The sequence below is a fragment of the Martes martes genome, assembly GCF_963455335.1.
Source record: "Martes martes genome assembly, chromosome: 15".
Taxonomy (NCBI): domain Eukaryota; kingdom Metazoa; phylum Chordata; class Mammalia; order Carnivora; family Mustelidae; genus Martes; species Martes martes.
In genome coordinates this window covers 5,682,613-5,824,246 of record NC_137903.1, presented here as the reverse complement: position 1 = coordinate 5,824,246, position 141,634 = coordinate 5,682,613, and the positions used below count along the sequence as shown (strand labels likewise).

General features: G+C 50.2%; 4 protein-coding genes across 5 annotated transcripts; 2 read left to right on the top strand and 2 right to left on the bottom strand.

The window, feature by feature from the left end:
* Positions 1 to 64,861: 64,861 nt before the first annotated feature.
* CFAP126 (cilia and flagella associated protein 126) lies at positions 64,862 to 67,738 on the top strand (the record flags this gene model as incomplete). The annotated part of the gene is made up of 5 exons (XM_080823917.1): positions 64,862 to 64,888; positions 66,065 to 66,127; positions 66,333 to 66,413; positions 66,894 to 67,070; positions 67,382 to 67,738. The coding sequence occupies 5 exons, from the start codon at positions 64,862 to 64,864 to the stop codon at positions 67,736 to 67,738; spliced, it is 705 nt and encodes a 234-aa protein (XP_080680043.1).
* A 1,616-nt stretch (positions 67,739 to 69,354) lies between these two features.
* SDHC (succinate dehydrogenase complex subunit C) lies at positions 69,355 to 103,509 on the bottom strand. Its single transcript, XM_080824006.1, has 6 exons — positions 102,953 to 103,509; positions 97,200 to 97,256; positions 95,547 to 95,648; positions 87,074 to 87,135; positions 73,499 to 73,662; positions 69,355 to 70,199 (listed from the first exon to the last, which is right to left on the bottom strand). The coding sequence occupies exons 1-6, from the start codon at positions 102,970 to 102,972 to the stop codon at positions 70,095 to 70,097; spliced, it is 510 nt and encodes a 169-aa protein (XP_080680132.1). The 5' UTR covers positions 102,973 to 103,509; the 3' UTR covers positions 69,355 to 70,094.
* Positions 103,510 to 107,568: 4,059 nt separating this feature from the next.
* Positions 107,569 to 112,814, top strand: MPZ (myelin protein zero; the record flags this gene model as incomplete). The annotated part of the gene is given in 7 exon segments (XM_080824418.1): positions 107,569 to 107,635; positions 110,049 to 110,215; positions 110,667 to 110,880; positions 111,106 to 111,241; positions 111,393 to 111,453; positions 111,596 to 111,694; positions 111,698 to 112,814. Coding segments are annotated over 7 exon segments (936 nt in total). The 3' UTR covers positions 111,890 to 112,814.
* An 11,064-nt stretch (positions 112,815 to 123,878) lies between these two features.
* PCP4L1 (Purkinje cell protein 4 like 1) lies at positions 123,879 to 139,050 on the bottom strand. Of its 2 annotated transcripts, none has more exons than XM_080824562.1 (3): positions 138,931 to 139,050; positions 126,423 to 126,477; positions 123,879 to 125,814 (listed from the first exon to the last, which is right to left on the bottom strand). In XM_080824562.1, the coding sequence occupies exons 1-3, from the start codon at positions 138,982 to 138,984 to the stop codon at positions 125,672 to 125,674; spliced, it is 252 nt and encodes an 83-aa protein (XP_080680688.1). In that variant the 5' UTR covers positions 138,985 to 139,050; the 3' UTR covers positions 123,879 to 125,671. The 2 variants fall into 2 exon arrangements, with proteins under 2 accessions (XP_080680688.1, XP_080680689.1); XM_080824563.1 differs by lacking the exon at positions 138,931 to 139,050 and adding an exon at positions 133,144 to 133,294.
* Between the last annotated feature and the right edge of the window lie 2,584 nt (positions 139,051 to 141,634).

Sequence of the window (141,634 nt, the reverse complement as noted above, 5' to 3'; positions counted from 1 at the left end):
CAGCAGCGCGGCGCTGTGGATGGGCGGGTCGTCGGGGCAGGGCCGCGGCTCGCTGGGCGGCGGAGGCGGTGACCAGAGGCGGTGACCAGAGCGCGTGCAGGCTCCGGGGGGGAACCCTGGGCGGGCGTCTGGGGGCGGCCCGGGCTGTGCAGCGTTGGTGGTATAGTGGTGAGCATAGCTGCCTTCCAAGCAGTTGACCCGGGTTCGATTCCCGGCCAACGCAGCTGGCCAACCTTTTGCGCGTCTCCAGGGCCCCGGTGGCCAGGCCCGATGGCAGCCGGGAGTCCGGAGCGCCCGAGGCGGGCGTGCTGAGGGGCCGAGGCCGGAGCGGGTCCCCAGGTTGAGCGCCGGTGGGAGGGGAGGAGGCGCCCGGCGTTTTGAGGGCGCTGCCAGCGGGGTTAGGCGGATTGGCAGGGCGGGCGGGTGGCTGGCGGTGGCAAGGCAGGGGCCTTGGAGCCCAAGCAGAGGCGCGTGGGTGGTATGGAGGCGCCGGGTCCAGGGGGTGCGGGCCAGGCGCGGCACCCGACGCTCCCTGGTGGTCTAGTGGTTAGGATTCGGCGCTCTCACCGCCGCGGCCCGGGTTCGATTCCCGGTCAGGGAAGCCTTTCTTCTTCCTCTCGGCCTACCCACCTCCGCAGCGCATCGGCCCGCACCCCCTTTTAGCCCAAGCTCCGTGGTTTCTCCCTGGCCCCGTGGCCAGGGCGCCCGCACCAGGCCAGCCGCCCCCGTCCAGCCCAAGGCCTGGCCCTGTCGCCCCCGCCAGGCCAAGCCTTTTGGCCTCGCACGTGGGCTGCGACTTCCGCGCCTCCCCTGGACGCTCACCTCCCCCCCGCGCCCCCCCTTCCCCCCTCGGCCACCACCCCAGAGGCCGCGGCCGCCTCTGTCCCCACGGAGGGGCCACCAACCGACGCCCGGACGGACGGCCACCGCGGGGGCTCGGACTCTCCCGGGGCACTAGGGCCGCCCGTGACGAGCGACCCCTTGCTGCTTCCTGAGGTGCTCGCTGGCGGCGTCGGTGCCTTGAGGAGGAGGGGGCGGTGGGAGTGGGAGTCGGGTCACCTGCTGGAGCCCCTGGTCCCCTCCCTCGCCCCCCCTCGGGCCAGCCACCGCGGGGGCCAGCTGCCACACCACCGGCCGCCCCCGGGGCTGGCGGCGTCTCCCCGGCGCCGGCGGTTGTGGGTCACCTGGGTGGCGGGCTCGAGCGGGGACGGGAGCAGAGAGGCGCACCGCGGCGCCGGGCACGTGGAGTGGGCAAAGCGAATCTGGGCGCATCCAGGTAGCCCGACCCCCGGGCAGTGGAGGCTGGAGAGCGGGGACATGCAGAAGGCCGCCGGGGAGAAGCCAACAGCCCAGCCGCTGCGAGGGGCTGGAGGCACACCGGACACACACAGGGTGGGCTTGGGTCCAACACGCCCTTCGAATCGCGTCACCAGTCGCCTGAATCCAAGGCAAAGTGGCAAGCGTGTTCCCTGCAACACCTCCCTTCCCCTCCAGCGCGCACCCTTTCAGGCTTTCCCGCTGGTGCCTTAGGGCACACCTAGCCCCGGTCTCCTCCGCCCCTCTCTCCACCCCGTGCCCGGGGTGTCCTCTTGTCCGGAGGCTCCTCCAGCTCAGTCACAGAGCACAGTCTCCTTCCCGCCAGCACCCGCACCCGCTGTCCGCCGAGGGTTTGCCGTCTGTTCGAGATGGTCTCCTACAGAGCCCCCGCGGACAGCCCGTGCGCCGCGCCAACCTGCCGCAGCAGCCCACCCGCGGGACCGGGACGAGGTCGGAGCAGCGGTGGGGAGGAGCCCCTGTGGGCGCCCAGATGCTTACCGTCATCCCAGGAAGGCCCCTCAGCACCCTGGCGTGGGAGCGGGTGTGTGGGGGTGGGGGGTCGAGTCAGCGGCGGCGGGGGATAGGGCAGGATGAAGGTGTTGGCCGCCCTGGGTGGCCTCCCACGGGGGTGAGGGCACAGGGTGAAAAGGATCCCGGAAAGAGGGGAGGTCCGGGAGCAGCAAGGGTGTGTGTGTTGGCGGGGGAGGTGCGGGGCGAGGAATGGTGGGTCTGGTGGGACCCGGCGGAGACTGTGGCTGGCCACTCGGGCAGGGTCTCTGCAAGAGGCGTGGGGCGGCAGGGGCCCCTTGCCCAGCGCCTTTCCCGGCACGTGTGTGCCCCTGTGCGGGAGGATGAGATGCGAGGGAGGGGACGGGGAGGGGACAGAGGCGGAGTGTGCCTGAGGATCCCGTGGGATGTGGAGACTGACTGTCGGCCTTGAGTGTGAGAGGTGGGTGGGGGGTACAAGGTTCGGGGGGGGGGTGGCGGGTGGAGCCTGGAGGTTGGCAGTAGCAGCACGCGGCGGCGAGTGGTGGGGAGCGGGCGCCGGTGCGGTGCGAGAAAGCCGGAGGGCCCCGTGGTGGGAGAGGACCCAGGCGGAGGAGGTGTGGGGGGCGGCAGAGACTGCTCTGCTGTGCTGTGCTGGGACCGTGCTGGGTGGTGGCGTGGGGCCAATGGGTGGGGTACAAGGGGCGTGGGTGGGAAACAGGCAGGCGGGCCGGCAGGCGGGCAAGGGCAACCGAGAGAGAGTGAGCGGACCGGGTCTAGGACCAGGCCTAGCGGGGGTCGGGGGAGGGGGGCCGGTGGGGAGATCCACCGCCCGGGAGATCTCAACCGCCTGTCATCGGGACGACCAGTCACGTCTCGAGGGTCGTCCTGGGGTTGGGATTCCGAGAGGCCAAACGGACCGAGGCGACGCCGGATCTTTCCCCCCTGATAAGGACTTGGCTAGGAGGGGGCGTGGAGGCCGGGGACAGGCGTGGGGAGGTTGGGGCAGGAGGGGCTGGTGGGGGTGGAGGCGCAGGCTGCGCTGGTCCTTGTGTCGCTGGGGGCGGACGGCTGGGTGCTGCCGCCGCTGCTGGTGATGATGGTGGTGGTGGACCTTTGCCGTCCATGGGTGACGGCCCCCGGGCTGCTGTGGTGGTGGTGCCGGTGGTCTTGGCGGCGGCGGCGGCGGGGACGGGGCCGGACGTCGGTACTGTGGGCCCTGCTGTCCGTGCCGGGGTGGTGGTGGCGGCGGAGGAGGAGGAGGGCTTCGGTGCTGTCGGCGACGAAGCCCATGCTGGTGCCCGGGTGGTGGACTCGGTCCTGCTGCTGGTGGCGGCGGGGACGGTGAAGGACGTCAGTGCTGTGGGCGGCGGTGCCGGAGCCGGTGTGGCGATAGCGGACTGGGTCCTGCCGCCGCTGGTACCGGGGATGGGTGGTGGACTCGGTGGGGCGCGGGGTGGCCGAACTCACGGTGGAGGACTCGGGCGCCGTTGGCGACGATGCCCGCGGCGATACGCTGGAGGTGCACGTGGTACTGTCGGTGATGGCGTCGGTGACCGTGGCGGTGATGGTGAAGGACTTGAGCGCTGTTGGCCACGGAGCCCGTGGCGGTGGACTTGGTCCTGCTGGTGGCGGTGGCGGTGGCGGTGTCGGCCGCAGGGGTGCCGGTGCGGGTGCTGGCCGTGGTCCAGGCGCTGCTATGCCGGTGGGCTTGGTGGCACCGCTGCTGCTGCCACAGGGCTGCTGCTGTTGCCAAGAGGGGAAGGTTGGCGGTGCTGGAGGGGGAGCCTGGTGCTGGCGGAGGTCGTAGCGTTGGAAGCGCCGCGGAGTGGGAAGCACACTGGGGCCAAGGAGGGCAGAGAGAGGATACAGAGCGCACGGGGGGGGGGTGTGGGGGGGCCGGGGGTGGGGGGAGTGTGTGTGGGGGGAGGCTGTCGGGGGTGCGCCCTAGAGAGTTTGTGAGGGCCCCTGCGGGAGAATGGGATGCATCAGGGCTAGGGGGGTGGCAAGTTCATGGCTCCTGGTTGTGCCAAGAGAGGAGAACCTTGGGGCCATGGGTGGAGTGAGGCAGGGAGCGAGCAAGTGTGGCGAAAGGCGTGGAGGTGGGGCGTGGCGCCCTCGTGGGCGAGCTGCGGGGTGGGTGGGTGTGTGGTGGGGCGGCGGCGGCAGTGGCAGTGCGGGAAGGGAAGCGGGGTGTTGAGGGTCCTGAAGAGCAAAGGGGCAAGGAGAGCGTGTGGGCCGGCCGGGGCCCTTGGGGACTGGGTGGAGTTTGGTCCCCTGGGCGAGCCAAGCGGAGAGGAAGGGAAGGGGCGTCGGGGCAGGGGCAGGGGCGGGGCTCCGGGGAAGGAGCCGAGCTGGCTGAGGCCAGCGGGCTCGAGCCTGGGACAGAGGAAGCCGGGGGCGCGCGGGCGCGCGCGCTCTTAGGCGCGCTGGGGCTGCAGGGCCAAAAGGGGACGGCGTGCTGCATGGGCCGGGAATCGAACCCGGGCCTCCCGCGTGGCAGGCGAGAATTCTACCACTGAACCACCCATGCACCGATGGCAGTGGTCAACCGACGGCTCCAAACACCGGTCCGGGCCAGAGCCAGGGCCAGAACCGGGGCCGGGACCGGGGCCAGGACCAGGGGTCAGGACCAGGGCCAGCGCCAGTCGTGTGAGCAGCGAGCTCCGCCGGAGCGGGAGGCGGCCGGGCGGTCGGGAGAGGAGGCTGCACGCACGGCCGGCCGCCGGCGGAGACGGGCGGAGCGAGGCACAGTCGCACGGAGGCGGACTAGGCTCCTCCTGCGTTTTCTCCCTGGGCCAGGGCCGCCGCCAGACACTGCCCTGCCGGGGTCGCCCGCGCAAGCCGGGAGCCGGACCAAGCCTGGCCAGAGCCCCAACCCCACCCAGCGCGGGTGATCATCTGGGGCAGGTGCAGCTGAGCACTGCCGTTCCCTTGGGCAGCTACTCTCCGCGGGACCCAAAGGCCCTTTGGCGGATGGCTTTCCCGCCCGTGCCGTGTGGCCGCGATCCCGCGGGGCTGGGGAGCGGAGCTGCGGTTGTGTGTGCGCACGTGGGGTGCCAGTGGGGTGGCGTGAGTGTGAGTGGGTGTGTGGGGGTGGTTGTCTGCGGGGGCTCGTGCGCGCCGCCCGTGTGCCCTGTGTAGGAGATGGAGGCCCCGGAGCGCCGCGGGCGCCTCTGAGTACCGCTGAGGCCAGGAGAGCGAAGCGAGGTGTCTGAGCTCTGGCCCGCAGCTCTCCCTGGGGGGCCAACTCGGGGTGGGGGGGGCCGGTGGTGGAGAGGCGGGAGCGCTCGGCCGAGGGGCCGCTGGCTAGCTGGCGGACAGGGAGCGCCGTGAGGGAGCGCGCTGGGGTCCTCGGGTCCAGGCCGGGCGGGCGGGGGCGGGGGGGGGTGCGGTGGGGCGGGCGGGGCTTGGGGCGCCCAGGTGGGAGGCCTGGGGATGCAGGGCTTCCTTCCGCCCAGCGCTGGGGAGAGCAATAATGCCGGGTTGGACTCCTGGGCCAGGCCCACCGAAGGCAGGGCCGTGTGGTGGGCCAGCGAGCAGGTGGCTGGGCCGCCTGGGTCCCCGGCCGGAGGCAAGCAGGTGTGGCCAGGGTAAGGCGTCCAGGTGGAAAATGCTCGTGGGCAGCGCGGGCCACCTGAGTGGGGTGTGGCGAGAATGGAATGGGGGCCGGGCGGAAAGGACACGGTGTCCCACCGGGTGCTCCTGGTGGCGGAAGCGCACGGCTCTGAGAGCGAGGCACCGTTCAGCCGGCACGAGTCTGGGGGAGAACCGAGGGCGGAGGGTTTGCGGCACTGGCGCACGCCGCCCGTCTGCAGGGGCCGGTGGCAGCGACAAGAACACAGCCTTCGGAGAGCAGGTGAGGAGGGAGGTGCTGCCAAGTTGCCCAGGCCTGCGCGTGTGGGATCAGGTGGGAAAGGCGCGCGAGTGGGTGGAGGAGGGCGTGTGCGCGCAAAGCCTGGGGTCCGGAGGGTCGAGGCGTCGGAGCTCCGTCCTGGGCCCCTTGCGCTGGGCTGCAAGGCGCCCGAGCGGCCCGTCAGGCAAGGACAGGGCTTGCCCGGAGGGCGTGGTCCAGGCCCGCCGGGGTCCCGTGCCCTGGTAGGGCAGGCCAAAAGGTGGGCTTGTCAGGAGTGGGATTCGAACCCACGCCTCCAGGGGAGACTGCGACCTGAACGCAGCGCCTTAGACCGCTCGGCCATCCTGACGGCGGGGCTGGGCGCGTCGCCGCTCGCCTGGCTGGGACCCGGCGCGAAGGCTGCCGCGGGCTGGCGGCCGTGTGGGTGCGCCAGGGACGGGACGCGCGCCGCCGCCGCGCGGGAGCACAGCCAGCCGACTCGCCTGGCGCCGCCGCCGCCGCCTTCTTGGCCCTGGCACATCCCCGGGCGCGCACCCAGAGGGCGGCGTCGGGCCCGCCTCTCTCGCCGCTCCCCCCAGCTCCTCCCCCTCTCCCTCCTGGGCCTCTGCCCTTCCTGGGCGCCCGTGGTCCTGGTCGCAGCCTCGCTTGTCCTGTCGGGCGGCTCCTCGCCGCGCGAACCCCGCCTGGCAGGCCAGAGGCCGGGGCGCCCGGGGAGTATTGGGCCGGCGTCCGGGTCCGGGGTCCGTCCCGAGTCGGGCAGGGGGGCTGCTGGGATGGCGGACGAGGTTGGTTTGGGGTCGGGTCCCGGGCGGCCGGCGGCGGGCGCCTGTGGAAGGCAGGGCGTCGAGGGCAGGGGTAGGCGTGGGCAGGCAGGCGGAGAGGGGTCGGGCGGCCGGATGGCCGCCGCCGTCCTCGTTAGTATAGTGGTGAGTATCCCCGCCTGTCACGCGGGAGACCGGGGTTCGATTCCCCGACGGGGAGGCGCCAGACGCCCTTTTTGGTCGCCGCCGGCGCCGCCCCCGCCCTGGGCAAACGCTTGCCCCGCCAGGGCCCTTGTCCTCCTCCCTCCAGCGTGGGGCCAGAGTCCGCCAGGGCCACGACGGCCGCCCGGCCTGCTCACCGTCGACCAGCGCCACCCTTTTGCCTTCCGCGGCGTCGGGGCCGCGCGCCTGCGGACTCGCCACAGCCCCGCCAGGGCCTTCCGTCGTGCCCAGGGCGCCTGACGAGTGGCCGGCCGCCCCGGGCTCCCCGGTTATTCGACGCTGCCCGGTCCTGCGGGGGCGGGGGACGGATGGAGGGGACCGGACGGGGCGGGGCGGGGCGCGGCGCGGCGGGAGGGACGGGTGGGCCGCGGTTGCGTCGGGTCCTCCGTGGGCGCGGGATGTGGCCTCACCCAGCACCCTGTGGAGAAGGGCCGGGGCGAGCGCGTGGCGGGAGGGACGCGGATCTCGGGGGACGGGGTTTCCGTGCCGGCGGAGGGGGCGGGGGGGGCGGGGGTGGTACCAGGGGCGGCCCGACGGCCCGAGCGCCCCCCAGAGGCGGGGGGCGGGCCCGCGGAGCCGCCCAGCCGCGCGGGGCTGGCGCGGGTGGGACGCCCGGCGGCCGCTGCTGGCGCGTGCAGCAGCGCGGCGCTGTGGATGGGCGGGTCGTCGGGGCAGGGCCGCGGCTCGCTGGGCGGCGGAGGCGGTGACCAGAGGCGGTGACCAGAGCGCGTGCAGGCTCCGGGGGGGAACCCTGGGCGGGCGTCTGGGGGCGGCCCGGGCTGTGCAGCGTTGGTGGTATAGTGGTGAGCATAGCTGCCTTCCAAGCAGTTGACCCGGGTTCGATTCCCGGCCAACGCAGCTGGCCAACCTTTTGCGCGTCTCCAGGGCCCCGGTGGCCAGGCCCGATGGCAGCCGGGAGTCCGGAGCGCCCGAGGCGGGCGTGCTGAGGGGCCGAGGCCGGAGCGGGTCCCCAGGTTGAGCGCCGGTGGGAGGGGAGGAGGCGCCCGGCGTTTTGAGGGCGCTGCCAGCGGGGTTAGGCGGATTGGCAGGGCGGGCGGGTGGCTGGCGGTGGCAAGGCAGGGGCCTTGGAGCCCAAGCAGAGGCGCGTGGGTGGTATGGAGGCGCCGGGTCCAGGGGGTGCGGGCCAGGCGCGGCACCCGACGCTCCCTGGTGGTCTAGTGGTTAGGATTCGGCGCTCTCACCGCCGCGGCCCGGGTTCGATTCCCGGTCAGGGAAGCCTTTCTTCTTCCTCTCGGCCTACCCACCTCCGCAGCGCATCGGCCCGCACCCCCTTTTAGCCCAAGCTCCGTGGTTTCTCCCTGGCCCCGTGGCCAGGGCGCCCGCACCAGGCCAGCCGCCCCCGTCCAGCCCAAGGCCTGGCCCTGTCGCCCCCGCCAGGCCAAGCCTTTTGGCCTCGCACGTGGGCTGCGACTTCCGCGCCTCCCCTGGACGCTCACCTCCCCCCCGCGCCCCCCCTTCCCCCCTCGGCCACCACCCCAGAGGCCGCGGCCGCCTCTGTCCCCACGGAGGGGCCACCAACCGACGCCCGGACGGACGGCCACCGCGGGGGCTCGGACTCTCCCGGGGCACTAGGGCCGCCCGTGACGAGCGACCCCTTGCTGCTTCCTGAGGTGCTCGCTGGCGGCGTCGGTGCCTTGAGGAGGAGGGGGCGGTGGGAGTGGGAGTCGGGTCACCTGCTGGAGCCCCTGGTCCCCTCCCTCGCCCCCCCTCGGGCCAGCCACCGCGGGGGCCAGCTGCCACACCACCGGCCGCCCCCGGGGCTGGCGGCGTCTCCCCGGCGCCGGCGGTTGTGGGTCACCTGGGTGGCGGGCTCGAGCGGGGACGGGAGCAGAGAGGCGCACCGCGGCGCCGGGCACGTGGAGTGGGCAAAGCGAATCTGGGCGCATCCAGGTAGCCCGACCCCCGGGCAGTGGAGGCTGGAGAGCGGGGACATGCAGAAGGCCGCCGGGGAGAAGCCAACAGCCCAGCCGCTGCGAGGGGCTGGAGGCACACCGGACACACACAGGGTGGGCTTGGGTCCAACACGCCCTTCGAATCGCGTCACCAGTCGCCTGAATCCAAGGCAAAGTGGCAAGCGTGTTCCCTGCAACACCTCCCTTCCCCTCCAGCGCGCACCCTTTCAGGCTTTCCCGCTGGTGCCTTAGGGCACACCTAGCCCCGGTCTCCTCCGCCCCTCTCTCCACCCCGTGCCCGGGGTGTCCTCTTGTCCGGAGGCTCCTCCAGCTCAGTCACAGAGCACAGTCTCCTTCCCGCCAGCACCCGCACCCGCTGTCCGCCGAGGGTTTGCCGTCTGTTCGAGATGGTCTCCTACAGAGCCCCCGCGGACAGCCCGTGCGCCGCGCCAACCTGCCGCAGCAGCCCACCCGCGGGACCGGGACGAGGTCGGAGCAGCGGTGGGGAGGAGCCCCTGTGGGCGCCCAGATGCTTACCGTCATCCCAGGAAGGCCCCTCAGCACCCTGGCGTGGGAGCGGGTGTGTGGGGGTGGGGGGTCGAGTCAGCGGCGGCGGGGGATAGGGCAGGATGAAGGTGTTGGCCGCCCTGGGTGGCCTCCCACGGGGGTGAGGGCACAGGGTGAAAAGGATCCCGGAAAGAGGGGAGGTCCGGGAGCAGCAAGGGTGTGTGTGTTGGCGGGGGAGGTGCGGGGCGAGGAATGGTGGGTCTGGTGGGACCCGGCGGAGACTGTGGCTGGCCACTCGGGCAGGGTCTCTGCAAGAGGCGTGGGGCGGCAGGGGCCCCTTGCCCAGCGCCTTTCCCGGCACGTGTGTGCCCCTGTGCGGGAGGATGAGATGCGAGGGAGGGGACGGGGAGGGGACAGAGGCGGAGTGTGCCTGAGGATCCCGTGGGATGTGGAGACTGACTGTCGGCCTTGAGTGTGAGAGGTGGGTGGGGGGTACAAGGTTCGGGGGGGGGTGGCGGGTGGAGCCTGGAGGTTGGCAGTAGCAGCACGCGGCGGCGAGTGGTGGGGAGCGGGCGCCGGTGCGGTGCGAGAAAGCCGGAGGCCCCCGTGGTGGGAGAGGACCCAGGCGGAGGAGGTGTGGGGGGCGGCAGAGACTGCTCTGCTGTGCTGTGCTGGGACCGTGCTGGGTGGTGGCGTGGGGCCAATGGGTGGGGTACAAGGGGCGTGGGTGGGAAACAGGCAGGCGGGCCGGCAGGCGGGCAAGGGCAACCGAGAGAGAGTGAGCGGACCGGGTCTAGGACCAGGCCTAGCGGGGGTTGGGGGAGGGGGGCCGGTGGGGAGATCCACCGCCCGGGAGATCTCAACCGCCTGTCATCGGGACGACCAGTCACGTCTCGAGGGTCGTCCTGGGGTTGGGATTCCGAGAGGCCAAACGGACCGAGGCGACGCCGGATCTTTCCCCCCTGATAAGGACTTGGCTAGGAGGGGGCGTGGAGGCCGGGGACAGGCGTGGGGAGGTTGGGGCAGGAGGGGCTGGTGGGGGTGGAGGCGCAGGCTGCGCTGGTCCTTGTGTCGCTGGGGGCGGACGGCTGGGTGCTGCCGCCGCTGCTGGTGATGATGGTGGTGGTGGACCTTTGCCGTCCATGGGTGACGGCCCCCGGGCTGCTGTGGTGGTGGTGCCGGTGGTCTTGGCGGCGGCGGCGGCGGGGACGGGGCCGGACGTCGGTACTGTGGGCCCTGCTGTCCGTGCCGGGGTGGTGGTGGCGGCGGAGGAGGAGGAGGGCTTCGGTGCTGTCGGCGACGAAGCCCATGCTGGTGCCCGGGTGGTGGACTCGGTCCTGCTGCTGGTGGCGGCGGGGACGGTGAAGGACGTCAGTGCTGTGGGCGGCGGTGCCGGAGCCGGTGTGGCGATAGCGGACTGGGTCCTGCCGCCGCTGGTACCGGGGATGGGTGGTGGACTCGGTGGGGCGCGGGGTGGCCGAACTCACGGTGGAGGACTCGGGCGCCGTTGGCGACGATGCCCGCGGCGATACGCTGGAGGTGCACGTGGTACTGTCGGTGATGGCGTCGGTGACCGTGGCGGTGATGGTGAAGGACTTGAGCGCTGTTGGCCACGGAGCCCGTGGCGGTGGACTTGGTCCTGCTGGTGGCGGTGGCGGTGGCGGTGTCGGCCGCAGGGGTGCCGGTGCGGGTGCTGGCCGTGGTCCAGGCGCTGCTATGCCGGTGGGCTTGGTGGCACCGCTGCTGCTGCCACAGGGCTGCTGCTGTTGCCAAGAGGGGAAGGTTGGCGGTGCTGGAGGGGGAGCCTGGTGCTGGCGGAGGTCGTAGCGTTGGAAGCGCCGCGGAGTGGGAAGCACACTGGGGCCAAGGAGGGCAGAGAGAGGATACAGAGCGCACGGGGGGGGGTGTGGGGGGGCCGGGGGTGGGGGGAGTGTGTGTGGGGGGAGGCTGTCGGGGGTGCGCCCTAGAGAGTTTGTGAGGGCCCCTGCGGGAGAATGGGATGCATCAGGGCTAGGGGGGTGGCAAGTTCATGGCTCCTGGTTGTGCCAAGAGAGGAGAACCTTGGGGCCATGGGTGGAGTGAGGCAGGGAGCGAGCAAGTGTGGCGAAAGGCGTGGAGGTGGGGCGTGGCGCCCTCGTGGGCGAGCTGCGGGGTGGGTGGGTGTGTGGTGGGGCGGCGGCGGCAGTGGCAGTGCGGGAAGGGAAGCGGGGTGTTGAGGGTCCTGAAGAGCAAAGGGGCAAGGAGAGCGTGTGGGCCGGCCGGGGCCCTTGGGGACTGGGTGGAGTTTGGTCCCCTGGGCGAGCCAAGCGGAGAGGAAGGGAAGGGGCGTCGGGGCAGGGGCAGGGGCGGGGCTCCGGGGAAGGAGCCGAGCTGGCTGAGGCCAGCGGGCTCGAGCCTGGGACAGAGGAAGCCGGGGGCGCGCGGGCGCGCGCGCTCTTAGGCGCGCTGGGGCTGCAGGGCCAAAAGGGGACGGCGTGCTGCATGGGCCGGGAATCGAACCCGGGCCTCCCGCGTGGCAGGCGAGAATTCTACCACTGAACCACCCATGCACCGATGGCAGTGGTCAACCGACGGCTCCAAACACCGGTCCGGGCCAGAGCCAGGGCCAGAACCGGGGCCGGGACCGGGGCCAGGACCAGGGGTCAGGACCAGGGCCAGCGCCAGTCGTGTGAGCAGCGAGCTCCGCCGGAGCGGGAGGCGGCCGGGCGGTCGGGAGAGGAGGCTGCACGCACGGCCGGCCGCCGGCGGAGACGGGCGGAGCGAGGCACAGTCGCACGGAGGCGGACTAGGCTCCTCCTGCGTTTTCTCCCTGGGCCAGGGCCGCCGCCAGACACTGCCCTGCCGGGGTCGCCCGCGCAAGCCGGGAGCCGGACCAAGCCTGGCCAGAGCCCCAACCCCACCCAGCGCGGGTGATCATCTGGGGCAGGTGCAGCTGAGCACTGCCGTTCCCTTGGGCAGCTACTCTCCGCGGGACCCAAAGGCCCTTTGGCGGATGGCTTTCCCGCCCGTGCCGTGTGGCCGCGATCCCGCGGGGCTGGGGAGCGGAGCTGCGGTTGTGTGTGCGCACGTGGGGTGCCAGTGGGGTGGCGTGAGTGTGAGTGGGTGTGTGGGGGTGGTTGTCTGCGGGGGCTCGTGCGCGCCGCCCGTGTGCCCTGTGTAGGAGATGGAGGCCCCGGAGCGCCGCGGGCGCCTCTGAGTACCGCTGAGGCCAGGAGAGCGAAGCGAGGTGTCTGAGCTCTGGCCCGCAGCTCTCCCTGGGGGGCCAACTCGGGGTGGGGGGGGCCGGTGGTGGAGAGGCGGGAGCGCTCGGCCGAGGGGCCGCTGGCTAGCTGGCGGACAGGGAGCGCCGTGAGGGAGCGCGCTGGGGTCCTCGGGTCCAGGCCGGGCGGGCGGGGGCGGGGGGGGGTGCGGTGGGGCGGGCGGGGCTTGGGGCGCCCAGGTGGGAGGCCTGGGGATGCAGGGCTTCCTTCCGCCCAGCGCTGGGGAGAGCAATAATGCCGGGTTGGACTCCTGGGCCAGGCCCACCGAAGGCAGGGCCGTGTGGTGGGCCAGCGAGCAGGTGGCTGGGCCGCCTGGGTCCCCGGCCGGAGGCAAGCAGGTGTGGCCAGGGTAAGGCGTCCAGGTGGAAAATGCTCGTGGGCAGCGCGGGCCACCTGAGTGGGGTGTGGCGAGAATGGAATGGGGGCCGGGCGGAAAGGACACGGTGTCCCACCGGGTGCTCCTGGTGGCGGAAGCGCACGGCTCTGAGAGCGAGGCACCGTTCAGCCGGCACGAGTCTGGGGGAGAACCGAGGGCGGAGGGTTTGCGGCACTGGCGCACGCCGCCCGTCTGCAGGGGCCGGTGGCAGCGACAAGAACACAGCCTTCGGAGAGCAGGTGAGGAGGGAGGTGCTGCCAAGTTGCCCAGGCCTGCGCGTGTGGGATCAGGTGGGAAAGGCGCGCGAGTGGGTGGAGGAGGGCGTGTGCGCGCAAAGCCTGGGGTCCGGAGGGTCGAGGCGTCGGAGCTCCGTCCTGGGCCCCTTGCGCTGGGCTGCAAGGCGCCCGAGCGGCCCGTCAGGCAAGGACAGGGCTTGCCCGGAGGGCGTGGTCCAGGCCCGCCGGGGTCCCGTGCCCTGGTAGGGCAGGCCAAAAGGTGGGCTTGTCAGGAGTGGGATTCGAACCCACGCCTCCAGGGGAGACTGCGACCTGAACGCAGCGCCTTAGACCGCTCGGCCATCCTGACGGCGGGGCTGGGCGCGTCGCCGCTCGCCTGGCTGGGACCCGGCGCGAAGGCTGCCGCGGGCTGGCGGCCGTGTGGGTGCGCCAGGGACGGGACGCGCGCCGCCGCCGCGCGGGAGCACAGCCAGCCGACTCGCCTGGCGCCGCCGCCGCCGCCTTCTTGGCCCTGGCACATCCCCGGGCGCGCACCCAGAGGGCGGCGTCGGGCCCGCCTCTCTCGCCGCTCCCCCCAGCTCCTCCCCCTCTCCCTCCTGGGCCTCTGCCCTTCCTGGGCGCCCGTGGTCCTGGTCGCAGCCTCGCTTGTCCTGTCGGGCGGCTCCTCGCCGCGCGAACCCCGCCTGGCAGGCCAGAGGCCGGGGCGCCCGGGGAGTATTGGGCCGGCGTCCGGGTCCGGGGTCCGTCCCGAGTCGGGCAGGGGGGCTGCTGGGATGGCGGACGAGGTTGGTTTGGGGTCGGGTCCCGGGCGGCCGGCGGCGGGCGCCTGTGGAAGGCAGGGCGTCGAGGGCAGGGGTAGGCGTGGGCAGGCAGGCGGAGAGGGGTCGGGCGGCCGGATGGCCGCCGCCGTCCTCGTTAGTATAGTGGTGAGTATCCCCGCCTGTCACGCGGGAGACCGGGGTTCGATTCCCCGACGGGGAGGCGCCAGACGCCCTTTTTGGTCGCCGCCGGCGCCGCCCCCGCCCTGGGCAAACGCTTGCCCCGCCAGGGCCCTTGTCCTCCTCCCTCCAGCGTGGGGCCAGAGTCCGCCAGGGCCACGACGGCCGCCCGGCCTGCTCACCGTCGACCAGCGCCACCCTTTTGCCTTCCGCGGCGTCGGGGCCGCGCGCCTGCGGACTCGCCACAGCCCCGCCAGGGCCTTCCGTCGTGCCCAGGGCGCCTGACGAGTGGCCGGCCGCCCCGGGCTCCCCGGTTATTCGACGCTGCCCGGTCCTGCGGGGGCGGGGGACGGATGGAGGGGACCGGACGGGGCGGGGCGGGGCGCGGCGCGGCGCGGCGGGAGGGACGGGTGGGCCGCGGTTGCGTCGGGTCCTCCGTGGGCGCGGGATGTGGCCTCACCCAGCACCCTGTGGAGAAGGGCCGGGGCGAGCGCGTGGCGGGAGGGACGCGGATCTCGGGGGACGGGGTTTCCGTGCCGGCGGAGGGGGCGGGGGGGGCGGGGGTGGTACCAGGGGCGGCCCGACGGCCCGAGCGCCCCCCAGAGGCGGGGGGCGGGCCCGCGGAGCCGCCCAGCCGCGCGGGGCTGGCGCGGGTGGGACGCCCGGCGGCCGCTGCTGGCGCGTGCAGCAGCGCGGCGCTGTGGATGGGCGGGTCGTCGGGGCAGGGCCGCGGCTCGCTGGGCGGCGGAGGCGGTGACCAGAGGCGGTGACCAGAGCGCGTGCAGGCTCCGGGGGGGAACCCTGGGCGGGCGTCTGGGGGCGGCCCGGGCTGTGCAGCGTTGGTGGTATAGTGGTGAGCATAGCTGCCTTCCAAGCAGTTGACCCGGGTTCGATTCCCGGCCAACGCAGCTGGCCAACCTTTTGCGCGTCTCCAGGGCCCCGGTGGCCAGGCCCGATGGCAGCCGGGAGTCCGGAGCGCCCGAGGCGGGCGTGCTGAGGGGCCGAGGCCGGAGCGGGTCCCCAGGTTGAGCGCCGGTGGGAGGGGAGGAGGCGCCCGGCGTTTTGAGGGCGCTGCCAGCGGGGTTAGGCGGATTGGCAGGGCGGGCGGGTGGCTGGCGGTGGCAAGGCAGGGGCCTTGGAGCCCAAGCAGAGGCGCGTGGGTGGTATGGAGGCGCCGGGTCCAGGGGGTGCGGGCCAGGCGCGGCACCCGACGCTCCCTGGTGGTCTAGTGGTTAGGATTCGGCGCTCTCACCGCCGCGGCCTGGGTTCGATTCCCGGTCAGGGAAGCCTTTCTTCTTCCTCTCGGCCTACCCACCTCCGCAGCGCATCGGCCCGCACCCCCTTTTAGCCCAAGCTCCGTGGTTTCTCCCTGGCCCCGTGGCCAGGGCGCCCGCACCAGGCCAGCCGCCCCCGTCCAGCCCAAGGCCTGGCCCTGTCGCCCCCGCCAGGCCAAGCCTTTTGGCCTCGCACGTGGGCTGCGACTTCCGCGCCTCCCCTGGACGCTCACCTCCCCCCCGCGCCCCCCCTTCCCCCCTCGGCCACCACCCCAGAGGCCGCGGCCGCCTCTGTCCCCACGGAGGGGCCACCAACCGACGCCCGGACGGACGGCCACCGCGGGGGCTCGGACTCTCCCGGGGCACTAGGGCCGCCCGTGACGAGCGACCCCTTGCTGCTTCCTGAGGTGCTCGCTGGCGGCGTCGGTGCCTTGAGGAGGAGGGGGCGGTGGGAGTGGGAGTCGGGTCACCTGCTGGAGCCCCTGGTCCCCTCCCTCGCCCCCCCTCGGGCCAGCCACCGCGGGGGCCAGCTGCCACACCACCGGCCGCCCCCGGGGCTGGCGGCGTCTCCCCGGCGCCGGCGGTTGTGGGTCACCTGGGTGGCGGGCTCGAGCGGGGACGGGAGCAGAGAGGCGCACCGCGGCGCCGGGCACGTGGAGTGGGCAAAGCGAATCTGGGCGCATCCAGGTAGCCCGACCCCCGGGCAGTGGAGGCTGGAGAGCGGGGACATGCAGAAGGCCGCCGGGGAGAAGCCAACAGCCCAGCCGCTGCGAGGGGCTGGAGGCACACCGGACACACACAGGGTGGGCTTGGGTCCAACACGCCCTTCGAATCGCGTCACCAGTCGCCTGAATCCAAGGCAAAGTGGCAAGCGTGTTCCCTGCAACACCTCCCTTCCCCTCCAGCGCGCACCCTTTCAGGCTTTCCCGCTGGTGCCTTAGGGCACACCTAGCCCCGGTCTCCTCCGCCCCTCTCTCCACCCCGTGCCCGGGGTGTCCTCTTGTCCGGAGGCTCCTCTTGGTAAAGTGCCCACCCCTCTCTTTTTCAAAATCTACACCCCAGTGTGTTGTATATTGAAGTACAAGTGTTTAATATATCTTCCTTATACTAAGCTTTGGTAACTTTCTTTCTTTGTTTCTCTTCTCTCTTCAATATCTCCCTTTTGCAACACTTCTCCTTTTTGGTAGCTTTCTCTCTTTTTTGTATATTTTCGCACCATTTGGTATTTTTGTGGCCTTCCTGGCAATAAATCAAGTTCGTCCTGGGAGGCTTGGTGATCCTGTGTGATGACTTCTCAACTTTCTCATTTGTTACTAGGCATTTGGCCTCTAGTCATGTGCTAATGTCATCTTTTATGTCACTCACCTTGTATACTCTGAAACTATGGGCTTCTTCTTTATAAGATGGTAAGAATATTTGAGGGGGGTAAGGAAGCTTGTTGGCCTTGTTGACCTAGCTGTCTGTCGTAGTCCCTGTAAGTCTAGCTAACTTGGCCAGTGGATTTTTATAAAAAGCTATTGAATCAACCCAAGATGTTTTCAGGAGCAATCAGTGTCTTCCTTGCATATGTGCTTTATTGTCTAGCCTAGAAATAGCATGCTATTATTTTCTATTTTATGAAGATAACTTTGATCACATTTTACAGGCTGCATGTGCTGAATTTTTTAATTCTAGAAGACTAAGCATATTGGTTAGCCTAGAAGACTAACCACTATTGGTGTTTTTCTGAGCCTAAGCGGGTATAATGGATTACTTGGTTTTCTTTAGCCAGAAATTTCTGGATGGCAATATCTACCTGTGGAAATGTCAGAGGGTTTGGTAAAAATGCCCAGGCTATACAAAACCCTGAAAAATTATGTTCTTAGAATTTCATAGAGCCAGGAAAATGACATTCATTACTAAAACTTTTTTTCCTGATTTAAAGTAACTTGCAGATTGGCTGCACATTACACATTTCACGGTAAGAAATTATAGTTGTACTCATTATAAATTAGTAAATCTCTGGAGAGCCAGGGCCCTTTGGAGACGTTTTGAATCGCTATGTGAGTGAAGGGAGGAGTACGGGGGCGGGAGGAGTGTTCAAGCTACTCTGTATCTCAGGTCTCCAAAGGCTGTTTGGCTCCCTACAGGTTGTCTAGTACTGCTTGAGAACCACACTCAGGTTGCACTTTGGAGATCATGACCGTTTTTTTAAGTTACATTTTTAAATAAACACTCAACATCTGTGTTTAAAACTCAGAACTCTGGGTTTAAAATTCATTAAGAGGTCTCTTAAGTGGTTTTCATCGATCATGAAAGAAGAATGTCAGACTGATTTCCCAAGCGGTTCAGATCATCAGCAAGTGGTTTCCCCCCACCCCCCCACCCCGCACTCACCCACCCCTGCTCCATTCCCTGCTGCCTCAAGCCATTATCAAGTTCCTCTGATGGGGAATTTGGTCTTACTTGTGCGCACGTCTCAACTTTGGGAGAAAGAAGCAGCAGCTTCTGGCTGGTGCTAAGAAATTGGGAAGAAAGGAAGCAAGGATCCTAGGGTCACACAACAGGGGTGGTTTAGTGTTCTGGCTTTTAGAATCACACAACTGAGACCTACTTCAATCTCAAGGTGAGGAAATGAATCCTATAGAATAATGCTAGGATTTGACTAATGATCTAATGATCTAAATACATCCTGCAAGAAGGCAAGCACAGGGATGGTCTCTGTGGCGCAACTGGTTAGCGCGTTCGGCTGTTAACCGAAAGGTTGGTGGTTCGATCCCACCCAGGGACGCCTGGAGCTGTAGTTTTCCACTTCTTTTCAGTCCTTCCTCTTAAACATCAAACTTCTACTTCTAATCCAAAATTCTACGCTCTACCCGTCTAGTAAGAGACATTTCCCAGGTCTCACATCCTGCAAGATGAGGAGCTTACTAGGGCCAAACTAGAGATGCTGACATTCTTTTCCCTCTAGAAGTGAAACCTTTCAGAACTGCTTTTCTGCAGAATTCCACAGCCAGTGGGCCTTTGCAAATGAGCACTGCTAATACAGAAATCAGTTAAGGGTCTTTCCCATTTAGTTAATTCTTGCAGCAGATGCTAAACACCTGGAGAAACTCAATGATTTCTGACCAAGTTTAAAGGGGATTCAAGTTTAAAGGATTTTGTGCATTAATGTGCTCTAATTTCTCCTGCTACTCACTTATAGTTGAACACTGCTCTTATACATAGGACTGCAGTGAAGGTCCTGGAAATAATCTTTTAAGGGCTTTACCTGTGGCTCCAACTCTTGTCGTATCATATTACACTCATTGTGTGTGTGTGTGTGTGTGTGATCTTCTCAACTTTTAAATTTGTGTCTCCAGTATTTCTCTGAGTCCTTAACCTTTCCATACAACCACCAGCCTGCTTCACATGACCCCTTGCCTTCCCGGTCATCCTCTCCCAAACAGAATCCAACTTCTCCCCAGTCCCCTAAGCAGGAGTCTTCTCCAGTGTTCCCTCTCTTAGTGAATGGCAGTATCATCACTTTTAGGGCAACAAGCCAGGCAGCAAGGCAACTTCCTTGAAGTTTCTTTCCCTCACCCAGCAAATCCAACAGTCATCAAGTTCTTCCCATTTACCTTCCCTGCCTTCCCTTCCCGTTAGCCCACTGCCAGTTTCCCTGGGGTGTGGGCCCAGGTCAGCTTGAAAACTCCTGGTATAGTATGAAGAACATGTTGCCAGAGCTCTGGTCTCTGTTCCACGGCCGGGAACTCCAGTGAGCTGGACTTTTCATCCTCTGGGATGTCCTTCTTAGCTCAGGAGTCTGGACAGGAAGACCACAGATACAAAACTCTGTTGGCTAAATCAAACTTTCTTCCTGAAGGCTTTTAGAAAAACGAAATCCTGACTTGTCCCTAGTCTCTGAACATGTACCTGTTATCCACCTTATTTATGCACACACGCATTCATTCATCAAACAGATATTGACGATGATTATGTGCCAGGTCTGTGCAAGGAGCTGCAGATACGGTGATGAGCAAGAAAACAGGTATAGTTATCATACCTACTCAGATCATAAGCAACTTCCTGTAATTCCTGAAAACGTGAACAGGGTAATCCAGCTGTGCTCTCTAGGGGAATTTCCAGTACAAATGGCACCCCATGGTCCTTAAATCTTCTGTCTGCCAAAGCTACAAGGCTATGGAGGCCACAAGGCTATGCTGTGCACTTGCCCCATATTGGCTGAAGGAAACTGGCTTCTGGAATCATCCAGATCTATTGTGTTACCAGGTTTTCAGGCTCAGGATCACAGTGCAGGGTCTTTGGCTGCATAGAGTTGAGCTGCCTGCAGTGTTGGACCTGGGTCCTGGCAGTTAGCTCAGGGTATACCCTGGTGTTTGGCCACAAATTACTCGATAGGAACTGCCAACCCATGGACTCTGCCTAATCTTTGTAGTGTAACGAGTTAGACTTTCTGCTGGTAGGTGAAAGCTTGGTGTTTGACACTGCTCCCAGAGACTGCTACCCTTTTGAGCCGCAAACATCCTTCCTTTGCCTCCAGAACTCCATGTTCTCCGTCTCTTCCTAAGCTACTTACCTCCTTTCTGAGTTGTTCCCGGTATACACGAGGCTCCCTGGGCAGTTCCTTTTTTCCCTTTCTCTCTTTTTAAAATCTTAAGTAGGTTCTATGTCCAGCGTGGAGCCCAAAGACTCAGAACTCGAACTCGCGACCCTGAGATCACGACCTGAGCCGAAATCACGAGTCAGACACTCAACCAACTGAGCTTGTGCAGTTTCTTCTTGATCAAAAGATTTCTGTGCTTGCTTTGGGAGCAAGCACACGTACTAAAACTGGTCAAAAGGCTTTGAGTGAAGGGATAAGTTATCTGGCCCCCACATCTCTAATATACAATGTTGGGACAGGTGTGGGTCACCTGCTGTTGACACTTCTGTTCGGAAGGGGGAAATTGAAGGCACGTGGCAGTCACTGGTCATGTCACTGACATCCAGCCAGGTACGTGTTGCCAGTTCCTTGATGAAGCCCCGTTACTACTCACTGGGAATGATTCTCTGTGGCTCTCACTTCTACCTTCTGGATTGGCCTTACTTTTTCATAAGAATAATCAGTGTTTGCAGCTGATCATTTTCTCAGCCTGCTTCCTGAACGGATAAAGAAGATAAATACACACACACACACACACACACAGAGGAATATTACTCAGCCATCAAAAAATGAAATCTTACCATTTGCAATGACATGGATGGAGCTAGAGGGTATTATGCTAAGCGAAATAAATCAGAGAAAGACAGATATCATATGATTTCACTCATATGTGGAATTTAAGGAAAAAAAAACAGATGAACATAGGGGAAGGGAGGGGAAAATGAGACAAAAGCAGAGAGGGAGACAAACCATAGAAGACTTAACTCTAGGAAACCAACTGAGGGTTGCTGGAAGGGAGAAGTTTGGGAGGATGGGGTAACTGGGTGACGGGCATTAAGGAGGGCACAGGATGTAATGAGCACTGGGTGTTCTATGCAACTGATGAATCACTAAACTCTACCTCTGAAATTAATAATACACTATATGGTAAATTAATTGATTTTAAAGAAAATGAAAAGAAATGAATGCCTCCTTTCTGTCCAAAAGAGTCTAGGAGGCACTACTTCAGTCTTCTTGAGGTCTTAACAGAGAGTTCTGTAGATACAGCTCCCCCCTGGAACCATGTTTTCCTGACAGTGCCTAGGTTTGATCTGTTCGGCCCACCCTTTCTTTCTGAAGCATATGCTGGAGGGAAACTGTCCCCGGCCTTTACATCTCATCCAAATTCCAACTGAAAACGGAGTAATTAGTCCTTTAGCTCAACTCTATTTTCTCGTGTTTTGTTATAGGCAGTGCAGGGGAGGGAAATTTCTTTTCCCTTATCCCCTCTTGGTGCTTTGGCTGGGGACATATAAGATCAAGACTGGCAAAGGACAGGTCACAAGAGAAAAACAGTTTATCAAAGCATGTAGCTTACATCACACAGGAGAAACCTCATGATGAATAACTCAAAGAGGTGGTTAGAACTTGGGCTTATATAGCATCGTAACAAAAGAAAAATAAATGTGTACAGAAATGCCAAGACAAAGGGAAGGGGTTTTCCTTTTCCAGGGCAGCAAACTGTGGGATGGTTAATATATGAGCAAACTAATACAGTAAGGTTTGCTCGTGCAGGTTCCTCTTGGAACTTTGTGTCTACTCTTCCTTCCCCCCAACTCCCCCTCCGCCTCCGCCTCCTCCTTCTTCTTTAAGATTTTCTTAAGTTTATTTAAGCAATCTCTACCTTCAACATGGGACTCGAACTCACAACCCCAACATCAAGTCATGTGGTCTGCCAACTGAGCCAGCCAGGTGCCCCGCTTTACGTCTCCTTCATGAATATAAAACCTTCCCAGGAGGGGGGATTTATGGTAATCTTCAATTTTCAGAAGTTTCTGCTTTTAGTCAGGTAAGAGAACTCTGGGAAAGCTATCTTTCTGCAACCATTGATGTTCATTTGTCTCAGTTTAAAATAATCCTTAAAAAAAATCATTATGCCAAAGTGGCATTTTCGGGTAGCATATTCTGGTCCCCTACAGCAGCTAAAGGAATCCAAACAGCTCTTCAGTCCTCTCTGTGGAAAATCACCTAGGAAACCCCTGGATTCACTAGGTGCATTTTCTGTTCTTCACGCTACTGCAGGAAACAGTGCTGAGGTACTTTCTGATACTACAAAACAAGGGTGCCTCTTCCCATTGGTTTCCAATTATATACTCCTCATTTCACCTCAAGCCATCACGGTCAGTCTTCTTGAGGCCTGTCAGGTTCCCTACGAGGCTGGTGCTCCAGCCAGCGCCACCTGTTTTAGCTATTGTTATGGTAGCGTTCCTTTTCCAGGCACCAAATTCCATTCTGATGACCTAGTGCTGCATATAAAAACCACACTAAATGCAGGGGCAGAAAACAGTGTCAACGGTGTTACGGTGTTACGCTGGGGACTCTACAAGTCAGGCTTCAGGTGTAGTTCCCACCAGCCATTCAAGAAGTAAAACATCCATGTTACACAAAATCTCTGAGAGACTAGAAAAAGGGGTACGTCCCATCTCATTCTAGGCAACCAGTAGAGCCTGGTGGAAAGCCACTCAAGCACCATGAGAAAGAGAAAAATACAGGTATGGTTGTTACCTTGGGGGAATGAGGGGAATCATTTGATGAGAATAGAGAGCATTGCAAAGGCACTGCCATTATTATATAATAATATTATGTATTGTGTTCTGCGTTAGGGTCTATGAAACATATGGGCTCTTTTTTATTTTTTATTTTATTTTAAGATTTTATTTATTTATTTGTCAGAGAGAGAGAGAGAGAGAGAGCGAGCACAAGCAGCAGAGGCAGAGAGAGAGACAGAAGCAGGCTCCCTACTGAGCAGGGAGCACAATGGGGGGCTCGATCACAGGACCCTGGGATCATGACTTGAGCCAAAGGCAGGGGCTCAACCGACTGAGCCACCCAGGCGTCCCTTGGGCTCTTTTTTAAATACTCATTTTTACTTGTGTTACCTATTGGTACTAGATTTCATTTCATTTAAGTTTGTGGATCAAGAGAGTTGATGGGGATAAGTACAGTGATTTCCTCACTTTTCATTGCTGACTGCCAATGTGTATATTTAAATACCGTAAAAGAGAAAACGACAGTTAAAAATCTAAAATGTACAATTATGACTATAGTGAATTGAATTGTATTCCCCAAAAAGGTATGTTCAATTCCAAATAGCCAGGACCTATGAATGGGATCTTATTTGGAAATAGGATCTTTATAGAGGCGATTAAGTTAAAATGATGTCATATTTTATTAGAGTGAACCCTAATCCAATGACTACTGTCTTTATAAGAAAAGGAGAGGATATAGAGACACAGGGAAGAAGGCCTTGTGAAGACAGAGGCAGTGATTGGAATGTTACTGCTATGAGCCAAGGAAGACCAGAGGTTGCGGGGCAGTCAGGAAGAGGCAAAGAAGGATCCTCCCTTATGGGTTTCAAGGCGAGTGTGGCCCTGCAGCACCTTGGTTTTGGACTTCTGGCCTCTAGGTCTGTGAACGGATACATTTCCGTTGTGTTAAGCCTGTGGTACTCAGTTATGGCAGCCCTAGCAAACTCACGCAATTGATGATGTTTTAGAATATAAGTGAGGTTCAGTGGGGTGAGGTCCGGAGCCAATGACCAAGAAAGAATTGAGATGTCTTTAGTGCAAAATGGTGGTTTATTAAAGCACAAGGACAGAACCCGTGGGCAGAAAGAGCTGCTGCCCCGGGGGTGTGAGGAGTGGTCCATTATACACTTGCAGGTTGGGAGGGGGTCAGGGATGGCGTAAGCCTCTAAGGAATTTTGGAAGCAAGGTCTCCAGGACCTTGAGGGGTTAGCTGTTGTTGGGAAAAGGTCATTTGTTACCATCTAATAAAACCTTAGTCATGAGACCCTTCAGATATGTATCGGTGGGCCATATGCTTGGGAATGATTGTCAGCACAGTATCTTGGAGGATTTAGAGATAAAGGAAGTTTCCAAAGGAATTTTTACATGTTCAAGTAGACTTACAGGATCCTGGTTGGGGGTGGGGGTTGGGTCAGGCTAGGATTGCCTTTTGCCCTTAGCAAAGTGTTAAGGTGGAGGTACTTGAGTCCCCAGAGGAAGGTCACGCTGCCTGTTTCAAGGACTTGTCAGTGGGCTCTAGACAGTAAGGAAATTTAAAAACTTTTCTTCTGCCTCTTTCCCACATAACAATTACCATCATATTAAAGTTCATTTGAAGTATGACGAGAGGAAGAGAGGAGCTCTGGGGGGAAGTGGCAGTGTGTTAATTTCTTCATACTTCAGCTCGGGAAGTGTCAAAGAAGAACCAGAGCTGAACAGTGGTCAAAGCAGCAACAGCAGATTGTGTTCAGGAACCACTGCAGCAAAGGAAAAGAGATCCTCAGGATAGAGCTGGGCTCAATTCCAACAAGTAGGGACTTAGAACCAAAGATCAGAGTGGGTGTTAGTACATATGAAATTACTAAGGGAAAATATCAGCTAAGGAGGCATTCTGGCTAAACTGACCTAAATGAATTCTTGCTCAAGGTTGGCCCGTGTGATCAGATATCAAGAGTGGGAGGTTTTCTCTAAATGGACCTTGCTGGGTTATTGCTAAAAACTGAGCCATGCAGGCTCAACAAAGATAAAGACTGAAGTCCAAGGTCAAAGCTGAGTTGAGAAGAGGACTTAGAGGAACCTGACTATGGTTCAGTCAAGGGAAGAGTCTTTGTCCAAAGTCAACACACACTGTCAAAAAAAAAAATAGAATTAAAGATCCATATGGTATCATAACTGTATACATAAACAACAGATGAGATAAAGAGATGCTGAACTTTTGAACTTAGAGAAAGAAAACATAGATCACAGAGTAAAATATATTTAAATAATATAAAAGTTATCTTACACTGAAATGAACAAACTTAAATATCTGTAACACCAATAAATACAAAATGGGATTATATCACCTACTAAGAAAAACAAATCAAGGGAGTCTGGTCCCCAGATCAAAACCGGTGGCAGTAGAGCTTTCTGATCACGTGGACCTCAATTCTTGGGGAATACAAATGTGAGTCTGAATGAGGTCGGGAACCCTCTTTGCTCTAAAGAAGATGAAGTAGAGGCATATTCTATTTAATATGTGACCTTAGTTCAGTGCGCTCTAAGTTACTTCCCTAGATTCTGATTCAAGAGCCAATAATATGTAGAATCGTGAACAGTTTAGAATTCATTTATGCAGAATGTCAAAGCCGATGACCATTCCTATGGTTTCCTTACCAGACTCTTTCTCTGACACGAGTTTGGCTCTGTTTCTGGCCTCCTAGCTCCCCTTTGGTTATTCCCTTTATCTGAATCTGGTTGTTAATTCTCATGAATGTAAGACCCACCAATAACTTCTCAATTAATTCTTTTTCTGCTTAATTTGCTAAGTTTATTTATGCTATTTGTACCCAAGACTACTAAAATTAAAACATCGGTAACAGAAATACATAGATATCTGAAATGGTGAAAGGGCTCTGCTGGGGTAGAAGGCAGGCAAGATATTGTGAATATTCTAGAAAGAGACTAACTCAGTGTCTGCTGTATAGCAGTTGATGGTCATCTGTTGTCATCTGGGAATCTGCATGCCTATTGACTTAGGACTTTGTCACAGATGTGAGAAATTTAGACGCAGAAAGTCTAAATTAAAAGAGAATGGTGTGGGACGCCTGGGTGGCTCAGTTGGTTAAGCAGCTGCCTTTGGCTTGGGTCATGATCCCAGCGTCCTGGGATTGAGTCCCACATCAGGCTCCTTGCTCCTCAGGGAGCCTGCTTCTCCCTCTGCCACTCTGTCTGCCTGTGCTTACTCTCTCTCTCTCTGACAAATAAATAAATAAAATCTTAAAAAAAAAAGTTTAAAAGAGAATGGTGTAATCAATCCCCTACATTTTCAATTTATGGCACAGGTTAAAATGAAGAGACTTCAGTGACCTCCAAAAGGGACATATGACATTGTGTCACCTTGTTTCTTTTTCAGCAATTTATTATTTAACATACAACAACCTGCCCATATTTAAAATATACAGTATGATATTTTGACATATGTATGCACTAGTGAAGCTATCATTATAATCAAAATAATGAATATATCCATCACCCCCAGAAGTTTCCTTATAGCCCTCGATAACATCTCCTTTCTGCCCCTCTCTAAGTCATGCCCCCACTGACCTGTGCCTCTCAAGCAAGTACTGATCTGTTTATGATCACTGTAGATTAGTTGGCATTTCCTAGAGTTTTACGTAAATGGAGTCATATAGGAAAACCTCTCTTTTGTTTGCTATTGCAAGTCTTATTATTTTAGTCATTCTAGTACATGTGTGGTGTTATGTTCATACCCACTAGGATTGCTATCATTTTAACAACAACAGCAAAAACAATAGAAAATAAAAAGCGTTGGGCCCCTGGGAGGCTCAGTTGGTTAAGCGACTGCCTTCGGGTCAGATCATGATCCGGGAGTCCCAGGACAGCTTCCTGCTCAGCCGAGAGTCTGCTTTCCCTCTGACCCTCCCCTTTCTTGGGCTCTCTCACTCTCTCTCTCTCTCTCAAATAAATAACATCTTAAAAAAAGAAAAGAAAAATTGTTGGCAGGAAGGAGAGATTAGAACCACCAAACATTGCTGGTGAGAATGTAAATGACCCAGTGATTTCACTACGAAATAATGAACACCTGATTCTCAAAAGTAGTCCTTGCACATGAACCTTCATAGCTGCACTATTCACAGCAGACAGAAGGCGGAGACAACCCGAAGGTCTATCCCTGGAGGAATGTGTGAGCATGTGGTGTATACAGATGGTGAAATATTATTCAGCCATATAAAGGAATAGAGTACTCATCCACACCACAACTTGAATGAACTCCAACAATAAGCTGAATGAAAGCAGCCAGGGGCAACTCACATGCTGTGTGATTCCATGCATGCGAAACATCTAGAAGAGCTAAGTCCCTAGGAACAGAAAGCAAGCTGGTGGCTCCCGGGAGCCGGGAGGAGTGCGGATTGAGGAATAATTGCTCACGGGGGTTGAATGTGGGCTTTGCTTTGGGATGATGAATGAATGTGTTTTGGTATATGTGCTGCCGAAGAGAGCACTGAATGAACATGTTTTGGAACTGGATAGTGAAGGTAGTCACACAACCGTAAGAACGTACGAAATGCCACTAAATGAATTGTTCACGTTAAAACGGGTAAACTTATGTTATATGCATTACGATTAAAAAACAACAACAGGGGCACCTGGGTGGCTCAGTGGGTTAAAGCCTGTGCCTTCGGCTCAGGTCATGATCCCAGGGTCCCATCGGGCTCTCTGCTCAGCAGGGAGCCTGCTTCCTCCTCTCTCTCTCTCTCTCTCTCTCTGCCTGCCTCTCAGCCTACTTGTGATCTCTGCTTTCGGGCTTGGACTGGAACATCCGCTTTTCCAGGGTCTCAAACCTGCTGGCCTTGGCCTTTGGACGTGAGCTGCACCAGCAGTTCCCCTGGTTCTCAGGCATTCAGACACCAACTGGAACTAAACCATCGCCTCTCCTGGGTCTCCAGCCTGCCAGCTCACTCAGCGGGTCTTGGGACTCCATAATCAGGAGACCCTAAGAGGCAGCTACAGATGTGGATCTCCCATCGGTCCCGCTCCTCTGGAGAACTCTAATACACCTTCCCCGCAGGTCCCTTCTTCTCCCTCCTCTCATGAACTCTTGGCAGAAAATCTGAGGGTTCCTCAAATGACAGGAAACAGAAACAGCTTTCTAATTTCTTTTTTTAATTGGAAGCATGCTACTGAATGCAATTTGGAGGAGAAACATGCATATCTGCTGGCTCAGTGCCTTCGAAGCTCACGGAAGCTGCTTGAGCTGCTGAGGTGAAAACACTCCCCAAAGAACTTGGCAGTGTCCTTCCTAGAGGGAGAGCCACAGAAGTGCAGACAGGACTGTATGCTTAATGGATATGATGGGTAGTAAAGGTTCTGAGTTTATTTCCAGGGGTTCTGGGATTCACAAGGGGTGGGGCCTGGGGAAGGGCTCCTGGGTTGGGGAAATGGAGAGACGACTCGGTTTGGGAGAGCGTGACCGTAGATCCAGCGGTGCAGTGAGGAGCTGACGGCCTGGAAACTCAGAGAGTGGCTGGGCCTAATATTTGCAGCCGTGGGGAATAGAACAAAGGAAAGATCACGTACCCTATGTCTAAATATTTTAGATTTATCAATGAAGCTAATAAACTGTAAAATATAATAAGATCTTCCCACCTACCTTGACAAAAAGACCTTCTTAAGGACCCATGAGGTCAGTTTGCATGAAGAATTGTGGGACTCCTCAGAGCTCTGTGTCTGAGCACACGGGGGCTCAGGGCGGACCCTCTGCTCTCAATTCTAACTCCTTCCTGCAGGGAGACGGGTCCAGTGCAAGTGTGCGGGCACCTCACCTCCCACGACCAGGAGCTGGTCAGACCCCTGCAAACGGCCTTCCTTCGGCCACCTGTTGATCCCCACCGGCACACCCTGGAGGCCTAGTTCAGCTCGGGACACTGACGGGCGGAGAGCCCTAATCGAACTTCAGGCACCTGTGCAGGCCCTTCCAGGTCCCAAATAACAGAGTCGGGCCTGGAAGAGGGGCAGCTCCAGGCGGGCCTGTCCCACTGGCCAAGGATATCCCTCCTTCTGCATCAGGGAGGCCCGCAGTGGGAGGAGATGAGGAATACGATCCTTTTGCGGGAGGTGAGGGACCCAAAGAGAGACACGTCTTCCTCCCCCAGCCATGGGGAAACTACAGACGTGGGAGAGGCCCAAACATTTTAGGAATGAAGGGGGCAAAAAAGAAAGAAACACAAGAAACGCTTGTGGTCTGAGGGAGTCAGTGATGAAAATGTAGGAAAAATTGTTCTCTTCCCTGGCTTGACTTGTGGCCATCTTTGTTGCAACCTTTCTGCCACCGAAGTCCCCTTCCATCCCCTGACCCATGTGGCAGTCACTGCCTCCAGCAGCACACACCCACTTCACGACCTTCCCCAGACATTTCTAGAGTCTCTGACAGGTGCCGGCATCATTCTGAGGATCGTATTCCAGGAGATGCTGCCTAAACCACTCCTGTACCTGTCCCTGGTGGTCTAGTGGTTAGGATTCGGCGCTTTCACCGCCGCGGCCCGGGTTCGATTCCCGGTCAGGGAAGTAGTGGTTCCCTTTTCCTGCCCCCCCTCCCTTTTTCTTCATTTTCTTTTCCCTTCTCACGCCACCAATATTCTATTGTTTCTGGAGCCTGGCTGCAATCCCAGGTCAGCCAGTGCCCGCGTGGCTCCTGACGCCTACCAGCCAAGGCCAAGTCCCGGGATCCCCACATGAAGTCGGTGGTGGAGCGGTCCACGTGCCTCTCAAGCTTTCCCCAGGTGATCTGGAAATCAGTTTTGAGAACCTCAGAAGGAAGTCACTGCGGAGCCAAGGACTGGGGTCATATAACTGGCTATTTTAATAGGGTCAGTCCTCATCTGTTTATGATAATTCCGGTTTTACAGGTAAAGTGAACTAATTACCCTATAAAATTACATTCCTGTTTTTACAAAAGACCAAACGGCAGAGGATCTGGTAAAATTACCTGAGCGGTCTATATCTCTGGAATGTAACTTAGGCTTTCAGTGAATGGGGGAAACATTGCATCCATGATTGAAACTGTGGCTGTGCCAATCCAGCCTTACTTAATAGATGCAAGAATCATGTGATATAACTCACACTTGTTTCATGTAGAAATTTTCGCACTGGGAAAAAAATAAACCCGTATTTTCCAACGGAGGCAGGCAGAGGCGAGTTTGAGTCCGCGTAGAGGAATTTCTCATTCTTCACAGGTACCTTGTTCCCTCAACACTGATATACCTCAGAACCGGATGACAAGTGGGATGCACGGAACCGAGGCTGGGTGAAAACGGAGTCGCTCGGAGTAACAGTAGAACGCGGGTGGTGATCAGAAAGAAAAGATGCTTCCCTGACCGAGAATCGAACCCAAGTCGTGGGGGTAAAAGCACCAGATCCTAACCACTAGACCACCAGGGAGAGAGCAGTGGGTATGGGTGGGCAGTACCTCCTGACAACAGATCTTGGGTTTGATTCAAACATACATTAGTAATGGGGGGGGAGGGGTCTGAAAAATGTCCTCCAATTTTTAAATACTTTTTGATGGTGTGTTCTGTAACTGGAGTCCAGAGGAACAACGGAGCCTGCGTAGGGGCAGAGAAGATGTCAGCAATATTCTTGTTCACCCTCCTTGTGGCCCGTTGGTGCATAGCATCTGCTACCTTGGATGAACACAGAATCCTGGACGGACCCACCACACAGTGGGTGTTCAGAGACTTAAGGTGAGTCGGCAGTAAGCCCCTTGGCTCTGTGACGGAACTAATGACCTTCCAGCCCACAGGCTGCACTTTCCATTCCAAGCAGAATTTCCTTCAAACGGAGAAAGAAGACAATGATGCCCTAAGAAAAACCAAGGACCAAGAAATCCTATCATATCCTGTCTTACGTTATTTCCAGTATTAGCCACCACTTATGGTGGAAACAATGACACAGAAGGAAAGGCAAAGACAGCACAACCCAGAATTCCTTTTCCCTCGGGCCTTCCCTATTTACCAGTAAGGCGAAGGTAGAATGTGTGTATTTAGAAGTAAACTAAGAACAGTTGAGTGAATTCTGTGCAACGTTTCCACTGGTCTGGTAAGGACAAAAATTCGTGTGCCCATAGGAGCTAGGAAATATGGATTATGTGACTTCAGTGGTTCTGCCCGGGGGTTAAATGCTTTCATATTTGCACTGTCGGCTAAACACAAATCCGGAGTTAGATAAGGAGAGACTTCTCAAAAAGACGATTGCAATAGAGAGAAAGGTCCAGTCTCAGAAATCTGCAAATATTCTAAGGGCCTCTGGGGAGGAGAGAAGCTTGACTACAAGTTGGCGCAGGCTAAAGCAGAGGATGAAAATGGGGCCTCATACAATCTAATGATAACCGGCAAAATTAATCCTGATTATTTTAATTTTTCTTTACATAGAATGACATCAAATAGCGGATAAAAAACCATCACAACAAGTTGGGAGGGAGGCCACAGGAGGAGGGGAAAAGCTTTCTATTTCACGACCTCCAGCAGCCCTCTTCCTGCTCCTTTGTGAGCAAGAGGCTCACATTTTCATCTTCCACTGGGCTCCACGACTCCCTGAGCTGCTCCTAGTACCAGATGGTAAGTTGCATTTCTGGGTCTGCATTTGTATTATCGTGATTTCCGGCTTCTTTCTCAAACTTCCCAGCTGGAGTTCCAGTTTGGGTTTTGTTACCCATCTTCACTGTTCTGGGGTTTGAACAAGCAGCTTAAGACCCTGGAACGCTCAGGCTACACCTCCCATACAGGCATCCATGGGGGCCCTGGACCCGGCTGACTGCTTTTTGCTTTGCCTGGAGGATAGAGGTCAACAGCAGTTCGGGGCAATCGCCAACTGCCCTTTCCTCCAGCAGGAGCTGAGCAGGGCAGACATCTCTCCAGAGCCCACGGTTGGATTTTGCTGACCCATTGCTTTTGCAAGGCCCGGCCGTACCTCTGCTGGCCCATTCCTGCGTGGGGCCCCGCAGCCTCACACCTCCCAGCAAACTCTGTGTCCCCGGTGGGAAGAGGGGCTGTCTCTGAGCACCTGTGGGGCCAGGTGGACTTGGGCGGGGGAGGGGTAGAAACTCGGCAATGTTTCTGGCATTTCCACCTTGTGCCACCCCTATACTGGTCTCTCGCTGCAGCAGGGGGGACTGGACGCTGGTGGTCTCCTAGGAGCTAGGGCACAAGAGCCATCAAAGCCTTGTAGCTTGGGGCGCCTGAGTGGCTCAGTCATTAAGGGTCTGCCTTTGACTCAGGTCATGATTCGGGGGTCCTGGGATCAAGCCCTGCATGGGGCTCCCTGCTCAGTGGGAAGCCTGCTTCTTCCTCTCCCAATCCCCCTGCTTGTGTTCCCTCTCTCTCTGTCAAATAGATAAATAAAATCTTAAAAAAACAAAAAGAAAAAGCCTTGTAGCTTGCTGGACCCCAATTAGAACAACTAGATAACCGACTTTGACCAAAACCCCCATCTCCTTCCTCACTAGCATGGTGGTGATTTATTCCCATCTGTCACGTGATATTAGGATTTAATTCACAGGCCATTTAACTCGTTTGTTACATCACTTTCGCTTACTCCTCTTACTTCCCAGCTTACAAGTAAAATCAAGCAGTTCGTTACCACATAGAAAGACACTGCTGTTTTGCAAGAAGTCCAAAGGGATTAAGCGTGGCATTCCTGATCTCACAAGCCCAGCACGTGTCTTTGCATGGCTCTGGACTGCCCCACGGGGCACTTGAAACACTGGCAGAAAGGCCAAAATGGTAAAATTACTGGGCCACCTTGAACTCTAATTTTAACTAGCTTTAGGGTTACAAAGTGAGAGAAAGTTCTGTAATTACTAATACTGTGTTTCTATCAGCAGACCCTTTCTAGATTTAGCAGGGATCTGAAATATTGTGCATGTTTCCGAGTGAAAGTTTAATAACAGATCAGTGATTCCTCGGCGGGAGGGGGGGAAGCATTTTGGAATTACCAAAAGGACCTCTGCAATCTTCATAGCTTCCCTGTCCCTCCGGGGCCGGTCAACCCAGGAACCGGGTGTTGGACCCTGCCCTTTGTCTCTCTTGAGAATCCCAGTGAGAAGGACCAGGAGCTCACCACCACGCCTGATTTACACCTTCGAGTCAATGATCAGCATTCTGATCTTGAAAATATATTTCAGCGAGAAGTAATGAAACTGGCTTACAGAAGAGGTTGCTGAGATGCTGAGACGCCCACTCCGGCCGCCCCTCTCTCGGTCCCAGCCAAGGGTCCCTCCACCCAGCGCAGGGTCCATTTTAATTCTCGACTCAGGTCTCAGCTCTGGGGGAAGGAAGCAGTGGCCTTCCTCGGGAGCAGGGCGTTGAGGTGGGTGAAGCGAAGTTCTGAGCTCCGGAAGTTACGCGGACTTCCACGTCTGGCTTGTGGAATCAGCCCATCTGTCCTGCCACCAGGCTCAGGATCACCGCGCTGGGTGCGGGGCCTTGGTGAGCTCAGCGCTGGACCCGGCAGGGCTGAGCGTGAAGCGCACACGTACCTCTCTCCTTGAGCACCTGGACAGACTTACCTGGGGAGCCGCGCTCCCGAGCACGTGGGGCGCTGCAGACCGCCACCTTCCGCTTTTAACTCATGTTCGGGGGTGCGATCCCCTCCCTGGACAGCCTTTCCCGACACAACTATCCTGCTGCCCTCTGCGTTTCAGTTTGCCTTCCCTGGTTCTCCAACTTCCTAAGTCTCAGTTTTGGTCTCTGCTGAGAGCCCCAACTCCTCTTCCCCTGACGAAGAGAGAACATGCTAGTGTCTGTCTAGCTAAACAGTGTTAGGACTTGGAAAATAATGGCACCCAGCCCAAACACGCCGAGTGACTGAGAGACCCTGCCTCGGGAACGCGACATTGAGATATCGCAAGAAATGTGGGCTTTGGTCTTCATCCCAGGACCCCCGCCAGAGCTCCTAAAACCTTTGTAATTTCCTAAGAAAGAAAGAGGTTAGGAGGACGTTTTGTTCTCCCTTTCTCCTTTGCCCTGGTTCCTGTCCCAGAGCTCCCAAGTCCCTTGGAACTCCCTGGACAGGTGTGTGTGACAGTCTAATGAGGTGACTCCTGGTGGGCTCCTGGAGAGCTCCAGGATGGGTCTGGTCACCAGAAAAACTACTATGATTAGAAACTTGGAAATTTCAGTGGATGCCCCCCACCTCCTCTGGAGAGAGGCTGGAGATTGAGTTCATAATGGATCGTGCCTCCTTGATGAGGCCCCCACAAAAATTAATTAAGTAATTAATTAATTATATAAATAAAATAAAATATCTCTGAGGTAGGGGGTCCGCAGCGCTTCCAGGCTGGGGAACCCATGGCAACCCTATGCCCCTTCCCACCTACCCTGCCCTAGGCATCTCCTCCGTCTGCGGTTGCTGCGTCGCATCCTTTCCTCACAAACCGGCACTGGGGTGTGTAACCCGTTTCCCTGCGTTCAGGCTCATGGTCAAGCGGGAGGAGGAGGTGGTGGGAAGCTCTGGCTACAGCCGGTTGGTCCCAAGCACAGGTGACAACTTGCCCTTGTGACAGGTGCCTGCGGGGGGAGGGGGGAGGGTGTCCGGTGGGACCGAGCCCTGAACCCGTGGGGTCTGCCGCCGCCCCTGAGGGCCCGGGGCGGGAACGGAGCCGAACTGGAGGACTCCGGCCGGTGTCCCGAGGCGCGGCTGGCGCGGGTCGGGGAGACGGCGCGGCCCGCGTTTCCGGAGCCCCGGGCGGCCGTCGGCGGCTCCCCTCGCGCGGGACCGGAGCTTCCCGGCGGGGGCGCGTCGGTCCCGCCCGCGGCTCGCGGCCGCCCAGCGGCAAGGCGGCTTTGCAGGCGTCGGCTGCCGGCCGGTTTCCGTAGTGTAGTGGTTATCACGTTCGCCTCACACGCGAAAGGTCCCCGGTTCGAAACCGGGCGGAAACACACGTCCCTTTTACCCGCGGCGTTGGGGTCCCGCGGCCCAATCGGCCCAACCCCCACCCCGGGCAGGAGGCCCCCGGGCCGCCTCCTGTGCTTTGTCACTTTCCGGCCCCGGAAAGGGAAAGGAAGCCCGCGGTTCCGATGCGGACCTGGGAGTCAGGTTCTCGGTCCGACTCGGCCCAGGGGCCCGCCTCTCGGCTGGGGGCGCCCCCTCCGGGGAATCGGCCAGCCGGTGCGGGGGCCCAGCCGGTGCGGGGGCCGGATGGCCCGCGGGACCGAGGAGCCGGGTCCCCACCAAACCCGCCCTTCCCGGGTTCTCCGTTTCAGCTCCCACCACCCAGCCGCGTCTCAAACGTGACCTCCTTTCTCCCTCCCTCTTCCCGGTCTCTCCCCACGAGGATTCCCCAGGTCCTCGGTTCTCAGTCAGTGGAAACGGTATGTTTCCCTCTAATCAAAAAGTTATTCTCCCAATCCAACCCCTCCCTCACCAAAAATAGGCAAAAAATTTGAACAGACACGTCACCAAAGAAGACAGATGAACAGATGAGCGCAAGAAAAGGTGTGCAACGTTATTTATTAGAGCAACGCAGATTAAAAACAATGAGCTACCACTAGGTTACTCTGAAAGCCTGCCCTGTCGGGCTGTCAACAGTGGGACAAACGGATGCACGCGGGCACTCCTGCTGTGAATCCAAAATCCACTTTGCAGTTTCTTTAAAAGTTCAACGGCTACACTATGATTCTGCATTTCTAATCCTTGGGATTTATGCAAAAAAGAAAAAGCAAATGCAGGTATGAACACTTGTACCCGAATGTTCACAGCAGCTTTACGTGTAATAGCCAGAAACTAGAAACAACCCAAATGCCGATTAACAGGTGAAGGTAAATTGTTGTGCCCCATGCAACAGACACTCCTCGGCCCTTCACGCCCCAAAAAGGGAATGAACTATTGATAAACAACATGGATATTCAAATAATTATGCTGATTGAAAGCCCAACCAAAAGAGAGTGCTACATAAATTCCATTTATATAAAGTTCTAGAAAATGGGGGCCCTTGAATGGCTCAGTCAGTTAAGTGCCCGACTCCTGGTTTTGGCCTGGTCATGATCGCAGGATCCTAGGATCAAACCCAGGAGGCCAGGTCTGTGCTCACCGAGGCTGCTTGTCCTTCTCCCTCTGCTCTTCTCCTGCTCTTTCTCTGTCTCTCTCTCAAATAAGGAATAAAATCTTTTAAAAAGATGATTATAAAATTCTGGAAAATGAAAACTATAATGATAGAAGCAGATCATAGGTTGCTTTGGCAGTGGGAGGAGGATGGCAGGGATAAGAATTAAAAAGGGGCCCAAAGAAATTTTAAGGGAGGGGAATGGGGGTGAATATGTACATTATTTTAATTGGGGCCAGCTCTGTTATGACTTGCATTGCCCATAGGCACTCTGACCTTCTTGGGCCACTTCCTTCATAAGAAGGTATTTTTTTAAATATTAAAAGCCTTAAAAAATACATCAGTATAGGGGCGCCTGGGTGGCTCGGCGGGTTAAGGCCTCTGCCTTCGGCTGGGGTCATGATCCCAGGGTCTTGGGATCAAGCCCCATGTTGGGTTCTCTGCTCAGCAGGGAGCCTGCTTCCTCCTCTCTCTCTGCCTCTCTGCCTGCTTGTGATCTCTGTCTGTCAAATAGATAAATTAATAAAATCTTAAAAAAAATGCATCAGTATAAAAATGGTTTATAAGTGGGGGCGCCTGGGTGGCTCAGTGGGTTGAGCCTCTGCCTTCGGCTCGGGTCATAATCTCAGGGTCCTGGGATTGAGGCCCGCATCGGGCGAGCCTGCTTCTCCCTCTCCCTCTGCCTGCCTCTCTGCCTACTTGTGGCTTCTCTCTCTGTCAAATAAATAAATAAATAAATAATCTAAAAAAAAAGGTTTTACAAATGTGTTGGTAAAAGGATGAATATCAATATGTGAAAATATCTTAATATAAATATTCACTATTTTCTTTGAATTTAAAAGAATTTTTTAAGAATTAAAGCATTTTTGGGGCACCTGGGTGGCTCAGTGGGTTAAGCCTCTGCCTTTGGCTCGGGTCATGGTCTCAGGGTTCTGGGATGGAGCCCTGCGTCCCTGTCAGGCTCTCTGCTCAGTGGGGAGTCTGCTTCCCCCCTCTCTCTCTGCCTGCCTCTCTGCCTACTTGTGATCTCTCTCTGTGTCAAATAAATAAATAAAATCTTTTAAAAATGTTTAAGCATTTTAAAATTTACAATAAATTAAAGCATTTTCATAGGTGTCTGACTATGGTGCATAACAGGCAAGTCAGCCCTGGAGTTTAAAATGGTTACATAGATCAATACATGCGCCAAAACCTAACAATTTGTACATTTTAAATACATACACCCGCATGTCAAGCTTGCCTTAACACAGCTGTTAAAAACTGTTGTAGCTTTTCTTAGAAAAAAATAAACATATATGTGAAGCTTGTCCTGTATACTCATATAAATATATGTTTTAAAGTTTTTTTATTAAAAAGTTTGTACAAGGTGCGCCTGGCTGGCTCTGTTAGTCTCTGTTGGTAGAGCATGTGACTCTTGATCTTGAGGTTGTGGGTTTGATCCCTACATTGGGAGTAGATATTATTAAAAAAAATTTTTTTTAAAGATTTTATTCATTTATTTGACAGAGAGAGACACAGCGAGAGAGGAAACAGAAGCAGGGGGAGTGGGAGAGGGAAAAGCAGGCTTCCTCTCAGCAGGGAGCCCAATGCGGGGCTAAATTCCAGGACCCTGGGATCCTGACCTGAGCCAAGGCATACGCTTAACAACTAAGCCACCCAGGTGCCCCTAAAAAAGTTTTTTTTTAAATTCTAAGAAATCTTAAAAAAAAAAAACCATTTTGTATAGAACAAAAATATATACTCACAACATTAAATAATTTTTAGGTGGACCTCAGGTACAGTGTTAATCTCAATTCACTGTCTTCTATCCACCTGGATGGATGAGTACAAAACTCTTGGCGGGGGGGGGGGCTAATATCTTTTTTTAATCCCTATTTCCTACTCCCACCCCTGCTAATGTGTTTGATGTGTACCTTGGATTTCTGCACTTGGCACTGTGACTTCATGGTCTCCGTGTTCTTGTCTGCACATTTAGTCCTTTGTTTATAACTGCTGTAAATAATTTTATAGTGAGCATTGCCCACTTCACTTTCCTTTCCCCCGTGATGGATATCAGACTGTGATGCACTCCCTGCTATGACAAACAATGCCATCGTACATTCTCCATTAAACACATATTTACAGAGAGCCTACGTGCCAGGTACTGTTCTGACCTCTGGGCACTGGGTCATGACAAAAAGAGAGACAAAACAAATGCCTGCCCGCATGGAGTCTACATTCTAGTGGGTGAGACAGACCATAACAATATAAAAATATATAGTATATTCAGTGATGATAAGTACTAAGGGGAAATAGAGAGCAGCAGAATATGAAATGTCTGGCAGTGTTCATTCGTGCGTGCGTGTGGGGGAGTGGAGTGAGGGGAGAAGCATTTCGGAAGTTTTAGATAGCGTGGCCAAGGAAAGGCCCCTGAGAAAGTGATTTTTTTAAAAAAGATTTTTATTTATTTATTTCACAGACAGAGATCACAAGTAGGCAGAGAAGCAGGCAGAGAGAGGTGGGGGAAGCAGGCTCCCCGCCGAGCAGAGAGCCCGACTCGGGGCTCGATCCCAGGACCCTGGGATCATGACCTGAGCCGAAGGCAGAGGCTTTAACCCACTGAGCCACCCAGGCGCCCCAGAAAGTGACTTTTTGAGTTAAAACCTGAAAGAAGTGAGAAAATTAGCCCTGTGGGTAGCTGGGTGCCCAGCTTCCTGGCAGGGGGTGGGGTGATTGGGGGGGGGTGGCAGCAAGTACAAAGCTGTTGTGTCCCAGAAATAGCAAAAAGACCCCTGGACCTGGACCTGGACCAGAGAGCGCTAGAGGGCAGTAGAGTGCCTTGTAAGACAGAGTAAGACATTCTGGCTTTCGCTTTGCCGAGAGTTGGGAACATGGGAAATGCATTTCCCTACGTTGCACATCAGGGCAGAGAATGCGTCTGAGAAACTACAGCCAAACAGCAGTGGAGAAGGAATAAGTGCGGTTCCTCTGGTGACCCTGCTGCTGTCTCCGTCTGGAGCCCGAAGTGATGGATGGCGCCCCCTCACCCTTGTTCCGGACCAACTACTCCAGCGTTCCCTGGCTGCCCATCCCCCTAGCTCCTTTCTGAGTAGATGCCAGGAAGCTGGGCTGGCTGGGGAAGAGAAGGGGGGGCAAATTCCTCAGAGCTTCGCGGACCTTGAAAAAAGTCCTTCCCTGTTGCTCAGATTTGGGGGCTTTACGGAGGGTACAAAGAATTAGTAGTGGCAGGCCTGTACCACCCAGACTGGCCAGGATCTTCCAAAGTCTGATCCTTGGGGGACACAAACTGGAAATTCAGGGACGGGAAACGGACTTCGTTTCCAGGAGCAATCAAGTCCACGGCTTAAGTTGTAAACTGCAGGAAGCACGGTGGTCTTCTCACCCTGCTGCCTTCTCTGAGGTCAAGCAGGACCCAGGCTGCTGTCACCCCAGGTCCAGGGAAAGGTGTGATGAGCCTTCTGAAGTGTTTCAGGTTAGAAACAGTGAGACTTGCCTAAGAAAGAAGAAAGCGGCTGGGTCACTGGCGTTTGGGGCCTGGAAGGAGTAGTCTGCACGTTCGCGTAGACAGTTCGGTTCTAAAAGCAGACCCGGGAGCCAGCAACGAGGAAGCCACGGCCGGCAACGGGAAGGTCAGAGGCCCGTCCTGGCCGCCCTCCACGGAAGCGGGACCAAACCAGACGGGCCCAAGATGGCGGGTGCCGGGACTGGAAACCCGTGACCAAATAAGGAAGAAAAAGGGCAAAACCCTGTTTCCCACCCCAAGTGATAAATACTCCATCCCCTAGTTAACAACGGTCAATAAATGATAGAAACCCAACCGACAGGGCATGCGGGACTCTCTCCTAAGCTTGACCACTCTCCCTTCTCAAGAATGTACTTTTTGCTTTAATAAACTTTCCTGCTTGTGTTACCATCTCCTGTGCTGCGTGTCTGTCCTTGAATTCATTTTTATGACAAGACCAAGAATCTTTGGCAATTCCTTCAGGTCTGGCTGGATGGAGGCCTCAGGGCTGGGGGTGGGGTGAGGGGGGCTAACTCTCCAGGTCACCTGACAACATGCACCACTGCTACCTATTTGCGGGGGGGCCCCAGGGATTTCCAACAGATTCGAAAGCAGCCTTGGCTTTCAGAGAGGCTGCACTACCCAGGCCAGTAATTCTCCAGTTTCGATACTGCAGGCAACAGCTTCACATGCTGCTGGGGGAAATGCGCTCCATCCGGCTGAGTGAGGAGTCTCAGGCATCACCATCCTGCCCCGCTTCAGTTAGAAGACTGGACAAACTTCCCCCTTTGTTTGGAAACAGCCGGTGCATGGCAAAGGCCAGAAATGCATCTGTAATTCCCATAGTTGGGCCGTCTGTCTAAATGGTCAAAAAGCTGGAAGTACCTTAAAGCCCAGCCGTAGAATCCTGCATTGTGCCTCACTTTTGGACTCAGTCAGGGGCTCAAAGTTACATTAATTGAAAAAGACTCGGGGGCAGAGTGTGTGTACAATGTGTGGTGTTTGGGTGAGGAAAAATGGAGAAAATACATGTATGTGATGTGGAGAACAAAGGCAAAAAAAAAAAGAGTAGATAAAATTACATTTCCTTATAACACTGACAAGTACTTGAGACTGGCAGAGGGTAACACTCCTGCAGGAACTCCCAAACTTATGTCAATGCCTTGCTAGAGAGAAAACCACCTTAGCTTCACAACAGCCAGGCCTCCAGGATCCTGTATTTTCTTTAACATATGAACAATCCTTTTGAGGGGCGTCTGGGTGGCTCAGCCGTTCAAGCATCTTTGTTCCTGCAATCGAGCCCCTAATCTGGGCTCCCTGGCTCAGCCAGAAGCCTGCTTCTCCCTCTCCCATTTCCCCTGCTTGTGTTCCCTCTCTCACTGTCTCTGTCAAATAAATGAATAAAATATTAAAAAAAAAAAAAAGGAAAATCCTTTTGGAGACTTCCCTTTGTCTTCACCTCCCCCAACTCCAATTGCTCCTCACAATCCCAGCCTAGCTCTCTCTGCCCTGCCCAAGAGTCCTGCCCCTGAGCTATAATAGAACCACATTTGTGCAGCAAAAGGGTCTCAAAAATTCCTTCTTGGCCCCTGGCTCCCGAACCCTACTTCAAACCGTATCATATGCACATATAAACAGTCACGTGTATAAGTTGTCCAAGAAGCACCTACAAGAAACGTAGCCGTGGTTGCTTCTAGAATGGGGAACCGAGGGCAGAGCCAGGAAGGAGACTTACTTTTCCTCGCATATACGTTAATGGTTGAGTTGTTTTTACTACGTTCACGTATTATCTACCCCAAAATGTCAAATGTTTTTAATAAAATAGATGGAAGTTCAGTGCAACACAAACTTCAACTGTGATCAAAAGACATGAGGTATCACGGAAAACGAGCAGCGCAGATAACGAGTAAATTTTCACCACAAAGATAAACAGGGACACCTTAACGCTCACTTCCCCAAAATTAGTTCGTCACTCGGTGATTTCGCCTTCCTACTCCCGGGGCCGTCCGAGTGACGTCTAATCCCTGACCCCTTTCGCGCACGAGTCACACCCGGGGCCACGGGAAGAGTCGTCCCGGGAACACCGACGCTGCACATCAGCCAACCTCGCCAGCTCACCAAACATCCCGGAAAGCCCAGACCCGTAGCGACGCTGAGCCCGGAGCAGCCGGGGAAGTCTCCGCCCTCGGACGTCCCCGTACCCCGCCCCTTGTCACGTCTGGCCCCGCCTCCTGCCGGCGGAAGTCCCCGCCCCCTTGCTCTCAGTCACGTCCGGCCCCGCCTCCCGCCGGCGGAAGTCCCCCTCCCTTGCCCTCAGTCACGTCCGGCCCCGCCTCCCGTCGGCGGAAGTCCCGGCTCCCCCGCCTCCGGTCACATCCGGCCCCGCCTCCCGCGGGCCGACGCCCCCGCCCCTCCGCCCCCAGTCACGCCCGTGCCCCGCCCGCCTGTCGCCCGCGGACACCCCCGCCCCCGCTCGGGTGGCCGCCCCGGCGGTCGGTAGGCTTCCCGTCAGTGAGGCTGAGTCAAGACCGGAAAGTGGGGACGAGCTGGTGTGGGTTCCCGGCAGTGAGGGCAGGATGACGCCAGACGGGCAACGCGCCGCGGGAGGGAACAAGGCCGAGCCGGGGCTCGCGGCTGGGACGGGAGATGGGGCAGGTCCCAGTCCCGCCGTCCCGCAGGCGTCCGTGGCTCGGGCCCAGGCGCTAGGAAGGACCGGGCCCGCCCCCAGCGGAGTAGGGGTCCACAGGCCTGGACACCCGGCACTCAGGCGTGGCCGTGTTCCGCCCGGTGGCGCCCGGTGGCGTTCGCTCCGCGGCTGCGTCTGCACCCTAAACCGCTCTGATCCCGAATCTAGCTGTGCTATTTAAACGGATTCTATGGCTGGACCAACGGGGAAGGTTCTGGTTTAGGGGAGTGCAGCAGTTCTCTAGCGTGCAGAGTCTTGACTTTGCTAATACACATTTTTTTAATCATAACAACTAATTTTTGTTTTCCACTTGCCTTGTATAAGACTAAGTGATTCACAGTGCCATTTAATCGTTCTAACAGTCTTAGGAGATCATCACCATCAAAATCCAGCAGATGAAGAAATTAAATTGTAAAGGGACATGCGGGAGGTGCCAGTCTGGGGATGGGGCAAGACCCACACCCGGGTCATTCATAGTGATGTCCGCAAATCGCTTTTTGAATTGGGCCGTCAGGAGAGATCAGCCCTGTGAATGAAGCACTTGGTCTTGAAGTCCCCGGAGAGGGCAGCTGTGAGCTCCACTCAGACAAGGGAACGTGGCCCCTACCCTAGGGTGGAGGAGATGGCCTGCCCGCCTTTGACCACAGGGTGAGCTATGACCGCCCTTCAGAACAATACACTGCTCAAAATACAACTTTAACTGATGAGGAGTTGTACTGGTCACACAAGCTTAAGATGACCTTGAGAAAAAGGTACTAGCAGCCTCTGGTGGAGGGGATGGTACGCGTCCCTGAAGCCGAATGGCTGGGAACGCCCGGCCCGCTCAGGGTGGAATGTCGCCCGGCTTCCCTTTTTCGTTGTCTCCCCTACCTCAGAGACAGCCTCCTGCTAAGGTAATCTCTTTAAGTGCGATTGTGCGACTGCAAATCCACGCTGCCGGACCTTCGCACCTCACTCCTCTTCTTTACCTCTAAGACTTGGGACCAGCGTATGACTCACATTCCTTCTTGTTTACCTGCTAGACAGAAATGGCTATTGCATAACCTTCTTTTCTTCTCCTTTGTTGCTATCTTGTATCTAATAAATACTGGACTGAGGAGTTGTTGGGGCACAGTCCTTCCAGCTGTCATCCCCCACCCCCTCTTACAGCTCACTTGTTTGTGCCCCATTTTCCAGTGCGCAATTAGGAAAGCGCAGCGAGGCAGTGCGGAACCAGCAGTGCTTGTTCTGCAACTCGCTACACCCCTTGCGGGTCGTGCCCAGATATTCCCATGAAGCCTTGCAGTGGGGCTAGTGCTGGAAGGAGTCAGATCTTTTGCTCCTGAGGAAATGGATTAAAAAACCCTGGGAGTAGGAAGGGAGAACACCCAGTTATCCAGCTAATCCGGGTGCAGTGGGAGTTTTGGGGAGATGAAGAGAAGAATGGATTCTGAAGAGACTGAACTCCTATCTCCTTCCGAGGGAAGACACCTAGACAAGAACAAATGTCTTTTGTAAACAAGGGAATGGGACAGAGCAGCCCGTCGGGCAGGCACCTTGCAACTAGAGGAAAATGGGTGAACTAGTTAATGTCAGGACGAGACTCAAAAAGGCCCAGCAGAGCAGCTCAACTCAGGAAAAGGTCCCCAGGAACAAGGCCAACATAGTGGAGAGCAGGGAGGTCCCAGAAGCCAGCCCAGGGACCTGAGGTTGCCTCCTTTTCTCTGTCGCCATGATAGTTCCATGTTCGCTCAGATGCCGCCGAGGGAGTGTTCTGACTACTGCTGTGTAACAAACCGCTCCAGGGGCAAGAACTGGGAAAGTAGAATGGGGACAGTTTCTGTTCCAAAATGTCTGGGACTTCCGCTGGAAGACAGAGCCTAGAGGTGACTTAACAGGCTGGTGTGGGCATTACCTGGAGTCACGCCACGTGCTTGGAGGTTATGCTGACTTAACCAGGTTCCACGTGGGCCTTGCCATAAAGTCGGCTTCCTCACATCAGGTGGCTGGATTCCAAGAGAGAGCATCCCAAGAGCATCGAACAGAGATCTTTTTTTTTTTTTTTTTTTTTTACTTCGTATCACTTCCACCTTAGAAACCCCCCCACCCTGCAAAGTCAAGAGGAGAGAATATAGACACCACCCTTCAATGGGAGGAGTGTCAGCATCACATTTAAGAAGAGCAGTGGTGGGGCGCCTGGGGGGCTCAGTCAGGTGTCTGCCTCTGGCTCAGATCGTGACCCCAGGTCCTGGAATTGAGCCCCACCTGGACCCTAGGTCCTGGAACTGAGCCTCAGCAGGGAGTTGCTTCTCCCTCTCCCGCTCCCCCTGCTTGTGCTCTCTCTTGAATGAATAAATAAACTCTTTTGGAGGGAAAAAAAGAAAGGCAGTGTGGACTATCATGGTACAATCTTCATGAATAATTGGGAGGGATGAGGAGAGACCAAACATTTACCAAGAGAGACTGAGTTAACCCTGAAACAATCAGTTTCTATATAACCACTTCAAAGTTGAGTGACTTAAAATCATTTACTATTTCCCAAGTTTCTTTTGATTGGCTGGGGCCCAGCTGGGCTGTTCTCATGGGAGTTTGGCTTAAGCAGGAACAACCAAGATGACTTCAGGCCTCTCTCCACGATGGTCTCTGTCTCTGGCAAGGTGACTGGACTTCTTACAGACAACTGACCTCCAGGAAGAAACGTTCCAACCAAGGCAGACAGAAGCCACAGATCTATTAAGGCGTGTACCCCAGAAACTACATATTAGTGCTTCCATCCCATTCTATAGGTCGAAACAGGTCACAGGGCCAACTCTAATTCAAAGGGAGAGGAAACAGACTCTCCCTCTTGAAGGGGAGATGCCTGGGGCACATTGCAAAAGAGCTTTTGGGATGGGACATGAGGATGTGGTCTGTTTTGGAGAACCATCACCACTACTATGCAAAACAAGAAGAAATAGATCTTAAATTTGGCAGTTAAATTTTCTCCTACTTCTCCCCATCTTGTGGGACAGAGGCTTAGAAACAAAGTTAGGTCAGTTCTAAAATATGCTACTTTTGGGGCGCCTGGGTGGCTCAGTGGGTTAAAGCCTCTGCCTTCGGCTCAGGTCATGATTCCAGGGCCTGGGATCAAGCCCCGCATCAGGCTCTCTGCTCAGCAGGGAGCTTGCTTCCTCCTCTCTCTCTGCCTGCCTCTGCCTACTTGTGATGTCTGTCTGTCAAATAAATAAATAAAGTCTTTAAAATAAATAAATAAATTTATAAAAAAAAATAAAATAAAATAAAATATGCTACTTTCTCCTTCCTCCCCCGCCCCCGGCATATTTGACTATAAAGGTAAATCATGAGCTACTGCATATGTCAAAATACCAGTCTGCACTAGAAAAAAAAGTGTAAATGTCGTGAGTGCCCACCAACAGGGCAATGACTGAGTTACGGTGTGTCTCTATGACAGAGTATTAGACAGTCACGTGAAAGAACGAGACAAACCTACGTATACTCGTGGTTCTACCCTATTGAGCATCTACGGTTCCATTTGGCTATTGAGCCTCTGAACTTACTTCCTGTGTTTGGGGGACTACCCCCCACTTCCGCCTTAGAAGATACAGTTTCCTCCCACTGTAAAATATTTGATACTCATTTTTCTAGCTTCCACTACAGCTGGAAGCTCTGCAGTTTAGATGCTGTGGTCCCACATCTTGAATTGAGAACAGGTAAGGGAGAGCAGCAGGGAGGATGGCGAACGATTCTTGGTGAGGGTCAGTGGCGATCGGGACAACTGTTTCTAGAGTTTCATCTAGTTTCTAGAGTTATAGGGACACTGACTCTAATAGCAGCACCCAGTATCCAGCACCCAGGACTGACCACCTGACTTGTAGGGCTCAGTGCAAAACAAAAACGCAGGGACCCTTGTTCAAAAAGTATGGGGAATTCCAGGATGGAAACAGCAGAGGATGATGCCAAGAGCACAACCTTTCTAAGTGCAGGGCAGCAGGCGACTGCATAGCCCACGTGTGCAGGGGGCCAGCTGGGAGCACACCGGTGAGTCACACATGGAAGCCACAGTGGTGTGCCCAGTGACGGTGGCAGTTCTGGGGGCCAATTGTGCAGATGATCAGGAATAACTTAAAAGCTAGTAACTTCAAGTCTAATTCTCCAACTTTCCCAGAAACTATACAAGCTACACAATGTCTTTTCATGAGCTACTTTTCCGCTGAATTGGCCAGAGTTAGTCTGTGTTTCTTTCAACCAAGGACTCTGATCTCTCATAGATATGTTAAATGGAAAAGGCAAGTTGCAGAGTAATGTGTATAGTACAATAAGACATAACAATCTGGAAGGATACATAACAAGGGCTTACAATTATTTAGCGCCAACCTGGGACTGTAAAACTCCCAGAAGAAAACATAAATGGTAAACTCCTTAACATCAATCCTGGTGATAACTTTTTGGACTGGTTCCAAAAACAAAGGCAAGGAAAAAACAAACAAACAAACAAAAAACAAGGGGGAATACAGCAGACTAAAGCTTCTACAGAACAAAGGAAATCATCAACAAAATAAAAACGCAACCCAGCAAATGGGAGAAAATATTTGCAAATCATGTATCTGACAAGAGGTTAATATTCAAGATATGTAAAGAACTCATACAACTCAACAGCAGAAAACACAAACATTCTAACTGAAGAATGGGCAGAGGATCTGAGAGTAGACATTTTTCCCAAAGAAGATATACAATAGCCATCGGGTACACGAAAAGATGCCCAGCATCACTCATCATCAGAGAAATGCACATCAAAACCACAATGAGGTAGCACTTTGCAGCTGGTAGAATGACCATCATCAAGAAGACAAGATAACAAGTGCTGGGGAGCGTGTGGGGAAAAGGGAACCCTCATGCACGTGCACTGCTGGAGGGACTGTAAACTGGGGCAGCCACAGTGGAAAACAGTATGAAGTTTCCTCAAAAAAAGTAAAAACAGAACTGCAGGGGCGCCTAGGTGGCTAGCTTGGGGAAGCGTCTGACTTCAGCTCAGGTCATGATCCCAGGGTCCTGGGGTTGAGCCCTGCCTCTGGCTCCCTGCTCAGAGGGGAGGCTGCTTGTTCCTCTCCCTCTGCCTGCTCCTCCCCCACACTTGTGATCTCGCTCTCCTCAAATAAATACATAATATCTTTTTAAAAAACACAGAACAAAAATATCGTCCAGCAATTCCCTTCCGGGCATTTATCCAGAGAAGACAAAAACACGGAACTCAAAACAGACGGATGCACCGTCATGTTCATTGCACTGTACTGTTACACTTTCCATTGTAAAGTAAGTTCTAGGGATATGGTCCAGGAAGGTAACTGAGGTTAGTAACACCGTATTGTATATTTGAAAGTTCCTGAGAGAGCAGATCTTAAAAGTCCTTATAAGAAAAAAAAATTGTCAACTAGACATCGTGGTGATCGTTTCACAGCATACGAATACTGAATCATTATGTTGTCCTCCTGAAACGAATGGAATGTTATACATCAACTTAAAGAAAAACAAAAAACAAGAGATTATTTGGTGCCAGAAACAGTTCCCTAACATAGTTCACCTCCTGCGACTCCTACGTGAATATAATTTCTAGTTGGGCATGTAGCCTCTCAGAATAAAAAACTGTATTTCCTGGTCTGTTATATTTGCAACTCTGCATGGCCATGTGATGAAGTTCAGGCAGTGAGATGTACGCGGAAATGTCTCTGTGTGACAGTTGCAGAGATCATTCCCTCAAAATAGCTGCTCTGCACCCTTTGGAACTACGGCCATCTTGGACTTGAGGATCCAATCTTCAAGTCCTTGAAGATCCCGCCCTTGAGGTGGATGAGAGTGAGCTGGAAGGAGCCCCAGACCCTGAACAAGCCTGGACCGCATACCTCTTGGTTTTTACGTAGGGGCAAATCGACTTCTGTATATTTTAAGCCACTCTTATTTTGGATTTGCTGTCACTTGCAGCCAAATCTACTCAAACTAGAACAGGTTTTTTTACCCACGGAAAATGAGATTGGAATGCTGTGTATGGCCTTTTTTCTTCTTTTTAAAAATTTATTATTATTAGAGAGAGAGCGAGAGCACATGCGCACATGAGTGGGGGGTGGGGAGGAGCAGAGGGAGAGGGAAAGAGAGACTCTTAAGCAGGGTTCACGCTCAGCACAGGGTCCAACACAGGGCTCGGTCTCAGGACCCCAAAATTGTGCATGACCAGAGCTGAAATCAAGAGTCGGATGCCCAACTAACTGAGTCGCCCAAGTACCCTGCGTGTAGCTTTCTTTGCACATCTCTGTTTGATTTGCTAGAGTTAGAACATATTCCTTCTGTAATTAAAAAGAAAAAAAAAGAAAACACACACACACACAAAAAAGACCCCTGAGATTATGGCCAGAGGACCTAGATTCTAATGTTAGCTCCAAAATTCTTTGGTTACGACCTTGGACAAATTACTAAATTTCTCACTATCTCATTTTAAAAATTTTTCTAAATGAGAGAAAATAATTCATATACTCTTTTAAAGTAGTTGAAAAAGACAAAAGCAACATTGCATATTACATGCAAGGTTTTTGCAACATTTCAGCTGAGAAAGTTCCTTGAGATGCTTCATGAAAAGTAAGTCCAGTGGGTCGAGTTAGCGGAGGAGGGGCTGCCTGTCCTCTCCCCGCCCCACCCTCAGAGCCTCCGTGCTCATTAGGAAATTCAACATGGGAGAATTCGCACAGGAAAGAAGTCCCTTTCACCTCATTAAGCCAATCAGACGAAAGGAGGCCTGGAGACTTTCGATTTCGGAGTCTGGACCTTCAGAACAGGCCGGTCTGGGCCCGTGACAGCTGGTTTTGCAACTTCCCAGCTAGGCTGCTGCAGACTTTTTCACCTTCCTGGGCTCCCCTTTTCTCTTATGTAAATATCCTAATGCTATTCTCGTTCTGTTGCGAAATCATCAAGCGCGATGGTCAAGAAAAAACGTTCTAGGGTTGCAACTTATTGAAGTAGCCCCGGGACAGGACCCCTGGGGCAAGAAAGGGCTGAGGTCCGGCTGGCGATGACAAGCTTAATGCTCCTGGGGGAGGAGATGTGCAGGGAGTGTTCGATCATGAATGTTTCTTCGAAGGTCTGCTGGTAAAACCACTTTCGCAAGATTTCTCTGGTGCTTATCATTTAGCTCCGTAGTGACTGTGGGAGAGATGTACAGGCAGGCAGTCGTGAGACGCTGTAAGAACTTGGCACCCCTGGGCACCTGGGGGCTCAGTCGATTGGGCGGCTGCCTTTGGCTCAGATCAGGATCCTAGAGTCTGGGGATGGAGAGCCATGTCAGGCTCCCTGCTCACTGGGGAGCCTGTGTCCCCCTCTCCCTCTGCCTGGCGCTCCCTGCTGCTTGTGCTCTTGGGCGCGCTCTCTCATTCACTCTCTCTCTCAAATAAATAAAAATTAAAAAAAAAAATCTTAAGGACTTAGCACCCAGCTCCTACTGATCCTTATCAGAACCCCACAGGCTATTCATCAGCCTTCTGGGCTAAAGCTGGACGTTTCTCATCCCCAGCCCTCAGTTTTACACGGGGTTGTTGGGAAAATAAAACACTGGCGTATTTTAATGGCTCGAAAAATGATGATGACACTGATGGCAGTTGTCTGGTCCAGACTTTCTAGGGAATTACTGACGCTGTGCCTGGTTCCTGATGAAAGGAAAAGGAAAGGGTAAAAGTCAGGAGCGGTGGAGGCCTGACCTGCAGGATGCCCGCGGGGTGTCTGTGTGCACCCCAGAAGGGCTCCTGCGGGGCCCCGGGAGCCAAGGCAAGAGCGCTCCTGCCAGCATCGGCCACCCGCACCGGGCCATTCCCCACTTTTTTTTTTTTTAAAAGATTTTATTTATTTATTTGACAGAGACAGAGATCACAAGTAGGCAGAGAGGCAGGCAGAGAGAGAGGAGGAAGCAGGCTCCCTGCTGAGCAGAGAGCCCGATGCGGGGCTCGATCCAAGGACCCTGGAATCATGACCTGAGCCCGAAGGCAGAGGCTTTAACCCACTGAGCCACCCAGGCGCCCCCATTCCCCACTTCTGCCAGCATCGGGCACCGGTCGCCTGGACGGCTTCCTCGTACTCCTCGGCAGTGCTCGGGGAAGTGCACACTACTTGTTTTTCTTCAAGTTTTTATTGCGGTAAAAGACACATAACAGAAAACTTACCATCTGAACCCTTTTTAAGTTCACAGTTCAACAGTATTAAGTACTTTCATTCTGGTGGGCAACCACCACAGAGAAGGGGGCAGGCAGAGGGGGTGAGAGGCTGGACACCCAACACAAGCCCACCCAGGGTTTGATCTCATGACCCTGAGATCATGACCTGAGCAGAAATCAAGAGTCGCGCGCTTAAGGGACTGAACCAACTAGGCCCACCCCTGCCACCACCATTCTACTTCCTGTATCCACGATTTTGACTAAGTCCTCATAGAAATGGGATCATTCAGTACTTGTCTTTCTGTGTCTGGCTTACTTCTCTGAGCATCAAGTCCTCACGGTTCATCCACGTTGCGGCATACGCCAGAACTTCCTGCCTTTTAAAAGCTGAACAACATTTCAGTGTATAAGGTTCATAATTCTTTTTGTTACATTAAAAACTAGGGTCTGAAAAGCATTACGATCTGGGGCCTGCCCTTCGGCAACGTGTTTGGGGAGAGAGACAAGCTTTGTCCATCAGCTGTCCTCCTCGTTGATGGACTCCTCGAGGACTGTGTTGCAGTCCGCACCCAGGAAGGGTTACCACACCAGGTTAGCCCCGTGTTTTCCCTACAGAATTTCAGTGTGTCTGGAAATTCACCTTTTAAAGAGAAGAAGTGAAGGCAGGACAAAGAAAGGTAAAGGTACAGGAATTCCAGTGCGCAGGGTCCCGGACGGCATTCTCCAGCTCGCTGGGCACAAGAGCAAGACAGAGAGGGGATTCGGGAGGAAGATTTCATAGGACCAGTAAATGAACTTAGGAAAGCCTGTATTTAGTGTTCATTTCTTTTTGATTCTTACCGAAAACGGTAAAGGGGATTGGAGACACACACTGAATCGGCAGCTCCCAGATACCGCTGACCGAGGGGGAGACCAGAGGGATGCAGGGGGGAAGCGCGGATACACTCTTAGAGCTGGACCAACTGAGAAGACTCTCCACTCGGAAGGCTTCCCTGCCGAGGGAGTTTTCCACCGAGTCGCTTCCAGTAGCTAGGGTCAGATGAGACCTCGAGTGGCCAGAACACAAGGATCCTCCCATCATTCCCCCCAGAGGCCACTTCCAGAGTGGGCCAGGCTGAGGCCCTCCCCACCAGGCATGGAAGACGCTGTGCCAGGGCTTTTCCCGGACCGGTCTCGGGGAAGACCAAGCTTTCACACATCTGACCGCAGCATCCGACCCCAACGTCAGCGAGGCTCCGGGAGAGTCCCGAGGGATGGGAGGGACGCCTGGAATTCCTCCCCATCACACCTTAGCTGATTCCTGAGAACCCCTGTTTTCCGTCCCTGGTCCCTTTCGTCAGGGCTTCCCCCGAGGGCAATGCCTTGTGGGCACACGGTGACATCAGCATGTTAGTCACCTCTCTCTGGCCCCGGTTGGTGGGAATCCTCCACCCACAGGAAGCTCAAGTTCCTCCCCCAAGTCTTCAAGACTCTCAGTCCGCCCTGTTCCTCATCCTCCCAACTTCCTTCTAAAACTTGACTCGGGGGGCACCTGGGGGGCTCAGTGGGTGAAGCCTCTGCCTTCGGCTCAGGTCATGATCTCAGGGTCCTGGGATCGAGCCCCGCATCGGGCTCTCTGCTCAGTGGGGATCCTGCTGCCCCCCGCCCCCCCCCCACTTCTCTGTCTACTTGTGATCTCTGTTAAATAAATCAAATCTTTAAAATAAAAAAATTAAAATGACTCTGTCCCTGACTGTCTGCTCTCCGGTTGCGCAGAATCATCTACACCATTCCCCCGCTGGTGACTCTAGTACTCACGTAATTTAAGGAGAAGGAGGCCAGGAGACAATGAGCAGATTTCCTTTGTAGTGCAGGGTTCCGCGGACTAGTTATACAACTAGCCTCCGCTAGAGGGAGACTTCGTCTCAGAAAAGAAAGATGGGCCATTAGGTGGAGGGGAAGCAGTGGTGTTAGCTCTTTTACCTAGTTTTGTGTTGTGGCCAACTCCTAAAAAAAAAACCAAAACCAAAATAATAGAATTCATTTGGCTTTTTTTTAATGTTAGGAATTGCTTTCACTTTTAAATTTATAATTATTTAAATTAGTTACATAGTTCTAAAATCAACTCTCCAAAACAAGGTATATTCCAAGTTTCTCTTCTAACCCTGTCCTTTTCACCTTATTCTTCCCTCTTCCTAATTGTACTGTTTATTTTTCCATCCTTTTGGTTTTTTTTTTAAGATTATAAGTATTTATTTGAGAGAGAGACAGAGACAGAGGACGAGCAGGGGGAGGAGGGGGGAGGGAGAAGCGGACTCCCGCTGAGCAGGAAGCCTGACAATCAGGAACATACTACTCCCAGGCACCTGTCCTACCCCTGGCTCTATTCACGTGAGGTACCTCCCGGCGATTATTCATTCCATAGTAGCATTTTAACTCACTGCCTTTTTTTTTTTTTTTTTTTTTAATCAGCTCTAAGCCCAAGGTGGGGCTTGAACTCCAGACCCCAAGATCAAGAGCCTCATGCTCTGTGCACTGAGCCGGCCAGGCGCCCGTACAAGTGCGTAATACTGCATTGTGTGGAAGTACCATACTCTTAACTGACGCGCCCGCTGTTAAAATAACGCTGCGTTTAATAGCACGTACCTCTGTTCCTATTTTTGCTGGAGTATCTCTGAGATAGATTTCCAGAAGTGGGACTGGTGTGGGAGCAAAGGCAAAAGAAAAATTTTCTTTCTACTTGCAGCCCATTGCCAAGTCCTTGAAACAGGCAGAGTGACATCCTTTAAGAACACAGCCGCCTGGATGTTAATACTTCGCTAAGGGCAAAAGGCAATCATAGCTTAGTATCGTCCAGACTCCCTAGGATCCTGTAAGTCTTCTTTAACATATAAAAATTCCTTTGGAAACCTCCTTTTTCCCCTATGCCCCAAGATACATATTGGCAACCCTCCTCCAAGCATATGACCCCCCAATACACATCTGAAGGTTCTCATGACCAGTGTTTTATTAGACAGTCATAAATGGCCTCTTCCCAACAGTAGCTCACCCCCTTCAAGGTTCTGGAAACCTTGCGGCCAAAATTCCTTAGAGACTTGGGCTCTCCCTAACCACCCCCCAACTTGAAAATATAGCATGGGCCACTCGCACGACCCCAGGGCTGTTCTTTCTGCCCACGGGCCCTGTCCCCGTGCTTTAATAAAACCACTGTTTTGCACCAAAGACGCCTCAAGAGTTCTTTCTTGGCCGTCAGCTTCGAACCCCAAACACTTCTTACATCAGGATTGCTTAATGAAAAGGTATTGCGGGTCGTGCCAGCTAGCTACGGCCAGATCTACGGCGGAGGCTGTCCCCGTCTGCATTTCCGCACTTGGTGTATGGGGAGTGTCTGTCTCCTCACAGCCTGGCCGAGAGAGTGTGCGATCGGCATTTCAGACGCAGGCCAATCGCAGGGCTGAGCTATATATCTCCCTGTTGTCTTAATGTGCATTTTTGAAAAGTTATGAATAATGTGGTACATTTTCATATGGTTAAGAGCAGTTTCTTGCTTTCCCCGTGATATGCCTGATGATATCTCTAGCCCAGTTTTCTATAAGGTTACTAGGGTTTTTTTTCGTCTGTATTTTTAGTTTTTATCAGTAATCTCGTCTGTAATTTTTTTTGAAGATTTTATTTATTTATTTGACAGAGAGAGATCACAAGTAGGCAGAGAGGCAGGCAGAGAGAAGGGAGGAAGCAGGCTCCCTGCTGAGCAGAGAGCCCGATGCAATGCGATGAGGGGCTCCATCCCAGGACCCTGGGATCATGACCTGAGCCAAAGGCAGAGGCTTTAACCCACTGAGCCACCCAGGTGCCCTTGTCTGTAATTTTTTCTTTTTGTAATTTTTAATGTATTTCCCAGTTGTCTTTTCACTTTGCCTTTGGTGGTTATTATGTATTTAAATCTGTCAGTTTGCATCCATGGAGATAATCATACATTTTGTTTCACTTTGGCTCAATTAATATGATAGATACTAACGGATTTCCTAATCTGACTGTCCATTCTTGCATTCACAGAGTTATCGGCCACTTGGTCATGATGAAATTTTTTTAATGTGCTGTTGGATTCTGCTTGCTAATGTTTTGTGTAAGATCTTTGCATGGGGGAGCCTGGCGGGCTCGGTCCAAAGAGTATGTGACTCTTGATCTTGAGGTCGTGAGTTCAAGCCCCATGTTAGGTGTAGAGATTACTTAAATAAATAAAACTTTTTTAAAAAGATTTTTTGCAGGCGCCTGGGTGGCTCAGACAGTTAGGCGTCTGCCTTCGGCTCAGGTCATGATCCCAGGGTCCTGGGATGAAGTCCTGCGTCTGGCTTCCTGCTCAGTGGGGAGCCTGCTTCTCCCTCCCCCTCTGGGTCCCCCCGCTTGTGCTCTCTCTGTGTCCAGTAAATAAATAAAATCTTTTTTTTTAATTTTTGCATCAATATTAATAAGTGAAATGACCTACCTTGTTCTTTTTTATTATAATCTTTGTCATGGTTCCAAAATTCAGGTTTGGGAATTCGTAACCCCCTTCACGACATGAATTTGGGGTTTTCCTTCTCTCTCCACGCTCTAGAGTGACTTAAGAAGGTTTTATTTCGTAAAGTTTGATAGGATCCCCTAGTGAAACTGTCTGAGCCTGTTCTGTTTTGTAGGAACTCTAACAAGTTTAATTTTGTTCACGTTAAATGGTCTGTTTAGACTTTCTGTCTCCACAGGGGTCAATTGTGTTCAATCGGATTTTTCTACAAAATTATCCACATAATGTAGATTTTTAAATATACTTACACAGAATATTTTTGAAATGTCCTCTCCTATGTCTCTTCGTTTCTAATTTCATGTATTTGTGCTGTCTCCCCCACCTTTTTTTTTTTCTTTTAAGATTTTCTTTAATTATTTGACAGAGAGAGAGAGACAGCAAGAAAAGGAGCACAAGCAGGGGGATGGGACAGGGGGAAGCAGGCATCCCGCAGAGCAGGGACCCTCACGTGGGGCTCGATCCCAGGACCCCAGGATCACGGCCGGAGCCGCCCAAAGACTGAGCCACCCAGGCGTCCTCCCCCGCTTTTCTTGAGTAGTTTAGCTAAGAAGGTAACTTTATTTTTTCAAACAGACTGGCTGGGACTTTAGTGTTACTTTTTGTTGTGGTTGTTCTCAGACCGTTAATCTCTGCCTTTCTTTTTACTTATTCCTTCCTTCTGCTGTCACTGTTGTAATGTTTATTCATTCATTTTTACTTTAATTCATATAGGTATTTGATATCCTAAATATTTCTGATAGCTATTTTAACTATTTCTCACAGATTCTGGTTTTCATTATTACTATTTTTCTTTTTTTAATGAATGAGTTTTGTTTTGTTTTTTTTTTAAGATTTTATTTGTTTATTAGACAGAGAGAAAGAGCACAAGGAGGCAGAGAGGCAGACGGAGAGGAGGGAGAAGCAGGCTTCCTGCTGAGCAAGGAGCCCGACGTGGGATTTGATCCCAGAACCCTGGGATCATGGCCTGAGCCCAAGGCAGACGCTTAACCAACTGAGCCACCCAGGCGCCCCCATCATTACTATTTGCAAAAAAAATTCTACCACTTGTGTTGCGTTTCCCCTTTGACCCAAGAGGGGTTTAGCAGCATGTTTTTTACATTTCCTGTTAGAAGAGTCTTTTGGGGGGCGCCTGCGTGGCTCAGTGGGTTAAGCCGCTGCCTTCGGCTCAGGTCATGATCCCGGGGTCCTGGGATCGAGCCCCACATGGGGCTTTCTGCTCAGCAGGGAGCCTGCTTCCTCCTCTCTCTCTGCCTGCCTCTCTGCCTACTTGTGATCTTCATCTGTCAAATAAATAGAAGAGTCTTTTTGGTTTGTTGTTGTTAATACCTACTTATATTACATTGTGACCCCAGAATACTATTTGTTTTATTACTTTTTTCCCTTGGAATTTACTAAAATTTTCTTTGAGGCTGAAGATGTGAATGTGTTGTGAATGCTTTAAAATGCATTTGGGGGGTCCCTGGGTGGCTCAGTCAGTTAAGAGTCTGTCTTTGGCTTGTGTCATGATCCCAGGGTCCTCAGATCGAGTCCCATGTCGGGCTGTTTCTCTCTCTCCCTGCTTGTGCTCTCTCACTATCTCTCTCTGTCTCTCAAATAAGTAATAAATAAAATCTTTTTAAAAATGCATTTGGGGGCACCTGAGTGGCTCAGTGGGTTAAAGCCTCTGTCTTTGGCTCAGGTCATGGTCCCAGGGTCCTGGGATCGAGCCCCACATCGGGCTCTCTGCTCAGCGGGGAGCCTGCTTCCTCCTCTCTCTCTGCCTGCCTCTCTGCCTACTTGTGATCTCCATCTGTCAAATAAATAATATCTTTTAAAAAATGCATTTGGGGGAAAAAAGCATATTCTCTATGATCAAGTTTCAGAGTTTAATACACATTAAATCTATCTTGTTTATTATGCTATCTGAGTTTCTATGCCCTTGTTATTTTCATGTTCACTTCATCTTTCTAGATCTGAGAGATCTATTACAGTCTCCAGTTACTGGTGTGCTTCTATTTCTTTCTGTATTAAACGTAATTCTCTTTTTTTCAAATTGCAGTAGAAGTTAACCTCGTAAAACGTTTTTAGTCTGAATTCTCCTTTCTTGGATAACGACAATTGCGGTCCCTGCTTCAGTTAAAAAAGCCAAAAACAACAATAAAAACCTCCGGTCCATTTTTGTTTCAGTCATTTATCACTAGCCTTCCCGAGTCTCCTCATTTCAGGTGTTTCATTTGCATGGCACGCTGCTGGGTTTTGCTTTGTCAGATCATTCTCTTTAACAGGCACATGGTAAACGCCTTAATAAATTTATTGATGTGATCAATATGTTTGACCTCTGATCTGTCTGTCTTATATTTTTGTTTTTTTTTTTTTTAAGATTTTATTTATTTATTTATTTATTTGACAGAGAGAGAGATCACAAGTAGGCAGAGAGGCAGGCAGAGAGAGAGGGGGAAGCAGGCTCCCTGCTGAGCAGAGAGCCCGATGCGGGGCTCGATCCCAGGAGCCTGAGATCATGACCCGAGCCGAAGGCAGAGGCCTTAACCCACTGAGCCACCCAGGCGCCCCTGTTTTTTGTTTTTTGTTTTTTTAAGATTTCATTTATTTGAGAGAAAGAGTGAGAGTGAGAGTGAGCATGACCCGGGGTAGGGGCAGAGAGAGAGGGAGAAGCGGACTCCATACTGAACAGGAGCCTGACATGGGGCTGATCCCAGGACCTCGAGAGATTGTGACCCGAGCCGAAGTCAGATGCTCAACCAACTGAGCCACCCAGGCACCCCTGTGTTATATTTTTATATATTTAAGTCTTTCACCATATGATCTATTTCATTTGCTTCCTCCTCTCCCTTCATGTCCGTTTTTTTAACATAGCTTCTGGTATTTGGGAAGAGTTTGTATTTTTGTTCTAATGGTTAACTTTACCCTAAAAATTTTATGCAGTACGTCAGTTCTCTCTTTTTGGCTATTGTCTGTGTAACCACGTGAGAAGACAGAAAATATCTATATTGGTCTTTGCCCCTTCCAGCCCTGTTCCTGGCAGCGCTCCTAAAACCCTCGTAGTTTCTTAAGTGATTAGAGCGCGAGGAGGATCTTTTGCTCTGATGTTTGGTCTCTGACCCTAGTTCCTTACACAAATCCTCCTAAATCCCTTGGAATCTCCTGGGTAACAGGAGTGTCTTTTGTTCTGAGGCAACTCTGGGGTTGCTCCTGCATGGGGGCTGGTCACTAGAAAGAGGGAGACCTGATTAGAAGTCTGGAATTTTCGGCCCCCTCCCATTCTCCGAGAGGGAGGAGGGGCTGGAAATGGGGTTAGAGACTGACCACGCCTAGGTGACGAGGGCTGGGGGCTTCCGGGTGGGTGGGTACGTGGAGGTCAGGGGTGAGGGGTGTGCCTGGGGAGGACGTGGAAGCGCCACACCCCTGCCCGAAGCCTCTCTCCCCAAGGTATCCTTAATCATATCCTCTTATAATAATGAGCTGGGAAACGGGACGGGAACGGTTTTCCGGAGTTCTGTGAGCCGCTCTGGCAAATTAATTAAACTCAAGGAGGGACTCCTGAGAGCCCCTCCCTCCCTTACAGCCATCAGGCAGAAGCCCAGGTGATAGTCGGGAGTTGGCAGCTGGTGCCTAAACTGGGGGTGGCTGGAGGGGGACGGTCTTGTGGGACTGGGCCCTTGACCTCAGGGACCTGATACACTCTCTAGGTGGACTGTGTCAGGATGGGGTTAAATTGCAGCCTGCCCAGGTAGACTCGCAGACCTGCTTGCTGTGGACCACCCCACCCCCAACATCTGGCGTCAGCAGTGCAGGAGCGTGCCCTTAATATGGAGAAACATCAAACCAATCTAGGAATCTCTCTCTCTCTCTCTCTTTAATGTCTTGCTGAGCACTTTCTATAACTTTTTTTTTTTTTTTTTTTTAAGTGGGCTCTACACTCAACTTGAAGCTTGAACTCATGACCCCTAGGACAGGAGTTAAATGTCTCACCCACTCAGCCCGCCAGGTGCCCCAGTCTAGGGCTCTCTTAACGGCCTTCTTCTCGCTCTCCTCCAGCTCCTAACCGGAGGCAAACTCCTTCTAGTCCTAGTTAACGTCTCTGTGCCTGACAGTGACTGCTTCTCACAAACTCTGCCTCAACTCTCCTCACTGATAGCTGCACTAGATTTCAGGGCTGCCGAGAAACCTGGGAACATAAAAGAATACATATTCATGGTTTCTTGAGATCGTGTTTCAATACATGATAAAGTAACAGTATCTGTTTTCAGACTTTCTGGCCACCCTCCTTGTTGTCCAAGCACACAGCTATCATATGCTACAGTTTCCATTACAGCCAAGGAAACACAAATTTAATTTTCACCACTAGTGAGAGATACTGATGTCTCTCCAGTCATTTTGATTGTACACAGCATGTTCTCTGGATTCCTCAGGAAGGGTTCTGATCAACAATATTCTTCTTTTAGGGAGTGTGTGGGGAGATATAATAGTTTCCAAAAGAGGGGAAGAAAATAGAATCAGAAATCCGTAATCTATAGAGAAGTTTTGAAGTAGCTTCTGTCTCTGCAGCCGGCCATCTCTTCCCTGCTTACTGTGCACAGAGCTGTACCGTGTATCGAACTCTAAGGGAATATACAGAAGCCATGGGGCATGGCTAGTGCGAAGGTGAGCCGGTAGCTTGATTGGATAAGGTCCTGTGAGCCCAGGAAACTAGGCGCTAGCCAGGTTCTAGTCTAAGACTCCCTGCCACCTGCCCCAGTGAAGTAGCAGGCAGGGTATCTTGGAACTATCTGGAAGAAACCTTGGGGAGCTGATGGTGTGACTAGAGACAATGATTCAAGGGTCAAATTAAAATAGATGAGATGCCCAAAGTTTTCCTAATGAGGGCTTACTAATGATTTCTGGTTCCAAAAATTACCATGGGGAACAAATACAAATAAAATTACCATGGGAAGAAAAATACATCAAAAGTACATGTTGCTGACTTTTGGCTGTTATACGTTAGAAAGCGCCCAGTAAGGTAGTTTATCTAACAATGCATTTTTTTTAAAGATCTTTACCTATTTATTTGACAGAGAGGGAGAGATCACAAGTAGGCAGAGAGGGAAGCAGAGAGAGGGCAGCTGGCGGAGGAGGCGGGGGGTGGGGGGGGCAGGCTCCCCGCTGAGCACACAGCCTGATGCAGCCTTGATCCCAGGACCCTGAGATCATGACCTGAGATGAAGGCAGAGGCTTAACCCACTGAGTCACCCAGGCACCCCCTAACAATGCAAATTTTTGAGGGAGAAGTTACTCTAGCTTTAATATCTAGGAAGGAGTATGGGATGAAAGCAACTTAGAGTTCTAATCAATTCTACTGGGACTCCAAAATTTGCCAGAAAATCTGACCCATGGCTGGAGGGGGTGTAACCTCTTTGGAAGGCAACTGGGCACTATCTATCTCGATCAGCAGGGCGCCAGGCTGGCTCACCGGTGGAGGTGGACCGTGGGACTCTTGATCTCAGGGTATTAAGTCCGAGCCCCACGCTGGGTCTAGAGATGACTTAAAAATAAAATCTTAAGGAAAATGCAATACCCTTTGACTGTATAATTTCATTTCTGTAAATTTATCCCTCAAATATGCTCACAAAGATGCAAAATAACACCTGTACAAAGTTACTCATCTCTGCATTGTTGTAACAGCAACAAAACTGCATGTTCAACAATAGGACCCTGATTAGATGAAGTGTAACACATCACCCTGCGCTCCTGTGCAGCTGTAACAGAGCTCTTTATGCGCGACTGTGTAATGGTACTCCAAATGTATTTTTCTTTTGTTAATATTTCATTTTTAAGTAATCTCTACACCCGACATGGGGTTCGAATTCACAACCCCAAGATCTAGAGTCACACACTCCACTGACTGAGCTACCCAGGCGCCCCTGAAATACCTCTCTTAATCTTAACGTAAGTAGTATGGTATCCTACAATTTGTGTAAAACGTAACAGCGATTAATAAAATACATGTTTCTATTTATCATTTCTATTTCTTGCGTAGGCACACAACCTTTGAAAAACTACACAAAAACTGCTAACTGGTTGTGGGAAAGTTATTACTTCTTTTCTTAAAAAAAGACCCACTGGTTCAAAGCAAAGGCAGGAAATCTTTATCCTCGCTGGTCTCTCTCCACTGAAACTGACCAGCATTCTTCTCCACCCGCTCTCTCTCCTATTACATTAGTTAAGACTTTGATTGCAGGAAAGATACAAGCCCAACGGGCCTGAAGATGCTGGCTGGCTTGCGCCGAAGTAAGAATAAAGCACTCCGGTAAAAAACAGATAGAAAAAAAAAAATCTCTCTTCCTGAATATGTTCTACCTTTCACATTCTCGTACCCTGCAAGGCCCAACCATACTTTTTACTTTTGAGATCTGCTATAAATCTCCTATAACTTTATAAATAAATCTCCCCCTTTTCTGTTTAAGGTAACCTGCATAGCTACCTCTTTTTACTGGGCGGTGTTGAGCCAGCAGGGATGCCAAAAGTACTGAGCACTCAATATGCCTCGGTGCCCTCCTGGGCAATGTCACAAACGTTTACTGCTCAAAACTAAGCCTACACCTATTTCATGCCCTACGGGAACTGAGATGAGAAAGATAAGTCACTTGTCCAAGGTCACTTGGACACTCCCAGAAGAGCTAGAATTTAAGCCAGGCAGTCTGACTCAGAGTTCACGAGGGCGATTGCCCTCCATTAGGTACAATTTATCTGTTACCTGTAGATAACAAAGTACACTTGTAACTCAATGCAGATGGTCACAATCCAAATAAAAGGTTTCCCGAGGTCTAATTTCTGGCATCAGCGAACTGAGGCCAACAATGAGAGTATCTTGAGGCATATTTTGTGAATGGGATCTTTACGAGGCCTTCCAACTTTGAAAGAGTTAAATCTGGTCCAACGAAAGCCCATCACCTGTGCCTGAAGGCAACCAGTCAATCTGAAGAAAGACTAAACTTCCGCACAATTTTATTAGAAGCTTGAAATTGCCTGTTATTATTTACAATTTCCAACTGTTTGTGACATTCTAACTAGAGAATTCACACAGGACCAAGCCAGGATTGGATTTTAGCAAGACAAATAACCTAAAACGGGCACCTCTCCCCCAAGAACAATAGGCTAGAGGATCCAGAAACAGACACGAGTAAATTAAGGAATACATTAAAGGTGGCATTTCAAATCAGAGGGGAGAAGACAATTTATTCCATGCATGATGCCGAGACAAACCATCAGGCATCTGGAGCCTGATCTTAGTGTAGTCACCAAAGTAAATTCTAGGAGGAACAAAAATTTAAAAATAAAAACTATGGGTAAATTATCTTTTTAAACAATGGAATTCACAAAAAGCTATTTAAAGCACAAGATCGAGAAGCATAGAAAGAAAGAGCATTGGGGGCACCTGGGTGGCTCAGTCATTAAGCGTCTGCCTGCAGCTCAGGTCGGGATCCCAGTGTCCTGGGACCGAGCCCTGCCTCAGGACCCCAGCCCAGAGGCAAGCCTGCTTCTCCCTCTGCCACTCTTCTGGCTTGTATTCCCTATCTCGCTGTGTCTGTCAAATAAATAAAATCTTAAAAAAAAAAAAAAGAGCAGTAAATTTGACTATATAAATATTAAAAACATGTCCATGGTGGGGGGGGGAAAAAAGGTGGCCACAAACAAATTAAATGACAGACACACTGGCAGAAAATGTTTGCGACATATTTGACAAAAGGACTAATTTCTGAATATATAAAGACTTTGAACCGATTAGTAAAAATGATCAACAGCTCAACAGCAAATGGCAAAAGATACAGAAGGTTATTTTTAGGAAAAAAAATAATAAAAGAAGTTAAAAGGCTCATAAACATGTGCAAAAAAATCATAAAATTGAAGAAATGCAAATTTAAAACAATGCTACACCATGTTTTACCTCCAACATAAGAGACATTATAGTGTAATGGTTAAAATTGAGGGCTTGAGGGTGCCTGGGTGGCTCAGTTGGTTGAGAGTCTGCCTTCAGCTTGGGTCATGGTCCCAGTGTCCTGGGATCAAGTCTTGCATCAGGCTCCCTGCTCAGTGGGGAGCCTGCTTCTCCCTCTCCCACTCCCCCTGCTTGTGCTCTCTCTGTGTCAAATGAATAAATAAAATCTAAAAAAAAAAAAAAAAATTGAGGGCTCTAGAGTCAGAATACTTGGGGTTAAATCCTGGCTCTACACCTTACTGTGTATGGCCCAGCTTCTTTGGCTGGGGTGGTTCTAAGAACCAAATGAGAAAATGTAATAATAAGCAATCAGAACTGTGGCTGGCATATAGCAACTATATTCATTCTTATCAGACTGACAAAAACAATAAAAACATGAGTAGTTGTGGTGCAAAGAGAGGACTGGGCCCTCTCGTACACGGTCAGGACTTGTACAAACTGGCACAATGTCTTTGGCAACTCCCATTCTAAACGCACAAGCCATCTGCCTTTGCAACTCGCTTTTAGAAGCGTATCCTATCAATCACATGTTCATAAAATTATATACCTATCTATATCTATATATTCATAAAGAGATACATATATATACAGCTTTTCATTGCAAGAATGTCTATAACAAAAAAAAAAAAGAATGTCTATAACACGGGTGCCTGGATGCCTCCGTTGGTTAAATGTCCAAACTGGTTTCGGCTCAGGTCATGACTGCAGTTTCGGGAGATCAAGCCCAGTGATGAGCTCCCCGCTCCGTGAGGAGTCTGCTTCCCCTCTCTCTCTTCCTCTGCCCCTCCCCCTGCTCATGTGCTCTCTTTCTCCCTCTCAAATAAATAAATCTTAAAAAGAATGTCTATAACAACAGAAGACTGGAAAACAACCTAACTGGTCACCCAGATGGGACCAAGCAAATACACGACATTGTGTCCTAAAGTGGAATAATATACTGTCGTGAAAAAAAATCCCCAAGACAGTTTAAAAAGGCGATCACAGGACAATGTGGGTATCCTGACACTATCGGTGCTAGAATGCACAGAATACTCGGACACAAGAGAATAGTAAAAGTAGTTACTATCATGAGAGTAGCCCCAATTCCCTCTGAGGACCGAGACTGGGAGTCGAAGGCAGATGGAGATTTGCTCGGCATTAAACATCCTGCTGTAAAAATGGAACAATTCCCCCCACATACTTTACTTTTTTCCATGAAACAAAAACTAGTTGATTTTTTTAAAAAAGAGTGTAGTCATTCAGATCATCTTACAACTCTATTGGAAAAGCGTACCAGCTGAAGATCGAAGTTCCAAGAGAAATGCTGGTTGTTTGACTCGCACTGGCTTTGAGGACACAATGGATGTCGTAGAGCAAAGTCCTTGGTTCTTGAAGGTTCTGACTCGAGAGCGTTGAGAACCCCAGGGAACACACGCAAGTCCTCTCTCCGGACCTGATGTCTGATGTTCTCCAGCTGTTCCCTGCCTGAGCCTAGAGAACAAGGGCTGTTTGACTTCCAACTCTCCAAGTGCAGGGGGGCTCTTACATTTGGTGTGTTAGTTGGGATGACTGGAGGGGGGAGGGGAGGGAGAGGGACTGACAACTGTCCCCTAAAATGCTCTCTTGGTGCTCAATGATTTCTTTGAACAATTTACTTTTTTCCTTCCATCTTCACATCTCACGGTACAGACTTACAACTCACACAGCAGTTTCACTTTCTCATTCATTCCGACAACCCAGGAAATGGATACGATAATGCCGTTTTAGCTTTGTGTCCTGGAACCACCACTTAACACTCCATATCTGGTGCTTTCCACACCATCGCCTTGTCCATCCCTGCCCAATCTCCTGCTCCTAATTCTACCTCATCCCTGCCAACTCCATGCACCTGTGTTCTTAGGGCCTGTGATTGATCCTAGAGTGATGGAGGAGACCGGAGTCATTCAAGGACAAAGGACAAGATATGCTTTTTCCTTCTGGGGATAAATCTGAGTCACTTTTTAAAACATTATTCCTTTGTTATTCTGAGAAAATGAAGAAGTGTGCCCTATAAACGGAGTCTCACTAGTATTGAGTACCTACTATGCAGTGATACTGATTGAACACCTCCCACTGTATCTCACATACCCTCTAAAGGCAGGCTCTATTATCTTCACAATACGAATGAGTCTAGAGAAACTTAAAAAGGGAGCCAACTGTTTAAAGCCACACAGCTCCTATGACACTATGTCGAGTGAGGACTCCAGCCCCGGCGCCTGGCTCTCAAGTCCGGGGTACGTTCCAGCACAGTGCCCCCAAAACACAGCTCTAGGAGTTCCACGGTTTGTTAAGACGGCTCAAGACCACAGTCAAAGACAATCCAGAAGTTCTTAAGTAGGGTGTATTATGCTATTAAAAAGGGCTGCTCTTCAGCTCACTTTTTCATGTTTATTTACGTTGCCTCTGGCGGTTCTAAAACGAAACCAGACCTGAATGTCCAGGGAGAGTTTGGGGCAGTGTCATCCAAGAAAGTGAATACCAAGTAGAAGGGCCGGCAGTCCTGGAAGGTCCGCCTTCCGCCGTTGCCAGGCAACAAAGATAAACAGCAAAAAGTGGCAGGATCATGGCCACTAACTACAGTGCCAACCAGGTAAGTTCTTTTTCCATCTCTAACATTTAACTTTGCCTTTGGACTGACCCTCCCAGAGGATTCTGATTATTGAATGAGTAGCTGAAAGTGGGGTGAGATGGTATTTTTCACCTCTTCAGCTACTCAGGGTAGAGAGGCCCCATGCACAAGCAAAAGGCATCTTGGGGTTAAGTTTGTAGGATCTAAACAAGAGGTCAGCAGGGTTTTTTCTGTAAAGGGCCAAAGGGTAAATATTTTCAATGTTTTAGGGCCACATGGCAAAACAGAGATGTTATGTAGTACTTAAAATAGCAAGAGAAAGGGGCGCCTGGGTGGCTCAGTGGGTTAAAGCCTCTGCCTTCGGCTCAGGTCATGATCCCAGGGTCCTGGGATCGAGCCCCACATCGGGCTCTCTGCCTGCTTTCTCCTCTCTCTCTGCCTGCCTCTCTGCCTACTTGTGATCTGTCAAATAAGTAAATAAAATCTTAAAAAAAAATAGCAAGAGAAAATATTTTTCCATTAAATTCTTGACAAAATTAATTTTTTGTAATACTAAATGAAAAAATAGAACTCTTTTGGGATGAGAAAACACTTCTTTGGGATGCAAAGCTACTGTTCCCTTTAATCAAATCAATTGCAAATATCCATCTATAAAAACAATTCTTTGCTTTCTCAGGTCAACCCAAGACAGATAGGAGGATGGACTGGGCTCATGGACCACATTTGCCCATCCTTGGTCTAGATCAGGGCTGCCCAATAAAAAGCTAATGCGAGTCACCAATGTAATTTAAAATTTTCTAGTAGCTATATGAAAAAAACTAAAAAGAAATAAAATTAACTTTAATAATATATTTAACCCAGTAAGTCTAAAATATTATTTCAATGTTTAGTCAATATTTAAAAAGTTATAATACAATGCTTACATTCTCTTTTTTTTTGTACTAACTCTCTGAAATTAAAAAGCACCTCCCTAGTCTAATGGGACTAGTCACATTTCAAGTGTCCGATAGCCACATGTGGCTAGTGGCTCCATGTTGAAAAGCACACGCTTAGACCAAAAAATTACACCTTCTATAGGAGTTAAGCCTAGCTTGGCTGTTTAGGTCTCTGGTCATCAACTCTAAAGAACGGGGCCTCGTCATTTCCCAGGGACGGGGCCTTTGAGCTTCACAGAGATTCTCATCTTTCTCTCCACAGTATGAAAAAGCTTTCTCACCCAAGTATCTGCGGAACTGGTCTCCCGCCAAGCCAACGAAGGAGGTATTGCGTGTGCAGAGTTCCCACGGGGCCATTTTCTGATTCTTTCCACCACGTCCTCTGGAATTCACTGGCACCTAATTCCTTCAGCCATCTCTAAATTCCCATAGCCTCTCCCCTCCCCCAGCCCTTAACTCGAGCCTCAGATACCTTCTCTCTCTTTTCCATTCCATTTTCACAAGCACTTCTCTCCTCGCTTCTACCCCAGAGAATTTCCTCCCATGAAGGCTACACTCAGATTATCGCCAATGATCGCGGTCATCTGTTGCCTTCAGTGCCCCGTTCCAAGGTGAGATACTGATCCCCGTTCCTCCTGAGGACGGTAAAGAACCAGGGCACAGAACCGGAGTAACCAAGATGGGAGGTTTACAATCTAGCATGGCCGCTATCTGGAAATTAAAGTTCAATCTAATTCCCATTGCAACATGACTGTCCCCAAACTTGCAGCCAGTTTATCGAGCACAAGAGTTGTGCTGAGCACCCAGAATGCCTTAAACTGATGAACGAACACCTTCATGTGATCCTTAACGCAGTGAGTACTCTGCTAGACTTAAGTTAAGCCAACAGAGTTAATACGGTGAAAAAATCTGGGTAACTTAAGTGCGAAAGGGGGTAGACGACGAGTGGGGAGACTGGGAGACTGCGCTTTCAGTCTGGTTTCACTACCACGCGTCCCAAGGGGGAAGGGGGGAAGGAAGACAACAGACCTGCCAACAGGTCAGCAGTCCTGGGAAAAGCCTGTTGAAGAACCTCATCTTCTTCCTTTTAGGCAAGCCCTTGGGGATCTTTTATGGGCACCTGGCAAATGCCTCTGAAGATACCCCCTGCTCGGGTGACCCTGACCTCCCGTACGGTTGCTGGTGCTGCCTCCCTCACCAGATGGATACAGAAAAATCCGGATTTGCTCAAGGCCTCCAATGGGCTGCGTCCTGAAATCTTGGGCAAGGTATCTCTTCCTCCCACCTAAGCTCAAATCCTATTATCGGCATTTCTTTTCAGTCTCAAAAATCCCTCTTGTTATACCACCACCACCCAGCAGGGGGAACCTCTAACCAACTTGGTCTTCTCCTACCTGGTCCCTAACTCTTCTGATTCTTAACGAGAGGTGCTAAGGACATTTTCCCCCACAGTGCAAAATGATCTGATCTGACCTTTTGTCTATGGTATGGGGAGAAAGACGGTGAGAATTCGAAGATGGACTGGGAATGACCTAGGCCTGACCAGAAACATGACTGTCTGTTCCATTCTGCCCGGCAGCCTCATGATCCAGACAATCAGAGGAAACTCGGGAAGTCCATCACAAAGACTGTACAACAAGCCCCAAGTCCGACCATAATTCCTGGCTCCCCGGATGTAAATCTCAATTCCCCAGACCGACCCCAAAGCTCACACCCCTCTGCAGGTCACACTCCAGGTCCCCAAAGCCCAGCCAACTCTCTCAAGAGCCCACGAGGATGTCCATGTGTGCTAGAACACCCGGCAGGTCCTAATCCAGCTGCAGTCCAGAAATACAAACCTGGAATTCCAGAAGCACCCAGAGACCACACTGAGAAAAACTGTCTGAGTGGTGTAAGTGAGACCCCCAGTGAGGGACGCAGAACAGGGAAATTATAGGGTGGGAATAAAGGCAAACTTGGAAAATAAACATCATCTGTTGAATCTATTACTGACTTGGATGTTTTTTCCTTCTCTTATGGCTCCTTCTCGTACCCCACGACTAGGAGGCGGGTTGGGGGAAATAGAGCAGGAAAAGAACATGGCAGCGGCTGGAGGCAGAACACGTTTTCACAAGGACTAAGTCAGTTCTCTTCCAAGTGACCAAGAGGAAGTTGGTCCGAACTGTAGCAGAAGAAACCTCAAAGAACCAGCCTCTTACCCCCACCCCAGTCCCTCATTTTTCATCCTAAGCACACACAACTAAAACTTCTAGGTCCGAAGTATGATTGTTTAGTAGAGCATACACACGCATGTCTAGAGAAGAGAGGGGAAGAAAAGGGAAGGGAAGCCAGAGAAGAAGACACCATCCTTGTCTGCGACTTCCCATCTGGTGACAGAACACATGGGGAAGACAAACTAGACAGAGTTCTAGAAGTAAAACTCAAGCAAAAGGATATACATAGTTTGATAAAAGATCTACAGAAGTGACTGGAAGTCAGAGAAGAAAAAACAGAGAGAGATGATAAGTAGAAATTTAGGGCAGAATAACAAACATGAGGACCATTCTACCCCAGTCCCAAGCACCCAAATGGTAAGGAGCCACCAAAAAAAAGGTACGATGTTCCCTATGCACTTCCCAGCTTCCAACATTTGCTCACTCTCCTATTCTGCGGTCTTCCCGGGTGCCGGCTGCTCAGTGTAATGCCCTTGCCAAACCCTTCCCAGCTCTAAGGCCAGAGTGTTCCCTCATGAATGCTTGTCTCCCACTCCAAGGTCAACTAGAGAAGACGTAGGGTTTAAGCTGGAGAAAGGCTACAAAGGCTTCCCAGGGCTCGTCCAGCAAGAAGGGGGAAGTGATCATCACGAGAAGCAGGAGACTACTTGGGGAGCTGGGAGGAAGACTGCTGAGGCGGGAGGTCCCCGCTGTCCTCGCTTCAGCGACGTCTTCCTGCCCAACTGCCCCCAATTACGGTCATTGTTCCTCCTCTCCAACCCACAGCTTTAACCGGCTGACCAACAACTCAGAAAGATAGATCTGCTACCCCTGAGTTTGCAAAGACTATCAAACCGCACTCCTGCCGAAGGAGTCAGGGCTCCAGACGGCCGGCCCACACGGAGTTTAAAGGCAGCGAGATTTCCCGTTTAATTACAAATTTTGGCAGGTCGTCAGTGATCCCTCCTCTCTTATCTCCCCGCTCTCTGTTCTCGCCCACTCTACGTACTTAGCTCATCATCCCTTTGCTGCCACCTCCACTGGTCCTCTGGCTCCCTTACTGGACCATTTGCTGAACTGTCTGTCCCCTGAGGTTTATGAACAGTTCTCAGTGGGATTCTGGAGCCCGTGATAATGCAAAACTTCCACATGCTTAACCTCCTCTCTCTTGCTCCTTCCATCTCTGGCTCCTTGCATTCGATTCCCTAAACACGGTTCCAGTGGTCAGCGGCAGGACAGGCTGTTTCCCTTCTCAGAAAGGTCAGATTGGGGGATGCAAATGCCTGAGACCAGAGGGAGAGGGAGGAAATTGGCTCCACCCCAAACGCCATTCTCTTGGTTTTCTAGATTTCAAGGAGAGTCAAAGACAAAATCAGTATTTTAATTCAGTTTCGGAAACAGATGTCACATGAATTTGGATTAGAAAAGAGGCTTGTTTTTCCAGAAATGTGGGGGGAAAAATAACCCTTAATATGTTCATTGTAATTTTCTGGACCTTCCTTTTGCATTAAAAGCTACATATCTTCTCCCCAAAGCACCTGCTTGAAGAGTCAACCGACCCTCTTTACCTCCTGTGAGCTGGGACAGGCTGACTCCCCCCCACCCCACCCGTCTTCCTTCAGTCACACTGTGTGGGTGCTGAAGACCCCGGGCTCTGACCAATGAACAGGACTGTCCTTTAAGCCAGCAACCCACAGGCAGTGGCACCCAAAGCCCCACTCCCAGTCCCCACGGCAGAGGCCACAGAGCTGGCATTGTTTCCACTGTCTTGGGAAGAAGCAGCTGACTGTCAGCACAAATCAAGGCCCAATATGGAGAGAGAATGACGGCTCCCAGGCCCAGAGCAGGCTGCAAGCTGGGGGCAGGAAACGGGAAGTTTTGAGTCATCCCGTCTTGAGCAACAAGGGAGGAAACTGGACCCTCTCCCACTGCTCTGCTTCTAGGAGGCAGTCTGCTGCCACTGAGCTCCAAGGGGATGTGCAAGCACAGAGGGTCTAAATAAATCGGGAGAACTTTGTCTTGGCTGGAGATGAGAGCGACAAAGAGGAAGGCAGGTCAGGGAATCATTTAGGGGAAGACAATGCTGCGAACTTCGGCTCCTCACATGGCGGCCAGCCCTGCAGAGGTCAACACGGTAAGAACCAAGACAGCCACTCCGGACTGGTACAGCTGGGGGATCTTCAGGCCTTTCCCTAGGTCCCATACCTGCACAAAAAAGAAGAGGGGGGAAAAAAGAGAGAAGGAGAAAGACTTTCAGCAATCAGGGCCCTGGGTGCGCTCCTTTCCGAGAAAGTGGCTCCATCTCAAGCAGCAGGCAGCTCCCCTCGGCACGGCTCTAGGCAAAAGCACTTCCCCTGGGCCCCACGTTTCTCAAAACCCTACGCGGAACCTACCACCCAGTTGTCCCAGCGATAGAAAAGGCCTAGTGCAAAATACAGCCCGTATATACAAAAGCTTCCAGACTAAAGAGATTAAACGTTCCCTCATGACAACAAAACCAAATCACTGTTTCCCAAAGTGTTTCTCCACAAACTAGTTCCTCAGAATGCTTAAAGGTGTTGCTTGGGGGAGAAAAGTTCCATGCTGAATAAATCTAGTAGACATTTTACAGCGACGCTTTTGAAACAACTGACGAACACACACCGTGACGCTCCAGAACAGGGACGTAGGAAAGAGTCACGGTTTCTTAGCTACAGTCCATCAGAGAACCAGCGCCACCGCCCCCTGCCCCGGCCTTTGAGAAGTAACATCCAGGCACAGACCCAGAAGTCCTTTAAAAACCGCCGGGACCTAGAACACTATTTCTTTTTTTTTTTTTTTTAAAGATTTTATTTATTCATTTGACAGACAGAGATCACAAGTAGGCAGAGAGGCAGGCAGAGAGAGAGGGGGAAGCAGGCTCCCTGCCAAGCAGAGAGCCCGATGCGGGGCCCCATCCCAGGACCCTGAGATCACGACCTGAGCTGAAGGTAGAGGCTTAACCCACTGAGCCACCCAGGCGCCCCTAGAACACTATTTCTTAATTTTGTTTGCCAGTGTATTCACAGCAAAAGTTCATGAAAGAATAAGCAATATTTACCATTACTACATGTGCTGCATTCTATATACTGTATGCTATTACATTTCTAGTGGTTTTTTTTGTTTGTTTTTTTAAAGCAAGCTCTATGCCCAGTGTGGGCCTTCAACCCATGACCCCAAGGTCAAGTTGTGCTCTCCACCAACTGAGTCAGCCAGGAGCCCCTAAATTTCTGGTTTTGTTGGTAACAACCCACTATATCGATTTTCTACCCACTCCATCAAAAAACCAGGGTTTTAAAAACACTGATGGAGCCTCTCCTGTCACACAGGGATACTAATGTATTATAGTTCTATTATACTCCACGTTCCTAAAAGCTCCCCTAGGGCAAAGGTAGAATTTTTAGGTGCTACACTTTCCACACTTGACTGCCCCAGGGTACACAAACGCCCACACTGTGAATGTTAAACTGAATGAGGAGTACTTAAGAGGAAAGTCAGAGAGAGCGCTGGGGTGGGGGCGGGGAGGGGGTGCGGGTGGAGAATCAAGCCTCCACCTAGATCAGATTAGGAGTCAAGCAGATGCCACACAGAGCTGTCTTGCTTATACAGGCATGGTGTTTTGCCAAAAAAACCCCGAGTCCTACTGGCTGGCGGTGCCGGGGAGGGGGGGATATATTCTCTAGAATGCCAGAGACCCTGTCCCTTCCCACTCCTATCAGTTCCAGTCCCCTCTCCCCACGAGATCTTCTGGGAAGGCAACCGTCAAGCTCAGAGAGCAAGCAGGGCCGTCCGCCGGGGGGCACAGATCAAATCCTGTCCCGCACTCACAGCCGGTACTTGCTACAAGAGAAAATAAAAGCAGATTTAAGGGCTTAAGAAAAGCCTTTAGGCTCCTCACTTCTCTCAACAAAGAGATTACCATTAGGGGAGGAACCAGGGCAGAAAAACCTTGACTGAGCCCTGAGATTTTGCAAAACCTCTTCCCTTTCCCTCCCCCCATACTGAGACAAAAGCAAATACGCGGCACCGCCAGAGCCCGGATGTGCCCAGAGGAAGCTGATCAGCTGCTTTTCCTGAGGGAGATTTGTTCTGTGGAATGAGAAGTCATTAATGGAAATGCCCCCCTTCTTGATCCCCTCCCGGAGGGAAAAGTGAAGTCACTGAGAATCAAGCTGCACACTGCCCCAGGGCACAGGTGATAGATACACTTAATGGGTCATTTAGTCTCTCACTTTTCCGATTCCATTAAACTACTGGACCAGACTGAAATTCAGAAAGTGCTGGTCTCTAGATTCTGATGTGGAAATTATAAAGGTCAGATTAAGGCAAGAGGACCCGTCTGACAGATGCTCAGGTTAGGAAGGAAGTGGAAGATAAGAAAGAATGGAATCAGGGCGCCAGGGTGGCTCAGTGGGTTAAAGCCTCTGCCTTCGGCTCAGGCCTGATCTCAGGGTCCTGGGATCAAGCCCCGCATCAGGCTCTCTGCTCAGCTCATCTCTCTCCCTGCTCCCGTTCTTTCTTTCTCTCTCTCTGACTCTCTCTCGTAATAAATAAAATCTTAAAAAAAGAGAGAGAGAGAGAGAAGGAGGGGCTCCTGGGTGGCTCAGTGGGTTAAATGTCCAACTCCTGGTTTCGGCTTGGGTCAGAATCTCAGGGTCTTGGGATCGAGCCCCATGTTGGGCTCCGCGCTCAGCAGTCTGCGTGGCCCTCTCCCTCTGCTCCTCCCTGGCTCACACATGCCCTGAGTACACGTGCATGCGCTCTCTCTCTCTCCCTCAAATAAATTTAAAAAACAGTAACAAAAAATTTTTAAAAAGAGGGAGAGAGAGGAGAAAAGTCATGTAGGAGGCAGCCCGGACAGTTTTCAGGCCATAAAAAGATTCCTAACCCCAGTATTAAAATCTGGGATCCTAGGTACCTAGTTACTGTTAGAGTTGGCTCCATTCTCTCCAAGAGCTCAACAAAAACCAAATCCGGTTCACGCAATCCAAAGTCAAGGTAATAGAAGTTAACATCAGAATTAATAATTAAATTAATAATTTGAGTCCAGCTGGACCTGTCACCCCCGGTTGGTAGGAATGACAGACTGAAAGGAGCAACCATCTAGCTCAGAACTGAAAACCCAGGGTCTAGAAAGGAACCTGACACATGGTAGGTACCAATTAATTATCTAGTAAGCCTGCCTTCTATGTCAGAGGGACGGCCTGGCTTCAGGGGCCTCTCTCAGCAACACGCCTCGTAAAAATGGAAGCGTTCACACCGAGACCCTGCAAGGGCCTGCCAGGCCAACACCCAGAGCTCGGTGGGATCCCCGGCAGGGCTGCCACGGCGTGCGCGCGGGTCCCGTTTAGCTCTCCCTGGAACCCCTAGCAGAGGTCCAGACAACGAACTTCAGGGGTGGCACTGAACCCAGGCAACGCAGGAGACTCCTACACTCCCCTACACTCCCCTCACCCAGAAGATGTATAAACCAACCATTAACTTACCAAGTGTCGGATCCCATTCCAGGTGTGATACATGAGAGGGAAGACAAGCGCAAACTTGGCCGTGTAGATCAGTGATGGCCCCAGACACAGGGACTTCACAAGCTCCAAATGAGACTCAAAGTTCCCAGGGATCAACAGGGCCGACAAGCCAAAGAGAGAGACACCTGCGGAGAGAACCAAGTAAGGGCATTACAGCCGTCCAGCAGCTAGCACGACTGTGACACAAGAACTGGGTTCTCTGTCAGGCCCTGGGGCCCCATACGATTCTGACCCATTGTGAAACGGGGAAGACGGAAACTCATGTTCACGTCTGCAGCAGAAGGTAGGTACTTGGGTCCTGACCCTAATCTCTTGAACCTGCCGTACACGTTAGCGTCACATTCCTCCTTTCAGCATTTCTCTCTATAAAGACGTCACCTGCCGCCGAAGAAGTCACCTTCTGACTGTACCTTACATTATAACTCATTAGAAAAAGTAAGATCGGTATATTCAGCCCAAGGTAAAGACTGAGAAAGAATTTTACATCTTTACACCACACACACACACAAAATGTAACGCAAAATGGATCAAAGAGCTAAACGTAACAGCTGAATCACTAAAATGCGGAGAAGAAACCACAGGCATCCACCTTCGCGACCCGAGATTAGGCATCGGCTTCTTAGGTATGGGGCCGAAACCGTCACGACAAAAGAAGAAATTGGACTTTACCGACATTAAAACTTTTTGTGCTGCAAACAATGCCACTAAGAACGTGAAAAGATGAGTACAAGGCACAGCACAGGGAACGCTGTCAATGGCAGTGTAAGCGCGAGCAAGGGGACAGACGGCAGCAGCGACTACGCTGAGCAGAGCACAACGCAGAGGAGCTCAGCCAGTACGTCGCACACCCGAAACCCACGGGACGCTGTGCGCCTACTATGCTCAAGCTAGGAATAAAAAAGTAAAAACACAACACAGGGAGAGAGAAAATATTTGCAGATCATATGTCCGTAAGGGACCTGTATCCAGAATATACTAAAGACTCTCAGAACTCAGTAATGAAAAGACAACCCAACTGAAAAATGGACGAAGGATCTAAATAGGTCTCTCTCCAAATACAGATAAATAGATGGCCAACAAGTATGTGAAAAGATGCTCCACACCACTAGCCATTAGGGAAATGCGAATCAAAACCACGAAGAAAGAGCGCCTGGGGGCTCCGTGGGTTGAGCGTCTGCCTTAGGCTCAGGTCATGATCCTGGGGTCTTGGGATCCAGTTCCGTATCAGGCTCTCTGCTCAGTGGGGAATCCGCTTCTCCCTCTCACTGTCCCTCTGTACTCTCCCTCTCTCTCGAATAAATAAATAAAATCTTTCCAAAAAACAAACAAACAAACCACGAAGAGAAGCTACTCCACACCTACTAGGATGTTATAATTTATCTAAATACAAAATTATGTGCATTTATATAAGACATACGCGTTTATACAAATACCAAATGCGTTTAATTTTTTTTCGTAGACAGAGAGAGACTGAGAGAGCTAGCCAGCAGGGGGGTGGGGCAGAGGGAAAAGAAGAGAATCTTAAGCCTAGCACGGAGCCCAGGGCCGGGCTCAATCTCATGACCCTGATATCACGACCTGAGCCAAAATCAAGTCAGACGCTTAACCAACTGAGCCACCCAGATGCCCCTTGAATATGTCTGATTTATTTTAATAACATATAAATATAAAAAGACAGATAATAACAAGTGTTGGCAAGGATGTAGAGAAACTGGGATCACACTCATTGCTGGTAGGAAGGTGAAATGCTACAGCCACTCTGGAAAACAATCGGGCAGTTTCTCAAAGCGTTAATAGAATTAGGGGCGCCTGGATGGCTCAGTGGGTTAAGCGTCTGCCTTTGGCTCAGGTCATGATCCTGGAGTCCCAGAATCGAACCCCGCATCAGGCTCTTCTCCCTCTGACCCTCCCCTATCTCGTGCTTTCTCTCTCTCAAATAAATAAATAAAATCTTTAAAACAAAATAGGAGCTTATGGTTTATTAGGGGAGACACAAGTAAATCAGCCTATAGCCCAAGGTAAGGTGCAGGAGGGCACTAGCCCTGTGACAAAGGCCTCTGTGTGCATGGGGCGCTCGGGAACACACACAACAATCAAAACCCACCTGGCAGGAGGGGGAGAGGGTCCTGAAAAGCTTTTTCTCAGAGGTGTGCTTACGCTAAGTTCTGAGAAAAGAGATGAGGGGGCAGAGAAGTGGGCTGGCAGGAGACATCGAAGAGGGCCTTGTATGCTAGACTACAGAGTTTGAACTTTCCTGCCCGTCAAGGATGATAGATTTCACCCTGGGGCCAAACATAGTTCATCTCAGTCCCAACCCATATCAATTAGTAATGCCTACCTAGTGTTCCAGTAAGCCATACAGACAGCCAGCACATACATGAAAAGATGCACAGTATCACCAATCATCAGGGAAATGCAAATCAAAACCACTATTATGTCACACTGGTCAGGATGGCTAGTATCAAAAAGAGAAGAAATACCAAGTGCTGGCAAGAATGTGAAGAAAAAATCTGACCTCTTGTACACCGGTGACGGGAATGTAAATTGGTGCAAACACTGTGGGAAACAGTATCGAGGTTCCTCAAAAAATTAAAAACAGAAATACCACAGAATCCAGTTAGTTCCACTACCCGATATTTACCCAAAGAAAACAAAAATACTAATTCGGGGCGCCTGCCTGAATCAACTGGAGGAACATGATTCTTGATCTCAGGGTTGAGTTCAAGCCCCATGCTGGGTGTAGAGATTACTAAAAACAAACAGACAAACAAAAAACACACTAATCCCCTATGTTTCTGGTAACATTATTTACGATGGAAGATATGGAAGCAGCCCAAGTGTCCATCAGCAGGTGGACGGACAAGGAAGATGTGGTAGATGTACACAGCAGAGCATCACTCAGGCATAAAAAAGAGCGAGATCTGGCCATCTGCAAGAACACGGATGGACAGAGCAGGTATTATGCTACGTGAAGTAAGTCAGCTGGAAAAAGACGAGTGCCGGGCGCCTGGGTGGTTCAGTTGGTTAAGCATCTGCCTTCCGCTCAGGTCCATTCCAGGGTCCTGGGACTGACTCCCACAGTAGGCTCCCTGCCTACTGATGCGGGGTCTGCATCTCCCTCTGCCCCTCCCCACCAAAACCTTCGCTTGTATTGTCTCTCAAAAATAAATAAAATCTTAAAAAAAAAAAAAAGAAAAAAGACAAATACCGAATGATTTCCCTTACATGTGGACTCTAAGAAACTAAACGAGTAAGTGGGCTCTCAAACACGGAGAACAAGCTCACAGCTGCCGGGGGGGGGGGGCACAGCAGAAATACATAAACGGGATTAAGATGTACGAACTTTCAGTTATGAAATAAGCAAATCACAAGAGATGAAAAGTACAGCACAGGGAACACAGTTGGTCATACTGTAATGCCACTGTATGGTGACATGTGGTGACTTCACTTATCCTGAGCCCTCAGTAATGAATACAGTTGTCAAATCAATATACTGTATACCTGAAAAAAAATTTTTAAAGGTGTTATAGTGGGAAGGATTCGTAGTCTGTATCATATACGGAAGCAGTGACCTGCCATGGCCTCAGAAGGAGGGGATGGTTACTTGGGTCAAATACTGCCATTCCTAACGGGACGGATAAATCCTTACGAGCTTCAAACTGGACAGTGATATGGACAGATACACCCTTTGAAAAGGTCAACTTGGCAGCAACAGCGCGTAGATGAGGGGTCAGTGGAGGCAGGAAGTCGGATTAGGACTGTGCTAATTCCAAGTCTCTAATGGATGAAGGTGATGGCTCGACCCGACAGTGACAGGAGAATAAAGAATGGAAAATGTGGCAAAAGTTGGGGACGTGGGGTAAATGAGGTAAGTCAAGGATGGTGGTTCGCAGGGGCTACTGACTAGATAACGCCCATCAGCCACACAGCGAGCGAAGGAAACGCAGGCTGCTGTGAGTTTCGATTTTCGTCTGAGGACACAGCCCGGGGACTGAGGTCGATCAGCTGAGAGCTCCGCGAGGCTGGAGGTCCCCCGGGAACATCACGTGAGGATACGCGGTAAGCAGCTGGCTGAGGGCCTAAAGCTAGCCGGGCTCTGGCTTAAAGACCCAGATCTGAGGGTTCCCTGCATGTAAGCGATGAGTGAAGTCTGAAGTGTGCCTGGGGCAACCGGGGAGGTGGGGCCATGGCTCCTCATCGCTGGAAGCCCGGCACTGCACACAGAGCGCAACACAAAGCGGGTTCTTGACGCTACTGGGTCAAGAAGCACAGCTGGCCACGGGGGACCTGGGACTGAGACTGCAGGGGGGCCCATCCCGCGGGGCCGTGCCCTCAGCCTGCGGGGTCCGTACTAACTCTGAGCGGTGAGCATCAGCGCCGCACTGGAGGGGGCCAGCTGGTGTCTGGAGAGCTGGAAAAGCTGTTAATGGGAAAAACAGGCATTTGGTGTCAGAAGGGTTGTGAGTAAAACAGTCAGTGTAGGGCCTTTTTGGAAAGAACAGAGGCAGCCAGCCAGTACGGTCTCTCTTCTAATTACATCTGGCCTGGAACTTGTGTAATGATCCCAAGACCTCCTTGACCTCCCAGAGCCATTTATCTTTTCTGGTTACAAAAACACTGCAAAGAACTAGGCATTACAGAAATGTGTGGTTTAGAGAAGTCCCCATAATGCCGCTGCTCCAAGCCAACCATTTCATGTACATCCAGACACTGTCATTTCATATTTTTAAGTACCCAACCCGTCAGAAAAATAACACCTATTTCAAATGTTTATTGCTAAAGCCACCATTTACTTAAATTTTACATAATTATTTAATCTTCTTAACAATCTGAAAAATTAGCAGCAGCTAATTTTTTTCACAAACAGCAGAACAAATGAGGTTTAGAAACATTAAGAAGCATATCCGAGTTTACTGAGCATTAAGTGAGTGGGCTGGGATTTGAACACACAAACTCAGATTCTTTCCACTAACACCACACTTTTGTCGTAAGCACCTGTAAACTTCTGACTCAAAATTGTTGAGTCTCTTGAGAAAACTGGTGTAGCGGCAAGGGGTCGAACACATCTGATTTATTTCTGAGATAGTGGTTTGCTTTTGAATTGGTTTAACTAACTGATGAAATTCCTTAACATTCATAGAAGCAAAAGCTGAAGATGCTGCCGGTCACATCCTGGGATTTCTACTAGTTTTGACTCTGGAAGGTTATCCTAAAGAGTGGGCGGTGTTATTCTAAGGCGAGGCAGTCCTACCAGTCTGGTCTTCTAGGGGTTGGTGTTGCTACGAACAGCCTTCCCTGGGACTCAGCGGTCTGACCGCTGTGACATCGGGGGCAGATAGGCGCTAAGTCTGTCTGGTCAGCTAAGGCCCTCGTGTGGCTCTTGAAGTTTCAGAGCTGTGGGTTTGCCCTGAAATTCAGAGAACAGTGGAGGGGCCCCCCAACCTCCTATCTGTCCAGACTGCCAAAGATCCTGGAATCCTCTCAGGTCATCGCTTCTTCCCAAATCTCAAATTAGCTCAGTTTGGCTAGCTTTGGTGCCTCTGTGTTTTCAGCGATTTTTTTTCTCAGGGTGCCCCTAAACCAAAAGAAACACCTGACAGTTTTGTTTCTTAAGTAATTCGATTCAAGCAACTCAGGTATTTATGTCCTAACAACTGAGTAGCCACTGGGGAAAAAAAAAAAAAAACCATCCACATAATGGAAAAAAATTTTTTTTAAAACTTCACTCTTAAATAACCACAATTATTTACTAATGAGATGTATACACCACTGGATACAGAACAACATATCCGACCCTGCGCGTTGAACTGGACATCAGCAACATCATTTCCTGTTCCACACGGGCCAGGCTGAGGACTCGGCCCTTCAGTGAGAGCCCGCGTGAACGCACAGGCCAACCTGCGGCTCCGGCAGTCAGCTTCTCTTCTGGAAACACTAAAGGCCTCCATACAGACTATAAAGGAACCAGAGGAACTCCCAAGTGGCTGTTTTGTTCTTCTGAGCTTTTCATGAGATGGGCCACTAGCCACTGACTCTCAGGTGTGCTGTTACGTGTTAGTCAGGACTCCTGGTCGCTGAGGCGGTGTGGAAGGTGGTGAGCACGCCACTCCCGGGGAAAGGCGGTGTGGAAGGTGGTGGGCACGCCACTCCCGGGGAAAGGCGTGTGAGCTCAGCCCCCACTCCTGTCACTGACCAGCTACTGTCTCCTCACTTCCTCTTCTGCTTATTATCAACGCCTCGTTCAGACCGTGAGAATTAAGTACTAGAGATGAAGTTCCTGATACAGGCCCCGTAGGGATCACGATTTACATCACTGCCTGGAATATTTAATTCTGTACCGCCCAGAACATGTCTGATCATTTGCAGTTGAAAACCTCGCTCTCAGCCTCTCCTGCTTCAGAAGTGCGACAGCTCTGTCCTCGCGTTACCAAGATGACACGGCTTGGCAAGACTGACGATCCCCAGAGGAGAAAATGTGTCTCAGAACTGTTTTCTTCCTCTCAGGGCAGGAACCTCCCTCCCCCGGCCCCCAGACTGCAGGGCTGCCACAGGCATGACTTAACACGATGAGATTAGTGTGAGGACACTTCAGCTAAGAGAGCAATCGGGCGCCGTCACCCCGAGTTTTAATCACCACTTGGACAGCCCCACCGAGGCTCTTTCACATGTTTTCATTGTCACTTGCAGTGACATCTGCAGGGGCTTGCTGGGAAGAAGTGTCAGAGCTATGGCGGCTCCCGGAAGCGGCCGCAGGACTTCCCGACACCCCGCCCCGTGCTGCATACACAGCACTCGTCTGGGGGGAGGCTGGAGCCCATGCTGGCAGCCAGGCGAAAGCACCATTTAATCTGTCTTGGCAATTCGATGGGACAGCTTCAGTGGCTCTGTGTCCCCATCTAGACTGTTTAGCTGTTGGAGGGACCCTGCTCGGGCGCTGAGGCTGTAGGAGGTTGTACTGCCTGCCTCCTCGTATCCTAGACATCAGGGCAGAGTTTAGGAAATCGCATATTTGGTTTCCTCTCAGATATTTTTCACTTGTAATGAGGAAAGCTTTGGTCACTTTTGATTGAATTAACTGACTGATATCCCTTGTTCAATGATGTGATACGGTTAAGAAATATGTATTTGGTCTTTTCCCCCAGCTCCTGGCACACAGATCCTCTCGAGTGATCAAGGGTGCCCTTGGTATGCTATTGGGATAACTGGGGGCTGGGGCCCTCTGGATGGCTTCAGGATGGCGCCTGCTGCCAGAGAGACCAAGGCATGACTGAGGGCTGGAACTTTCGTCCCCAGCTCCTCCTCCTTGTCCCCACACCCCAGGTACCCACTAGCGGCCAGTGATCTGGCTAACCGTCAGCGCGTCAATGATTTAAGCAATGTGCCTAGATGAGGAAACCTCCCTAAAACCCCCCAAACGACAGGGTTTGGACAGTTCTTGAGTGTTGAACATGCCAAGGTGCAGACAGGGTGGTTTTAAAAGAAACCACAGGCCTAACCTGGTGACACTTAGGCCACATCAGCAAACCTAACTTAATGCCTCACCTAACTGCAGTTTCAGCTCTGCAGGAGTGTGACCTTTAACCAGTCAACGCGGACTTCCTGCTCAACACCAGGACATTTCCTGACAGATACCTTCCACCCCCCCCCCCTTAGGACAACGCTGCCTAAACAATGCTTTCCTTGCTAATAAATTCCTTTCTTTCCTTCTTTTCTTCCCTCTTTCTTTTTAAAAAGATTTTAACTAATCACTACGTCCAACATGGGCCTTGAACTCACAACCCACAAGATCAAGAGCCGCATGACTGAGCCAGCCAGGTGCCCTTGTTTTTTGTTGTTGTCCTTAAGCCTTCTCTCTGTCTTCAAAAACTTCTTTTGTTTAGCTCAGCAGAGCATCTCCCTCCTCGCTAGATGGGCTGCTGCCCATCCTGAACAATAAATAAGACCAATTAGATCTTTGTATTTACTCAGCTGCATTTGGGTGTCATTTAACACCAGAAACGGCATGGAAGCTCCACGGACAGCCCCCCTCTCCCCCCTCTACCTTGCCCTACATTTCTCTTGCATTTGGCTGTCCTGAGTTCCAGCCTTCATTTACAAAATCCGTAAATGTGAGCCAAGTGTTGTCATGAGCTCTGGTGAGCTAGTCTAGCAAATCAGCAAACCTGAGGAAGGGCTCATGAAAACTCTGATTTGTAGCCAGAACTTTAGATCTAGTGTGTAGCTCTCACAGTCCTAACTAGGCATTATTACAAGCAGAAAAGGAAGTGAGGATCTAGTAGCTGCTTAGTGACAGAGTGGGAACTGAACCCAGACCTGCCTCACTCCAAAGTTCGTTACTTTCTCTCCGTTGCCTCAATGACCAGGATTTTTTTTTTTTTTAAGATTTTATTTATTCATTTGACAGACAGAGATCACAAGTAGGCAGAGAGGCAGGCAGAGAGAGAGGAAGGGAAGCAGGCTCCCTGCTGAGCAGAGAGCCCGACGCGGGGCTCGATCCCAGGACCCTGAGATCACGACCTGAGCCAAAGGCAGAGGCTTTAACCCACGAGCCACCCAGGCACCCCATGACCAGGATTTCTAACACATTTGAGAAGCAGTGACTAATGTCCCATCTCATGACAAGCCTAGAAGAAAAAGCAGTCATTCTGGAGTTTCATTAGTTCCTTAAAGTCTGTAAGGCCTGTGGCTTTTCTAGAAAGGCAGCTAACTGCCTGAGCAGGTCTGGCTATGCATCCAGGCCATCTCTCACTGAAGGGCTGATTCTCTAATCTGACCTGTTTTTTACAACCATCCAAAATATTCAGGACCATCCTTAGACCCACTCGAGGTCACTGCATACTTCATTTATAGCTGCAGTCCTCTAAAATACCTTCCGTTAGTATTCACCTGTGCTTTTTATAAACTCTTGTTTTTACTGTTGTACGATGGCACATCTTGGTCACTGGCCCCCCCAGCCTCACTCACAGTGCAGCTCAGCCCCGGGCTGTTCTCAAGGTAGTCACTGGGCTTTATCTAGACTATTACACCATTGGTCACTGGGTAAAATGATGAGTATTTTAATCCCTACAGCCCCCAAGCAATGAAGAACGTTACTGGCCATCTCTTTCCATGTTTTAAAGGACTGTTCTTTTTTTTTTTTTTTTAGATTTTATTTATTTATTTGACAGAGAGAGAGAGATCAAAAGTAGGCGGGGGGGGGGGGGAGCAGGCTCCCTGCTGAGCAGAGAGCCCGATGCGGGGCTCGATCCCAGGACCCTGAGATCATGACCTGAGCCAAAGGCAGAGGTTTAACCCACTGAGCCACCTAGGCACCCCGAAAGGACTGTTTATAAAGTTCTTTTTCTTTTTTTCCTTTTTTTTTAGAGGGGGGGAGGGGCAGAGGGGGAGAGAGAGAATCTTAAGCAGACTCCACACCCAGCATAGAGCCTGATGCCGGGCTCGATCTCACAACCCTGAGATGGTGACTTGAGCCAAAATCAAGAGTCGGATGCTTAACCAACTGAACCACCCAGGTGCACCTATAAAGTTCTTTTTCACTAAATTCTATTTTAAAGTCAAACTAGTGTCATCAAACTTTTTGGCTCAACATGCTTTTTAGAGTTTATATATCGGCTGCAAAGTCTCTAGTCTGGAAGAATACCTTTTTGTGTAATTTAAGCTCTATGCCCAGTGTGGGGCTTGAACCCATGACTCCAAGATCAAGAGTCGTGTGCTCTACCAACTTAGCCAGCTGGGCACCCTGAGAACAGGAACCTTTTATGACTTCCAACGGTCGACAGGATTAAGTTCCAACTTCTCTGTGGGGCAAAGTCCTTTACTGTTTGGCACACTGTCCAGCCCTTCCTTCTGCCACTGTTCCCAGAACCAGACCCTGTCATCACCATCCAGTGACTCTGGGTGCTTCCCAAGCCCTAGGCCTTCGCATGAGGTAGTTTCTCCGTTGACTGCGTCCTCTACCTCCTCTTCGTGAACTCTCCTACTCATCCTTCTTTCAAGCTCTCCAACTCCTTCAGGGATGGTCCCTCCTCAGGGATCCCACATCTCTATTAAAAAGCTCTCACTGAGCTGCATGCGTAGTGCAGTCGACTGGGCATCCAACTCTTGATTTTGGCTCAGGTCATGATCTCAGGGTCATGGGATCGAGCCCCACAGCCAGCCCCATGTTGAGCTCCATGCTCAGCGCAGAGTCTGCTTAAGATTCTCTATCCCTCTCCCTCTGCCCTTCCGCACTCTCTCTCTCCCTCTCTAAAATAAGTAAATAGATCTTCAAAAGAGGTTATCATAGTGCATCATAATGTTTATTTGTCTTTCTCCTTAGACTTCTCTGCCCTCGAGGGTAGGGGCTCCCACTATCACTATCTAACTTCTTTTTTTTTTTTTTAAGATTTTATTTATTTATTTGACAGAGAGAGATCGCAAGTAGGCAGAGAGGCAGGCAGAGAGAGAGGGAGAAACAGGCTCCCTGCTGAGCAGAGAGCCCGATGCAGGACTCGATCCCAGGATGCTGAGATCATGACCTGAGCCGAAGGCAGAGGCTCAACCCACTGAGCCACCCAGGCGCCCCACTATCTAACTTCTAAAGCGTAGTAGGAAACTCATTAGAAAGCAGGAAGAATGAACAGTTCTGAAATGACCGCCATGAGGAAAATGACTGAGATGGGTATATTCATTTAGTAAACAGAGACCCAAGCACCTACTGAGTGCTCGCTAGAGGATACAAACGGTAAAAGAAGACACAGTCCCTACTCTCTGAAGAGTCTGCAGGCTCATAAAAGAGACAGATTTGGGGTGCCTGGGTGGCTCAGTGGGTTGAGGCCTCTGCCTTCGGCTCAGGTCATGATCTCAGGGTCCTGGGATCAAGCCCCGCGTTAGGCTCTCTGCTCAGCAGGGAGCCTGCTTCCCTTCCTCTCTCTCTCTGCCTGCCTCTCTGCCTACTTGTGATCTCTGTCAAATAAATAAAATCTTAAAAAAAAAAAGACAGATTTATAAACAAATGAAATAATTATAAATATGCAAAGTATATTTAAAAGCTCCAAAGAAACCAGCAACGCAGTAAGAACTATGAGGGAACAGTGCTGTGGAACAGAAAACGGACAAAAGAACTACAACGAGAAACTCCTTCAGAGATGGCGGTGCGCAAAGTACCGCTGAAGTGGGCAATTCTGTTTGATCTAAAGGATGAGAAGGAACTAACCGCAGCGCGGCAAAGGGTAGGGGCAGACATTTCAGACTGAGGGAATAAAACACGCAGTGGCTCTGGGTGAGAAAGAGTTTTGCTCGTTCAAAGGAATTCAAAGACCAGGGTGGCAGAGCAGAGTAAAAGGAGGCCAGATCAGGCAGCACAATTTCTGGCATGGCGGAGATTTGAATTTTAATCTAAGCGCAAAAGGCAAATACAGTAATGGGATGATTCTAAGCGTGACATGATTCAATTTATTTTCATAAGGTTTTTGTTTTTCCTACTATTACATCAAGAAGAGATTGGAGGAGAGCCACAAGAATGCAAAGATTACATTTGCTGGGACTGACTTCATTTCAGGCCAAATGATCTAATTCTTCCGACCATTTGGTCCAGTGCACATCATCTTCTAAGAGAGTTGTTGCCGTTCAATTTATCGGGCTTCTCATCCCTGCTCTCATAAGTCATCATCCAAAGTCTACTTTCCTGAAATTCCAGTAATTCTGGTATAGGCATTATTAATGTGCTCAGTTCATGAGGAATGAGCCGAGGTGCAGGGCGTTGCCCATGTCATCCATCTAGCAAAACCCTGTTCCATCCAGTTCTGAATGGCCCTTTAGCATTTGAGGGAAACATGAGAACTACTACCACATGTAAACAACAGCCACTATGTTCCATTACAGGATTAGGGGTCAAGGTTAGGGAAAAAACAAATACACACTGATGAACACAAGATCATTCAAGGGGGTAAAAATAGAAAACATGCATGATTATTAAGCACACTCGTGAAAAAATGTATCAACTTTAGCTATGCTTGACGAAGTACTACTTGTCATTATAGTCTACGAGAGAGCCGCCATCCCCTTTCTCCTTCAGTGGTAATAAATACACGGGCATAAAAAGGGAATCTGGGGCGCCTGGATGGCTCAGTCCATTAAGCATCTGCCTTCGGCTCAGGTCCTGATCCCGGAGTCCCAGGACTGAATCCCATGTCGGGCTCCCTGCGCCACTCCCTCTCTCTCTCAATTAAAGAAATAAAATCTTAAAAAAGAAAAAGGTGGGGGGAGCTAAAGCCTAATAAACTATTCTTGTTCTTCCCATGACTTTTAGGATTAAACATGCTCATGAGTACCACCAAGTAAGCCTGGGTCATCAGACTCACAATGAGAAGATCCTGAACAAGCAGAAAGAGGGCAACTATGAACTTCCCGCTAGAAGAGCCTCATCTTGAAACGTATCGTATCACTTCAGTCCCGGTGGGTTGAAAACCAGAAACTACAGATTCCCAGGCAACATCAATCATCCTTCTACCCGGGCTTCCTTCACCAACCGAAGGGATGACATCATAGGAGTGATAACATAGAAGTGACAACATCAGGTCTTAGGTAGGAGCTCCTACCCTACTTGACTATTAACAAAACAAATCTGAGTGTGAATGGCACAGGCGCGGTGTTCGATCACTTCCGCCGGGGTCTCAGCAGCAGCTCCCTGAATACGGGGTCCCTGCACTTGAGCCCCAGTCCTGCCGATGACCACTTCAGTAAAAAGAGTCTACAGGAGCCCAGGGAGGCCCTGAGGAATATTAAAGAAAACAGAACTACGTCCATGATTCCAGGACAAGCCAGGGAAAAATTTTAAATATAGCTGTTCCTCTTGTAAAGTGTCTCTCTATTGTGGAAAGGCGCATCAGATCCCCGAACCTGATGATGATCCGCATACTTCCTACCTGTAACAGACGTCACTACCTGAACTGGACGCATGAAGACCAGCATACAATTCATCATGCGTTAAGTAAATAAATAGACATTCTGGGCTGGAAACCAAGATTTTGTGAGACTGGAGACTGACTTCATCTTGGGGGTCTGATCAATTCTAGGTGACAAAGAAAGGGTCCTAAAACTGACTTTCCGGAAGAAAGAGGTTGATGACTTATCTTGGACTATGTCTGGTCAATGTTTAGCCGGCCAGCCCATCTCTGACATTTCTAGCTCTGCTCTCTGTGACTTCAATAAGTATAACATCAGGATGTGCTTGGGTGATTTAAAAACTGGCTAAGTAGGAGTACCCGGGGGGATCACTCGGAGGACCACGCGACTCTTGATCTCAGGGTTGTGAGTTTGAGACCAAAAAACTGGCTAAGAACAGAACCTGAGCACAGTGGGAACCCAGAATGAATTGTTAAAGGAATGAACAATAAGCTTAAAAGGACTCATCCTTTTCTCTAAATCAAGTTGCTGATTTGTAGAGGAGGCTGCACCAAGAGCCACAGAAACAGCAAAGTTCTTCGAAGCGTGTGTGTGTGTGTGTGTGTGCGTGTGCCCACGTGTGCTTGTGTGCATAAGTACCCATGTACATACCTGCACTCAAGGCCACGCCAGTACCACGGTGGCAAATGGACATCGCCATGGGAAGAGACCAGCTGCAAAGAAATACACAAAGGCAATTTTAAAAAGGAAAATATGGGACACCTGGGTGGCTCAGTGGGTTAAGCCTCTGCCTTCAGCTCAGGTCATGATCTCAGGGTCCTGGGACTGAACCCTGCGTCGGGCTCTCTGCTCAATGGGAGCCTGCTTGCCCCACTCTCTCTGCCTGCCTCTCTGCTACTTGTGATCTCTCTCTGTGTCAAATAAATAAATAAAATCTTTAAAAAAATAAAATAAATATAAAAAAAGGAAAATATGATACCACAACAGAGATTCCATTTTGGCAAAGAGAATATGAACCACTTTGGAAATAGGTACTAGTCACACATAAAAACAAGAACAGCTTTTGCATTCTTGTGTATCCACTTTCTAGTGATTAATTTCAGGAGAAGCATCCCTCCTTTTACCAGACGGGATCAATCACAACTCCTCCTTTCATAAGAAGAAACGACATGAGTGGGTCAAAGACACCAATTACAGTTGCGTCTAGTTAGAAAATAATCACTAGAATACAACCACCTGGATCCTTCCTTGCACTAGTCATGTGACTGAAGTCAAAGGAACACGAAGTGAGTTTTGTTGATCAAGTTTCATAGAAAATACAGTCACCCTTGAACTCCTTATTATGTGACCGTAAATATACACATTGAACATATCATTTATTCCCTAATAAACGTCCTATCCCAAATTTTTAAATCCAGTTTTCCTGGATTTAGTAAACTTTTCTTAATCCATCACCGTTTTGAAATACTTTGTCATCAAATCATGTTCTGAATCATTAATTTGCCAGAGCATTTCCGTAGAAGGACAATTAACACTGCTATATTCTGGACCTAGTTCTCATGCTCGAGAGGACTGTTTAGTGAAATGGAAAGAACGGGAGTCTTTGGATAAAGTTAACATTCATCCTGGAAACTCAGCTTAGAGAGGAAATGCTGAGCATAATCAGACCCTATTTTCACAACTCTAACGGGAAGCTACTCAAGTAGGCTGAAAAAAATCTCGGAAAGAAATTCTAACTATGCAATGAAAATGGTCACAGTAAGAAAGGAGTAATGGCTAAAGAAACCCTAAAAAACTGGCTAGACACCACTCTGCTTAACTCAGACTTAACAGGATAAATGTAAAAGGCGGAAGAAGAGCCACATAACAAAGGACAAGCAGAGAACAATGACAGAATTTGGTTAGATAAATCAGGAGACTAAAACCCAGAATGAGCTGAGGCTTGCAAAAATGTCAAGGACAACAAAAAGGGGCTTTTAAAATTGCATTCAGGGAAAGCAAGCCTCCTAACCGGGATGGACAATTTTATGTTAATAGATGACAGAGTACAAAGCAGATTGCTCAACTATTTTATTTGTCAAAGAGAATGATTATCAGACTGAAAAAGACAGAACAAATATTGATTTGAGAGAACTGAAAAAAACAGAGGTGGGGAAATTGTTTAAGACACTGCTTAGCATTCCAAATGGACTTAGGGCTCACGGCCAGCGAATGAAATCCCGTGACTGGAAGATCCACCAGATGAAGCATGTGCACAGCTCTGGATATTCGCAAATACCGAAGTGGAAAAATGGGGGTGAGACGAGAAACTGCTCGAGTCAAACGTGACCCTAATTTTCAAAAAATGGTTATAGCCACAGCCTGGGTCAGCTGCGTGCTGAGTAGGTAAAGATTCTATTTCCCGAACAACCACAGTACCGGATCCAGTCCCGCATGGACTTCCAGAGTCTTGTCACTCCTTAGCAGGCACGTAAAGTGCTCAGCCCCCTGAACCTGGGCAGAACGTCCGGACTGATGGCTTCAAGAAAGAGAATGTAGCAGAAGTGACACCGCGTGACTTCCAAATCACACCCTCTCAGGCTGTGAAGAAGCCCAAACAGCCCCATGCGGAGAGCTCAGGTAGGGATTAAAGGCTGGCACCCCTAACAGCCAGAATGAACCCAAGCCATGTGAGTAAATGGATCTTCAGATTAATTCAGCCCCAGCCTTGGTGGGTTTTTTTTTATTTTTTAAAGATTTTTATTTATTTATTTGACAGAGAGAGAGACACAGTGAGAGAGGGAACACAAGCACAGGGAGTGAGAGAGGGAGAAGCAGGCTTCCCGCCAAGCAGGGAGCCCGATGCAGGGCTTGATCCCAGGACCCCGGGATTATGACCTGAGCCAAAGGCAGTCGCTTAACGACTGAGCCACCCAGGCGCCCCCCAGCTTTTGTGTTTTATAGCTGAGGCCTAGACATCACAGAGCAAAGGCAGATCATTCCCACTATTTCCTGGTTGAACGTAAGTTAAGAGTCTAGTATAGAAAATCAAGATTGTTTTAATTCACTTACAGAAAAGAGAATCACTAAGAGCTACTAAAATTTTCCTTCAGGAAAAAATTTTCTCAGGACACAATGACATCCCTTTGAACTCAGGTAAGATCTTACTCATCTTTGTATTTCCAACTCCTAAAAGAGTATCAAGCACACTGGGAGCAATCAACAAATAAATGATTGGAAATGTATTAATTTGGGGGCGCCTGGGTGCCTCAGTGGGTTCAGCCTCTGCCTTCAGCTCAGGTTATGATCCCAGGGTCCTGGGATCAAGCCCCGCACTGACCCCGCACTGGGCTCTCTGCTCAACAGGAGCCTGCTTCCCGCCCTCTCTCTGCCTGCCTCTCTGCCTACTTGTGATCTCTCTGTCAAATAAATAAATAAACTCTTCAAAAAAACAAACAAACCAGGATACTTTAAAAAAAATGTATTTCCTTTTTAGTAGAATTTCCTTTAGTAGAATGTTAATCAAGGAAAAGCTAGAGGGGCGCCTGGGTGGCTCAGTGGGTTAAAGCCTCTGCCTTTGGCTCAGGTCGTGATCTCAGGGTCCTGGGATGGAGCCCCGCATCGGGCTCTCTGCTCAGCAGGGAGCCTGCTTCCTCCTCTCTCTCTGCCTGCCTCTCTGCCTACTTTGATCTCTCTCTCTCTGTCAAATAAATAAATAAATAATTTAAAAAAAAAAGTAGGAATTCCAGCAAGTGATTTAACAACCATGTTGCAAACAATACCACTGACGGGGCGCCTGGGTGGCTCAGTGGGTTAAAGTCTCTGCCTTCAGCTCAGGTCGTGATCCCAGGGTCCTGGGATCGAGCCCCACATCAGGCTCTCTGCTTGGCGGGGAGCCTGCTTCCCCCTCTCTCTCTGCCTACTTGTGATCTCTGTCTGTCAAATAAATAAATAAAATCTTTAAAAAAAAAAAAAAGCACTGACAAAGTAAAAAGCATTTCTCCAAGGAAGATACACAAATGGCCAGTTAGTATATGAAAAGACGCTCAGCAGCACTGATCAGTAGGGAGATGACAATCAAAATTAGAATGCGATACCCCTTCCCACCCTTAGGATGGCTGTTGTTAAAAACAACAAAAGACAAGTGCTGATGAGGAGGTAGAGAAAGCGGAACGCTTGCGCACTGCTGATGGGAACGCAAAACAGTGCCGCTCCGGTGGAAAACAGTAGAACGGGCTCCTCAAAAAATTAAATAAAGAATTACCGTGTGATCCGGCAATTCAGTTCTGGTTTGGGACATTCACCCAGAAGAACTGAAAGCAGAGACTCAAGGAGGTATGCCTACACCGATGCTCACTGCAGCGCTACTCCCAAGAGCCGAGAGGTGGGAACACCACAATGTCCCTGTGTGGATGAACGGGTAAGCAGACCGTAGCGACACACGCAAGAGAGGATTTACTCAGCCTCAGAAAGGAGCGGACTTCTGACACAGTCTGTGATATGGATGAACCTGGAAGACTCTGTGCCAAGTGAACTAAGCCGGGCACGAAAGGACAAGCATTGTATGATTCCATTTTATGAGGCACCCAGAGTAGTCAGATTTATAGAGAGAGAAAATCGAACGGTTAGAGGCTGGGGTTGGGGTCAGAGGAGAATGGGAATTACTGTTTAATGAGTACAGAGTTCCAGTTTAAGAATATAAAAGGATTCTGGAGATGGAGAGTGGTGACGGTTTGTACAAGGTGACTATGTTTAATGCCACTGAATTGTGCACTTAAAAATGGTTAAAACGGCAAGTTTTATACTATACATGTTTTACCACAACAAAAAATTAAAAAAAAAAAAAAAGACAACCCAATTAAAAAATGAACATAGGGTGCCTGGGTGGCTCAGTGGGTTAAAGCCTCTGCCTTCAGCTCAGGTCACGATCCCGGGATCCTGGGATCGAGCCCCGCATCGGGTTCTCTGCTCAGCGGGGAGCCTGCTTCCTCCTCTCTCTCTCTCTGCCTGCCTCTCTGCCTACTTGTGATCTCTGTCTGTCAAATAAATAAATAATAAAAATCTCAAAAAAAAAAAAAAAGAACATAGGATTTGAATACTCCTTTCTCCAAAGAAGATATGCAAATGGCCAATAAGCACATGAAAAGATATTCAAAATCAATAAACGGTGTGCTTAGATTTATTTTTATGATTCAAGGTCAAACCAGAGCCATTGGATAGAAGATGTAAGTTGCAGCAACTTCAATGAAAGGGTCTTCTGATAATCAGGGAAGTTCCCAAACTGGAAAAGGGGGGTAGTGAGTTCCTTGTATATTAGAGGTATACAAGCATAGGCAGAGAACCACATGAAAATACTGCAGAAGATACTCACTCATTAGGTACAAAGGTGACTTCTAACTTTTGTGTGTGTGTATGTGAGCAGCACCTTTCTTGAAATGCAAAAACGCAAAATGTAAAACAGATCAAAGTAAAGTTGCTTTGGCTACCCTGGGGCCCAGGGCCTACAGTTTCGTGTGCATGTTGGCCAACATCCAGCAACTATCCACAGAAGCTTAGTAGAATATCCAAAGCCCCAAGGAGCACTCTGAAAACCAATGTGGTGGATGATGTAATTAAATTTTAAAATAAAGTTTTGCTTTTTTTTTTTTTAAGATTTTGTTTACTTATTTGAGAGAGAGAGAGATAGCAAGCGAGCACACAAGCAGGGGAAGGGCAGAGGGAGAGGGAGAAGCAGGCTTCCTGCTCAGAAGGCCAACATGGGGCTCGATCCCAGGACCCTAGGATCATGACCTGAACTGAAGGCAGACGCTTAGCCGACTGAGGCATCCACGTCCCCCCAGGCCAGGGCTTATAGATTCAGAATAATATAAGTTCTTCACATTATAATCCCCCCCTCAAATCTTTTCTCTCTTAAAAAAAGCTTTACCATAAAGTTGCAAGGATTAAGATCACTTATTAGGCTCCTTCTGTTTTAGTAGAATGTCCAATTTCTGCAATCAGAATTATTTCTGGAATCTGGCTTGGAAAAAATCTGAAGGGTTGTGGTATTTGTGGAGGTGGTTAAAAAATGGCCAGCCTCTCTGGCAAGAACCCAAGAGGAGGGCAGTGGAGCTCGAGGAGCAGCTCCAGAGGGGATTTTCTCCGACACCAGCACAGCAGCTATCAAAGTTACTTCTGAGGCCACCAGATGCACCTGTGCCCACGTGTACACTCACACATACCTGTGCCTCGGGGTCGGCACACACATACATCCCAGCTCTCCCTACTGAAAAGGCCTAGAAGGCACGAGCGCCTGGTAGCAATGAGCACATCTAGCACCCAGATCTTGACTGCACAGGAACCATCGTGAAGAGCTCCCACTGGCTGAGTGTGAGACAGTTTGGACGCCAAAACAAAAGAGAGTAACAATGGAACCCTTTGGGCAAAACAGGAACAGTGAAATAGTAAGAAACATGTATATACACTGTCTCCGTTCCTGGTTCCTGACACTGAGCTCCTAAAACCCTTACAATCTCCAGAGTGACAGGAGGAGTGCTCCAACAGCTTTTGTCCTCATATTTGGTCTTTGACCCTGATTCCTGACACACAGTTCCTAAATCCCTTGGAATTTCCTGGGCGGTAAGAGTGTCCTTTGTTTTAATGAGGTGACTCTGGATGGGGGCTGGTTACCGGAAAGACTGAGGCATGATTACAGCTTTTAGGCTCGCCCCTTCTTTTTCCAGGGAGGGAAAAGGGGCTAGAGATTGAGTTAGTATCTGGTCCTGCCTCCCATAAAAATCCCAAAAGTGAAGGAGTCTGAGTTTCCAGGTTGCTAAGGATATCCGCATGTCAAGAGTGTGGTGTATCCCAACCCCACGGGGACAGAAGCTGCTGTGCTGGGAACTGTTCCTGACACAGGAACACAGGAACACAGGAACCCTACAAGGGTACCGGGCTGTTGATCTGTATCAGCGATAACGTAACTAGTGAACTAGCCCTTATAACGTAACTAGTGAACGTAAGTAAATGTTTCCAAGTTCTGTGAGCAACTCTAGCAAATTACTGATCTACTAATATGACGTGAGAAGAGGGTAGAAAGAACCCGTGATTTATAGTTGGTCAGTCAAAAGCACAGGATTTGCAAACTGGCATCTGGAGTGGGGGACAGTCTTGTAGGACTGAGCCCCTAACCTGTGGGGTCTGCACTAGCTCCAGATAGTATGTGTCATAAATGAATTACTCCACACCCAACTGGTATCCAGGGAGTTGGGAAACTGGCTGGTGTGGGAAAAACCTCCACACATTTGATGTCAGAAGTGCTGAAAGCAGAGAGGAAACAGCGCTGTTTTTCCTTTAGTTGGTGTCATAAGAGTAGAGACCTGAGTTTTTCCTTTTAGGAATCCTTGAATCTGTACTGATAAAGAAAGCAAGCTTTAGCCTATCTATTTATTAATTTATTTGTAAATAAATCTACTGGGTATGATGGAATTAGAAAAAGTACAATCTGGCAATCACCACAGTAACAACCGATTCCTAGTAATAACTAACAAATGCTGACGGTAAGTATCATCAATAGACCAGAGAGGGGAGGAAGTCTCACCACAAAAATAATTAACAATTATAAACACAGTATCTGTACTCATGAACTTTATACATGGAGAAACCTAAGCAGACACATTGCAACTAGATAAAAGCCAACATAACCAGTAATGGATCAATGATCACGTGTAGCCCCCCGTCCCCACCCCCCGCACATCCATCCCTACCCCCCGCACCCCCATGCACTGAGAAGACCACAGCATCACTTCAGAGCTATTCCTGACAAAAATGCATAAATCACAGGAAAACGCCAGGCAAACGTGAACGGGAACACTCTAAAAATGTTAAGGTCATGAAAGATAGGGAACGACTAAAAAACTGTTCCACACTTGAAGGAGATCCAGAGTTAAAGAGACAACTAAATGCAACACGTGATCCTAGGTTGGATCCTGGGCCTGAAAGGACATTACTAGGACAACTGACAACATTTGAATGGGATCTGAGGATTAGATGGTGACACTGGGTCAAAGTTAATTTTCTGATTGTGATGGTTGTACTATGAGCATCTTTGCATTTTTTTTTTTTAGAGAGGGGTGAGGGCGGGAAGGGGCAGAAGGAGAGGGTGAGGGAATCCTGTGGCCGGGATCAATCTCACCATGCTGACTGAGATCAGGACCCGATCTAGTATCAGACGTTTAATCGACCAAGTCACCCTAGAGTGTCCTTGAATTTAAGAAACATGCACTCAAGTATTAAGGGTCTGTGACAGGCAGAGTAACAACCTCCCTAAAGATGGCCACATTCTAGGCCCTGGAACCTGTGAGTATTTTACCTTAAATGCCAAAGGGGAATTTAAAGTTGCAGATGAAACTAAGTTTGCTAATAAGCTCACCTTAAGCTAAGGAGACTATCCGGGATTAGGGATTACCTGGATGGTCCCAACATAATCACAAAGGTCCTTAAAAGTGGGAGAGGCTGGCAGAAGGAGGGAATGGAGAAGAAATGTGACAACGGAAGCAGGGTCCAAGTGGTGGGAGGAAGAAGAACGTCGCCCATCGTTGCTGGTTTTGAAGAGGAGGGAGGAGGCCACAAGCTAAGAACTCACAGTGGCCTCTACAAGCCACACAAGGAAACAGATTCTTCCCTTGGGCCTCCAGAAGGGAATGCAGCCCTACCAACACCTTAATTTTAACCCAGTGAGACCTGTGTCAGCCTTCTGACCTATGGAACTGTTAAGACAACAAGTGTGTTGTTTTAAGCCACAAAGTTTGTGCTAACTTGTTACAGCAGCATTACAGGACTGATGGAACATCATCTTGCACTTGAACTTAAATCATCTGGGCATGTTCACGAATTAGGACTGCGGATACAGCTCTACAGGAATTCGGTGTACTGTTTCTGTAACATTTACGTAAATTTAAAACTGTTTCACAATAATGTTTTTCAATTAATGGATATTACATTCTGAATGGTAATTCTACAGGATAAAATACCCACTAAGGCCAGAAGACAGAAAATAGTCTTTTTCTTATATAAAAGGCCTGAGGGAAATACTCAGGGAGGCAATGGCCCAACCTCCAGAACCTTCACCCATGACTTCTAGACTCCCTGGTTCCAGAGACCTTACCTGTAGATGGTGATGTGGGGAGACAGAGGACGGTTTAAATCGGTGTTCTTATTCCAGAACCTCTCCATCTCTTCCTTGGCTGTGGTTCCCAAAGGAACAGCACTAAAATAAAACCAGAAGATTTTAAAATGATTAAAAGTAAACTTGGCTTAAGTCTACTTAAAAGTTAAATCAAAAGAGCTAAGCTCTAAGCTGGGCTGAACAAACCCACTGCAGAAGGAAAACACGTCTGTCCACTCCCCATCGCTATGCCAAGTCTGACTCAGTAATAACCTCAATCACCCAGGGAGGTCGTATCAGGGGAGAAGTCCTCTTTCCAAACCCCCAATGCATAGGTCCTGCAACAGAAGCTCAACTTCCTTCGCGTTGTACAGCAGAGCAAGGACAATATTTCAAAAACATTTACATAAATGAATCACCCTTTCCCCAGGCCACGGGTGCTGTCTCATACATCGCCACCTGCTCTCATCTGTTTCGTCAAGACACCCTTTCAGGTTCTCAAAAATCAAGAAGTGGATCAGCTCGGTACCTATGAACAGTGTCTTGGTTTCCCTTGTCACTGGGTTGGGTTGAGGCCAAGTGTTGAATGGCTGTGTTCAATAATTTAATTTATTATGTCCCCATATTAAACATGATTCCATCCCCCTCAAGAAAACCTACCCATAGATTACTGATTACAGAAAAAAAAAAAAAAAAACAGTAACTTCATAGTGGAAAAATACCTAGCAGACATTCCCTTATTCGTAGGATCACATGCCCCCAATGTGAATGTTAACAGGGAGTACATACCACTTAAGTATGACTCCTGCGGAAAATGGGTAACCTGACTCTAAATTATAGGAAACCCAACTTGAGAAACATTCTACAAAATAACTGGCCTGTATTCTTCAAAAATGAGCCACAAAAGGCCAAAGAAGGCTAAGAAGCAGTTCCAGATTAAAGGATGCTAAGAAATATGACAAGTAAATAGAATGTGTGAGCCTAATCAGCTCCTGGGTGAGGAACAGAAGACTGTATTTCTATAAAGTACATTATTTGGGACAAATGGAAAATCTGAAAACTAAATGCATGCTGGATAAGAGTACATCAACATTAAATTTCCTGAATTCAATCATTGTGTTTGTATAATTATACTGTTATATGTAAGATAATGTTCTTATTCTCAGAAGAAGTATTTAGAAGTAAAGTATCATGGGGTCTGCAACTTAATCTCAGAGAATTCAGAGAAAATACTAACAATAATTAAATACACATCAGTCTGGACCACACTAAATTGTCAATCTTAGACCAGCTTTGACCAACAAAAATTACAATTTCATAAGACACAACCTAAAATACATAAAACTCTAAGTAAACACAGCAAAATGTTAACAACTGATGAATCTAAGTGAAATGTATATAGAACTCCACTGCACTATTCTTCAACTTTTCTGAAAGTATAAAACATTTCCCAAATTTAAAGTTTAATATTCTTATCCTTCCTTCTGCTACCAAGATGAGAAAAATAGTGACCACAATCACTAAATTTTCAGCTAACCATCTGGAACTTCCTTCTTTCACATGTACCCCCAAAATCTAAACAAACACCCCACTGCTGTTTCCTGAGGGGAAAAACGTTAAGTCATAATAACATCCACAAATTTAGGAACTTACTTTCTGATACAGAGCCGAGGACTAAGGTGGGCACGGAGGCAATGACGGCCAACATGTCTGCAAGGTAAGAGAATAAAGAGTCAGTGGGGGCAGGGGGAGCACCTGGCTGGCTCAGTGGCTGGAGTCTGCAACCCTGAATCCTGGGCTTGTATCCCCCAAGCCCCATGCCAGATGTAGAGATTACTTAAAAATAAAGTTTGTTTTTTTTTTTAAAGAGAGAATAAAGAGTCAACGCACATTCAGAGATCAACGTCAGTTTATCAACTTCTCCATTTTTGTGCCGTATTAGATTTAGGATTAGAGGAAAAATTAGTAAGATGAAAACAAGGACAGTATCAATGCCTTTGAGAAATTTTTAGTTGTAAAGCTACCACTTCAAATAACTGGAGAATAATCACGCACATAACCTAGAAATGCAAAATAAAGTTTTAGCTGAACATGAATAATACAAAATAAAATAATCAGAGTTAGTAATGTTCAACATTTCAAGTTAGGTCTTAAAGGAGGTGACGACTAAAGGACAGAGATAAATAAGAACAAGAGTAAGAATAAGGATAAGAATATACCTTAGTTAACTGCTGCAAATGGATGAATTAAGAAGGTTGAAGAATCAGGGGTGTGTGGAAGGAGGGGCCTAACTATTAAGCTATCATTTTAGGAACCACCATCAAGTTCCAGACAAGCTGGATGAACTTCAAGTCAAAAAAGCATGGAAATGCAAAGATCTCCCTGACCAGTGAAGAGTTATGTGAGGAGGGTACACGAGTTTGCTACCAAAAAGTTGCTATTTTTGAAAAGGTACCAAATCAGTACCCAAACTGCTTTTCAAGTCTAAAACTAAGATGTGCCCAGGCATTCTATGTAACGTGAATTTAACTGACCCAGAGTTCACACAGTATTATGAAAAGCAGGACCACTACACCCCTTTATATCAAATCTTTCCAAAAGTATTTAAGAAAGTGAATTTCTGGGGCCAGAATTAAAAATACATTGATTCTACAAAAGTTTATGGTTTATCTATTATATGTAAGGCACTGTGGGGATATAAAATCTCCTTGAGATCCAATGATCTTCTAAAAAAAAAAAAGCTCACGGTGTCCCTCACACCGCTGACATGCTGATACGAGATGCATGGACGGTTCAAAATCCCTATGCTTTACACAGGGCAGGAGAAGGCTCCACTGCCTGACGGCAAAATAATCCAACCAACACGTCCTTCAGCTCTTCCATCCTTCCAGCTTTGGCGGCAAGAGGTGAATACTGACATTGTGCCCCCAAGGCTCCCAGAAAGAAGAAGTGGGAACAAATGTCTTCCATCAATTGAAGTAATTGTGGCTCTGGAGTTGCAGGGCACGCATTCCTCGCACCAGGCTGGGTCCAGGCCCCCAGCCACCCGGCAAGAGTTTGCAGATGTGGGTTGGAATCTACAGCACTCTGTCTAGTGCTATTGTTTCCCAGACAAATGCCCATGTAAGCTTTCCACAAGGCCCTAACAGCCCCCAGCTGCACAAACTCCTAGCCTTAACTGAAGTATGACAAGAGTAGGTTATCCCTGCCTTTCATGTGAAACCAGGAACTCTGAGAGTGCTAGCAAGGACTTGTACTTTATATGTTAGAGCTAAAAGGTAACGGTACGTTATTTTTAATTAATACGCCAGAATGTATCACTCTAGTTAGTACTGTTCCCTTTTAAATGCATTATACATGTCTACCCAAAATGTAATCACTGCTCAAATCATTTCTGAAACTCTTCTTTGGATGCGGGCAACAACAGTGAGGCAGAAAGGACAGTAAAGGAAAAAAGTCACACTGGAGTTCTAGTTCGCGTAAGTTGTGTAACTTTATGGAATCACTGGGCTGCAGCTTTTTCACTTATGAAATGGGACTCATAGGACCTACCTGATTGGTCACTGGATTACATAAGAAAATGTACAGAAAAGCATTCTCAAAACTGCAATATCATCCATATATATATTACTAATATTTCATTGGTCTCGCCAAGGTCTTTAGAATTAACATCACATTCTTTTTAAAACGCTCAGTAGTGATAAAAATATTCATCTGCTGAAAATGGATTTGACTTCTGGAAAAAAACAAAAGTTATTCAAAGCCAAGTCTATGGGATCAAACTAAATAAAACCATTTTTGGTGCAAAACAAGATGTGACTACAATATAATGAGTTTCTCTTGTATGACCTCGATATGGCTTGCTCTGATGGTATGCCAAAAAGTTTTAGAAATATCTGGGGTAAGAGCAACTCTAAAATATCTGTAACTTTGAAGGACAGGATGAAGGGGAATCATTTGTACACAAAAGTTCTCATTGGGGCGCCTGGTGGCTCAGTCGTCAAGTGTCTGCCTTCGGCTCAGGTCATGATCTCAGGGTCCTGGGATGGAGCCCTGCCTCGGGCTCCCTGCTCAGCAGAAGCCTGCTTCTCCCTCTCCCACTCCCCCTGCTTGCATTCCCTCTCTCGCTGTCTATCAAATAAATAAATAAAATCTTAAAAAAAAAAAAGTTCTCATTAATGGCTATTAGCACTCAACCTACTCCCAAGCTACAACGTGATTTCTTCTTTCCTCTCACCGCCCCCATACACATGCGAGGCGTCACCCAATTCCATCAGTACTGTCCAAGTAACTTCAATCCACTGTCTTAGTCCTTACTCTTTTCATTTCTCACAAAGAGGACTCTAAAAGGAGCTCTTGGACTGCCTTCCCTAGCATCCCTCTCTTCCCTATCATTCAATATTACCGAAGCTAACTCAGTGAAGCATAAAGCTGGTTTCGTTGCTCTTCTGCCCCCAAAGTCTTTTAACAGTTCCCTGCTGCTTGCAGTTCAAGGTCTAGACCCATTCTCCCACAAATTCCCTTCAGCCCCTTATACGTCTACCACACAAAGTATTATACTACATACACCAAGAAAGAGCAAGCCATCTTAGGACCACGTGCTTCTGCTTGTGCTGTTCTTTATTTTTTTTTTAAAGATTTTATTTATTTATTTGACAGAGAGAGATCATAAGTAGGCAGAGAGGCAAGCAGAGAGAGTGAGAGGGAAGCAGGCTCCTCGCCGAGCAGAGAGCCCGATGCGGGACTCGATACCAGGACCCTGAGATCATGACCTGAGCTGAAGGCAGTGGCCTAACCCACTGAGCCACCCAGGCACCCCTCGTGCTGTTCTTTAACTGGAACCTCGCTCACACTCTGACAAACTCATCCTTCAGAACCCAACAACTCCTGGATGGCGACTTCACAGTTTCTTCAGCCTTGCTTGGGCCTTGCTTCTACACCACTTCTTCTCTCTGTATCAACACGTATTATGCTGTTTAATAATTAATCTATTTTCTCCTCTGCTAGCCTCAGCTCTTCAAGGATAGGACTGGAATGCTTTGTGTCCAGAACGCCTGTAATCAAGTCTGACACATAGGAGAGGCTCAAAAAAAAATGGTTTTGTAAATGAATATGCTTATTTTAAAAAGCAGTCTTATATATTTAAAGTTAAACCTTATTTTTAGAGGTGTTTCACAAGTAGCACTTAATATGATGTGCAGATAGTTAATGACTCTTGGTGACTTTGTGCTTAAGCACCATGAACTTTATTAGAAGCCTAGCTGTTCTTAGCTTAGTTCTCAATCTCCGTCTTGGCTTTGGCAAGGCATTCCTGGACTGAGTGCCAACAGAGCGTGCATTACTCAGCAGGCTATTTATTCCTGGCTAGTCTGCGAACTGTTTTGGGAGTATACAAAATATAGAGCACTATTCAAAAGTCATGACATACAGTACTCTGAGCACTAATAATTTTTAGTTAGCCAAACATTAAAAATGTTTAACCAATACTTCTTTTTAAATGGGCCCAAGTTATTCCTACTTTCATTCACAATGAGGAAACCACAATCATGGAACTGGTGACGCTGACTTGTCCAAAATAATGGAGTTTGTGACAATACCAGAACTAGAAACCAGCTCCTATAATTGCTTAGAAGGTATGTTCCTCTGAGGCTAAATCAGAACATTATGAACAGTTTCAAATCCCTGTAGTGAAATGCAACTTGACTCAGAACATCCATCAGAAAAAAAAACTTGGGGGGCACCTGGGTGGCTCAATGGCTTGGGCGCCCAACTCTTGAATTCAGCACAGGTCATGATCTCAGAGTCGTGAGACTGAGCCCTGGGACCTCAACCCACTCTCTGCTCAGCAGAGAGTCTGCTTGAGATTCTCTCCCCTCTGCATACATGTTCTCTCTCTTTCTCTAAAATAAATAAAATACATCTTAAAAAAGAAAAAAAAATTTTAATTCCCTATGTCCCCTCTTAAGAAAGCCCTTGTGAGAAAAGAAGAGAGGTGCCCTTCCCATGAACTTCAGATTACTACTAATGAAAGAGAAGTCTATTTCTTGGCATTGAATCCTAGTGGTGACCATCCTACACATCTCAAAATGTGTATGCTTAATGAGTACGGTAACTGTCAGCTTCTAAATTATCCTGAAACTTAGAAAATGAACTGTTTAGAACCATTATGATCACAGCAAGCTAAATGTTAATTCTGCCAAAAGTCCCTGACATCTACCAAAATATATCAAAGAATTCAAAATCTGGGGGTATAGCTCAGTGGTAGAGCATTTGACTGCAAAGAATTCAAAATCAGTCAATTATGGCAAAACCACCTGGAATAAAGAATGCAGTTCTGGCAAGACTGGCCCTGGCATACCTTAGGGGGAAAAAGATACATTTGGAAATAAGAGACAGGGAGGAAAATGATGGATTAAAGTAACCCATTCCTGATCTCAACTCCAAGAGGAATCATTTTGTCACAGAGAGAAACTAAATAAAGTCCCTCTATTTTTATACTGGGTGACTTCAGTGGAAAGAGAAATGAGAAGACATTTGGGGAAATCAGGAATTAAATCTCAACAAGATTAAAACTAACTTTCCACAACCAACAGTTTCCAAAAATAGGCCTGGCACGAAAGCATGCTGGCCTTTGTACCAAGAGGGTCTAAAGTCACTGAAGTTGCTGCGTCTATCAGGGCTCTGAGTAGAGAATGAAACCTAGAAAGAGGACAGCTCAGAATGGAAGGAAATCTAGAGTACTCCGGACAGTGAATGACCTCGTATGGAAAAACTGAGACATCCTCTCCCCCTCCCTTCTCACCCCAGAGAAATTACAACTGAATTAGCCGGGCGGCTGTGGGGCAACAGAGCGACCGCTACGGGCGCTGTTGCTAATCGCCAGCGCAGTAAGGATCTAGGCCTCCTATCCCCCCCGCCGGGGCCCGTTAGGAACTCAGACAGTGCCCACTCACAGCCAGCACTGGCGTTTGCAGGAGGTATAAGCAAAGACAGAGTACACCAAGATCCCTCTCCCCGAGACCCAATCCCTGAGTAAGACCCCGGAGTCCTAGCGGATGATCCGCTGACCTCCAAATCTTAACTTTACGGTCTTGGACCTTGACTCTGGGAGCGGCCCGGAGCGCGACCTGGGGAAAAAGTACTGGAGGTGGGGGGAAGTAGAAGGGGCGACAGCCGCGCGACCCGTCGGTAGGCAGTAGGGGCGAGATAACGGGCCGGTGACCCCGAATACCGGAGCGGCTGGGGGAAGGGAAGCGGCCCTAGGATTCCACAGCGCGTGGCACGCACACCCGCGGGCCCCCTTCCCTGCCCAGGCACGGGGCAAACACCCGTCAGCAAGACGTGAGGGGCAGTGCAGGCCTCCCGAGGGCCGCGGACAACGACTCCCAGCCCCAGGCTAAAGTCACCTCAACAAGAGCGCAGCCATCTTGAGTTCCGGCCTGGACGGAAGTGACGTTCAACGTCCCCGCCGCCTTAGGGCGGGGTCTCTGTCACGTGACAACACGAGCTCTTTATAAGGGTTGGGGGCGGGCCTGTGCGCAGTTTTGTTGTCTCCGCTCTTTACCGTTTCAGTCCGTTGGCTTTCAGAAGGACCTGCCAGGGCTTCTGCAGAAATGGAGCTGACTCAGACTCTGCAGAATGCGTTTTACCCGCGAACATAATTCATTTTGTTGAATATCTGACTTGTCTTGATTCTTCACCAGGGACTCCTCACTCTAGTTTCGCTCCACCTGCTTCCCAGATAGGGCGGCAAGGCACCCACGGAAACGGGCTCCATTCGGTGCTAATGGGAAGCTTCGCCAGTGCAGGGATACACAAGTTGAGACCCAAGTTGAGGAAGGAGTGTGAGAACGACGCAGACCACCATCCCCAGACGAGGGAGCCTCCTCTATCCACCTGGATTAGTTTTGTGCCCCACAGTTCCTGGGCTCGAGCTCCCGCCTGGGCTGGACGCCCACGAGTCAAACACAGCGCTCTCTTGTTCCTTGTTTCAAGGCTATGTGGGTGACGCCCACAGCTAGAGGAACCCGGGGTGGGGGTAAGCTCGCTTTGATTTTTAAACACACACGCACACACGTGTGTGTGTGTGCGTGCGCGCAGTTTTGAGGAACCCAAGCACAGCGATCAATTGCACAACACTTGTGACTTAAGGAGGAAAAAGGGAGTGAGAAAGGAATAGAAAAGTGAATAAGTTCTTGAGTCTCGTTTTGCGGGGGGGTGGGAGTGAAGGAGCGACGCACAACTCCTACTAAAACCTTTAGCTACATTAATATTCAGATCTCATTTATATTTAGCCCTCCTGCACTTCTTTCAGGATTTAAATAGCGCCAATTTACTTATTCATCAAATGAAAATACCATTTTGCATTTCTATAATACTTGACAAAGAAAGCACTTTTATAGACTTTTGGGCTGGGAGAGACCTTAGAGGCTCTTAGGCCTGATTTTTTATCCAGTGCAGAAATCGCCTCTGCGACACGTAGGGCCACTGGTCTTCAGGACTCTGCTCTAATGCATTCGGTCATGGTTACCTCAAAACCCAAGTTTCATTTAGTGAGCAGCTTAATCATTAGAAAGTTGTTATATTAGGGGCGCCTGGGTGGCTCAGCAAGTTAAAGCCTCTGCCTTCGGCTTGGGTCATGGTCCCAGGGTCCTGGGATTGAGCCCGGCGTCTGGCTCTCTGCTCAGCAGGAGGCCTGCTTCCTCCTCTCTCTCTGCCTACCTCTCTGCCTACTTGTGATCTCTCTCTCTCTCTCTGTCAAATAAATAAATAAAATATTTTTTAAAAAAAAGAAAGTTGTTATATTAAAGTACAGTTTTCTGGAGGTATGCGGCTGGCTCTATCCGTGGAGCATGTGCTCTCGATCTTAGCATTGGGAGTTCAAGGCCCAGGTTGGGTGTAGAGACTATTTACAACTAAAATCTTCAAAAATAATAAAATAAAATGCAGTTTTCTGCTGTTGAACTTCCAGTCATTGGTCCTACTTTGGCCTTCCGGCACTTCACGTTAACAAGTCCAACGCAGGCCTCTTTCACTTAGCTCTTTGAATAATTTCACTTAATATATATTAACTTTTTGCCAGAGTATATGAAAGGGCTTTAGCGGATTCAATGATACAAACATGTAATTGTCCTCAAGAAGCTTATAGCCTTATCAGGATCAGTAAGTAAATAAATACAACAAAGAAAGTAGCAATCCCATGAAAGAAGTATAGGTAAAAAGGGTGGGGGGATCAAAGCAAAAAGTGATTGATTATTTGCAACTGGGGAGGTGGGGTTAGGAAGGTATAATTGACTACAACATGCCATGAACATTTACTGATGATTTTCCCTGTGGAGTTTATCATCAAGTCCTGTATTTAGAGTTCCACAATCCAAACCCAATAGTAATCACAGAACCCACCATCTCCTGTGTAAGGAGATGACAGGTAGGTACCAGGAGACTGTGGCTTTCTAGGTCAACCTGCAGTGGTCCCACTTCGGGAACAACAGCGGCCTCCCTCCTCAAATTAATCTGTAGGGCCCATAATTTTTTTTAATTATTTTTTTTAAAAGATTTTATTTCTTTATTTGACAGACAGAGATCACAAATAGGCAGAGGGGCAGGCAGAGAGAGGGGGAAGCAGGCTCCCTGCCGAGCAGAGAGCCCGATGTGGGGCTCGATCCCAGGACCCTGGGATCATGACCTGAGCCAAAGGCAGAGGCTTTGTAGGGCCCATAATTGATGGAAATTAATCTCATTGAAATTCAAACAAGACATTAAGTCAAGCCCCTTATCACCAGGGTTAATCTTAAAAATAAGCAGGAGGAGGTCAGAGAAAGAAAGGGGAAGAAAGAAGGGAGAACATTTCAAACGGGAGGCAACGATCAGGAGAGCTTTGGTCTGAATGATTTTTTTTGGTGGGATTTGTTTTAAAACTCAGCTCTGACTATGTAGACACTCCCATCCCTAACCCCATACATCACTCCAAAACCTTCGGGAAATTCTTATTGTTAAGAGTTAGTTGGACAGGTAGGTAGGCAGGGCCAGGGTCCCCAACAAGAAAATATGCGAATCAGGACAGCTAAGATAAAATAGAACTAACACCCTGTTTTTCAAATTAGACAGGACCACACTGACATTCTGCTTTGCTGCCTTTGCAGAAATGACTTCTGCAAAAATGTCCTAAACTAAGGCAATTAACCACAAAGCATTTGCCAATACCATGAGCAAGGGGCAATTAAGACATAAGCCCCCCAGATGTCAGCAAAAAAAAAAAACCATCAGCCCAGAGACATTAACCTAATAGGTAGAGAGATACGTGACCAAAGCCCCGACTGGCATGATTTAACAGGCCTGGACTGCTTAAGATCATTCCACAAAAGAGCTTATAAAAACCCCTAAACTTAGAAACTCTGAGGGCAACCCTCTCAGTCCCCATCCCGGGAGCTTTATGCTCTTGCTCAATAAATTTTGCTTTGCTGCCACCACTCTTCATCTGGTCTACCTCTTCGTTCTTGGAAGTGGCGTGACCAAGAACCATGGATGCTAAGGGGGCAAAAATCCTGTAACATTATGATGTACCAACTAAACCCGCCCTCTTTTGTCTGCCACTTAATGCCCTTCACCAATTCGTTTCAACTCTCCTGGATAGACTTGTTTCCTATGACCCCCCTCAAATTCTCCCAAATCAAGTCAAAGTGAAGGGCACAAGATCTGCCTTGAACGTGCCCAATACTTCACAAACCTACCCCATACACACACATTTTCCTACAACTTTGTTTTTGCTTTTGCTCTTCTGCCTGGATACCATCACTACCCGTTCCATATCTAATATTGCCTTCTATGCACAACTCCCCCTTCCTCTGAACTTCACTTATTTTATTTCCTTGTTTGTTAAGTAGGCTCCACACCCAGCGTGGAGCCCAATATGGGACTTGAACTCACAACCCTGAGATCAAGACCTGAGCTGAGATCAAGAGATGCTTAACCGACTGAGCCACCCAGGCGCTCCGGTTTACTTTTGTTTTTAATCTCTGTTACATAACAATCTCCCTGACATTTGTGAAGTATTGGGCATATTCAAGCAGACCTGGTTGAGCCTATCTTGGTATTCTTAGCACTTTGTTCATCTCTCTGCTGTGGCAAGCATCATGGTTTATTATATTGGGTTATTGATGAGTTCATCCTCCAATCCTCCCTTCTCTGCCTCCCCCCAACTAGATTTTAAACTCCTTCATGGAGAAACTTAATTTTCATTCCTCTTCCTGTTACCCACATACCCATACTTTACATACAGCTGGCACTCAATACAGTTTTGTTGCTGTGTTCTAAATTGACATGGACTTGAACTGCAGCGTGAGGCACTGAAAATTCTCTGACAAAGAGGGAAAGCTCAGGGGATTCTTCCCTGGATACTTTCCAATGGGGAAAAGCTTTATCAGGGAAGAATCACTCAGGATGCAGGGAGATGGAAGAAGAAAAAAAAAAAAGAATTCCCAGATGACCTGGTCATTTCAAGGAGCCTGTAATGCAACCCAGAGTCATCACAAAAAGAAACAAACAAACAAGGAACATCCCATTTTCACGTTCTCTGGGGGAGCCATTCTCTGGTATGGAAGCTACAGAGGAACCCCTTCCTGGAACCTTAGAATTCAGGTTCCCCTGCCCATGTGTCCCTCAGAGAAGTGTGTTTATGTCCCTTTTTCTGTCCCTCTCCCTCACACCCCCCCCACCCCAGCATTCCAGCCCAGGGCAGGGGGAGGCCAGCAGACACAAAGCTCTCTGTGTATGGGGTGGTATGTGTCCCCCCACCCCTCCACCCAGAGGACACAATGCCCCTTCTGCTCCCTGTGCTCTGCCCCCCTCCCCACCACCTCTCAAGTGCACATGCCAGGCTGCCATTGGTTACCGGCTCAGGACAGCCCCCTCATACTGGGGCTCCAGGGGATTTTAAGCGGATTCCAGGAACCCCCCGCTCAGTTCCTTGTCCCCCACTCTCCCAACCCCGCAGACGCTCCGGGCCCTAGCCCCTGGCCCAGCTATGGCTCCTGGGGCTCCCTCGTCCAGCCCCAGTCCTATCCTGGCTGCGCTGCTCTTCTCCTCTTTGGGTAAGTGGAGCCGCCCCAGTCCGGGGGCCCTGGGGCTCAGGAGGCCTCTCAGCAACCTTGTCACTGCCTTTGCTGCAGTCCCCACCGCAAAGAGCAAGCGGGAGCAGGAAGGTGACATTATATTCAGAGGGAAACAAATATATATGTATATAGTTTGGAGGGAGGCAATAAAGGTTATCCGTGAAGGGAGAAGATAAAAGAGTGTAGAGAATTTCCCTGAGGTGGACCTGACTGGACCCAGGCTGGAAAGCAGTAACTTGGCCCCAGAGCCATGTTGAGGGTCCAGTGGGAAGCAGTGTCATTGCGTGGTAGGGAAGGGGGTCGGACACCCAGTTCTGGTCCCTACGCATTCCCTCGGAGTGTTTGAGGGGCTTAACCTTAGTTTCCCCCAATAGAAAAGTCAGGGAATGTGATCTAAGGAAGGAGCCCAAGGTTCGTGGTCCCAACTCCTCCAATCCTTTGTCTGTGGGTGCCTCAGTTTCTCCCCTTGGATCCGTTGTCCATGATGTGGGTGGATGGAGTGGAAGGGAGAGTCTATGAGAGTCTAAGATCCTGTCCATCTAAAGTGGTCTTCCTTCATGAGTTGACCAACTCCTTTCTTATCCCACGGCAGATGTTGGGTGAGCGAGGGAAAGTCAAAGTAGGGTTATTTGAGTGGATGTTTTCCTTCTCCAAACTGCCCCAAATCCTAGTCCAATAGATGCGCAGTAGACAAATTGGGGGCGAGGGAGAACTGCTCAGAATAGCCAAGGTTCTCTGCTATCAGCCCTTGGAGTCCTAAACCCAGAACCCATGCTCTTCTGGGTGTTGTAATGGACTACTCCGGGACAGCCAGAGAAAATGTTAAAGATAGGGAGTTGAGAAGGCCATAGTGAGGGAAATGGTGAGAGGGAGTCTTGGAGAATAAGGAAGAGAGTTCTGTCCCAGAACATGTCCACCCGTAGAACCATTGAACAGAACTGAAGGGCAGGGGTTGATGTTAGAACAGGAGGAATAGAACTTAGATCCAATGAATAATCTTTTTTGTTGCATTTGGGTTTCGTAAGAGAATGCTAAGGAATGAGTCACTGATACTGCATGCTGAGGTGGGAGATTTGAGACTATGGAGCAGGAGTGGGGGGGTTAACGGGTAGGGGAGTGCCATAAGCCCCCAACATTGGTCAGACAATGAGTCTCTGTTTGTTTGGTTCCTTCCTCCTCCTCCCATAGAACAAAAGGGTCTACAGTTGCCCCCACCCAGGGCCAACCCACACACATAATCTCCCTGGAATGGCCTTCCTTGTGTGGGTGAGTCTTGGGAGAGGCACTGGGCCAGAATGGCCAAGAGGAGAGTGAGGAGGGTCAAACCACAGACAGCTCACATGCAGAGTCATCTGAGCTCTGGACTCAGGGATCTTCCTTTGTATCCAGCTTCCCCTGAGAGGGTTACAAGATCCTTCCCTCCCTGACCTCCCTGTCAATGACAGGCTGTATGGCAACCAGGGATTCAGCAGTGAGGACAGTTGACCCAGGGAAAAACATTCTTTAGTTATTTTCTTTCTTTTTTTTTTTTTGTAAGAGATGTGAGTTTGTGGTGCTGTGGAATACTATACAGCTGTTAAAAATAAGATCGATCCATATGATTCAACATGGGAAGCTCTGATAGATAGATAGATGGATGGATGATAGATAGATAGATAGATAGATTCTATATATATATTCTTAAGTGAAAAAAACCCAAGTAGAATATGATGCAATGTATGTCAAAAGAAAAGAAAGCTCCATAAAACAAAACTATTTCACATAAGCACATGTACTTCTTGAGTTTGTTGAGTTTATATTGTCTTTGATACATAGAAAAAGGTTCCACACTAAACTGATTAACAGAGGTCATACATGAGAGAGGACTACAGGAAAGGAATTGGTTGGGTGTGTGTGTTAAGAGGAACTCTAGCTGTATCTCTGTGGTTTGAATAGTTTATAGAAAGAATGCAAAATGTATTACTGTATAACTTCTGATACATTTTATTTTTATTTTTTTAACTTACAATAAATTTTAAAAACCTTAAAGCCTGCAACTAAGGGGTAACTTAAGAGTCAAATACTGACCCAAAGAGAAAGTGAGACGTGGAGATAGAAAGATAGAATCCACCTTCTGGAAGTCCTCAGGAGGGTTCTGTTACTGTTGATTTCTTTCTTTGTTTCTTTCTTTCTTTTTTTTTTTTTTTAATGAACATGCTGGAGAGCTTGAACCAACACAGTGTTTCCACCCAACTCTTCAGTCAGCCCGGAGAGATTTGGGCTTGAGAGTAGATCACAGCTACCCCAGCTTTGCTATGGCCTCTGACTCAGCCCTTGACTTTCTACTGGTCTCACTTCCTCTATATGCCTCGTTGGGCACACCTGTGCGTCTGATTCGCCTCTCTGCTTGCAGTGCTCCCCCCGGCCCAGGCCATTGTGGTTTACACGGACAGGGAGGTCCACGGTGCAGTGGGCTCCCGGGTGACATTGTACTGCTCCTTCTGGTCCAGCGAGTGGGTCTCAGATGACATCTCCTTTACGTGGCGCTACCAGCCTGAAGGGGGGCGTGACGCCATCTCAGTGAGTGCCTGGGGGAGTCTGGGTTTGGATAATGAAAGGGTGGCTTCGGGGCGCCTGGGTGGCTCAGTGGGTTAAAGCCTCTGCCTCCGGCTCAGGTCATGATCCCGGGGTCCTGGGATCGAGCCCCGCATCGGGCTCTCGGCTCAGCAGGGAGCCTGCTTCCCCTTCTCTCTCTCTGCCTGCCTCTGCCTACCTGTGATCTCTATCTGTTAAATAAATAAATAAAATCTTTTAAAAAAAAAATGAAAGGGTGGCTTCAAAGAACAGTAGAAAAGAGTACTTGGGCAAAGGAGGGGAAATCCTTTATGAGCTATGACCCTAACTTTGGCAAGGCAAGCAGCACTCTGACTGGGGCCTGTCTACACTGTCTCCCCCACCCCCAGCTACCCTCTCCAGCCCGGGATCCCTTACCCTAAGGCTAGACTCACATACTTGCCCTCATTCCTCATAGATCTTCCACTATGCAAAAGGACAACCCTACATTGACGAGGTGGGGACCTTCAAAGAGCGCATCCAGTGGGTAGGGGACCCTCGCTGGAAGGATGGCTCTATTGTCATACACAACCTGGACTATAGTGACAACGGCACCTTCACTTGTGACGTCAAAAACCCCCCAGACATAGTGGGCAAGACTTCTCAGGTCACACTCTATGTCTTTGAAAAAGGTGTGAGGGGGTCTGGGAATGGCGGTGGGGTGGGTCTGGGGGAGGACCGGCGGGCTGGGGAAGAGGCAAAATGCCTGGCCATGGCCCTTCAGGCTCTGGGAGGGTGGGCCGATGGCAGCCTCGGCGGAGAGCTGCACGTGCCACCAGCCCGGGACAGGTGTGGGGCTAAGACCCAAAGGGGCATGACCCCGCTCACTCCGCTCCTTCTTTCCCCTCCCCTCCTAGTGCCGACCAGGTACGGGGTGGTGCTGGGAGCCGTGATCGGGGGTGTCATAGGGGTGGTGCTGCTGCTGCTGCTGCTTTTCTACCTGATTCGCTACTGCTGGCTGCGCAGACAAGCGGCCCTACAGAGGAGGCTCAGGTAAGGGCAGCCTGCCAACCCTCCCTCTACCCGCGCTGTGGCCCATCTGGGCAGACACTCCAGTGAGGGTGTGGGGGGCTGGGAGCCAAGGCGAAGAGGAAGGTGGAGCTGCCCTGGAGGGGGCCAACCGACGCAACCCCTTTCCCTGCAGCGCCATGGAGAAGGGGAAACTGCATAAGGCCGCGAAGGACTCCTCCAAGCGCGGCCGGCAGGTGAGTGGAACCTGGGGTCGGCCGGAGCTGGGGCGCGGGGGCGCGGGGGCGCGGGGGCGGGGCAGCAGGGAGGGGCGGGGTGGGCAGTCACGCCCCATCGGACCCGGCCACTGGCCCACTGACCCGCGCCCCCTCCCTGCAGACGCCGGTGCTGTACGCCATGCTCGACCACAGCAGAAGCACCAAAGCGGCCAGTGAAAAGAAAGCCAAGGGGCTGGGGGAGTCTCGCAAGGATAAGAAATAGCGGTTAGCGGGCCGGGCGGGGGGTCGGGGGGCAGGGGCGGAGCCCACCAAAGGCCCTCAGGTGGTGGTCATTGAGATGGAGCTACGCAAGGATGAGCAGAGCTCGGAACTCCGGCCTGCGGTCAAGTCCCCCAGCAGAACCAGCCTCAAGAACGCCCTCAAGAACATGATGGGCCTGAACTCGGACAAGTGACCACCCCCCCGGGCCCTGCCAGAGCAGGGGGGACCTAGGCTCCTCTTAGCCCCCGTCTAGGTGCTTTCCTCCTTAGCTCCCCAGCCCCGCCCTGCCCTTAGCATGCTTTGAGATGTAAGTTTCATTCCAAAGTTCATTCCCCACGCACCGCCTACTTGCCCCCACCTTCCTTCCCTGGCTTGCTGGGAGCCCAGGGCCCGACCCTACCCTTCGCCGGCCCCAAGGACTGTGTGTTTGGTGCCTGTCCCTCCGGCACCGAGAAGAAAGGGACCTTGACACCCCGTGCCTCAAACCCCAGGCCACCTGGCCTTTCCATCCCTTGCAATGCCCGGCGTGTCCCTCGCGCTTTTCTTTCTGACCCTCCCTCCCCTCCATCAGGTGGCCCAGCTCCAGACTGCGCTCCTCCCAGCTAACACCCAGATCACCCAGACCGGACTCTCCTTCAGGGTTTATTTAGGTTCTTAGTTATTTTTTATTTTTTAATCCATTCTTTTTTGTTTGTTTGTTTGCCTGTGCCCTCCCCCATGACTGAGTACCAATGACGTCATGTGGTTTTTGGAATTCCCCACTCCCCCATTAAATCCTTAATGGAGAGCCTGCCCGAGCAGAGGGGCCCCTGCCGCTCAGTCCTCAACTACGGGGTTGGTGCCCCTGACCACTTTGGAGCACTGTTCGGGACTCAAGGTCGTGGGGAAGGAGAGACAGAGAGAGGCAAAGATTCCTCATAGGCCAAGGGATTGAGGAGGGGCCAAATAAGCCTTAGGAATGGCTTTTAAACAACCAAAGAGAAAGGAGAAACAAATGGGAAATGGGGGGGGGGGAGAGGCTGCACTCCCAGCCATAGGGGATTGTTAGGATTTTTCTACATTCTGTATATTTCTTCTCAAACCCCCAGTGTCCTTAAATGTTTAATAAACACTGACATTTCCAGAAGTTCTGCCTCCGTCTCCAGTTTCCTCATTCTCGTGGGAATATTCCTGTCCCTTATCCCATCCCCAACCTCCTACCTTCTCCCATCCCTTCCCTCTCCCACTCCTCTTCCTCATCTACTGGTTTCAGTTAAGAATTTGGCTTGATGGTATGGACTTCCATAGGAGAGTGGGAAGAACTCGGAAATCAGCTGAGAAGACATATTCAACAAATTCGTGCTAAACTGTGTGTCAGGCTCTGCATTTACACGGCTAAAACACAGGCTCCCTCTTTCCCAGGATCTAAATTTTTTTTTAAAGATTTTATTTATTTGACAGAGAGAGAGACAGTGAGAGAGGGAACACAAGCAGGGGGAGTGGGAGAAGGAGAAGCAGGCTTCCCGCTGAGCAGAGAGCCGGATGCGGGGCTCTCAGGTCTGGGATCATGACCTGAACTCTTGATCCCAGGACACTGGGATCATGACCTGAGCCGAAAGCAGCTGCTTAACAACCAACTGAGCCACCCAGGCGCCCCTGGGATCTGAATTTTGAAAATAGGTCAGCCACTCACTGGCTGTGTGACCCATGGCTAGTTATTTGACTTTGGTAAGGCTGTTTCTGCATTTGTAAAGTCAGATAACGGCCCTTCTTAATTCCAGGATTTTTATGAGAACCACACGAGATCCTGCATATGGAAAACTTGGTAAACTATAAATTGATGTGTGACGAAGATATCAGGGATCAGTCCTTTAGAATGTTTCTACATCCTGCCTAAAGGATTACACTTTACAAACTAATAAATTCCAGCCCTACAACATGCACACATACAACTTTACTTTGGTCACTATCTGAGCTATGCTATTAATACCTCTATCTAGTTTGTTGGTATGCTATTTTAGGCACACTATTAATATCCTGGAATACTTAGATTATTGTGGAAAGACATATATACATATCATTTTCCCTGGGGGGCTAGAGGGCAGGTCACTGATGGCAAAAAGAAAAAAAAAAAACCCAAACAAACAAACAAACAAAAAAACCCAAAAAACAAAAAACTCCTACAAGTCATCTCTTCACCTTGTTAAGAGGTTAAAGATAAGATTTTATTTTGGGGGGTGCCTGGGTGGCTCAGTGGGTTAAAGCCTCTGCCTTCGGCTCGGGTCATGATCCCGGGGTCCTGGGATGGAGCCCCACATCGGGCCCTCTGCTCCGGAGGGAGCCTGCTTCCTCCTCTCTCTCTGCCTGCCTCTCAGCCTACTTGTGATCTCTGTCTGTCGAATAAATAAATAAAATCTTTTTTAAAAAAAGATTTTATTTTTTGGGGTTTTTTTGGTCTGTCAAATAAATGAATAAAATCTTAAAAAAAATCTTTTTTTAAAGATTTTATTCATTTATTTGACAGACAGAGATCACAAGTAGGCTGAGAGGCAGGCAGAGAGAGAGGAGGAAGCAGGCTCCCCACGGAGCAGAGGGCCCGATGTGGGGCTCGATCCCAGGACCCCGGGATCATGACCCGAGCCGAAGGCAGAGGCTTTAACCGACTGAGGCACCCAGGCGCCTCAAGATTTTATTTTTTAAGAGATATTATTTATTTACCTGAGAGAGAGAGAGAGACAGAAAGACAGAGAGAGATCACAAGTAGGGTGGAGGGGTGGAGGGAGAAGCAGACCCCCGCCAAACAGGGAGCCAAATGCAGGACGGATCCCAAAAGGGACCTCTGCTGAAGGCAGGCACTTAACCAACCGAGCCACCAGACACCCTAAAGATAAGATTTTAAACACCAGCTTTGCCAAAGACCAGAGTGCTTTCATTTACTTCAAGGGGAGTCTTCTACTTTTTTTTAAAATAAATATTAACCCAAATTCATTTTAATATAAAGGCTAATAGATTCCACTGCATAAATGCGAATCAAAACTACAATGAGAGGGGCACCTGGGTGACTCAGTCATTAAGCGTTTGCCTTCAGCTCAGGTCATGATCCCAGGATCCTGGGATTGAGCCCCCCTTCGGGCTCCCTGCTCAGCGGGAAGCCTGCTCTCCCTCTCCCACTCCCCCTGCTTGTGTTCCCTCTCTCACTGTGTCTCTATCAAATAAATAAAATCTTAAAAAAAAAAAAACAACCTACAATGAGTTACGGCTTCACACCCATTAGGATGACTACTCTCAAACAAAACAAAACAAAACAAAATAACCAGCATTGTAGAGGATGTGGAGAAATTAGAGCCCTGTACTCTGTAGGTGGGAATGTAAAATGGTGCAGCCCCCGTGGAAAGCAATATTGCGGGTTCCTCAAAAAATTAAATACAGAATTACCATATCATTCAGCAGTTCTACTTTTGGACATACACCCAAAAGAAGAGAAAGCCAGGTCTTAAAGAGATATTTGTACACCCCTGTTCACAGCAGTATTACGCACAATAGTTAAAATGTGGAAGCAACCCAAATGGTCATCGATGGTTGATCGGCTCTACACACAATTGACTGTTATTCAGAAAGGAAGGAAATTCTGACTTATACTACAACATGAATGAACTTGAGGACACTATGCTATGTAAAGTAAGCCCGTCACAAAGACAAATACTATATAATTCCACTTATATGATGTACTTGGAGTAGTCACATCATAGAGACAGAAAGTAGAATAGTGGTTTCCAGGGGCTGGGGGAAGATGCTTAACTGATTGAGCCACCCACGGGCCTCCTCCCCCACCCCTCCACCCCGCCTTTTGTAAAGATTTTCTTTATTTGAGAGAGACAGAGAGCACAGATTACTTAAAAATAAAATCTTAAAAAAGAAGAGATTGAAACAACCTGGAAGACAAGACATCTTTTGTTTGTCCCACATGATGTGTATTTTTTAATTTAAATTAAAGCTGCATTTGATTGTCCCAGGGCAAGGATCATCTTAAGCTAATATTGTTCCCCCCTTCCAGGTGAGGCCTGCATTCTTACTACTCATTTCCTTACACCTGCCTGACCCCTCTTAATGTATGAATTTGTTACCGTGTCTTGAAATGTCCAAGAATTGGACAAATATTTGTGGGTGGGAGTGAGGTTGGGTTAAGGAGGCTATAGTCAAACTACGCACTCTCAGAGCTCTTCGCGGCACCTCAAACAGACGACCAGTCATGGTGCTCAACTCTAGCCACACTAGTCACCCCTCAGACTTGACCACAGTCCCGCTGAATGCTCTGTTACCTGAAGACTAAATTGTGACATTAACAATTTCTATGATAACGTAAAAATGAGAAGAAAGAGATGAAGGAAATGCTTGACTTAGACAAATAAGCAAATATCTAAAACCAGCAAATAGAAAACATGTCAATTCACTATAGTCCTTGTTTCTGGGATGGGTCAAGAAGCCATAATGGGTATACAGGACCTGCCTCCACTGCTCATCCCATATTTCCCTGCCCTCAGCCAGAAGGTCAGACAGTCCCGGTTCTTCACCGGGTTAAGTGACCCAAACTCCCATTTCTGATTCAAGGTCTGAGCTCTCAATTGCCCGGGCTCTTTTTTGGTTGCTTCATGTTTCTATGAGCCTTTACTATAAGGCAGGGAAGTGCTAAGTGGTGCCCAGAGAATCCCCTGGGTTCTAGAAATAGCTCTCCCTGCTCCCGGTGTGCACCAGCAACCCCAATTTCCCCTAGGTTATCAGGATCCGTCACACCAGCCATCCTTGAACCTCTTGGTTCCCAGATGACCAGGTGATTGTCTCATCCTCCAGTGTAATGGAACCATTGTGTTCACTGGTAGAAACAGGAGCAGTGTCAAAGGATCCTGGGCGACCTGCTCTTACATCTGGACCTGTTCAAACCTGGTTCTTTATATAGACCTTCCATTAAGGGTAAACTGCTATTGCCTACCCCCAATCTTATTGCTCGGTGGATAAAACAACAGCTGGTTTCTGATGGGAAGCTCAGGCCCATAGTCACCTGATGTCCTGGGGTCTTTTGCTGCTAAGCTCACTCAAGGGACTTCCACCCTGGTCTTATAAGCCAGGGCTCTGTATCACACACGATTTCTGAGTGCAGGAGACCAATTAGGGGAGCAGAGTATAATGTTTAGTTAGGGAGTCAGAAAGGTCTGAGGTCTTAAAGGAGTTTTCTAACCCCTCGGAACCCCTCTGAATTTATTAAATGGGTGTGATATTGTATAGTTGTTAATGAGAATCAAAGTGTTATCTTGACATTTATATTAAGAAATACATCTTTGGGGCGCCTGGGTGGCTCAGTGGGTTAAGCCTCTGCCTTCGGCTCAGGTCATGGTCTCAGGGTCCTGGGATCGAGCCCCGCATCAGGCTCTCTGCTCAGTGGGGAGCCTGCTTCCTCCTCTCTCTGCCTTCCTCTGCCTACTTGTGACCTCTCTCTGTCAAATAAATAAATAAAATCTTAAAAAAAAAAATGAAATACATCTTTGGTCTTTGTCCTGTTTCTGGCATAGAGCTCCAAAACTCCGGGAATTTCCTAATTGAGGAGAACAATAGTGATGCCATTTTTTATGTTAATGAGGTGATGTTTAGAAAGCCCTTATATAACCTAAGGATAGTGCTGGATGCCAGGAGAAGCAACCACATGATTAGAGGTCAGGAACTTTCAGTCCCATCCCTGTGATCTGCAGGGAGGGGAGGAGGGCTTACAGGTTGAACTGATCACCACCAATGGCCAATGAGTTAACCAATCATGCCTGTGTAATGAAGCCTCCATAAAAACCTAGAAGGATGGGGTTCAGAGAGCTTCTGGGTTGGCAAACACTTGGAAACATGGGGATGGTGGCGTAGTTGGAGAGGGCACGGAAGTTCCTTGCCCTTTCCCCATACATTGCCCTGTATTTCTGTTCTATCTGGCCGTGTTAGAGTTCTATCCTTTCATAATAAGCCAGTAATCTGGTAGGTAAAATATTTCTCTGTGAGCTCCTCTAGCAAGTTAATCAAATCCAAGGAGGATGTTGTTGAAACTTATGACCTAGAGAAAGTCATTCAGAGGCATAGATGAAAACCGGGACTTGCAATGGGCATCCAACGGGGGTGGAGAGCAGTCTTGTAGGACTAAACCCTTAACCTGAGGGGTCTGACATTATCCCCAAGTACAAAGGGTTAGAACTGAGTTGAATTGTAGGACATTCAGCTAGTGTTGGCGAGAATTGCTTGGTGGTGTGGGAAAAACCACATACACAGAAACACAAGCATGCTGGAATTGAGGGCTGAGCCCATACAAGAGAAATATTGAATGTCAGATTATTAGACTGGTGTGAGAATAAAAAGAGTCATTGCCTGATTCAGAAAAGCCTTCAATAACAGTGTCCTTCCTTAGAAAGTGCATTGGGGTCATCTAGAAGATTTTACCTTTTTTTTTTTTTCCTTAGAGAGAGAGAGAGAGAGCATATGGGAGGTGGGGGCAGAGGGAGAGTTGAGAATCTTAAGTAGGTGTGAGCCCAGTGCAGAGCCTGACATGGGGCTTGATCTTGTGACCCTGAATATCAAGACCTGACCCAAAATCAAGAGTTGGAGGCTTAACCACCAAGTACCCCTTTAAAAATTTTTTTTAAATTAATTGTTTTAGAGCGGGAGAGAGGTGGGGGAGGGGCGAAGGAAGAGGGAGAGAGGATCTTAAGCAAACTCTATACCCAGAGAGAGCTCGATGCAGGGCTTGATCTCACAACACTGAGATCATGACCTGAGCTGAAATCAAGAGTTGGATGCTTAACCAACTGAGCCACCAAGGTACCCTTGGGGTCACCTAGAAAATTTTAAATCAGATCTCTCTTTCTAGTCCTGAAGCTCTCCTAATACTCACCATGTAATTTAGTGTATTTTTTCTCAGAAAAATGGAATTAACAAAATGACTATTAAGAAATTATACCAGGGGGTGCCTGGGTGGCTCAGTTGGTTAAGCGACTGCCTTCAGTTGGTTAAGCTCAGGTCATGATCCCAGCGTCCTGGGATAGAGCCCCGCATGGGGCTCCTGCTCAGCGGAAAGCCTGCTTCTCCCTCTCCCACTCCCCTGCTTGTGTCCCCTCGCTCACTGTGTGTCTCTCTCTCTGTCAAATAAATAAATACAATCTTTAAAAAGGAAAAGAAAAGAAGAGAAGAGAAAAGAAACGAAACGAAACGAAACTATACCAGAGGCTCCTGGATGGCTCAGTCAGTCAAGCATGGGATTCTTGACCTCAGCTCGGGTCTTGATCTCAGGGCTGTGAGTTCAAGCCCCATGCTGGGCTCCATGCTGGGCAAGGAGCCTACTTGAAAAAAAAAATTATGCCAATATAAGATGAACAAGTCTGGGGGTCTAATGTACAACATGGTGATAGTAGCCACTAACATACTTGAATGTTGCTAGGGGAATAGATGTTAAATGTTCTCACCATAAAAAAGAAATGGTCACTATGTAATGAAGCGAGAATGTAGCCAATACTATGGTCCTCATCACTTTGCAATGTATCAAATCAATGGGTTATATACTCTTAAACTTATACAATGTTGTGGGTCAATTATATCTCCCAAAAAGCTGGGAAAAAAATAAGTTATATAAAAATCTATGTTCCATATTCCTTCCCAGAAGACAGTTTTCATGTATTAAAATCAATGGAACATGCAATGCTTACAAAGCCCTTGTGAGAAATTACAGCTAAGAACAGTGTCTTGTCCATTGAGCCAGGCTCCGTCAAGATAATAGTTTTACTGGCTTTCCTCACTCCTGGTTAGTCATGCCCAGGAAATAAAAGGGATCCGAACACTTCCTTAGGAAGCAGTTGCCCAGTGTGGATGAAGCCAAATGGGTGTTTCCCTCACAAGAGTAGGACACCTGGGACTGAGCAAATGCGTCTGTACACACACACACACACACACACACACACACACACAGTGAGAGACAGACAGCAATCTCATAAGCAGAGGGTTGATTCTAGCATGTGGATGTTGTTTAATACTGCTTTAAGGTAGAATAACGACTCAACAGAATCTGACTCACTTAAATCCCTTTGCTTATTCTAAAAGAACCACAGGTTAAGAATGGTCTGGAGAAGGAACTCACCCCTGTTTTTGGCAAGACCTAAAACCGGCATCAAACCAGATCTGGTTTTAATTCCTGCTGTAGCTCTCTGCAACCTAGGACAAACCATCTGACCTCAAACCCTTGAGTTTTGTTAAGTTAATAGCTATCCCTATGGTGCCTTTCAAAGAAGACATCGAGAATATATGTAAGCCATGTCACTAGGCTAGTTCCTCGCCATTCTCTACCTCCGTCACTTTTCCTTTTTTTTCAGTTGAAGGAAGTGGAGGAACCTCCCCCCGGGAGAACGTACTCAGGGGAGGAGGATCTAACTCACCATCCACCGGTCTGGACCTCAGGCTATCACCGTCTGCTTCACAATTCAACACCATCACAACACAGACATGAACATTTTGTCTTGCAAAGGCTTTTCTTTCTAGGCAGTAAGTGTGGCTCCCAGGTGAGCCCCGCGCTATTTACCTTGTGGTCCCTCTCCAAGTGCTCCGCCCATGGTAAAGACTTACAGCTGAGCCGGAAGCTTTGGAGGTCTCTTTTAAAGAGAAAAGGTGTGGAAGCAGAAGAAAGACAGTGTCCTGCCTCTTCAGGCTCGTGCTGGGCCTGGCTTTCCAAAGGCTTAGGGCAATAGTTCCCAACCTCCTCAGTCCAATGCCCCCTTTTTCCCTCCTGAACAATATTCATATGCAATACAAACTCGATACTTACTTTCAAAAAGTAAATTGAATATTCCAACTGTATTATAAAGGTGAAATAAAAAATTAATTTATAACAAAATGGAAAGTATTTTAACCAACTGAGCCACGTAGGCACCCCAAAAATGGAAAGCATTTTAATATGTCACGTCAGGCATGACTACACATATAATATAGTAGTCAGAGCCTTGAACCCAGTACAGAATCCTTGTGAGCACAACAGCAAAAGATGCACAAGTATCAGCCGCTCAAATACCACAGGTAGCAGTGTCCTGGGTGACACGGGTTTCTGAAATGGTATGCAACTCTCGGTAAAAGTTCTGAGCAAAGCAAATGATAAGTTCCTTCAATCTACATGTTAGTTGCATTTCTAGGAAATGCAGTGTTTAAAATGGCTCAAAAAATACTTTGTGTTCATATGTAAAATGAAGCTGAGTCCGAGGATCCCTCAGATAAGGGGTCGCTCACCTACGCTGCTATCCAGTGGGACTTTCAAAAGACACGTGAGATGTGGGGCATTTTGCTCGGCACTGTCCTGGTCACTGCAGTATGCCTAGCATCTCTGGTCCCAAGACATGAGATAATACCAGGAGACCCTCCTCCATGCCCACTCAACCTCCCATTATGAAGATAACAAAAAAATGACCCTCACAGATTTCCAAAACATCCCCTAGAGGGCAGTACGTCCCCCTGTTGCGAAGTGGCTGAGGGGACCACATGGGACCTGGAACCCTTCCGTGAGTTAAGGAAGAGTTGGGTTTCCTTCCACGATGCCCTCTTCTTCTCACCCTCAGACTTCGTGTGAGCCTGTTGACCCTCCCTCCTTCCTAGGCCCATGTACCAGCCCTACCTCCCAAGTTCTGAGACCCATTTCACTATCCGTTTCAGGCCATCCAGCACCAGGGAAGGCAGCTGGATAAGATCGATGGGACCGATGGAATTCTAGATTGGGAGCCTGGCAGAGCAGTCAGGTCAAGCCAAATCTGGTCCTTCCCTGGAAGGAGGGGGAGGTGGTCAGGGAGGATCCTGATCTTACCTATGTGGGCCACAAGAGACCAAGCAGACACGCCGGAGCTCCGCTAAGGGAAGCCCTACCCTCAAACTTGGCTGGACAACATCCATGCCTTCCAGGCTGTCTGCCTCCACTCATCCAGTCCCTCACCAAGGTGGTACAGGGAGCAGAGTCTAGAGCCAGACTGCCGTTCCTGTCCTTGCTCAACCATCGCTTTACTTTGAAAGGTTATTTGATCTCTCTGTGCCTCAGTTTCTTCATGTGTAAAATGGGGATAATAGTATCTATGTCATAGGGGTCTAAGAACTACATGAGTTGATATATGTAGAAGTGCCTGGCATGTAGGAATTTACAAATCTTAGATACTATCATGGTCATCACCATTCATGCCCTTCAGAGAGCATTAGGCTAAGGAGAACCCCAAACCAGGGGATGAGCATTCCTAAGAACCCCAACTACGAAGAAACTGAAGCTGACGGAGTTACGTGCGAGTAAGGACGCTCGCAGCTAATCTAGCAGAGATGGTTCCCTTGTTTCATTCTTTGAAGGTCTAGGTGACTGGGGAGTAAGAAAGGCCAATTACCACCATCATCATCACCATCAACATCATCATCACACTAAGGAGAAAATAGAATGCTGGGTAGAAGAGAGGGGGCTGCCGGTAACAAGGCTGGGTGGAGGAGGGACGTGGTCAGGGAGGGAATAAGGAAGCTTTCCTGTGCTCTTGAGAAAGGGCTTACTTTCTGACCATCTGTAGACCGTGAGTCTCTGCCTTTGTAGATCTCGAGTCCGAGCGGCTACCCAAATGACCAGAAAAGAAACAAAACTTCCCGACCTCTAAACCCTCGGTCTTCAGAGGCGCAGGCAGCAGAGGTGCGGCACTTGGAGAGCAGATGGTGAAGAGCAGGAAGGAACAGCTCACTGGAGAGGGAGTCCCGTAAGGGCTGGGCCTCGGGGGCCAAGCGCAGCAGGAACAAAGTCGCTCCCAAGAATAGCCAAACACACACACGCACACACACACACGCATGCACACTGCAAACAACCCCAGAAATAAAGGAAACACAGAGTAAGGGCAAGAGGGGCAGAGAGAGGCAGAATTGGGAGGAAGGGCAGCTCCCCAAAAGGACATTAGGGCAGGAGTCAAGTGCAAGAGAAAGAGATGGACATGGGAAAGCTGCCTCTGTACCGGGACCAGATCAAGGAGAGGTCGAGAGTCCTTCCCAGCAAGGACTCCAAGTCCCTGAAAGTAGGTTGTCCCAGGAAGCAGGATCCTTGTCCCCTTTAGCTGCCTGAATTTCTTCCCAAACCTTCACCTTCAATTCTGGGCCCTGGGACATATCCCGTGGTACTGCCCCTGCTCAGATCTCCAGACCTCTTCCACTTCCGTCAGGGTCATCCTCCCAGCCCGACCACCCTCCCAACACAGTGGAAAAGCACCGAAAGGCATGTCAGTGACATGTGACAACTGAATTTGCTTTTTCCCCCCTTGACTGTTTCCGCCTGCCCCTTCTGCTAAGCCGCGCGGCAGGAGGGCACTCACGGTCCCCACAGACTTGTAGTTCTTGCTCCGCAAATCAAAGCACCCGAGAACAATTCCTTACTGACCGATACTCCAGGATTGTGTCTCCAGCAGCAGGAACCAGGGGGACAGGGAAGAGGAAGAGGGCTCTGGGGCCCTGTGCAAGAGCCCCCAGCCCGAGCCCGGGATGCCAAGGAGCAGCTACAGGAGAAGAGGGTCGATTCGAGGGCCGCGCAGCCGGAATAAGCAGACTGGCCCAGAGAAACTAGCTTCGAGAAACTGGACTGAGAACTACCACTGGCTGGTGAGAACTACCACTGGTGAAAGGCGCCCAGATCGTTCTGGCTAGAACCGTCTTTCCCAAAGCTACAGGCTGCATTTTTGCTACAAAGCCCCTTCTTTTAAAAGACGTCTTGAGGGCAAGCATAATGCTTCTAAAGCAAAAAATGGTGAAGGCTGAAAAACCACGCTGAAAACCATTTCGGCACCATGCTCCAGATCAGTGTGGCAAAAAACCCAAAAGGCCGATAACCCCCCAGCAGCGGAGCCAGGAGGAGCGGGCTGATGGCGAACCCTGCTGTGGCCTTAGCACCCCAGCTCTCAGAAGCCCAGATCGCTGGGAACAGGGAGCACCTATCTTACCTCAGCACTTACCTTACCTGGTCCACAGGGCCAGACCCAGGTGAGGCACAGCCAACACCCATCTCATATCCATTGATATCCTGTGGCCACAGGCTTGCTAGGCAAGGGTCAACTTCCGGATATAGGTCGCCTTCCAGGGCTATTGTCCCTTGTTTCCTACACCCAGCCGCTACATGGTTTCAGCATCTGCATTTTTTTTTTTTACTTTAAGATTTTGTTTATTCATTTATTTATTCATTTGAGAGCAAGGGAGAGAGGGGGGCAAAGGGAGAGGGAGAGAGAGAATCTCAAGCAGACTCCCCACTGAGCACAGAGCCCCACGCAGGGGCTCGATCCCACAACCCCGAGATCAGAACCTGAGGCAAAACCAAGAGTCAGATGCTCAACAGACGGAGCCACCCGGCGGCCCCTCAGCTCCTGTATTCTTGATTCAGGAAAGGAAGGGCGAATGCTAAGAAGTGAAGAGAGTATGTGAGAATGAGCTTTTCTTGCTTGATCTTCCAGGATTCGGCTTCCGGTCTCAATGTATAGAGACCAGTTCTCAGCAGTGTGAGCTCCCCGGAATGCCATCATTTTATTTAATTCATGGTTTAATACTTCAGCATGACAGTGGTGTTCTCTACTGACCCAGAGTCGTCTTCTCCTTCCCCTAAGTTAGAGAAACAGTGGGAGGGAGAGGGAGTGTGGGAGGAAAACAAAGCAGGAGGGACAGCGAGCGAGTGCGGGTCATTTGGGGATAGGGAGCAAGGAAGGTTGGGTTTGTTTTCCACGGGATAGATCCCAAGAGTGCTTTGAGCCAGAAGGCGAGCGGGAAGGCGGCTAGCAGCCTCGCAGGTGTGCACGGGGGTGGTGACAGCCACATACAGAGACCGTGTGGGCGGTGAATCAAGGTGAGGGCAAGGTCGGGGGAGGGGGGAGGGGGGAAGGGATGGGTTTCCGTCTACAGCTTGCTTGGGCAGTGTTCCGTTCCTGTGCTGTGGTGTGGTCCATGCGGTCAGTCCCCCACCCTCCCTGAGGCCACATTCGCATTTGTCCCAAGAAAAAACGGAAGTAGAGGCTAGATGACCCCACCGGGGTTTTGTTTTGTTGTTTTTAATCATGATTAAACATGCTCGAATCACAGAGCGGCTATTCCACTCTGCTCTGACTCCACAGTGGGGGAGGTGGGAACTACAGGGGTCCCTGGGTTGGCGTGGCCTCTAGGGATGGCTGGATTTGGGAGGTTAGAGGTAGGCAGGGTAGCAGAAATCCTTCATCTAGTCCACGTCTGCCAGCAGTAGCGGTGTCTCCCTTACCTTTCTTTCATCCCCAAATCTACTCTAGGCCCACCTCCCTGCCCACACCCCTCTGAAACCTCTTCTTCCTCTGCCCCGATGGTCCCAGACCTGACGGTGAGGGAAATTCCTCTGGCCTCCACCATCCCACGCGCCCTTCCTCGGAACTCGCCTACTCAGCATGCACTAATGTGGAAGGTGCTTGATCTGGATCTGCCTTGAGCAAGAGGGCGGGTCCAGTCCCCCCTGTGGCTTAGCTCACAGGAGGGAAGGTGGGTGTGTTGGTGCAGAAGGACGTGAGGAGCAGAAACACGTTACCTGAAGTGTGACCATCGCAACTGGCGGAACAATGCTTAGGCCCACCCTCGGGCGCCCTACTCTGAAGGTTCTCCCCTCCCCCCAGCACTGTCCGGGGTCCCTCTCTCAGCCTTAAAGTCTCTGCTCTTCAACCTCCCAGGCCAGGCACGGGTACTGGTCAAGGAGGATTATCCCAAGGACAAACCGGTCCGCCCTTAGGCAAGTGGCTGCCGGTTGAATTCTTCTTCGTCTTCCCCCATGTTCCTTGAGCCTCTACTGCTGGGATGGCAGGAGGGGGGACCAGAGGAAATAATATATAAGGGTTGAACTTGCCTCAACAAGAGGCCAGAGGGACGAAGAGACAAAGACACACAGGAGTCAGGCTGCGGTGAAGGGGAGAGGAGGGAGGGAGTGAAGGGCAAGGCTGGTGGTTCAGGAGCTGGGATCCTTTTTCCTTTTCTGGAATCTCCGGAACTTGCCCTGAATGGCAAGGGCGGCCTTCTCTGTTTCCGGCGCAGTCAGGTCAATGTCAATCTCCTCCTCCTCCTCAGCCTTCTTGGCATTGCCAGCTTTCCCTGCAGGTAGTTGAGAGACTCACTGATGAGTAAACATGCATTGCCCTGGCCCCTTTCTCCAGGCCTCAAATACAATGGTTAGGGTCCATTTCCTGCTGGGCTCTGGGAGGTTCTCGGATCTTTGCTAGGACCAGACATGTCTGATTACTCTCCTGGAAGACTAAGTCGAGGTACCTAGGCTGAGAAGTAGCTCAACTTACTCGGGAGCTTTGCTACTCTTAGACCAAGACGACAAATGTCATCTATCATCACTTATTCCTCAGTCTCACAACTCAAAGTCCCAGAGCGTACTGACTTTACCCAGCTTTCCTCCAATTTCTGCTTGAGACAGTGGCTGGATAATCTCATGAGCTTCCTCCTATCACGGTGCCTGTTTCCAAGCGTTGCAGAGCCAGAATCAAGGAGTAAATACCAGTAGATTTCCTTTTTAGGAAAAAGTGGAAGAAAGCCTACAGGTATAGTGGTTCTTGCCCAGTGCTTTGTTTCACTTGTGCACATTTTTATTCCAACTACATCCGACTCTAGGAGCTTCCAGACTTACAGCCCTACCTGTCCTCCCATCCCTGTACTCACGTGCTCTACACACCACCGGACCTGACACCACTCACCTTTTTCCTCTGGGCCAGGTGCCTGGTTGGTTGCTGGGGATGTTTTGGTATTCAGCTGGAAAAGAAAAATCAGAGTATTAGATGTTCGTAGAAGTATTAAGGTGCCATCCCCATAGACTCATCATCAACACTTTCAAGTCCTCCCTTTACCAGGTGCACTCCTCCGTCTTCTGAAGATCAGAGAGAGGGAGAAAAGTCCTCAAAACTCATTCAACAAGGGGCACCTGGGTGGCTCAGTCGTTAGGCGTCTGCTCAGGTCATGATCCCAGGGTCCTGGGATCGAGCCCCACATTGAGCTCCCTGCTCAGTGGGGAGCCTGCTTCTCCCTCTCCCACTCTCTCTGCTCATGTTCCCCCTCTCGCTGTGTCCCTCTCTGTTAGATAAATAAATAAAATCTTAAAAAAAAAACTCATTCAACAAGCATTTATTGGTACTAGGAACATTGCAGAGGACAAAACAGAAAAAACCCTGCCCTCATGGGGTTTACCTTCTAGTATACAGAGAGACTATTAAACAAAATGTTAGGTTAGGTGGTGATAAGTCTTGCCGAGGAAAGACCAGGAAGCAGGTAGTGAGTGCTCGTGGGAACGGAGAAATACAGTTTTACCCAGAGCGATCAGGAAAATTCTGTCTGAAAGTGGCATTTGAGCCAAAGGCTAAAAGAGATAAAGGAGGAAGGGTTACCCGAGTCCAGGCGGGAGCTGCCAACGGCCGTGGGAAGTGAGAGGAGCCTATCCGAGGAGTAGCAAGAGATCGATGCAGCTGGAGTAAAGAGAGGAAGGAAGGAGGAGGAAGGGGGACGGAGACCGGTCAGAGAGAACTCGGGTGGGTAGATGATGTAGGATCTTGGGAGTCTTCTTAAGCAGTCTGACTTTTACAAGTGAGATGAGAAGGCACCGGAGACCATCACTTTGCACAGAGGGCACGAGGGAGGAAGCAGGAAAACCTGATAGGAGGTTACCGCAGAGAGCGAGGCAGGAAATAATGGTTGCTTGGGTCTGCACAGGGGGCACCGGGAGTGGTGAGGCATGGTTCGATCCTGGGTATATTTTCTTTTTTTAAAGATTTTATTTATTTATCTGACAGACAGAGATCACAAGCAGGCAGAGAGAGAGGAGGAAGCAGGCTCCCTGCTGAGCAGAGAGCAGAGAGCCCGATGCAGGGCTTGATCCCAGGACCCTGGGATCATGACCTGAGCTGAAAGCAGAGGCTTTAACCCACTGAGCCACCCAGGCGCCCCTCAATCCTGGGTATATTTTCAAGCTACGACCAAAGGGACTAGGTTGATGGGTTAAGTGGCATTTTTGAGAAAGGGGTCAAGAATGACTCCAAAATATTTGGCTTGAGGAACTGGAAAAAAAAAAAAAAAAAAAAGAATTGTCATTTCCTGAAATGGAGAAGACAGCCGGAGCGGCAGGTTTAAGGAAAAAGAGAAGCCTATTAAGCTGCTGGATATCCAAGAGGAGTTAGGGAGCAGGATCAGGCTTAGAGATATAAATGAGCCTGTTATTTACATATGGATCACATTTAAAGCCATCAGACTGTGAGATCACCATTAGATAAAGAAGGGGAAAGCCTCCAATCCTGGGGCATTCCAGTGATGAGAGGTTGTAGAAAAAGAAGAAAAATCAGTAAGGAAAATTGAGAAGTCAAGTAGGAAGAAAGTCAAGAGATTATAGGGATTTAGAAAGCATGTCAAGAAACTATTTCAAGCAGGAGAGAGTGATTGGTTGTGTCCAATTCAGCAGGTGGGCCAAGTAAGCTAAGCCATGACTGGCCACTGGGTTTTGTTGTATGGAAATCACCGGGGGTTTTGACAAGAAAAGTCACAGTGCAAGAAGGGAGCAAAAGTCTGGGTAGAATGGGTTTGTGAGGAAAATGGAGGAGAGACACTGAAGCAGCAAAGAGAGAACAAGTTCCCCAAAAATGGGGTGGGGGATATGATTTGAGGGGGATAGCGGGCATGAGATAATTTGGCTTAAGATGACAAATTATAGAATGATTGTTTTTTATGAAAATGATTCAGGAGAGGGGTGCCTGGGTGGCTCAGTCGGTGAAGCGTCTGCCTTTGGCTCAGGTCATGATCCCAGCGTCCTGGGATCAAATCCCACGTCAGGCGCTCTGCTCAGTGGGGAGTCTGCTTCTCCCTCTGCTCTGTGGCCCCCTGCTTCTGCTCCTGCTCTCCTTTTCTCTCTCAAATAAATAAAATCTAAAAAAGAAAGAAAGAAAATGATTCAGTAGAGAAGGACAAACTGTAGGACAGAAAGAGGATCCTTGCAGGAGGAGAAAGAGGGTGAGATCTAGTGCATGAGCAGTGGGTGGCCCCGAACAGGACAAGGACAGATCACCCACAGTAACTGGAGGGAAAGCAGAGCTTGTGGGCTCAGAGGCAGGCAGGTGGGGACATGCACAAGGTCTCTTCTCATTGCTTCTGTTTTTGAAGTAAAATAGGTAACAAGGTCATCATCCGAGAGGAGCAGGGAAAAGGTCTGGAAGAAAGAGGAAAGAAGGTTTGCAATACTCGTCTAAGGAAAGCAGGAAAGTGATGGAACTAGGGGGTGGTAATAGCATTGCTGGGAAGCACTGGGGGGCCCCTCCTAAGGCCACGGCCATGAATTTGAAATTAGATTAGTCAACTGATATGTGTGTTTTTTCTAGCCTCTCTGTCCAGATGGAGAGTTAAAGTTAAAATAATAGCAATTCCCCGGGGCGCCTGGGTGGCTCAGTGGGTTAAAGCCTCTGCCTTCGGCTCAGGTCATGATCCCAGGGTCTCTGGGATCGAGCCCCGCATCGGGCTCTCTGCTCAGCAGGGAGCCTGCTTCCTCCCCTCTCTCTCTCTGCCTGCCTCTCTGCCTACTTGTGATCTATGTCTGTCAAATAAAGAAATAAAATCTTTATAAAAAAAAAAAATAATAGCAATTCCCCATCCTCGGAATTGTATCAATAGAGTTGCTCCATCCGGACACTCCTGTCTCAAGCACACTTCATCTTGAGACCGAGTCATACCTGTGGGCTCCTGGGCACACGTGGAGTCTGCTTCCTCATTTCACAATCTGAGTATTTGCTACTTGCCAAAATACAGGAACTGAGGGCTTCTCACAAAGGTTCTGTATCTCATCCTTAGAATAGTTCCGTGGAGTACACGGGATCCTCCCTCATTTACCGACGCAAACTTTGGTGGAATGACTGCCAGGTATCAGGGCTCTGCTTTAAGAAGTCGATAAATTCCAGAGCATGCTGTCTAGATTACGCCTTTAAGCCCGATTTTGATAAATACTCATCAACCACTTCCTCGTGTTTGGTTCTAGGCACTACCCGAGTATAGAAGAAACATCAGATTCATTTCTCCAACTACTGTACCGGCGCTTCCCACAGGCCAACTATTATTCTAGATGCAGGGGACACAGCAGCGAGCAAAATAAATTCCTGAACTCATTAAACAACGATGCCAGCTTGTGACACGTTCCAAGAAGGAAAACAGAAGAGCGTAGTCTAGGAAGGCCTCTGTGATGAGTGACATTTGAGCAGAGGTTTGGATGACATCGAAGCGAGCCATGTGAGTGTGTGGGAGAAGAGCCTTCTAGGCGGATGAAACATGAGACGGAAAGGCCCTGCGGCAGGTTTTGTGCCTGGCTCTACTCAAGGTAGAGTAAGAAAGCCAGTGGGGAGGGAGCAGAGTGAGTAAGGGAGCCAGGAGAAGAAGGAAGTTGGGTGGCGGCCAGAATATGAAAGTCTCTGGCCCACAGCAAAGGCTTAGACTTTTTTCTGAGTTGATGGAAAGATGTTACAAAGCTTGGGGCAGAGGGAAACATGGTTTGACATGTTTTTAAGGAATCACTTTGTTGGGGGTGCCTGGGTGGCTCCGTCCGTGAAGCGTCTGCCTTCCGTTCAGGTCATGACGTCAGGGTCCTGGGATCGAGCCCCGCATTGGGCTCTCTGCTCAGTGGGGAGTCTGCTTGTCCCTCGCCCTCTGCCTGCGGCTCCCCCTGCTTGGGCTCTCTCTGTCAAATAAACAAATAAAATCTTAAAAAAGAAAAGGCTTTAAAAAAAAAGAAAAGGTTTGAGGAGGAAAGAGAATGAGTGAGACAATCATGTAAGAAAGTAAGAAACAGTGAGTCCCAGTAGGCAGGAATACCAGGCAGCACTCAGGGCCCGCAGGTCAATGGACATGGATTTAAAGAGAAACCAGGTCTGAGACTGTCCCGAACTTCCACGCTGAGTGAAGAGATAAGACAAGCACCCAAACAATATTTACTGAGCATTTACTACATGCCTAACATTATCCTAGTGAATCCTCTGAAATTTCTGAGGTGTCATCCCTATTTTAAAATTGAGGAAAGAGGCTTCAAGATGTTAAAGACAGTGTCCAAGGTCAAGCCACACAGCTAGAAACAGCAGAGCTGACTTCGGGACGCACACCGCGGACTCGGTGTTCAGCCACCAGGCTGTAGTACTTCCACAAGCTGAAGTACTGTCACATGCTCACCCAAACACACTAATGTGCCAACAATGACCAAATCTAGGTGAAAAGCATATGGATGCACATTGAACTATTATTCTTTCAACTCGGATAAATTTTTTCAATAAAAAGTTGGGGGGAAGACAATAATAACTTCAAGGAAAACAAAAATTAATTGTAAAATTAATTTAAAAAATTAATTGTAAATTAATTTTAAAAATTAATTGTAAATTGAATTGTAAAAAATTAATTGTAAAATTAATTGTAAAATTGTAAAAGTAGGTTGTGGAATGATATGGTCCAATTTTGTAAAAGATATAGACTGCTTATCTATCTATCTGTTTATTTATTTAAAAATCTGGAAACTCTGTGGAATTTCTGCCAATCCCCCTGGGCCAAAAGAAAGGGTCCATGGAAAGAAAGGTCGTTCTTGGGACACCGGCCGGTCATTGCTTTCTTCCCCCGTGACCTTCCTGTGGTCACAGTCATTATTTATTTATTTATTTATTTGCACACGATCGATACAATGGCCCAGCAGTCCCCCGCGTGACCTGGTTCACTCTGGTACACTGCCATCGCAAGAGGCTTGTCCACACTGCAAAAGCAGGCCATGGGTGGCTAACAGGCTAACGGTCCATAGTCCAGACCAGAAGGTCCTGGGTCACGAGGCAAATTCTATAGTGCCATGATCTCTGACTTTACCTCCTCCTTTCCCTATTGCCAGCCAATCCCCAACTCTGATCCTTGCTTTAACTGTTATCCCTCTGTCCGACTCTGAGCCTGTTCCTTTATCCACCGGCTCTATTCCTCTCACCCCAGCCCTTCCCTTGGAAGGGGAGGGGTCCCTCTGGACCCAATTCTAAATATCTCCCCTCCGATGGCTGACTCTTCCTCTACTTCGCTTCCCGGATCAGCTAATCTTGACCATCTACCAAGCCCGAATATGTGTCAGGACAGAACCACCCAGGCCACCACTCCGCACCCCCCTGCCCTGCCAGCTGTCCCCCTTCCTGAGTCGCTCCTGAGATTATGGACCCTGGCATGGAGCCACGGCTCTGCTGCCGTCAGGTCCTCCCGGCCTTCCCAGCTCTACTTGGCGTAAACGTACAAGAGGGCGCCAGGGAGACCAGAAAAGGGTGTTGTAAGGAGGAGAAAACCCCTATTGCTCACAAGGCCCCTGGAAATCTCCCTGGTGCCTTCTGCTGGAAAGTAGTATGCGGAGGCTTCTACCTCTGCCCCTCCTCCCTCCGCCCTCCGCCCTCTCCAGCCAGTTCTCAAAATAGCTGCTCGGAACACTGGATTTCTAGATTTAGTTTTGGTGATTTGCTGAGGTTGGGGGTGGGGACAGTTAGATCACAGGTTGTTAGCTCCCACACTCTGTCTAGTTCTCAGCCCTTTACTGGTGCCTGGTCTCTGCCCCAACCCTCTGGTTGTTTTCCAGAAACTCAGCGCTATTCGATGAACTGAGGTCCTCTGGTACATCACTGTGAGCAGACTTGCTGCAGTCTGGGTGAACCAAGGAGGCAGGAGGTCCGCTCCGGGCAAACCAGACACGGCTCCATCAGAGCGCCTGGCCCGCCAACTCCACCTCCCCAGGATCGATGCTGACCCCACAAATCGCTGTGCCCGGGGGAGGGTTTCTCAGCTCTCTCTGCCCATGTCCTAGCCAGGTATGCATTACGAACTCCCGGGAGCTCTTCTGACCAGTAATAACAACAGTGATGTGGGCTGGCAAGTCCTTCCTTTTCCTTATGGGACTCAGCGGGGGAACTTGAAGGAGTCGGGGCCTGCAGCACACCACCTCCCCTCACCCTATTAGTAACCTATTAGTAACCATGTGTAATACCTTCTATGTGCCAGTCACGTGTCCGCACACATTACAAACACTGGCACGCTGAGTCACTGTGACAGCCCCATAAGATGGCTCTTGTTACTATTCTCATTCTACAGGGATGGAAACTGAGGTAAGAGAGGGTCATTAACTTGCCTACGGTCATAACAGCTAAGAAGTAGCAAAGCCAGAATCTGAATCAAGGCAGTCTGACTCCATGGGGCGCCTGGGGAGCTCAGTCGGTGAAGCGTCTGCCTTTGGCACAGGTCATGATCTCAGGGTCCTGGGATCGAGCCCCACGTGCAGCTCCCTGCTCAGTGGCGAGTCTGCCTCTCCCTCCCCCTCCTCCCCTCCTTCCCGCTCAAGTTCTCTCACTCTCTCCCAAATCAATAAATAAAATCTTAAAAAAAAAAAAAAAAAGACAGTCTGACCAGAGAGTCCATGCTGCTATGCTGTCTCTCCCGGTCTAGCGAAGAAGGAAGGTAGGAAGGAACGTCCTAGTGATCATGACGTCCCAGCAGTCCCACGGCCAAGGGCTGGTCTCTCAGTCCACAGTCCCCAGACCTACTTCACCTGTGTTCTACCAGGAACATGGAGAATGGTGTCCTATCCACCCAGTACGGGGAAATCTTATTATAGAACCTGATCCCAGGCCATGCCTACTGACTCAGAGTCCTACTCCGCCCACGGAGCCCACCGCCCTGCTTCTTTTATCTTGACGTGTGTGCAGTGGGCCTCCGGACACACACCAGGCTGGCCTCGGGGGACAGCTATAACCTGAGGGCGTGTTCTGCACTCCCAGGGCCAGATGCTCGCCCGCTCAGGTTCTGAGAATTCCGTGGGTAGGACCGTCCCACTGGTTTCCATTTCGAATGACTCCCTCGTCACCGTCAGGTCTGTTACTCCTCGTTTCTAGTGCGCGTGGAGCTTGGTTCAAGTTCAGCCCCATGGTGCCCACAGACGAGATGTTTCCCACTTCTCAACATGCACCAAACACTAATTAGCAACCGCGAGGCCCATCCACCCCGCCTTTCCCCAGAGGGCCCGACTTCTTTCCTCGCCTACCTTCCCCAGTTCCTCCTCTCCTCCCCTCTGGGCCTGACGGACCCCAGTGTTCCATTCCGTCATCGCGGCGGCGGCGGCCGGTCCCTGAGAGTATACACGTGTTTCCTCTGCAGTTCAAAATTGTCGACTCTCCCTCCCCACGGGAGAAGGAGGAGAAGGAGGGGCAAGGCCTGTTAGCCTAGAGACAGGCTTGGAGGGCACAGAGTGGGATCCGACATGACACGGTCTCCCTTTCCCCGGACGACACCTCCTCCCAGGGCATTCGTCAGTGTTCGGGTGAATTCCTGTCCTTCCGTCGGGGCTTTGGGTCCCACTCCCCTTTCTGCTTCTCCGGACTCCTTACAATCAGCCCCCCTCACTCTCATATATAAAACATCTTCCTCTGGGATGCCTGGGAGGTTCAACGCTCAATTGGTTAAGCGACTACCTTTGGCTCAGGTGATGGTCCTGGAGTCCCAGGATCGAGTCCCACATCAGGCTCCCTGCTCAGCCGGGAGTCTGCTTCTCCCTCTGACCCGCCCCCTCTCATGCTCTCTCTCTCTCCCTCTCAAATAAATAAATAAATAAGCTTAAAAAAAAAAAAACCAACTCTCCCTCTTTTTAAAACAGGAAAAGAAGGCTTCTTCAATCTGAATTCCTTCTTCAACTACCATTACAGGGAAAAGAAGCAGGTCTAGGACCACGCGTTGAGGAACCCCAATATTTAAAGGTCAGGGGGATCTTTTCAAAAAATATGAAGAGGCATGTTAAAAAAAAAGCCCAACAACCAAAAAAAACCTCAATCTAAACCTTGTACTTCATAAAAATTAACTCCAAATGTATACAAAACTTAAAACTATAAAACTTCTAGAAGAAAATATAGAAAAAAACCTTTGCAACCTTGTGGTAGGCAAAGATTTCTTAGATATTCCAAAGATAGAATTCATAAAAGAAAAATTATAAATTAGACTTTGTCAAAATTAAGAACTGCTCTTTGTATTACACATATAGTGTAATATTGGTTTGGGGAATAGAATTTAGTGATTCATCACTTACATACAACACCCAGTACTCACCATAAGTGTCCTCCTTAACACCCATTGCCCTTCTAGCCCACCCCCCACCCACCCCCTCCATCAATTCTCAGTTTGTTCTGTATCATTAAGAGTCTCTTCTGTTTGCTTCCTTCTCTTTTTCCTCTTTCCCACACGTTCATCTGTTTTGTTTCTTAAATTCCATATATGAGTGATATCATATAGTATTTGTCTTTCTCTGACTGACTTATTTCGCTTAGTATAACACACTCTAGTTCCACTCACATCATTGCAAAAGGGGAGATGGCATTCTTTTTGATGGCTGAGTAGTATTCCATCGTGTGTGTGTGTGTGTGTGTGTGTGTTTGTGTGTGTGTATCACATCTTCTTTATCATTCATCCGTCAATGGACATTTGGGCTCTTTCCATAGTTTGTCTAGTGCAGGTAGTGCTGCTATAAACATCGGGGTGCGTGTACCCCTTTAAATCTGTATTTTTTTGTCCTCTGGGTAAATACCTAGTAGTACCATTGCTGGATCACAGGTGGCTCTATTTTTAACAAGAACAGATATTTATTTTTCAATATTTAACAAGAACTGTTCTTTGAAAGACACCCCTAAGAGAAAGAAGAGACAAGCTATAGACTGGAAGAAAACATTTGCAAATCATATATTTGACCAAGGACTTGTATCCCAGATAGATAAAGACCTTTCAAAGCCTGGTAACAGGAAAGCAGTTTGTGAAAGTGGGCAGGATATTTGGACTTCTCACGTTAGAAGATACATGGATGACAAACGAGCACAGGAAAAGATACATAACATCATTAGTCATTTGGGAAATTCAAACTGAAACCACGCTGAGATACAATTAGGTACCTACTAGAATCGTTCTTTGAAACGACAATGCCAAGTGCCGGCAGAGATACAGATTGTCTGCAGTTCTAGTACATTGTTGCTGGGAATGCAAGATGGTGTAGCTACTCGGGCAGGTTAGGGACACCTTTATTGCTAACACCAGCAATCCTGTTCCTAGGTATTTACCAAAGCGGAATTAAAACCTCTACCCAGAAAACTGTAAGTGGATGTTTGTAATAGCTTTACTTGTAATCACCCAAAACTGGAAACAACTCAAGTGCCCCTCAACTGAGTTTACTTAAAAAAAAAAAAAAAGGCATGAGGTTAAGCGAAAGAATTATACGACATTCTTCTAAAGGCAAGACTATCGTGAAAGCAGAAAGATCAGTTCAATGCCTGATAAAGGCTGAGGTCACGGGAGGGGTGACTACAAAGCGGAAGTGGGGAATTCGGAGATGATGAAACTGCTCTGTATCTTGATTGTGGTAGTGGTTTCATGACTACGTGTTTGTCAAGTTTACAGACCTGGGGCATCCAGATGGCTGAGTCGGTTAAGCGTCTGATTCAGTCTGGGCTCTGGCCATGATCTCGGGGTCGTGAGATTGAGACCCAAGTCGGCTCTGTGCTCAGTGACGAGTCTGCTTGGGATTCTCTCTCTCCCTCTGCCCACCCCCACCCCACATGCTCTGTCTCTCTGTCTCAGAAGTAATATAAATAAATCTTTTTTTAATAAATAAATATCTAAAAGAAAGATTCATAGAACTATACAGTGATAAGGGCAATTTTACTGCATGAAAATTATACCTTAATGTTTTAAGTGTGGAAAACGGTTAAGGAGAGGTCAATAGGCTGGCCAAGACTGAGAAGGACCACTTAGAAAGGTGGGGGGGGGCAGAAGGGGAGAAAGGTGGCGGGGACAGGAGGGGCCAAGCCTCTCCCGCCCTCTCTTTAAAGCTGAGCTCTTTGAACACTTACCGTCTCCCACGTCCTCAGCTCCCACGCTCCGCAAACCGCTTCAGCCTCACTTCTCCCCCTCCTACTCCACGGAAATCACTCCTCTCTAGATAACCCATACTCTCTCCGACACCCGGTCAAATGCTAAGGTGTGAGCTCCCTTTGGCTTGACCTCTGAAGCATTCGACGCTCAATCATTTCACCTTTCTTCTCCCATAGTCTTTCCCTGGCTCCTGAGGCATCATGGTTTTTTCCTGCTTTTTCTCCCATCTTTCTGGGCCCTTCTGCCCAATGTTTAAGGATCAGAGACCCTCCGGGTTTAGAGCTAGCCTCCCTGCTGCTCTCTCTTCCTAGATGATGCTACCTATACCTCTGACTTGTTATCATTTCTGCTGGTTCTGTCCGGTAGCCACCAAGTCTGGCCTCTAGCCTGTTTTTGTAAATAGAGTTTGGCAGCCAGACCCGCTGTTTACATCTTATCTTTGGCACGACATCAGCAGAGCCGAATAGTTGCGACAGAGGCCATATACGTCCATGAAGTGAAAAATATTTAGTATCCGGCCCATGACAGAGAAAGCTTGCCGCAGAACGTTCTGCGGCGTTTTCTATCTGTGCGGTCTGATGCGCGCGATCCGTTAGACACGTGTGGCTACTGAATACTTTGCAATGTTTCTAGTGCAACAGGGGAACAAGACTTATAATTTTTGTTAAGATTTAATTTATTTATTTGACAGACAGAGATCACAGTAAGCAGAGAGGCAGGCAGAGAGAGAGAGAGAGAGAGAGAGAGGGAAGCAGGCTCCCTGCTGAGCAGAGAGCCCGATGTGGGGCTCGATCCCAGGACCCTGGGATCATGACCTGAGCCGAAGGCAGAGGCTTTAACCCACTGAGCCACCTGCGTGCCCAAGACTTACAATTTTATTTAATTTTAACTAATTAGTCAATCATCGTTGGTCAAATAATTAATAAGGAGGAAAGCGACGTGCAGCTAGAGGCTACTACACTGCACACAGCACCACTGAGGCCTCCATGCACATCTCTCTCTCCCAGACCTCTCCTCCGTGTTTCAAAACACCTCCACTGGATGTTTACAGAAACCTCAAGCTCTAGGGGCGCCTCGGTGGCTCAGGCGGTTAGGCCACTGACTCTTGATTGCAGCTCAGGTCACGATCTCCGGTCGTGGGATCGAGCCCCGCGTCCAGTCTGCTGACCCTCTCTCGCGGCCCCCCACTCCCAGCTCCCGCTCTTCCTCTCTCTCCCTCCTTCAAACAAATAATTAAAATCTTTTTTAAAATCTTAAAAAAAAAAGAAAAAAGAAACCTCAAGCTCTTTGTGTCTCAAACTGGACTCATAAGCCTACTGACCCAACCGAGGCTTCTGCAAATATTCTCTATCTCATCTACTTGTACAAGCCAGAAACCTGGAAAGGCTTCTTGACACCTTCTTACCATCACATTCCATATCCGGTCGGTATTAACTCTGGTTAACTTTATCTAAGTATCTCTTACCCATTCACGTCTCCCCACTGCGCCGGCTCTCAGCCGGTTGATTCCCACGTGGGCCACTGCAACAGCCCAAGCGGCTACTGTGCCCTTCGGATAAGCAAAGTCCTTCACGTGGCCATCAGGGCCCTAAGTTTGCAGCCTCTGATTACTTCGGTAACCTCGTCTCTGGAGCATACCTTGCCCCTTCCCACCTCAGGACCTTGGCACATGGTTCTCTTGGCCCTGCTTCCCTTTTATTTAGTTAATTCCTGCTTATTTCAGATCTCCCCTCAAGGGCTCCTTCTCCCGGGAAACTCTTCTCCACTCCCCAGACTCAGTGAGGGCCTTCATTATGTTTTAATAGCACCCGGATTTCTTCTTGGTAGCACTTACTACTCATGTAACTAAGTAATGATTCCATAGTTAGAACGTGAACGTATTCTCTTCCATTTCTGTGCAAGTTCCTACGCGGGTAGGGGCTGTATCTATCTTCTTCTCTGCTGTACCCTCAGGGTCTAGCACAAGGCCTTACACAGGATACACACTCTGTATTTGTGGGATGAATGGAAGGCTTCCCATTCTGCTCTCCTTGGCACCTCAGCCAGGTCTCTGAAGTCAAAGTGGTTTCCCGATGGCTGAGAGCCTCAGTGATGAAGAGTATCAGACGTCAGGTCATCGCTTTTCCTCAACTCAACCTACGTGTCTGAAAAGGAGCTGAGGTTGGAGGAGAACATCTCCAGAATGTATTTCCTATTCTCCAGACTGCCATCCCCTTCAAAGCAACGTCCACAGCTAGCGCGTATTGGAGTGTCACGGTAACAACAACCTGTCTTGCACAGAGAACTTACTCGATAGTTATGTGAATGAAAATTTCGCAAGCCTCGGATTCCTGGCAGAAGCATTATGGCATATTAGGTAGAGCCAGACAGATCTGGTGTCATATCCTGGACCTGCATTGACCCTCTTCAAATCCCTGCTCTGCCGTTCCCGGCTGTGTGACATTGGGCAGATGGCTTGGCCTTGCTGTGCCCAGCTATCTCATCTGCAGAAGAGAGATAATGTCTATTTCAGAGGGTGAAAAGAGCTGGAGACAAAGTACGTTAGAATCCCCAGCGTATATGAAATAGTCATTATTCCGAAGTGAAGTTACTCTGGGTTATATAGAAGAATAGGACGAGGGGCGCCCGGGTGGCTCAGTCGGTTGAGCGTCTGACTCTTGGTTTCGGCTCAGGTCACAGTCTCAGGGTCACGGACTGGCCCTGCGTCGGGCTCCGTGCTCCACGCAGAGTCGGCTTCAGACTTTCTCTCGTTCTCCTCCCAAAACAAATGAATAAATCTTAAAAAAACAAAACAAAACAAAAAGTAGGTCCAGTCCCTGGGTTTTAGGTCCTGGCATCAAAGCCTGAAGCTGCCACCGAGTCAGTCTTCGCTACGTAGAAATGAACAAGGAAGACGACGCCCAGGATTGCTCTAAGGGCCCGTGAGGCTTATCCTACCACCACAGGAACTTCGCAACCGAACTCTTTACCGTAAACCAACGCTGGAAATCAAAGTCTCCATCTTCCCTATGTTTGTTCCCAGAAAAGCTGACGAGGGCTCTAAGCCCCTGGGAAAGGGCCCGGCAATGGTCGACTGGGCGGAATCTGCATTCTGTCCAGCAGCGGCAGGGTCTGGAGCCTGGAGCGTCCTGGAGCCCCTCCAAGGCTCACAGGAGGGGTGTCCTGAACCCCCATAAGGGTTCACATTTCAATTCAAAGAACCCTGAGACATGACACACACTTTTTTTTTTAATCATAAAGATGGTTGTGCAAATCTATCCACTGCCTCGGAGGGCTGCTTGGCTGGCATTGTCTTGGCAAAGCACCTGAGAGCGGTCAGGCCGTGGTAACTGGGAAAGAGGGACCTTCTCGCTGTTGGCCCTGACTCCCCACCCCCCCTCCTCGGGCTGTGTTTCTTCCTTTCTTTCTTTTTCATCGTTAATGGTGTCGCCACAGCAACCAGTGTCACCAGGAGAGGCAAGAGAGTGTCACCCCCTCTGCTCCCAGCATCAAGTTAGACCTGACCTTGGGGAAGGTGAACTAGTCAGGTTTCCCTGTTCTCCTCTTCCCACGGGGCTCTGAAAAGCGGCCTCCTGGGGTGTTAGCAGCAGCAACAAAAGGAACAAAGGGGCACCTCAGCGCGCCTGGATTTGCATGATCCCGCCTGGGTGCTTTGCAAACGAAACACATCGTATCCACATTCTAGTTCAGCGGCAGTCGCTCCGCTCGCGTGAATAGGCACAGGTGCTCTGAATCCCGTCCTGCGGGTCAGGAGCAGGAAACCTCAAAAGGGCCCGAAGCCTAAAAGTCCTAATAGGATCCCCAAAAGACCCCTTCCTCGCTGGTGTACTGACAGAAATCCGAGGCTCTGCCAGCTCCCGGCTTGTTTCAGAGGCGCAGCACGTGAAGGGGGAGTGAGCGCATCTGCTTCCCAGCGGTGACGAAGAGGGTCTCCAGGGACCCTTCTTGCCCTACTGAGTGTCCTCCCCCCCCATGCCAGATGAAGGTCGTGCCTGGAGGGCATCTGAGGGGCCCCCGGAGAGACCCCAGCCTGCTGGCAGGAGCACCACCGGAGCCCTCCCCACTCTTCCGGCTCTCCAGCACGGCAACCAGCTGCAGTCCTCAAACAGCCTCGGAAAGACTTGTTCAAGGTCACCCTCCAGATAATAACAGAGAGAGAACGAGGAATGCTTCCTTCTGGCTCTATATACACACATCCTTCTCCTCAAATAAGGAATACAACCCAAATACCTTATAACTCAGATGTCTCCCGCGATGGGAACAGAACCCAAGCAGACGCCGAGCTCCCAAGCCCCCGTCGTCCCCTCCGCCACCCCAGCCCTTTTGCCCGGAATAGCAGTAACCTCCCCCCCCCACCCCACCCCCGAGTCCGAGGCAGAATTCCCTGGCCATGCCAGCTTCTGGTATGCAGTGAGTCAACCGCCCCGGCCGTTCCCCCCAGCACGGGCTGCCACGGTTTAATGAGTGGTTATTTGTGCTACTCTGCACACGGCTTGGAGCTGTGCCTTCTACCCCACACTGCGGGCAGGGGGTGGGGGAGAGCAAGGAGTGCTAAAGCATCATTTATTACTATAATCTTCAATGTGCATCCCACCCATGGCGTTAATGTCCCAAAATAAACGTCTGAATCCCCCCACAGCCCACAAAGCAAACACTCAGCTGGAGGGCTTTGTGTGGGAGGGAGGCAGCACCAGGGACAACAGCGTGATAAACGGCACCTCTCTCCCCTGGGGCGCGGGGGCTGCCGGGACACCCAGGTGGGCAGGCCTTCAGGAGTCAGACCTGGGGAGGAGAGCGGGACAAGGGCCGGGTTTCAAGGCACTTGTTTACAGGCACCTGCAGGCATGCGGGTCTCTTAGAAAAAGGTGGTTTGGGGGGCGGGGTGCCTGGGCGGCTCAGTCATTAAGCAGCTGCCTTCAGCTCAGGACCCTGGGATCGGCAGGAAGCCTGCTTCTCCCTCTTCCACTCCCCCTACTTGTGTTCCCTCTCTCTC

What these genes read in the sequence shown, in the direction of transcription:
- PCP4L1 (XM_080824562.1), bottom strand. Translation starts at nt 138,984, where the DNA reads ATGCTTCTGCCAGGAATCCGAGGCTTGCGAAATTTTCATTCACATAAC. An exon ending in TTCATTCACATAACTATCGA is followed by an intron (nt 126,478 to 138,930) that starts GTAAGTTCTCTG and finishes TTTCTTTTCCAG; the next exon opens with CTGAATACCAAAACATCCCC. An exon ending in ACCTGGCCCAGAGGAAAAAG is followed by an intron (nt 125,815 to 126,422) that starts GTGAGTGGTGTC and finishes AACTACCTGCAG; the next exon opens with GGAAAGCTGGCAATGCCAAG.
- SDHC (XM_080824006.1), bottom strand. Translation starts at nt 102,972, where the DNA reads ATGGCTGCGCTCTTGTTGAG. An exon ending in CCTCGGCTCTGTATCAGAAA is followed by an intron (nt 95,649 to 97,199) that starts GTAAGTTCCTAA and finishes GTTTTATTTTAG; the next exon opens with TGCTGTTCCTTTGGGAACCA. An exon ending in GGAATGGGATCCGACACTTG is followed by an intron (nt 70,200 to 73,498) that starts GTAAGTTAATGG and finishes TTTTTTGTGCAG; the next exon opens with GTATGGGACCTAGGGAAAGG.